At 50.6% G+C, this 121896-nt stretch overlaps 2 protein-coding genes and 1 long non-coding RNA gene across 9 annotated transcripts; 2 read left to right on the top strand and 1 right to left on the bottom strand.

The window, feature by feature from the left end:
• Window positions 1-11906: 11906 nt before the first annotated feature.
• On the top strand, window positions 11907-14788 carry Dusp1 (dual specificity phosphatase 1). Its single transcript, NM_013642.3, has 4 exons — window positions 11907-12422; window positions 12660-12805; window positions 13175-13394; window positions 13729-14788. Exons 1-4 carry the CDS (start codon window positions 12056-12058, stop codon window positions 14097-14099), a joined length of 1104 nt encoding a protein of 367 aa, NP_038670.1. The 5' UTR covers window positions 11907-12055; the 3' UTR covers window positions 14100-14788.
• A 1243-nt stretch (window positions 14789-16031) lies between these two features.
• Gm34455 lies at window positions 16032-52725 on the top strand. Of its 7 annotated transcripts, none has more exons than XR_003952267.1 (4): window positions 16032-18745; window positions 49030-49212; window positions 51131-51262; window positions 51698-52725. It is a non-coding gene; the product is annotated as a predicted gene, 34455 (long non-coding RNA). The 7 variants fall into 7 exon arrangements; XR_876692.2 differs by lacking the exon at window positions 16032-18745 and adding exons at window positions 28103-28182; window positions 29809-29898 and having other exon boundaries at window positions 51131-52725; XR_385486.3 differs by lacking the exon at window positions 16032-18745 and adding exons at window positions 29410-29495; window positions 29809-29898 and having other exon boundaries at window positions 51131-52725.
• A 21332-nt stretch (window positions 52726-74057) lies between these two features.
• Window positions 74058-105520, bottom strand: Neurl1b (neuralized E3 ubiquitin protein ligase 1B). The gene is made up of 5 exons (NM_001081656.3): window positions 105384-105520; window positions 88047-88592; window positions 81020-81712; window positions 79176-79301; window positions 74058-78828 (listed from the first exon to the last, which is right to left on the bottom strand). Exons 1-5 carry the CDS (start codon window positions 105412-105414, stop codon window positions 78584-78586), a joined length of 1641 nt encoding a protein of 546 aa, NP_001075125.1. The 5' UTR covers window positions 105415-105520; the 3' UTR covers window positions 74058-78583.
• Window positions 105521-121896: the final 16376 nt, after the last annotated feature.

The raw sequence follows: 121896 nt of genomic DNA, 5'->3' as shown, positions 1-121896 counted from the left end.
TTTGAAGACCCCCCTCCCTTGTGTATCCTTCCAAAAATGTTTGTGTGTGTGTTCACGTACATAGATGTGCTTGCACATGAGCTATTTCCCCAGCCCCCATTTTTCTAGAACCTGGATGCATTATTGTCTTAACCCTTACATTTAAGTTAATGATACCTTTGAGTTGATTTTTGTAATGGTGTGAGGTGTGTGTGTATTGGGGGAGGGGTCTCAATTCTTCCATTTTCTTCTTAAATTGCATTTTAAAGAAGCTGGTGTATATGCCTGTGTGTGCATGCATGTCCCCGTGCATGTGTGGGGTCAGAAGACAACTATGAGGCATCAGGTCTCTCCCACATTGTGAGTACTGGGATCCATGTTGGCTGGTTTTCCTGTCAACTTGACACAAGCTTCCGTCATCTGAGGAGGGACCCTCAGGTGAGGAACAGCCTCTGTAAAATTGGACTGCAGGCATGCCTATAGGGCATTGTCTTAATTAGTGATTAATATGTGAGGGGCCAGACCATTGTGGGGGTGCCAACCTTGGGCAGATAAGTCCTGGGCTCGACAAGAAAGCAGGCTGAGCAAGCCAGTAAGCAGCACTCCTCCGTGGCCTCTGCTTCAGTTCTTGTCTCTTGGTTCCTGCCTCGAGTTCCTGCCTTGACTTTCCTCAATAATGGACTGTGATGTGGCCATGTATGCACAAGAAATCCTCTCCTCCTCAAGTTGCCTGTGGTTATAGTATTTTCTCAAGCAATGTAACTAGGGTCATCGGGCTTCATGGTGTTAGAAACAAATATTCCTGGTGTTCCACAAAGACAAACACGATAAAGTGTGAGTAATTCAGCAAGGCAAATCCTTTTTATTTTTTCCTCTAAAAGGACAAACCATGAACCAAATGGGACTTAGCAATTACACTAGGGGCAGGACACTCACTCACCTTTTACACAAGGGGCAGGACGCTCACTCACCCTTTGTTCTAATGTGAGCAGTGACTGTGTCTTTCCCTCACTGGCTGGGTCCCGCTTCAGGTTGGTTGTTTGTTTGTTCATTTTTGATTGGCTAGTTTCAAAAGAATTGTCATAAAGGAAAGGGAAGAAATGGGGAAGGGTGTCAGCCACACCAGGCCAGGGCTGTTGGGCATGCAGGGCCTTTGCAGAAAGAAAAGTTTCATAGATGAGGAGAGTAAAACATTTGTAGGACAGTTTTACTAGGTGGAGAAGGCTCGTGGAATGTTAGCCCTTGGTAAGTGCCTTTCCCAGAATGTCTGGCCTTAGCAAATTGTCTGGACATCCTTGTCAAAGTCAACTGGCCACCAGTGAGTGCTTATTTCTCAGCTGCCAGATTTGTCCCAGCCGCTTGTCTGGCAGTGCCTGACAGCACCATGCTACCCTGGCCACTGATGCTACCCTGGTCATCGATGCTACCCTGGTCATCGATGCTGCCCTGGTCACCGATGCTGCCCTGACCACTGGTGCTGCTGGGCTACTGTGGCCATATGGTAACACTTGAAGTCAGGAAGTGACAGTCCCATAATTTTGGTGTTTTCTAAACTCTTTTGGTCATTCTAGATGTTTTTGAATTTCCTTATAATCTCAGAGTCAAGCTTAGCAGATTCCAAAGAGAAGTTTGTAGGACTTCAAGAGGAGTTTTGTGGATTTGTCACCAATTTGAGGAGAATGGACATTGTCACAAACCATTACATCTTCTAATCTAACAACATGGGAGACCACTCCACTTATTTAGCCTTTATTTTCTTGGCAAAGATCTGTGGTATTATTCAGTAGCAATCTGTGCATTTCTGTTGTGAATTGAGTCATGGTTTTAGTTTTGCTCTCTGATTGTTCCCCTGTATCTATAAATAACGTGACTTCTGTAGCCGTTCTTATAAGCTGTGGCCTCCATATGCTTATACATTCTGGGTTTCTTTTTTCTTAAGTGGGTGATGAGGTTGGAACACAGGGCCTCATGCAAATGAGGCGGGCACTCCTTCAGCATACCACATTTCTTTTCTTTCTTCTTTAAACTGGTTTTTTTTTTAGACTTATTTTATTCATATGAATGTTTTGCCTGCATTTGTGTCTAGTGCCCACCGAGACCAGAAACGGAAATTCCAAGAGGATCCCCTGGAACTAGAGTCACAGACAGTTGATGCAACTCACTTTGTGAATGCTGGGAATCGAACCAGGGCCCCCTGGAAGAATAGCAAGCACTCTTAAGTACTGAATCAATTCTCTAGCCCCCTTGCTCTGTTTTGAGTAGTCTATCCTTAGACTCTCTATGCCCTTCTACAGTGGGATCATGTCACCTGTGATTAAAGATGGTTTTAAGCTGATCCTTTCTAAGCTGGTTGCTTCTTTGTCTCTGGGAGGCTAGTTTCTGTTTTGAGGTGTCTGCAAATATCTTCCTCTAGATACTCATAGCTCACTTTGGCTTCTCTTTAGATGGCTCCTCAAATGTCAGCTTCTCACAGAGGCTTTCCTGAAACATTGTCCTCAAACACCCTGCCTCCAGTCCTTTTTAGCCCTCTCTCCCACTTTATGTATCTCCCTTGGGAACACATACGCATGTGCACACAAACACACAGGATCAGCCCTCCATATCCAGGGCTTCTGCTGCATGGACTTAACCAAGAATTGAAAATATTTAGAAAGAATAAAATGCATTGGTACTGCACATACGCCGTGCTGTTTCTTACTATTGTTCCCTGAGCACCGGCCGGTATAAAACCAGCATGCAGCATCTGTATTGTACTGGCTAGAGTAGTAACCTAGGGTTGATTCAGACTTCAAGAGAATGTGTGTGTATGCTTTCTACATAGACCTTACCGTTTAACAGCTGGCACTTAAGCATCTGGAGATTCTGGTGTCTGTGGGAGGTCCTAGAACTGAACCCCTATAGATATGAGATGATGCATAATATGTATTCTCTCTCTCTCTCTCTCTCTCTCTCTTCATACATACACTTTGGTATGCGTATTTATACAGTTTCATCTAGTTATCTAATTATCTAGTTATCTCTTACTATTCATTGGTAGTCAATGAACAAAGTTGGCTCTCAACTGAACTGAGAAACAGAGTCCCTCTACACTTCCTCTCTACCCTGTATCTTGCCCTAGAACTAGGAAAGGATAAGAGTGGGACCAGGTGAGCCCATAGTCTAGGGTGGGTTGGGTGCAGGGAGGTAGTACCCTTCAGAGGTATCCTTTCCTTCCCCTCCTCTCTGCTGTCTTCCTCACCTGAATTGGACACCTATTGCTCAGTTCCCTGAAGTTGGAGACCATTTCTGGTGTGCTCTTCTCTGCCCAGGATAACGGCATCCCTGGGATGGAGTTGGCTCATTTCATTTTCCCCTGGATTCCCACCCAGGTGGGAGGCTCTGACAGAGCAAGTGAGAGGTGCAGGAGAGCAAGTGATGTGGAGCTGTGGCCTTGGCGAGCCCCAGAGGCACAGCCCTCTGTGACTTGCATGAAGTCACTCTCCACATCGTTCAGTGAGTCCCGGGAGGGGGAGCTGCCACTGTGGTATCCAGGTTAGAAATTAGATACAGGCTCCTCACAGCACCATCCTTTCGGGGTGCTAGCCGAGCCCAGGGTTTGAGGTTTGAGCCCAGGGAAGGGGCAGGGCCCCACTCTTTCCTTTCTAACTGGGAACTGTCTGCATTTTAATTTTTAAAACCCTCTTACAGGTTGCTTCAGTTGTGAGCTCTTTTTTATTCATACCTTTCAACTTACAGAGTGTCAACTGTGACCCTGGGCCTATAAAGTTTAAGTTTTATCTATGAGCCCTGTTGCTGCTGCCTCCAAGGAAGGTCATGTTCTTCATAGGAACACGCTTCCCTTACTTTCTGCTTTAGAGAGGGCCATGAAAATTCTCTTGCAGGCATGGTGGTGTGCATCTCTGAGCCCAGCACTTGAGAGGCAGAGGCAAAGGAATACCTATGAGTATCCAGCCTGATCTACAGAGTGAGTTACAGGATAGCCAAGGTTACACAGAGAAACCCTGTCTTGAAAAACAAAACAATAGACAGACGAGAGGAAAAAAGGACAGCCAGGACTACGGAGAGACCCTGTCTCAAAACAAAGCAGAGGCAGGAGTTGGGGGAGAACTTGTTATCGGTGAGATCAGCATTTGTCTTCAAGTTAGAAATATTCCCCCCTTTTGCCCTTTGGCCTACAGAGCTTCACATCATGAAGATCTTACAAAAAACAAAAAACAAAAACCAAATCAAACAAAACAAAACCACAAACAAACAAAAAACAAGAAAAATGGCTTTAACTTTTATAAAACTTTTTCTTTGATTGTTTCTAAATTTTGAACTCTAAAATTGACTCAAAGTATCCTACCTATGGGATTATGGAGGGATCTTCCCACATTTTGTTGTAAAACTCGTACGGTTTCAAGTTTGGAACCAGATGCTCAGTGTGAGGCAGGGTTCCTGTTTGTTCCACTGCTGCTCCAGTCTGAGTGCTTGAAGTCCTTGAGTGCTTGAAGTGCTAAGTTAGAGCCCCACTCAGCTACATCCTCAAGTCACAGAGCATCCCGACCATGCTCCAATGTCTGTCATGGTCCCCGTGAGCTGATATGTTGCAGTTGTCTTTCTGGGCTCTGTTGCCTCCATGGTTCTAAGCTCAGCCTCTTACAACAGCTTGGTGGAATGTATTAGTGTCATGTAGGGCATAATTTCTCATCTGTTTTTCCTGGCTATGTTTGATTACATCATATTAATGTACTTAATTCCAGGGAGTTAAATGACACAAAGTCAAACACAGCAACTCACCCTTGGTCTTTTCACATGGTTCATGTTAAATAAATATCCCATGGGTCAAGTGACATGTTCAGGGTATTGAGTTATCATGTCCAAGAGTGAAGGGAGTGGCCCTTATATCCAAAAAGCATATCTTTACAACATTTAGGACAGAGTCTCTTTGAAAACACAAAAGACAATGTGACACACTGATGTCCCCCTCTCCCCAGTATTGCACACCATGACCTTTGGAAACACAGTAAGCAAGTCAAAGTGAGGTGGGCAGAGTGGTCCTGATCCAACATGGATGGTGCCCTTGTGGAGAGGAGAAATTCGGCACAGAGAAAACCTCATGTAAATATGAATGCAGAGATGGGGGGGTGTCATCTGCAGGAACACAGTGGGGGGGGGTTAGCAAACATCAGCAACAGTTTGCTGAGAGTTGAAGATTGTATTCTCCTGTGAGGACACTGTGGTCACCTTATTACCACACTTCTGGCCTTCAGAGCTGATTGTTGACCAAGTTCTGTTCTTGAAAGCACTTGGTTTGTAGTTTCTCCTGTGGCCATAGCCCACTAAATAAGCCCTTGGAGGGAAGGAAGCCTTAGGCCTATGTGGGCAGCCCAGTCAGGATCAACAGAGGCATGTGTGGGCTTTCCTGTCTCTCACCCCAGGCAGGCCCACCCAAGCCTGTTCCTTGTCTGCCCTGGAGTTGGCTGAGAAGAGTATATCAGGGCACTGGAGGTGTGACTTCACTCTCCATGGGTGGCAAAACCCATTGATGTCAAGGCTAGCAAATGAGTCATCTGTCCAGTGTGGTCAGTGAGTCAGTGAGGGCCTCCAAGGGCCGAGATGCCAGTAGATTCGCTTTCCCCTTTCTTTTGGAACTCAGAAGCATCTAGAAGTGGCCCCTGCAAGTTATCATCCTTGACAAATGAATGCCGAAACACCCCACCCATGTGCCACACCTACTGTGTGTCCCAGAAGATAAGGACAAAGGTCCTAGAAGGCAGATGGGGGGAAGTGGAGTGAATCTTTAGGAAAAGTCACTGATCTCTCTAGGCTGTCACATAGTGGCAGTGAGGGTCCCTTCCTTATGGGTTTGTATCACCATCACACTAGGGTGTCAGTGTGAAGCTCCTGGCAGAGGGCAGCCTGCAAGCAACCCTCCAGGAGACAGAGAATTAGTGCCTCCAAATACGTTTCCCACAAAGGGAAAACAGGAACCCTGGGCTGCACTATCTCCAAGTCTTCACCTCGATCCTGTGCATTCCTTGGATGACAATTTTCCATGCCCTCTGGGGAGATTTTGGAATAGACAAAGCATGACCTCATTTGCTCCTGCTGATGTTAATTACTGTTTCCTAATTGTGAAGAGGAAATTATATCTCAACTTGAATTCAGTTAAAAGAAAGGAAACTAGGAGAGAGTCATCACCTCTCCTGCAGGCGCCAGTTCCCTCAGCCAGCACACGGCAGGGAGTGACTCTGCCAGCCATGGCTGATGGGCTATGTCCTCAGGTCATGAAGGGGCCTGTGGAAATGGCAAAGTCACACTACCTCTGCCCCTCTGCTGGTTCCTGGACTGGTCTAGTGTTTGCCCAACAAACTGTGCTTTGAGCATTGTACTGGGGACCAAGAGGAGTAATGACCTATGGCCAAACTCACATGCAGGAAGGAGGGGCAGATGGTCCTCATGGGGAAATGTTCCTACAGCAAAACTTTAGGAGGTATTATTCCAGAGACCAACGCATCTCTGTGCAGTGGTCTGGTGGGTTATGACTGCTGCCAGGTTATTGGGTACAGAGGAGCTCCCAGGGAGAAAGTGGCAGGCAGTGGAGCCATCTGCCAAGTGTGCTTCTAACCCACACTTGTTTAGAGTTCTCCAAGTACCTGGCATGGAAGAAATTCACAGGCATTCTTAAAGACACTTTGTTATCTCACAGACTGTGGGCCTACTATGTGCTGGGCATTATTACCACAGAGGAGAAAACCATAGGCCCTGCCTCGCACCCACTCCTCTGCCGACTTTCCAGGGTGAGGCCCCACGACAAGCCACCTCAGCTGCCATGAGCTCCTGAGGCTCCCCTGCTTGTTTGAGGCCATTTCCAGCTCTGATCATTGTGGCTGCCTGATAGTATATTTTAATTCTTTTCTATGATAAACTTTGTTACTTTATTGGACCTAAATGTCTTGGACTCTAATGCCCACTTCGCTAAGTCATGCACAGATCATAAAGGAAGTTCCTGACAGTTGTTAACTAGGGCAGGCCTCTGCTTAATTCCCACTTTAAGAACTGTTACGACACGGCAAATGTGCCTTCTGCACACTGAAACAGAGGAGCAAAGCAAGTAGCATTCTATGATGCATGCCCGGGGAAGAGTTTATAAATAGCCACCAAGTAGCAACAGCACAAGTCAACTGAACATGTCCCTGGGCCTTCCGGCTACCAGCCTGTGTCAGGGGCTGGGCAGACTTTCCCCTTTAGTGGAGTAAATATTTTGGGCTTTGTGCCACCGAGACTCTGTAGAGAGAGGTGGAGCTCGCTCTGATTCCTGGGTTGGACTGTGTTATTCTGTCTCTCTGCTGTTATATCACCCTACAGAACAGATGCTGTTCTTATTAGATGTGCAAACTGTGAAGGAAGTAATGCAATTTGTCCAACCAACACAAAGCCCGTGAGCTGGGCTCCTGGCCCAGGCTCAACAACTTGAACTTGGTGGTAATGATGATGCCACTGCCTTCCAAGGCTTTTGTCTTTTTTCCCCCTTGCTTTCAAATGTTACACACTGGAGTAAAAACCACCATTCTGTCTGTATTTCTAAGGAAGAGGATGCAAGGAGCACTGACCCCTAAAGATAAGCACTGTTAGCTTGAACATGCAGCTGGTACCACACTGACTCCTTAGGATGTTCTGAACACAGTGTGACTTTGGACAAGTTGCTTAACCTCTCTGAGCCTCACTTCTCTCAAAGGAGGGGCCTGGATGACAGGACACAGCTGCTCAGCCCTCCCAGGCCTGATCAGAGAACTGTGTGCAACAGTTACACAATCGAGGCTGGCTCTGTTCTCATGCCTGAATGGGGCGGGTGACATTATCCTTGCCAATCCATCAGGGTGAGCCTTAAAGGTATCAGGGACAGGAGGGCCTGGGTCAGAAGACCTAAGTGGGTTCAAACTCTATCCAGGGCTGCTGCAGGCATCTCTGCTCTCTGAGGAAAGGTCCAGGCCATCTGGGAGCCAGCTTGCAGAAACTGAGGTCTCAGGAGATGAGTTGATATGGCCCTGTGCCAGGTCTGCATTGACAACTCCCAGCTGTCTGACCCTGGGCATGTCCCTTCTCTGAGCTTAGTGACCACCCCCTTCCAGGACTGTTGAGGTCAGGAGGTGGCACCTGTAAAGCACCTGGCACTGAAGAAACTCACCAGCATTCTTATAGACACTTTGCTATCTCACAGACTGTGGGCCTACTATGTGCTGGGCATTATTACCGCAGAGGAGAAAAACACAGGCCCTGCCCAGCATCCAGCAAATCTGCAGACTAGTGGCATAAGTCAGGGTTAAGTGGCTTCCTCACCATCAGTCTTCCAGAGCCTGGGAAGGAAAGGGAAAGCCAGCAAGACTCTTCATTTGCTTAGCTCCTTTGCTGGATCTGCAGGGGAGAAGAGTCTCCGGAAACTCAGAAGGCAGGGCCAGGCAGGGCAGTGTGAGCAAAGACGTGGGGGTGGGAGAGACCTAGAACATTCACGGAACACAGGCTCACGGGGTTTTCTTGGAATCCAAGAGCAAAATCAAAGCAAGTGGAAATCAGCCAGAAGGCTAAGAAGACTGGGGACCCACACTGGTGTGCTGCTGGATTTGGGGGTGGGGGTGGATGGGAGTCACAGAAGGTTGCTGAACAAGAAGCATCTTGTAGCTTGGATTTAGAATGTACCCCCAAAGGCTTATGTATGGAAGCCCTGGTCCCCTATAGCAGTGCACAGAGAGGAACTTTGGGAAAGTGACATTTATCTCATTAATGGATATGAGAGCGGCTCAAGAGTTTGAAGGACTACAAGGCAGAGGTAGAAACTGTAGGAGGGGGCCCACTGAAGGGAACAGGTCCTTGTGACTCCTTTGTCTTCCTCTTTGCTCTCCTTTGAACTCCCTACCACAATCTTCCTCACCACAGGCCCATTGTGATGCTCAGTAACCTTGGGCTGGCACCTCCACCCCCACCCCTTTTTATTTGTTTATTTGAGACAGGGTTTCTCTGTGTAGCCCCGGCTGTCCTGAACTCGCTCTGTAGACCAGGCTGGACTTGAACTCAGAGGTCTGCCTGCCTCTGCCTCTCAAGTGTTGGCATTAAAAGCATGAGCCAACACCAGCCGGCCTCCATTTCCCCTCCTAAGCTGTTTATCTCAATGGCATTAAGCTGACTGACCCTGGAGAGACAGGGAAAGGTCTCTGAACGAGGGAAGATGGTAGAGGGATATCACTCCTCCTCTGGCAGCAGCTCTTCTGCAGGGATCCCACCAGGACTTTCTCCTGCCATTCTATTTCATTCTAGATGGGCATTATACTCCGTTTATAGATATAGAAGCCGAGGCTCAGAAATAAGTCCTTTACCCAAGGTTACGGAGTAGACAGTGAGAAGGATGCACTTTCAGCCATTATTGGGAAGCCCCTCCCCTAGCCCCACCCCAACACCAAGACAAATCCAAATGAGAGGAACTGACAGGTTCATAGGCTGGTGCCAAGCCTGCACACCGACTGTCCCCACAGGTCCCGTATAGAAGCTGCTGCTTCTCGCCCAGTCACAGGGAGCTGTGGCATGGTAAAGTGAATGAGGAGAGGCCACACAGTTAAAGGGGAGAGGCAGGCTAAGTCTTTTGGCTGATTCTTATCACCCCCTGTGGCCTCTAACGTTGCTTGTTGCTTCTAAACACACCTGGAATGGGGAGGCTCTCAGGTCAGGGAGGCCTCTCCTAGAGTTGAAATCTACTGCCTCACACTGTCCCCGGCCCTCAGCAGCTAAGCCTCCAATGCAGCAGCAGCCTCTCTGGTTCTGCCCCAGAAACCAAGGCATCCTCACTACCTGGATTGTGACCTGCGGCGGCTATACCTTTGCTAACACTCTCTGAACGAGTGGATCTTAGTGTAAGTCTCTCTGGCACCTGGAGAGAGCTTTCTCTCAACTGGGGCTCCAAGCAATCAATGCCTATAGGTGTCTCTCAAGTCGCACCTGGCGTGATTCCCTAAGGTTCTGAAACACACAGCACATGGCCCATGTGATCCAAGCATCATTGTGTTGGGAAGGGAAAAACTGAGAGTGGGTGACTCACGGGAGGGGAAAGGTCTGGGTGTTCTGCCCCTTCTGCTTCACAAGGGAATGCCACCGAGTCACGCATGGTACCAGCTGTACTGAAACTACCTTGCAGGCTCATCCGGGAAGAGGATGGCTGGCTCCCCAACAGTCAACTGGCAGCAGTTCCAGCTCTTTAGGCTCCTTCTAGGAAGGGAAGAGGGCAGAACTCCACAGCGACCAGCAGACCTCTGACTTCAGTGCCCAACCATGCCACTGTACTCATATAAAAAGGTCTTTTTGAAAAGTTTGGGTAGAGAAGGGTATAATGAATGGCCTTGCAAAAACAAAAATAAAAGGAAAATTTGAAGTTGGTATGCAGTTTGAAAAGGCAGCAGCTGTAACATTTTATGATTCAATGCAAAAAATATGTTGAGGTCCTCAGCTGAATAAGTAGAATAAACAAATAATTTTTTTCTTTCTGTCGCTCTTCTGAGATGTAGGGAGGGTGGTGTTATCTGAAGATTTCTTTGCTGTTCTTTTAGGATCAATGCTCAAAGGAATGTAAAAACGCCCTTTAAAAATAACGTATTCTGAATTTACAGAAGAATCTAGGCAGAGCGCAAGAGCTAAGAGAGGCCAAAGCGGACGTTGCTGGGCAAAGACACATGGTAGTAAGACACCTCCCCTTGCAAAGAGGAAGAAACCGCAGAATGTTCCTGACTCGGCACCCCTTCAGAGTGGTGCAATGTTTATGTTTGTGTATCCAACTCCGTGGTGTTGCGGCGGACTCACTGCCTACCCTGTAGTCATGGAGTTTTGTGGAAGGACACACACACACACACCATTTCGGTCTTCCCAGGTGTGATGAGTACAGTTTGTCCCACAGAGTGGCGGATTCAAGGCTCTTGGCCCTGAGTCCTTGGTGTGCTCAGCTTCTGTTCAGTGGAGATGAAAGGCACGAGGGCAGATGCCTTTAATCCTTAGTAAGTCAGGGACAGGAGGATCTCTATGAGTTCAAGACTAGCCAGAGCTACACAGCAAGATCCTCTCTGAAACAAACAAAACAAAACAAAAGAAAGTTGTGTTGGGGGACAGAGGAGCAGCGGCTAGCAGCATCCTCTTGATGCCACGCGACGACAATGTTCTGGGCCGTCCCTAGGCGGCGCTGTGGAGCTCTACCCAAGTCTCCCCCACCCCACCCCCCCAACCCCAATGTTAAACCTGGGCTCCAAAGATCTTGCAACCCTCCTCCCTTTGCTCCAAGTAAGTCCTCTAGGGACCACCGCGGTAAAGATAACACTCCGGGGTGGGGGGTGGGAACTAACTGGAAGCATTCCCTTGTTCAGCGTAAAACTTTTAAAGTGACATTCAAGAAGGACGTCTCAACTCTCGCCATTTGTCCTCGGTATAGCCAGAGGGCTATAGACCGAATTAGTCATCTCTCACTACCCACTCCCCTTTCCCGCTCAGCTCGCCACGCCCACCACTCCAGCAGCCAGAGCCGGGCCAGCTGAGAACGTGATACCAGGAGTGGCCCCGCTCGTTCGGCGGAGACCCGCGGAGGGGAGCAGGGCAGGTGTCCTCAGGCCGCGCGTCCTGGCCACCCGGGCTGGCAGCGCGCCGTCCTGCCTGCGAGCCCAGAGGACAGGAGGGTGGGGGCCGGGCTGCGAGCCAGCGCTCAGAGCCGAGAGGCTCCTAGGCCGATGACGTCTTTGCTTTTGGCTTTGGCGGCGCCAAGCTCGGTAGGGCGGGTGACGTCACCGCCCGGTCACGTGTCTGCCATTCAAACAAACAAACCGTTCTCCCCCACCCCCACCCCACCCCCCGCTTCTGTGCCGCGCCCGGGACCGCCCCCGAGAGGCTACATAAAACCGCGCTCCGTCGGACGAGCGCGCAGTGAAGGACTGGCGGGAGGAAAGCGCGGTGAAGCCAGATTAGGAGCAGCGAGCACTTGGGGACTTAGGGCCACAGGACACCGCACAAGATCGACCGACTTTTTCTGGAGAACCGCAGAACGGGCACGCTGGGGTCGCTGGGGCTGGCCATGGTGATGGAGGTGGGCATCCTGGACGCCGGGGGGCTGCGCGCGCTGCTGCGAGAGGGCGCCGCGCAGTGCCTGTTGTTGGATTGTCGCTCCTTCTTCGCTTTCAACGCCGGCCACATCGCGGGCTCAGTGAACGTGCGCTTCAGCACCATCGTGCGGCGCCGCGCCAAGGGCGCCATGGGCCTGGAGCATATCGTGCCCAACGCTGAACTGCGTGGCCGCCTGCTGGCCGGAGCCTACCACGCCGTGGTGCTGCTGGACGAGCGCAGCGCCTCCCTGGACGGCGCCAAGCGCGACGGCACCCTGGCCCTGGCCGCGGGCGCGCTCTGCCGAGAGGCGCGCTCCACTCAAGTCTTCTTTCTCCAAGGTACGCTCTAGCTCTGGCAGGACTTATGCCATCAGCTAGGGAAGGGGCGTCCCACCTGGAGTATGGGGGCGCCGGCGTCCAGTCTCCAGGGGCTTGTCAGTGGCTTTGTTTCACTCCCATAACAAAGACTTCCTTAAGCCTTCCTTGTAAACTCGCAGCCCCTGGTGGGTGAGTGGCTTGTCTCCAGGTACTGTGTCGGTGGTGCTAATGAGAAAATATGTACCTTTGTATTCTCAGGAGGATATGAAGCGTTTTCGGCTTCCTGCCCTGAGCTGTGCAGCAAACAGTCCACCCCCACGGGGCTCAGCCTCCCCCTGAGTACTAGTGTGCCTGACAGTGCAGAATCCGGATGCAGCTCCTGTAGTACCCCTCTCTACGATCAGGTTAGTAGGAGTCCGGGTCCATGCAGGGCAGGGAGGTGGCAGAGCTGGCAGAGGTCTAGGAGGATTGTGCCAGGAGGATATAGAAAGCGGCTGCAGCTTTATTTATACTAGCGGGGACACGAGGATCTTTAGTCCATCATGAAGCAATTGGATGGAGCTGAGTCTCCCAGTTGCTGGCACGGAAGAGCTTGTTGGCTCTGTCCAGGCCAATGGGCTTGATTCTTTACGAATATTTTAATATGTCAACAGCAGTGCTGAGGTCACCAGTTTCAGAAACTCCCGTTTTCAGCGGGGAGTTTTTGTGGGCATGGGTACTGGTGCTCACGCTGGACGAGCTTGACGAATGCTGGACTGTTTTTTTGACTTCAGGGGGGCCCAGTGGAGATCCTGTCCTTCCTGTACCTGGGCAGTGCCTATCACGCTTCTCGGAAGGATATGCTTGACGCCTTGGGCATCACCGCCTTGATCAACGTCTCAGCCAATTGTCCTAACCACTTTGAGGGTCACTACCAGTACAAGAGCATCCCTGTGGAGGACAACCACAAGGCAGACATCAGCTCCTGGTTCAACGAGGCTATTGACTTCATAGGTAAATGGAATAACTATCTGGAACCTCTGCTTCTGTCCCTACTGTAGCCACTGAGCCCAGTCTTTTGGGTGGCAGCTTAAATGATCCTCACCCAAGCCTTCCTCCTCACTGAGACTCAGTTGAACTGACTGTCTTGTCCAGGATTATAAGTGTAGATACCCAGTCCGGGTTTAAATCCCCTGCTATCCTTTGCATAGTATACACATAGGGTCTGCATGACTGCAAGAGGCAGACCCTGGCCATTTCTGGACAGGACACAAGACATTTCTTAGCCATCCTTGATCTGGGCTCAGCTGTTCTGAGTTTTTGAGTAACCCATAACTTTATTTTCCAGACTCCATCAAGGATGCTGGAGGGAGAGTGTTTGTTCATTGCCAGGCCGGCATCTCCCGGTCAGCCACCATCTGCCTTGCTTACCTCATGAGGACTAACCGGGTAAAGCTGGACGAGGCCTTTGAGTTTGTGAAGCAGAGGCGGAGTATCATCTCCCCGAACTTCAGCTTCATGGGCCAGCTGCTGCAGTTTGAGTCCCAAGTGCTAGCCCCTCACTGCTCTGCTGAAGCTGGGAGCCCTGCCATGGCTGTCCTTGACCGGGGCACCTCTACTACCACAGTCTTCAACTTCCCTGTTTCCATCCCCGTCCACCCCACGAACAGTGCCCTGAACTACCTTAAAAGCCCCATCACCACCTCTCCAAGCTGCTGAAGGGCAAGGGGAGGTGTGGAGTTTCACTTGCCACCGGGTCGCCACTCCTCCTGTGGGAGGAGCAATGCAATAACTCTGGGAGAGGCTCATGGGAGCTGGTCCTTATTTATTTAACACCCCCCTCACCCCCCAACTCCTCCTGAGTTCCACTGAGTTCCTAAGCAGTCACAACAATGACTTGACCGCAAGACATTTGCTGAACTCGGCACATTCGGGACCAATATATTGTGGGTACATCAAGTCCCTCTGACAAAACAGGGCAGAAGAGAAAGGACTCTGTTTGAGGCAGTTTCTTCGCTTGCCTGTTTTTTTTTTTCTAGAAACTTCATGCTTGACACACCCACCAGTATTAACCATTCCCGATGACATGCGCGTATGAGAGTTTTTACCTTTATTTATTTTTGTGTAGGTCGGTGGTCTGCCTTCACAAATGTCATTGTCTACTCATAGAAGAACCAAATACCTCAATTTTGTGTTTGCGTACTGTACTATCTTGTAAATAGACCCAGAGCAGGTTTGCTTTCGGCACTGACAGACAAAGCCAGTGTAGGTTTGTAGCTTTCAGTTATCGACAGTTGTATGTTTGTTTATTTATGATCTGAAGTAATATATTTCTTCTTCTGAGAAGACATTTTGTTACTGGGATGACTTTTTTTATACAACAGAATAAATTATGACGTTTCTATTGAGCTCTCCGTGCTTTCTTTGGTGACCCCACTCTTGAGCAAGTGGCACAGGGAAGCAGTGGACCACTGTTGCCAACGTGGGTGGGGCTGGAGTCTGCTCCTTTTGGTTGACCCATGGGTTCCGAGGGAGGAATGCAGAAGAACTGTGTGAAGCACTAGGAGAACTGTGTGAAGCACTAGGAGAACTGTGTGAAGCACTAGGAGAACTGTGTGAAGCACTAGGAGCTATGTGAAGCACTAGATCTTAGCAGAGGGTCCTTTAACATGCACAGGCAATGCCATGCCACCCAGGGAACCTGAGTGTCTGCAGAAGCATTTACCTGAATTACCTTCTTTTATTAATCTCTTCCTTAGGAGTCATGGGCAAGATCTCCCCTTCCTGAACTATGTGCAGAATCCCTGGATTAATGCGTTCTCAGGATATACAAAGCTTGGGAGGAGCCGACCCTCAGAGAGGCTCAGGTGTTAAGCAGAGGAAGATGGGAGGCTCTGAGAGCTGAGCAACTGAGCAGGGAATTGGGAACTGTGCTTTGCTTTCTAATCCTATGGCCTTTAAACTTTGTCGCTTGTCTATATCATATGTGTGTGTGTGTGTATCCTTGAACAAGGCTTTTACATCTTTAAAAATAATGCATCAAATAATAATAATAAAAGAACCCAAGCTCTATATGCATGTACAGGGAAGAAATAACTTGCACTCCCTCTTACTTTTTGGAGGGTTTGTACAACGACCTCTACATAGAAATATCATTTTTGGCAGCTGTCTCCTTCAGGTCACTTGCTGTTCTTCATAACTGTGTTTTAGACATAGGCAATTAAGTCACACTTGCTGCAGGGCAGGACTCCGAATTTTCCCTCTTGCCAAGCAGACCAAGGCTGAGAAGGTATAATTGACTACCGAGCGATAATCTGATCTGTAATGTCGAATGAAGTAACAGCAAAGCCCTCGGGTTCGGGCCCCTGGGTGCCTGCTCTTCTGCAGCTCATTTGTGGACTAAGTGCTGTGTGAAGTGGAAGAGGAAACATCCCATTCATCTTGACTGGTGCCATGGTCCTCACCCAGCCCCATTGTTCAAGTCTTGACCCAGAATCTGTCCTTGACATCTCCCCCCTGCCACGTGACATCCGGGTCTGAAGAGCCTTGTGTTCTAAGACAGAAGAACTTGTCCTGTGCTGGCAAGCTCAAATCCTTGGCAGGGTTTGGGGTGAGTGGCTGCATGCTTTTTAAAACAAACTGTTTTTTTTTTTTTTTTTATCAAGCTCTTCAAGCTCTAGATATTTGCTGTTGTGAGTTGATCCCTTCGTGGAAATGTACCAGCAATGGCAATCCCGTGGCAGATGCAGGGACTGCCTTTCCCGTGGGCCTGGGCCTCTGCTTTCAACTTGGCAGCCACTGGCTGAACCCAAATTAATCTCCAGTGTGTGAGCCAGTCAATGGAAAAATACAGAGGCTGCCTCAGGGAGCTGCCAGGGAAAACAGTTCACTCATGTCTCCTCACAGCCCAGACCGGGAGCGATCCCTCTCACGGGTCACCTTTGCTGAGATGCTGCAGAAAATGGCAATGCTTGAGGCAAAATCAGTATGAAAATCAGGATGAAAAGATTCCATTTGAATGTTTGTTTCCCAGAGAGAACTGATGCAGACACAACGTAATGTTTAAGGCTCATGTGACAGTGACAGCTGTCAGTTTAAGAGCTGCCACTGAGTTCTGGGGTCCCCTAAGTGTTTTGCCTGTGTTCACAATCTTTCCCAGAGAAAGAGACAAGGCCGCTGAGTCAGTGTCCTAATTATTAGGTGGTCTCACAGAGACTGGAGTCTCAGTGAAGACCAGCCAAAAGAGCTCGAGCGGGGTTGCTAAATGTAAAGTTTTCTAACTAGCTGTGTTCCCCACTAGTCCAGAATTTGGCCTCAGTTTTCTGCTCTGTGTAACAAAGACAACAAAAGCTGCTTCCTGTGCTCACTGAGGACGATGGAGCAACAAATGGATCCCCTTGTCAACAGTGACATCTAGTTTTCCCACCCAGTGAAATGACCGGTTTGCCCTGATCTGAAGGGTCGGTTTCATCCTGGCTCTTTAATTTCAGGCTGCGGAAAGGCATAGATGCCCGTCCTGTGCTTTCCTGTGGTTTCCCCCGGCATCCATCCGATGAGGCTTCAGCCCCCACCACCTCCTCAGCATCCTCTCCTTCCTTTCCGGCGAACTCTGCAACTTGAAGCTCTCCTGCTTTGTACTTACATCCTCTGGCATGCGTCCCCCACCCCACCCTCCCTCCCGTCCACCCCACCCCCACCCCGTCCGTGGTCTCAACTTAACCAGAATGACATCATGGTGCCTACACCTTTAAGATTATATAAATCTGTGATCCCGCCTTGGCCTCCGTTCCCATGGTAACACTGAGGAGTTTCCCTTTTGTGAGGAAAGCTGTCATGTCACTTCCTGCTGCTGACAAGTCAGTTTGGGAGATTAAAATGAAGGGGGGCGGGGTGCCTCTGAGAAGTGCTGGCTGCTTGGTTTCTGTTGCTGTATACAGAGGCAAACAATGCCAGCCTGCTGACCCTGCCTTGCTGGAGCGGGCTTTCCCACACCCCCTAGTGGGGTGTATCCCGGTCACCTGGGGCTGTTTGTCTCCAAAGGTTGCATTCTGGGTAGCAGGTAGGAGGGCTGCCCACCTCTGGGGACTTTTTTTTCTGATGCTGTGCTGGGCAAGTTTGTTCAAGAACAACCCAGTTGAATCCAGCCTCGTTCTGCTCTAGTGTCTGATTAGCTCTGGGTTTTGTTCTCCGAAGAACAAAGGGTCCTCACAGTATTGGCCTTGAAGTGTTGTCTTACAGAGAACTTCTGTTGAGGAAAGTACCTAAAAACAAAACAAAACAAAAAACAAACAAACAAACAAAAAACCCATCTCCTAATGAGCTTTTAAATCTAAGAGCCGTCCCACTCATCCATTACCTCCATTGCGTATCTATGACTCCATTGCCCTCTAATTGGTGAAAGACCAAGCACTTGCTGGTAAGTGACCTCAAACTGGGATGTGTGTGTAAGGAGACCATGGGATATGGATGGAGCCATGAAGGCAGGTTGGTAAAAAAGGACATTCCAGTGTGGCTGGTCAGACACAGGTTGCTCAGGGGTCACCAGCCACATTGAGGCCCGAATGGCGCACTGGGAAAGAAGCTTAGCCCAAAGGACAGCAAAACCGGAGCCTTGAATGGACCATTTGTGGACAGGGAATAGAACATTTGAGTGGGTCGAACCTGTGAGTCCCGGATTTTGATAGTACTCTTGAAGCCTCAGTTTCCCCATCTTTAATGTGGGACAATCACCCCTTGCTCTAAAGGCGATTTTGATTCATGATTTAACTTAATGAAAAGCACATTATTGAGACTTGTGAGTCAGCTGGTCCCCATTCTGTCACAGCATGGATGCCCCTCCCTGAGCAGAGTGCCCTGGCAGAGGGAAACGGGTAAGCTGTCCTGCCTATGTCATGACGCCAGCCTGCATTCACATAATGCCTGTCACTAAGCCTCGCCAGAAGAAGTGGCCTTGCTCTGAGATCACTCCGCCCTGCCCCACTGGCCTGGGCCCTCTGAGAGACAGTTTCCTCATCTGTAAGAGGCACCTGAAGTGTCATCCAGCTTCCTCTCCTGGGCCTAAGGCCCCTCCATCCTCAAGGCCAGGGAGCCTGCAGTCCTAGGCTTCGTTCAGGTTGGCTGCAGAAGCCACAGGCTAGAAGTCAGATGTTTCTTAAGATGGCACATGGGGGGGGGGAACCTTAGAAAAGTGCTAGTGTAATGGACTTGACCCTCCCAAGAATGGGCTTCCCCAAAGCGTCTATGGAAGGAAGGTACCACCTACTCCCAAGTCCCAGGCCTGTCTTTGCCTTGCCCTGGACCACACCATAAAGATGGAATTATGAATCACCACCACAACTGGCATCAGTCACTCATCCATCCCTTCAGTAAGTATGTACTATAAGTACTGATGGTTTGTTAAGCTTTCATAGAATTAAAAAACGAGAAGGAATTCTGGGCTTCATCTACCAGCTGGTATCTGATTGTCCATGGAACGTGTCTCACCTCAAGATCTCAGTCCCGACATTTCTGTAAGAGAGTCATCAAGGGTTTGCTTCAGGCAGGTGCTAAAATCAAGAGAAGCAGACAGACACTGACACTCCGAGTGTTACCCATTAGCTCCTTTGGCCATTCCTGTTTTTAACGGCTCATAAGGAAAAGATAGAGGGCTGGAGAGATGGCTCAGCCATTAAAGGCTAGGTTCACAACCAAAAATATAAGAAAAGGGTAGAAAAGAGTACAGGAACATACACCGACAGTCTCCAACTTTATTCTCCACTCTAGGTGTTTGTCTAGATGGAAATGAAAGTACCCAATAGCACCCTAGAAATAGTCATGGGTCTTATGGGCACCCAAACCCAGCACTTCCAAATGCGTGCCTGGGATTTGCCCCTAAGCCAGGCTCTGTCTGTGGGACATTCCGCCTGTGACAATAGCGGCTCACAATATATTTAAGTCAACAGCAAATTGAGACAGGGCTATCTTCAAAACATATAAATTTTCCAAATAAACCAGTCCTATCATTTTTAAAACAGCCTGTGTAGTACGGCCACCCTCGTACCTTGCCTGTGTTGCTGAAGTAACCCCAGGTGTCTCCTGGGCTCTTCAGCCAGATTGTGAACACTCAGCTGGAAGCTGGTCTCTGCTTTTAGTGCTGATCTGAGGATCTCCCAGTTACTGTGCCTGCAAATGTTTTTCTTTACCTTTGTTACTTTTTTTTTTTAACCTTTGGTTACTTTTGCCCCATGTTGGGCACCAAAATGTTGTGATAAATATTATTTGGATCATTTAGTTCTCAAGTAAAGGACACAAAACCTCTGTAATTATAATAAGCCTAAAGCACTAGATCTGGGCAGACGTGAACCTCTATGATATTTTGTCTACTTCCCTGTCAGTCACTGCAGGGTATCACTCGCCATGTTCCACCTGGGCTGCTCCTGTTCCCACAGACTGGCCCTCATGGCCATGCAGTCATGATCCACCTACCCCATGGTGACTTCTTCCTTCTTCCTCCTCTCTTCTCTGCTTCCTCGTGGTCCCTGCCTCAAACCAAAGCTCTGACTACCTCTCTTCTGCCCAGCTCTAGGCTATAGCCATCTTTATTAGCCAATCATGGATAACTTGGAGAGCAAGGTTTACACAACAAAAGCTGGTAGATATGAGGACCTTCTTGTCTTGGAACAACCAGGTCTTGGGATACAGTATTTAGCATTGGAATACATAGCAGCACCAGCCCACTACACAAGGATGTTTCATTGAACAAAGAATTATAATTTTTGCTTGCTTGCTTTCTTCCTTCCTTCCTTTCTTTCTTCCTTCCTTCCTCCCTCCCTCCCTCCCTCCCTCCCTCCCTCTCTCTCTCTCTTTCTTTCTTTCTTTCTTTCTTTCTTTCTTTCTTTCTTTCTTTCTCCCTTCCTCTTTCTTTCTTTTTTCTCTTTCTTTCTCTCTCTCTTTCTTTCTTTCTTTCTTTCTTTCTTTCTTTCTTTCTTTCTTTCTTTCTTTCTTTCTTTCTCCCTCTTTCTTTTCTTTTCTTTCTCCCTTTCTCCCTTTCTCCCTTTCTCTCTTTCCTTCCTTCCTTCCTTTCTTTAATTACATTGAAGATATAGCCCACTGTCTTCAGGCTTTCTTTGTCACAGTTGGGAAGTACGCTTCTTACTTTTTACTCTTTGATTTAAGATTTTATCTTTGTAAGAAATTTTGATAGAATGTGTCTCTGCAGGTTTCTTTCTATGCATATCACTTATGTGTTGTGCTCTGAGATCTGTAACTTAATGCTGTTTAATACTCTGGGAAATTCTTGTTATTTTTTTTTAATATTCTTTAGATGCTAACATCATTTTTTATTTTACTGGGTGACCAAATACTCTCTGAGTCTTGCTGTTTCTCTCTCTGGAGATTAGCCCAGGGCTTTGTGCATACTAGGCAGGTGCTCTATCACTGAGCTAGACCCCCAGTCTTCTTTTTTACATTTTAAAATGTATTGTTTTGAGAGAGTCTTACTAAATTGCCCAGACTGACCTTGGGCTTGTTTTCTTCTGTCTCAGCCCAGCTTTAGTTAATTAATTAATTAATTAATTAACTAATTGACTAATTAATTGATTTACTTTAAACAGGGTCTGTCTATGTACCTATCCTAGAAGTCCCAGAGATCCACCTGCTTCTGCTGACCAAGTGCTGGGATTTAAAGTGTGCACCAGTATAGTCACATGATTTGTAAAAAGTATTTATTATTGCTATGAATGGGGGCGTGTGTAGGGAGGAAAGGTGGGCACACAGGCCATACATTTGTGGAGGTCAAAAGAGAGCTTTGTAAAGCTGATCTCTTCTTTCACTTTTGCATGGCTTCCAGCAATTGAACTCAGGTCTCTAGGCTTGGGCTGCAAGCCCCTTTCCCTGCCCCACACCCCACTGCCTTTCCCTGTTCCTTGGCCCACTGAGCCATCTCTCCATCCCTATTCTTGATTTTGACCATGCTTCTTGTTCATTTACTTATTTTTGGGTCAGTGTAAGACATGGTATATGAAAAATACTGGCCATCAACTGAGGCTTAATGTGAGCCTCAAAAGACAGTTGACTTTATCTTTAGGGGTTTGGGCAATTGGATAACCTTAATCAAGTCAGAGCATGAGATGACCTTGGCAACTTTGAGATGGCTTTTAGAGCCCGTGATGATTGGTTTAGTTGGAATCCAGGGAGCTAAAATCCTCTGGAGAGCAGCCAAGAGCTCAGAAGGGGTGAGCAGGAACCTTCTTGAGGAACACTAGACTTTTATTCTTGTCTTGTTTGACACATGAGTCTTTACAAAGTTAAGCTTGACTTCTTAGTCTTTATTTCATTTTTCACCTTTTAAAGTTAGGAGATAATATCCTAAGAGGCCCCCAGTACCAGAGTTCATCTAGTTTGCATTTTCATTAATGAGGTTGTAGCAGGCCATAGTGGAGAGGAAGCGAGTCTCAGACCCCAGAAGGGATGGGATAGGGTAGGTGAATTACAGGCAGCTCAGAGCAAGAGGATGTGAGCTGCTGCAGCGCAGCCAGGGCCCTCCACACTGCACATCTCAGGATACTATAAGAGATCTTATGGGTTTTCTATAAGAAATGGCCACTGACTTAGGCAGCAGGTTATTCAGTCTGATTTAAACATTACACAATGCATATGTGTACAATACCACATGGTACCCATTAATACACATAATTTCAATATTTTATTTATCAATGAAAAGAAATCAGGAGTGTACAAGTCTAGAGAGAAACTTCCAGCATATCAGGAGGCCATTGCCTTCTCAGAACACACCTGGACTTCTATCCAACCCATATTCAAAGACTTGACCTCCTCGAGCCTGGACTTCCTGCCCATTCCCTGTTCTTTCAGCTCTCCCTTTAACAGCCATGGAAAGGCTGGCTGCTCTTTGACTGTCACCATTTAAACCAGGCTGATTCTCAACCATGGCAAGCCCTGTCCTTTCCTCTTCTCTCCTTTTTCCCACGGTACGTATCCATCACCTGACATTTGTTAGTGGGTCAGGGTCTGTGAGGACAGTAGCCTCATCTGTCTTTCTTACTGCCTGACACCCAGTCTTACACTACAGCCCAGCACACCAAGGGTGCTCCTCACTTGCAGTGAAGGGAGGAACTTAAACATGCCCCCCCCCCCCATGAGTCCTGGGCACCAGTATAGGGGAAGTGACTGTTTTCTGCTCAGCCATCTCTTTCCCTTCCACATGAGGCAATTTCCCTTGGAGACCTTCCCACAATACTCAGTGGCATGCAAACAAAGTCGAGCATCTGAAAGCACTGGTGAGCAGGAAGCAGGCGGCTCCCTGGCCAGCCAGGCCCTGGCCATGCTGGGGTTCTCCTACAGGGATCAGCACTGGGTTAGGGGAGGGTTGCAATAAGAGATCAGCCTTAGGAACACCACTCAGAGACCCTGCGCTCCACCACTTCTCCTTATTTCCTCCCTCTTGTTCAGGAGAGAATTCCCCTGCCTGTGGGCCTTTGCTGAGGTGGAGGGTAGTAACTCATGCATGGGGAAGTCAGTGGGGACGCTCCTGGCTCTGACTCATAGCTTCTTGTCTGGTAGGAAGACTTAACAGCCCACGTCTCCTCTTGGAAATGTCCTTTGTTTAGTGGCCATTGGGGATTCTCCTCTGGCCTCCTATACAGCTCTTGGCCAACCTTCCTGTCATTCATTGCTCTTTGTCAGTTCCTCAATAAAGAAGAGAGTTGATCTGTGTGGGATGCTGAGGGAAGGGGGCGAGAACAGCCATTTTCTAGCTCCCACCCAAATGATGGCATGACACTTGGGTTGGAGGGCTGAAGGAACATTTGAGGCACCTGTCTAGAGTGGGTAAGCACTGTGCTTGTGGGGTGGGAGCAGATGATGGTGGTCTGCTATGAGTAGTGCTAGAGACATCACGGCAGGTACTTGACCAAGACAAGAATTCCATTCACATTACCAACCCTTCCTGAGTGAGAAGTGCCATGCCTTTTGCTGGACATTAACCATAGAAAGACGGAGATACATAGGGGTGACTCTAACTTCTGGTTCTCTCTGCTGTTGGTAAGTAGTCACGACCACATTGCTTCAGGAATGTGTAGGAGGGATAGTGGTCCAGGAACAGAGAGCTGCCGGAGGAGACCAGGTAGGAAGACTACATGGAGGAAGAGGCGACCATTCATTTTAGACGCCTGGAGACATGGCATAGGAAGGGCTTCTTAGTCCCAGAATGTGTAGAGAGTCTGGAGCCTTGGCTTTATGTAAGGAATAAGAGTTCCTGGAGTTGTTCCTGGGCCCCTTCTTCTCCAGAACCGCATCCCAAGAGGCTCATGCACCGTTCAGCTCTCACAAAGGGTGGGGCAGAGCAGTGTGCTTCCTACCCTGGATACATCACAGAATGGGCAGCTAGTGTCCTGAGAAGACAGAAGAAAGCTGATCTGGTTAGGACTGTGGCCTCTGCATTCTCTTAGTACTGCTGTTAGATGTAGTTTCTACCATTTTGTCAGTAACTCAGATGGGAGTGTTGCCGAAAGCTTTGCTGGCCAGCCTCCTATAGCTTATCACTGCTCGACTCTTACTGGGAAAACCTAAATACGTGTCTGTTCACTTTGGACAGGGCACCAATAACACACCAAAGAAACAATTTCACACACAGCTAGCTAGGTGAAACTGCTAGCTTGATTGCGGTTATTTACAGGACATGAGTGACTCCGTGGCAGCTGCATCATTGAAAAGCATCCGTGGAATTGACATGCAACTAGAAAGAAAAGTCTCTCTCTCCCCAGTGATAGCTATTGCTTACATAACATTGAGAAGGAGCCTTAAGACTCTTATGAGTTTCAGGAAGTTCCTAAGCCTTGTAAGATTACTTCCTGAACCTTAGTAGAAGCTTGTCTCTTCCATTCAGGAAGGAATAGTTGAGTTCTACGGAATTGGGTTCAAGCTCTTAGCACACACATGAAGATTTTAAAATGTAATGTGAATTCTGAGGAAATTTCTACATAACATACATCCTCATACTCAGCCAATTACCACTTTCTGAGGAGCTAGGACAGGAGGCTTATGCTCTAGCCTTGACTGTACCATTTTCTTGTTGTGTGACACTCAGCAAATCACATAACTTTTCTGGGCTTCAAATTCTTAATCCTTAAATATTGAGAAGATGGGTTCACTGTGGACCTTCACCATGGGCCTTCAGAGATTGAAAAATATCCAATGTAGTTAAAATGGCCTTGTACTCAGCCTAGAGAGAACCATTAGGGCCCTCACTCATATGCCTTGGACTGTGACCTGGCAGTATCTGGCTGCTCCAGTGACTGGCTCTGTTCATCTTTTCTACATGGCCTTCCTGCAGATAGTCTTAGCAAGACAGGACCTGATAGCCCACTAGGGACATTGCTTGTCAAGCATAGTACTCAAGAGTCCTGTTTCCAGTGTCTCTGGCTAGAGTCTGTGTCTAACAGGGTGGAAGATATTTTCACTGCTATTGGCCTGGCATATTTTCAGTAGATCAAGCTAAAGATGTGTTGCACTTGCCAGGAGTCTCCAGTAAGAGGGCAGTGCTTTGTTTGCTTCCATCCAACAGATAATGCCAGGAGCTGAGGCAGCAATTGTGACCCATAACATAACACTAGGAATGACAACAGGACCATAAGACAGAAGGACGCTGGGTGGGACACTGTGGACTACGGAATGAATGAGTTTCTTATGCATTGTGACGCATCCTGGAGCTGTCTTTTCAAGGATGTTTGCAGGTGAACAGCCTGGGTCAGATTTGTTTCCTGACCAGGGTGATAAAGATAATGCCTTTTCCTATAGTCCCAGGACTTGGGAGGCCAAGGCAGGAGGGTTAGGAGTTGAAAGATAGCTTGGGCTACATAGCAAGATTCTATTTTAAGGAAAACCAAAACAATGGCTCTGGGTTTCTGCAATACAAATTAGGATAGGTTTGATTCCTAAATTAGCTTCTATGGAGCTGGATGGAGTTGTTTACTTGTAGTGGGTTTGGCCTAATGCTGCTTGTATTGTAATGTTAATTTGAGTCCCTCAAAACTATTAGCTAGGAGAGTTTTCAAGTAAGACCTTGAGAGAGCCTGCCCCCAGTCAATTCTGATTGGTAAATAAAGATGCCAGCAGCCAATGGTTGGGGAGAAGAGATATAGGTGGGGTTTGGCTTTCCTGGAGCTTGGGAAGGAGCAGGGCTGAGAGAGCAGCCAAACCTTTGAAGAGTGTGCAGGAGAGAGACTAGGGTCACCATGTTCTTAGAAGAGTGCAGGAGAGGCGAAAGGTGCTGCCATGGGTTAGCTGAATCACAATGTGGCCATATAGGCTGGCCAACTGGAGCTAGTAGCAGTCCAGATGAAACAGTAACAATGGGGTTCTGGATAGGAAGTAGATTCTAACAGCATGAAGGGTAGCCACTTGCCCAGCTATTGTGCTGCTTAAGTCTTTTATTCGGGAACATAAATGGTCAAAGGTGGGAAGGACCTCCCCCCAAGGGATTGATGAAAATATTTGTACTACGTTCACCCTTATATGCAGGGCTATGCTCCAGTAGAGTGGTCTCATCTTTATACAGATATTGTTTTTTATGCTCCCCACCACCACCTTATATGAAGCTGTGGAGTGCCTGAGCATTATATGAATGAAATTGAAGAAATTATTCTATTTGTGTGTATGTGTGTCTATGTGAGAGCACTTGGGTGCTGCAGAGGCCAGAGGAAAGTGGTTGCGTCCCTTGTGAGCCTGTTGGTGTGAAAGAGTAGTAAACTCAGTGCTCCAAGGTATGCTAATCATAAAACAGATAGCGACATTCCTCCACCCACCCGCTTCCTGTGTTCAAAGAGTGTTAATTCAAAGAAAGTCACCCTGACCATTACCGGAACCTGCAATGCAAATGTGCTATTGTTAGGGGCTCTTAGAAACTGTCTTGAGAGTTAACAATTACCAGGTATTCCTTGTGACACCTGTGACTTTGTACTTCCTTGTGACTCTTAACTGGTATTTTTGGTATTTTCCAACAACGCCCTTCCCACCTCCTTGAGTTGTGTTTTTTTTCCTTTAAATACCCCCTTACTCAGCTACTCGGGGCACCACGGTCCTCTACCCCTGCGTGGTGTATGACTATGGGCCCAAGAGCGCTCTTGAATAAAAATCCTCTTGCAATTTGCAGCAAGACCGTTTCTTGTGGGTGATTTTGGGGTGTCGCCTCTCCTGAGTCAGAACGTGGGGGAGTCCTCACGTTGTGGGTCTTTCAGGTGCAGGTTATGGGACCCAGACTCCAAGCCTCATGAGTGGCCAGCAAGTGCCCCTAACCACAGAACCGTCTCTCTAGCTCTGAACTGTGTCTATCTTGTGCTCCTGTAAGTGCCCACCCTTCTACTTACAAGAAGCCCACGACAGTGCCTCTGGTATGTGTGAATTGACAGCATCATTGAGCTCAGTTTGGGATGTTCTTAACTCCCGGCCCCTGAACATATTTAGCAGATGAGCAGCTTGGTCTCCATGTGGGTTCTGTTGCCTGCCTGTGGATCTGGCTCTGAAAGAACCTAGTGGGGAAACCCCCACTCATGTCCCGAGTCGGCACGCACCCAAGGAATCACGAGAGACCATCTTGATGCAAACACACAAGGTAGTTTAATGATGGAGCTCCGGCAGACACATATCTCACACAGAAGACAGAGGTTGTCGACCACAAGGCTCAAAAGCTAGGGGTTTTTATAGGAAAAGGGGCTGGGGCTGGGGGGAATTGGCGTGGTTTCACACGATTGGCTCATTCAAACATCAGCAAACTGTATGTGCAGAGCAAGGTAACAGCAGAGCATCTGGTTAACATTTAACCCAGGTCAGAAGGGCAGGAGATAGGGAGGCACAGGGCCAGTCCGGACATTCTTCTATGTCTTCTCTATCTTTATGGCTAGCCAGTTCCTGGGAAGATGTTACAGCCTTTGTTCTTTGCTCTAGGCCCAAAAAGCCCTCCTAACTAGCAAGCCACATGAGTCATGGACCTTGAATTTTAATTTTCTTTCAGCTCCCCTAACTGTGCTGCCTTGTCTGCCTCAGTGGGAGAGGATGTGCCTAGTCCTGCTGTGACTTGATGTGCCAAGGTGATACCCAGGGATGACCTCCTAATTCTCAGAGGGAAAGAGGAGAGGAAAGTGGGGGGAGGGGCCATGGGAGGGGAGACTAGGAGGAGAGGATGTGATTGGAATATAACATGAATAAATTAATAATAGTAATAATAAGGAACTTACCAAGAATTAGCACACGGCAGGGAAGTGCCACCCAGACAAAGGATTGGGCTGCTGGGCAGGTAGGCAAGCTTGTAAGGTCTCACCAGGTGGACACCCTGTGGGGTGCTGATTGGGTGGCTAGCAGTACCCTGTTACTTTGTTGCGGACTAAGTTTTGAAATGTGAGTTGTTTTCTCCTTGGAACAAGTTGTATGGGAGGGTGTGATGGTCCAGTCCACTTGCTGAAGTGTGGAATGCTGCCTCAAGACCAGGGCTCCAAGGGTCACAGCTGGGGCTTGTCATGGTTAACATTTGGATGGGATGATTGTCTGCTCAGAGGCAACACCAGCCTCCATCTGCACACAGCCTGTCCTGAGACAACAGCTGCCTTGTTCTGAGGCTAGCTGGAGTTCACGTCAATGTTCACTTCTGTGTGAGTTGGGACGAATGTACAATAGACACACACCCTCCCTCCTGGCTCCTTGGGACTTCTTTCTAGAGTTTACCACTCTGCCTTTTCCTTCTCAGAGACCAGGCAGCCCTAGGGAGTGTAAGGACTCTGGCTCCAGCTCCAGAAGTTACCCAGCGGAACCTGAGGTACATTCTTAGCTATAGTCCCTCACCTGGCAGAGCCCTTGCTGACAAGAGCCAGCACAAGGCACTGGGGGGACCTAGAGTTCCAGAGTCACCACTCTGGGTATCCTGTATAAATTAGTGAGACTCTGTTTCAACCCAAAATGTAAAAAAGGGGTCTGGGGTTATAGATTAGGGGCACAGTGCTTGCTTAGCATATTTAAGGTTCTAAGTTCAATCCTTGATGCCAGGGGGAAAAAGCCATTAAGAGCATTTACTGTTCTTGCTGAGGACCTAGGATGGAGGCCCAGTGAGCATATTAGGTAGCTCACAACTGCCTGTACTCTAGCTCCAGAGGGTATAACGCCTCCTTCTGGTGTCTGAGGGTACCTACATGCATGTGGTCTACATAAACTCACACAGGCACTCACATGTACACGTGAAAAGAATAAAATTATTTAAAATAAGACTATCTGCCGGGCGGTGGTGGTGCACGCCTTTAATCCCAGCACTTTGGAGGCAGAGGCAGGCAGATTTCTGAGTTCGAGGCTAGCCTGGTCTACAAAGTGAGTTCCAGGACAGCCAGGGCTATACAGAGAAACTCTGTCTCAAAAACAAACAAACAAACAAACAAAAAATAAGACTATCTTCTTGAAGGCTAGGTGGAAACTGGGAGGGACAAAAGTGGGGACCCAGCCTTGGGGATGTTGGGGATGTAGGCTGGAGGGCAAGAGCTCAGCTCTGAGATGGATGGCGTGGGTGAGCATCTGTGGCTGGTAGGTGTGTGTGTGTGTGTGTGTGTGTGTAAGTGTGTGAAGGTCCGTGGCAGTGTGGCTAGGCAAGGAGAGTCAGGCTGTCCTGTGACCAGTCAGATGTTAACTCGTGTGGCTGCCCTGCTCTCCGAGTGGAGAAAGTGGCATGTCTGAGCTGAGGAAGCTGAGTGGGGCTCACCTCTTATGTGTACCCAGCCAGCTAGCCCAGAAGAGCTTTGTTCATTTAAGGTGCTAGCTAGGGACAGCCACCTCATTAGGTGCAGGGCATCTGGGGCCCATATGAAGCAGGCCTTCCAGGGGGCAGTGGAACTATTTTTAGTGGCTTGGGCTAGCTCCCAAATCCTGACGACTATTTCTGGCATCAAGAGATTGCCCTGAAGGATATGGAAAATTTTTGTGTTAAGAACGTCTGGTCTCCCTGTGGCTAAGCAAGGACACTGTGCAGAGACCAGGACCAAGGGCCCAAGGGCTTCTGGGAGAAACAATAGCTCTGAGCATAAAAACTGGGGCCTCTTTCTGCCTGGGCTTTACCAGATCAGCCTGGTTATGTGAACTATCTCACTGGTATGCCAAGGCTGTCCAGGGTTTAGCATCAAAGATCCACATTCAGGAAACCCTGTAGGGATGGCTGGCCACTGTGGCTCTCTTTTAGTCCCTCTGGGTCTTAGAAGTTACTTTGGAGCAAAAATCAACTGATAAGTATTTTTGCCAATGCTCACAGCTGGTGTAGTAGGTGTTGCTGAGGCCGCCATCTTATAAGGAAACTGAGGTCGAGAGAGGAGTTCCACTGTGGGGAGGCTTGGAGCTGGCTATTTCCTGCTTTTGGGGCACCTGGGCCTCATTTTGCTCAATGGAGAAATAATGCTCTCTGTCCTAGGCAAGTCTAGATTCAGTCACTTAGTACCAAGGCCAAGTACCCATCTGACGGCTTGTGGATAAAAGGTATCCTGCGGCACCTTTGGGAATGGTAAGCACCTCGCTATGAGATCCGATCCCCAAACCCCGGAGCTGTCCTGAGGTTTCCCTGGCAGGTGGCTTTCAGTGTCTTGAAGAGGGCAAGTGGGATGCGCAGTCCCCAGCCCAGCGTCCCCCTACTGCCTTAGGCAGTGGCCGACCACTTGCCCTAACATTGGACCCAGAGTTGGAACACAGCTCCTCCAGAGGGCCCTGCCTGGGGCAGGAAGGGCTGGGGCACCTCCAGTTCTCACTAGCCTCAGGTCAGAGCAGGTCGGAACTATAGAGTCACCGGCTGGCTTTGCCGGAGGGACTAGGCAGGGGGCAGGGCGGGGTCCAGGATGCATGGAGATCTACCTTTGTGCCCTGATTCTGTCCAGAGACAGGAGTGACCCACCAAAAAAAAAAAAAAGTGGGGGGGAATCCTAGGTCATTGTGCCTCATTGTAAGTAAACTGTATATAACTAGATGGTGAGCAGGGAGGTGTGTTAGACTCAGTCCTGCTTATAAATGTAAAAGGGTATAAAAATGATAAGCAAAAGGCTCACTGTTCTAATAACCTAGGACCTGAGGAAGCCTTGGGCAGCCATGTCAGTTTTCACAATAGAAAAATACAGCAGCATGTTCCCTGAGCCTTGTCTGGGAAAACAAGATACTTCCCTTCAGCGAGCTCACCATGTCATACATGGATCCATCAGCCCCTTCCATTTCCCAACACTAGACAGGAGCCACCACCTGACAAAGGACCTCAGGAAATGACACCACAAAGATGTGCCGCTGTCAGCAGGCATCAGATGTGGGCCACAGGATTACTGCAAGGGACGCAGTGAACAACTTCAATAGAAAGGACCCTAACAGATGAAAGTCTTCAGGAGAGCCCCCAGAATCCTCTGTCTGGGGCTGCCCATCTGCTTTGAAATGGGGTTTCCAGGTGGGATTCTTGGAGTCCAGCAGTTTGGAGACCCCTGGCTTAGGGTAGGTGGGAACTGGCCGTGGCCATTGCCTCCCCAGTGATCCTGACAGGTGTGTCCTTGACATGTCAGGCAGTGTAGACGGTAGAACAGAGGTAGGGTGTCTTTTTTTACACCGAGGGTCATCTTTTTTTAGTGTGTGCATCTTTTGGGTAGCCCTTCAGGATCTGACCTTTATTTCGGCCCGCCCAGAACCCGCTGTTTAAAATTAGAACTCTTGGCCAGGGCTGCGGGATTCTGCTGCCTGGGATACAGCATAAACAACACACACCTGCTGCTGGGACACTGAGTGTGTCCCTGATCCAGGGCAGCTGTGGACGGCTGGCTCCTGTCCTTGCAGAATGGCCTTAATGTTTCTGATGGACTTGGCTCCACCTGCCACGCTTCAGAGCAGACTCTCACACATGTATGTGGGCACCTATGAGGGAGTTTCTACAGGCACAGGGTCCTAGTATATTGGTTGGAGCTGGTTCTGGGAGCAAGGACAACCAGGGTTCACAGCCAGTCAGGAAAGATCTTGGCCTGGGCTGTTCACACAAGTGCGGATGTGAACACAACTGGATGGTAGGGGAGAACATCCAGAGTTCCTGATGTCCAGGGAAGTGAATGAAGAGTTATTTAAGCCTGTGCTATGCTAGGCATTTCCTATTGCCTCAGTGTTATGGGTGGAGACTTGTTCTCATCTTAGTACAGGGGATCAGAGAGGTTAGGCCTCTTCCCTCAGGGTGCATAGCTCACAGTTGCAAAACTAAGCTTCGAGCTGAGTGAGTCTGAGCACAAAGCCTGTGTCCTTTAAGCTCCACCACCCAGTAGGTGCACCAACGGTCTGGATGGTTCTATGCCCTCCTCTAAGGGGAGCCATTCACACTGCAGCGTGCAAGGTTACTGTGACATGAGAATCAAGGAAGACTTCTTAGAGGAAGAGGCAGCGGGGCAGGGCTCCACAGACTCAGTAAGAGTCTACTAGACAGGGGTCTGGTGGGAGGAAGAGTATTAAGGAAGGGGCTTCCCAGAGGAGAGAGGAGCCTGTTAAAGGCAAAGGGATGACATAGGCAAGGTCTCCAGAGACCAGGGGTTCCCAACGATGGGTATAGATAAGGGTTGGGGGGGGGGTAGGAGGGCTGGTTGGCAGCTACCAAGGTGGAGACACTGGAGACTCTTAAACTCACAGTACACACTCTGGTGTGCATTAGGGAGGATGGGGACTCAGACCTGCCTATGGAGACATCCTGGCTGGCCAAGTGATCTTGGGGACAGAGGGGTTGTGATAAGATGTGACAGAAGTGTTCTTACCAAGGATGACTATGGCTCCCTGAGCACTCTGCCTCCTCCTCTGTGAGAAGTCAGGCTCAGCCAGTCTGCCTGGAAGAGCTCCTGGGTGTGCGTGGCGTGTGAAGGGGTTGGGAGAGAACACACTGGCCTGGTTGGTTTGCCCCTGTGACAGCTGGGTGGCTCCTTTCCACTGGCTAGTTGGATGGGGCAGAGCCATGGAGATGGATGCTCAGTCCCTCTTGCTAGCCTATACCTGGCCATTGTTTCCCTTCATCCTTTTACCTCTGAGCGGGTGTGTGTTATAGATAGGAGAACCATAGGCCCAGTTCGCAGGTAAGAAAGCTTCAGGCTCACTCTTTCAACTAACTGCAGAAGTTGGTTTCCTTTCTGTTAAGCTTCTATAGCCTGCTCCAGAGAATGAGGAGATCCGGGGCTAGCCTCATTGCCCTACTGACCCTCTATTGCACCTTCTATGCTTAAAGGAAGACAGTGCTTAGAGAGAGCTCCTTCTGGTCAACCTTCCACAAAAACTGCTTTAGTAAGCCCTTGTGATTGGTGTTGGCAACAGAACCTTCCAGAGGTATACAGATTAGTTTGCTGTGCACTGGATACAAGCCAGGATCATCTGGGAAGAAGTAACCATGATAGAAAAAAATGGCTCTGTCAGATTGCCTTGTAGGCGAGTCTGTGGAGGCATTTTCTTGATTAACGATGGGTGAGGGAGGACCCAGTGTGAACTCACTGTGGGCGGTGCCTGGCCCTGGTTGTGTAAGAAAGCAGGCTGAGCAAGCCCAAGGAGCAAGCCAGTAAGCAGCTCCCCTCTGCGGCGCCTGCTTCAGCTCCTGCCTCCAGGTCCCTGCTGTGATAGCCTGTGAGCTGTAAGATGCAACATGCTGCCAGTTCCTCTCAAAGTTGTGATTGGCCATCAAGTTTGTCATAGCAACACAGACCAAACTAGGACAAGAAGTGAAAGCTCACAGCTTGGCCAGTGACCCAGAAAGATGCTTTCCAGACCCACATGGCAGGGTTTGAACTGGTTTGGGGGTTAAATTTCAAAAATTGAGTGATTACTAAAAAAACAAAAGGCAAACAAACCAACCAACCACAACAAACCCATGTGTTCCTGGTAAATTTTTAATAATTTATATTTCACTGTTCTTCTGTCATCTTAGGTCCATATTCATTTACTCATTTCAAAACTTTCATCATCATCATTGTCGTCATTATTGGTATTTAGAAACAAGGTCTTACTATGCAAGCCTGGCTGTGCTGGAACTCACTATGTAGACCAGGCTGGCCTTAAGCTCAGAGAACTGTCTGCCTCTGTCTCCAGACTAAAGGTGTGCTCCACCAACATTTTACGTTAGTTATGTTTTAAACTAATGTGAACAGCAGCAGCAGCAGGAGCAAGTGAGAGAGCAGGCTAGAGAGAGAGAGAGAGATCTACTTATTTGATTTTGTGTGTTTGAGTGTTTTGTCTGTATCATGTATGTGTACCACATGTATGCCTGATGCCAAAACAAGTCAGAAGAGTGCCCTGTCTCCCAGATGGTTGTGAGGCGCCATGTAGGTGCTGGTACTCTGCAAGATCAACAAGTCACTTGCAGAGCCATCTCTCCAGCCCCTGGCTTTGTTTCCTTAAGCTTTGAATTAGAATTAATTACAATGGTAAAATCGACTGAAATGATTAGTGCTTGATGTAAATTTAAATTTCTTTCCTTTTTTCTTTCTTTCTTTTTTTGTTTTTTGTTTTTGTTTTTCGAGACAGGGTTTCTCTGTGTAGCCCTGGCTGTCCTGGAACTCACTCTGTAGACCAGGCTGGCCTCGAACTCAAAAATCCACCTGCCTCTGCCTCTGCCTCCCGAGTGCTAGGATTAAATGCGTGTACCACCACCGTCCAGCTTAAATTTAAATTTCAAGTACCAAAGGTCAGTGTTCAATGTCCTTTTGCTATAAGAGGGACTTGCCAACCAGTGGCCTCTCGCAGACAGAGGACAGAAGATTCTCCTGATCCCCTCAGCTTGTCTCTTCCCCATTCATCAGTCAGAGGCTTTGAGAAAGAGAAGCTAGATCGGATCCTGCTGCCCACTTGTGACTCCCTAAGACTTCTGTATGCAGATGTTCGTGAAGATCCAGCCTTCCCTAAAGATACTTTCCCAAGGCTGACTCCCAGCCTGCTCTGCTCTGGTGGTCTGCCTTGCCTCTAGCTGGTCACCCTCACTGACACATGGGTAGTTATTTTCCAAGCCCGTCCCAGAGGCTACCCTCTCACTAGCCCCTAGCTAAACTGGGAGTTCTGAGTTCAGATGTCCTGGGGATGGGGACAGGAGAATCATTCCAGGACTGTACAGAGATCAAGTCCACCCATACAACACAGTGTCTGCATAGAGCTTGGGCAACTCCCCTCCCCATATTCTTTAAACCAGCTCTGGAAGACATACCACTCCTAACAAACTGCACATGGCATGACAGCTACCATACTGTGTTGTTTATAGAATGATGGTAAGAAAAACACATGTGTTCAGTATAGACATAATTATTTTTGGAGGCAGCCTCTCTCTTGTAGCCCAGGCTAGCCTCAAACGTCATCTTCCTGACTATACCTCCCCAGTGCTGGTATTGCAGGTGTGTGCTACCTGCTTGACTCAGACACAATTTAAAATTTTTCTATTTTTGATCTACAGTTGGCTGGGCCTGTGCATGTAGAACTCATTGGTACAGCTAGTGGGCTGTGACAGTCACTTTGATGTTTATTTCTCTGGAGCTTCTACACTTTTTGAGTTGTTTTGTTTTGTTTTGTTTTGTTTTCTACCTTTCCAAGAGTTCTTCTGGGCACTTCTATGTCATCGGATGTCTGGCTTTCTGGTGTGTGTAAGGATAGCCCAAGTATAGCATGCATAGCTGAACAGAAACAAACCCGTTCCCCCAAGCAGCTGAACAGCCCTCGGCTCCCCCTGCTCCTGGATCGGCACTGAAACCTGAACACAACTGGCTGGCTTAGTCACCCTCTGTGCCTGGCAACACTGGCAACGAAGGCCTCTGTGCCCAAACACACCACAACAGGCCTATGTCACCAGGTTCCTGAGGCAGCCCAGGCATTTGGAGCTAACTTTCCTGAGCAGAGAGGGACTGAGGGAGAGGCAGTGGTGGGCATAGACAAGGGGGCGAGAACAAGAGACAGGCTGGAGACAGGCAGCAACCAGCAACCTGGGGCTTCTGGGGTACAGCGTGAGTCTTGAGAAAAGCTACTTTGCAGGATAGGCTCAAGACTGTTGAAAAATAGAAATACCGTTGGCAAGCCAGAGCCACCACTGGATTGTGAAACTGGCTTCTCGGCGGGCTCCTCCTCGGAGAGGGGGAATTCTCTAATTTCTTTATTTTGGGTTTTATAACAGCTTCAATGAAACAGTCACATGCCACATAATTTGCCCATGTAAAATGCAAGATGTGGTGGCTTTCCATGTGTTCACAGCTGTACTTACCCACCTGTTAGTGATTACTCTGCTTTTCCCACGCCAACCCTGTCCACATCACGCTCCTGGCCTTAGACAGGGGAATCTACCCTCCCTCTCTGCGGCTTGCCTATTTTGGACCTTTCATAGAAATAGACTTAATAATATGTGGTCTTTGGGGGTGGGTTTCCTCTTGTGTCCAAGCTTCATGGTATAGTATGCGTCAGCACTTTCTTGATAAATCATTATTTGTTATTAGTAATAGAATGGTAATACTCTATTACGTGGCTACGCACACACTGTTCCTCTCTGACTGATGCCACCCCTGGGCTCTTTCCACTTGGGCTCTGATGAATCACTCTGCCATGACTGTTCATGTTCAAGTCTTCATGTAGTTTTGTGTTCTCGTTTCCCTTGGTTGTACACCTGTACACCTAGGAGTCAACTTTTAAGTTTCTTTTTAAAAGGAACCCCTCCCCCAGTCAAAATCTGTGCCGTGCTGAGTGGATTGAAACGCCAGCATGGTCATGCTAGAACACGTGACTTTGGTGAAAGCAACGGCTGGGCCTGGAACATGCTAGAAGCTCAGTCAACAGAGGTCCAGATGTTCATTCTGGTGTTCTCAGTGAAAGGTCCAGGGTAGAAATGTCCTGACAGCAAATTTCTCTCCTTCACTCCTTCATTCACCCACAGGTGCGGTAGGCTGCCTCAGGTACTTAGGTGTTGTTTGGGTGTCCTAGACACAGATGGAGAATCCCTAGTCACCCCGCACATCAGGAGCTCAGTTTAGAGGAGAAGTCAGACATGAGACCCTTGTTATAATCCTGAAGGAAGCAATGACATCCTTTCCCCTTACTCTGGGCATTTCCTTCTTGAGATTCCTCATATGTGATGTCTCTCATTCCCAGGACAAGGGTGACAGTAGGGAAAATACTGTCTCTTCAGGGGGACCTTGAACCTTCAAAGCCCATTCTTGGAGTTTCCTCCTCCTCTCTTTTATATATTGAGGACTTCACTCATTTCAGGAATAAAAAGCCCTGTGCCCACTGTCCTTTCTCATTGATCTATTTCCCATAGTCCCATGGTGGTCCTGAGTTCTGTCCAAGTAGAGCTTGGAGCCTAGATTGCAGACATGAACAAAGTTGTTCTATCAACCTTGACCTGGCAGGCAGACCACAGTGCTGTTGGCAACTCAGGGCAGGTATCATGGGCACCAGAGACACCCTAAGGGTCCTGTATGGGAATGCAGCTCTGTGTTAACACACACATGGGGCACACTGCTCATTTACTCCCAGCATGCTCTCTGCTCACAGTTGCAGAGGCATCTTTATCTTTAAAGGGAGTGTTTATATACTCGTCCTGAAATATGTGTTCTTTCTCAAATTGCAACTCTTTGTTTGTTTGTTTGTTTGTTTTTGTTTTTTCGAAACAGGGTTTCTCTGTGTAGCTCTGGCTGTCCTGGAACTCACTTTGTAGACCAGGCTGGCCTCGAACTCAGAAATTCACCTGCCTCTGCCTCCCGAGTGCTGGGATTAAAGGCGTGTGCCACCACACCCGGCAAATTCCAACTCTTTACACAAGGACACACAGAGCTTCCTGGTCTCTCAGGACAGTCCACTGAGAGAATCTGAGGTACCGTATCTTTGGATGAATAGGGACAACTGGGAGCCTTTTCTGTCATTCCGGCTTACTCATGATTTCTTATTTGAATACAGGTGCTTCACACACGTGGGTGATTCTTAGTCACAAGTCATGTTCTGTTCCACCTAGATTACGTGTGCAAATTTATATAAATACTTTTGCTTTTCAATATTAAAACTAAGGTATTTTAAGATCAGGTGTTGGGACACATACCTTTAGTTCTAGCACGAAGGAAGCCGAGGCAGGCAGGACTCTTGAATTCAAGACCACCCTAGTGTACATAGTGAGTTCCTGGACAGCCAGGGTTACATAGTGAGAACTTGTCTCAAGAAAACAACTAGATCCAAATAAATAAACCTGGGTCTTCCTTCCTTGTGATTTGATAGTAGTTCATCTCCAGTGGAGAAAATTTATGAAAATAAATCTAAACACAGCTAGCTTGAGGCAGGAGCTGCTGCACACTGCAGTCTCTCTATCGAATCATCCCTGATGTCTGTTATGTCATGCTTTTCTCTAGGAGATGCGGTTGTCTGTGGATGCATAATGCTGTGGGAAGGGGCTGGGGCTCAATAGGAGGAAGCGGCTCTGGAACACACCTTCTGCCTGGGAGAAGCCTCCCTTACTCTACTGGGCTGTGGTAAAGCCAGTGTCAGGGAGGCTTCTAGAGGATGGGCTGAGCCCAGAACCTGCTTGTTCGTACCCTTGGCCTGGGTACGAACGGAGGAGCAGATGTGTGAGCTCTGGCAGGAGGAAGGTGGGGCTGCCCACCCCTGCACAGGTTCTAAGTCAGGAACTGGATCTGCTATGTCAAGTGACAGTGGGAAATCTGTGTGGCCTGGTTACCTCTGCAGTGACTGTGGTTGGGTTGGGGTGCGAAGCCGCTAATACTTACCTCCTGCCGGCCCTCTTTCCCCAGCATCTCTGAGATGCAAAAGAACTTGCCAGAGTTCAATCATCACCAGGTACTTGAATCTGCCACCCCAGCCTGGGAAGGAGTTTTGCTCCATGAGTAGTGGTGGAATATGTCCCCTTCAACATGGAGAAGGCAGCAATTATGGATGAATCCTGTGAAGATTCTCATGGAGCCTCTATGACAGTTCCCACAGGTGATGCCATTGTCTCCACTATAGGGCGGTAAAAAGGAAGGCTGGGGACAGAGGGTGACCCTTTTCAGGCCTCACGGGATCAAGAGTAGTCAGGACATTCTGTGTGCTGGTATGAAGTATTCTGCCTGGCCCAGTTTCCCAGGCCCCTCCTCATTGTGCTGGCCCCTCCTAATCCAGAGGACATAGAATTCAGAACTGGAGGTAAAATGAGGTTGGGTCTGGATCCTAGGCTCCTTTATCATGTGTGAGTGCATCCATGCGTGCATGCATATGTGGGTGGGTGTGTGCAACATACATGTGTGTGAGCAACTGGCCATATTTGTCACTATGTACAGAAATGAACTTAGTACTTGGTACACAGCAAAAACTTTCAGAGTAAAAAACATTAAAGAAACTGAGTCATTAAAGAAACTGTAATAAGAAGCAACTTAATAAGAGAGAGGCTACTCCAACAGGAGGCTCCTTAGAGGGACATGCATCACTTGTCCCAGAATTCCCTGCTCCAGCCTCACCAGGAACTGCTCTGTTTTCCTAGGACCTGCCCAGGAGCAGGGCTGAGTCTTGCTTCTGGGATCTGGTGCTCTGTGTGTCTGGAGTCCACACTTACCACTTAGTCTTGGCCCCCAAAGCTTCTCCCTTCCATCTTCCTATCAGAGCCTCACTGAGGGCTTCCTTCAGCCCTCAGTCCCAACCCATGAGCCGCCCTCACTCCCTGCTCTCCCCTCCCCACCAGAAGATGCTTGCTACATCCCCACCACTGCCTCGCCCAGCTGGGACCCTGGGCTCTCCAGCCCTCTAACACTCCTTGGCCACTCTCTCAGGCTTCCCTGCCCACCTCTGGGCAGGGTACAGAGGCTCCTGATTCTTGCCCTTCCCAAGTTGCTCCCAGGGCCAGGTACTTCCTCTTCCAGGTCGTTACCCAGAGATCAGTGCGGCCTGCCCCACAGCTTCCTCTTCACCCTAAGTCTCCTCTTTAGCCCCATTTCTCCTTAGTTTCACCTTAGCATGCTTCCTGACACCTGACATAATTTTATAACTTGTTTGTAAAATATGTAAACCAATTATATATAAAGTGTGAGTTACTGCCCTTCCTTATACATTGTAAGCCATGAGAGAAGGAAGGAGGGAGGGAAAGGAAGGGAGTCATGGAAGGAGAAAATCAAGAATGGAAGAAGAGGGGAGGGAGAGAGGGAAATGGAGAGATTTGGCTAGGTGGGAACTGAAGATAGGCCATCCTGGGCTACTGAAGATAGGCCACCCTGGGCTACTGAAGTTAGGCCATCCTGGGCTACTGAAGATAGACCATCCTGAGCTCCAGGCCCTTTGGTTGCCAGAGATGATTTTCTAGGCATTAGGCCATTTGGAGACTTCTATCTGTCTGCCCTTGAGGAATAGAGTCTCTGGGACAGATGTGTGGAGCCTTTTGTGGTCAATGGAGGTCAAAGCCCCTTCCTTCACTGGACAGTTCCCCTGGATCTGCAGTGCTGTTCCCTTCTGAAGGATGCAGAGGGAAGGGTGCTTTCCAGAATGGGCCCTTCTAATGGGTTGTTGGGACAAGACTGCTGAGAACTTGGACCCAGAGGGAAAACAGACCCTCTTCCTGACACAGCCTTTGAGGCATGGGATTGCCAGGAACAGGACCCTGGCCTTGTTCTGACAACCCTTTCCTGTCATCAGGCACTCTAGTCTCCTGTGGGGACAGAGAATGAAGGCAGGCTGTTCCTAGCAGGGATGAGGAGCACCTGTCTGTCCCATGGATTCAGGGCCTGTTTGATTCACTCAATGCAGCTCACAGGGGACAGAACCCGAGGTCCTTGGTCCCCAGGCTCCTAGCTGAGGTAGCCCTTACTGCCATAGACAGCCTGGGTACCTAACCCTGCTCCCTGCTCCTGCTCCCCACCACTGCTCCTCACCACTGTGTGTTCCTTCCTTGGTGCCAGTTCTCACAGTATAGTCCACACCACCACCAAGGGCCGTACTCAAGCCCAACTGATTCAGGAGCTCTAAAGTGAGCCTGGTGTTCTGTGTTCAATCTTGGGTATTCTCAATACTTCCGGGATGAAGTTGGAGGGTCCTGACAGGCTTTGTGGGCCTTCCCCTTTGGCCCTGTGTGTTGTGAGCTATCAGCCAGTTTCCCCATCAGACACAGCTGTGATGCATGCCTTGGGTCTGTTGTCTAGCACTCCTCCAGGCAAGCAGCCAGGGCAGATGGTGCAGAATGCTCTGACGGTCAGAGGCTCAAAGGCTGGCCTCTGGCTGTGTGAACCCCAAACCCACCTGTGTTCTCCGGTCTCCAGGGAGGGTGGCCATGCGTCTGGGCAGCTGTGAGGATGGCACGAGATCACCTGTGCAAAGTGCTCACACTGGGTCTTGGCAAACTCCTGGGGACAGGGCTTCAGAAGTCTGAGTTTCTCCGATTTTAGAGGAAAACTCATTTCTTACCCATACACAGTGAGGTACTCCCATAAATTAGCGTGCTAATAATTTTATACTGCAATGTATGGACATACAAAAGTAGAAGAAACAGGCTACCCACACAAGCCTCTTAAACTTCACCCAGAGGGGATGGGGAGCTATGGAGGACCCTAAGGCAGGGGCATGGCATGGTTTGGTGGATGTTGTATAATGATGTCCAGATCCACGCATACTTCAGAATCCCTTGGGAGGCTGGTTAAACATATGCTGCCCCCTAACTCCATGATTGCTTGTACCCCACTCAACATGGTAAAGGAGGTGTGGTCACAACCTCACTTTACAGGGACAGACTAGCTGGTGCTCAAAGAGACAGGACCTCACTGCTAGTGAGCGGCCCGGCCAGTGGCCTGACTAAGGTCCTAGGGTGAAATCAGTGAGGAGCCTTTAGGTTGTTCGGGAAGTAGTGGGAGAAGATCTGTGGTTGAGACACCCAGCCGTTTGTTGGGCTTAGCAGGGACTGTGGCCGAGGCAAGAGCACTGGCCTCAGTTTCCCCAGCAGTGAATCCAGACTATCCATTGCAGTGAATGAGAGCAGAGGCTGTGTGCTAGAGGGTGCAGGGGGAGCTGGCTGGCTTGACTCTAGTCTGGGACTGTCATGTGGTGCCCCAGAATTTCCCTGCCCCACCCCCAGCCCACACCCTGGCATGTCTGGGCCTGGGCTCCGGGAAGAAGAGCAATCTTCCAGTTTGTGTTGCCCAAATATTGTGCAGGCCTGTTGATGTCTCTCCATGGCAACAGCGTTCCAAGCTGGATGGGGGCGAGGGAGCAGATCTGTGTTAGACATCCCGAGGTACTGTCACCATCCCTGAGATACTGAGGAAAGAGTCTGACCTAGTGAAGCCTACAGCACCAAGTCAAAGGAGGTGGCCAGGTCACAGTGTGGCAGTGGGGGAGGGAGAGGCACTCCTGGAGTGAGGGATCCTGAACACTGCTGCTGTCCTGTTCTCAGGGCCTACTGGAGCAGTTGAGACTCAGACTCGAAGGCTGTGTATTCTGCTCCAGTCCCTAGCATGTCTGGCTTTGAGCTGGGAGCCTGTCTGACTAGGGTCCTTATCAGTGGGACAGGGGTGTCAACTCTGGTCTTACAAGGTGACTAGTAGGAGCGCATGGGTCATGTGGAACCAGCCTGGGTCCTGTCACCTCCCCTGACTCTTGCGTGAGCTCGACCAGGGTTGTTCCAGGGCTAGTGGACTGGTGGGTAATGGGTACTGTATAAGTCCAGGGCTGCATGTTCCACAGTCACACCTTCCTCCTGGCCCAGAAACCAGCACCAGGTCAGGCAGAAGATTGGCTGCAGTTCTGGCCACACCATATAAATATTTCTTTTGAAGTTTAGTGAAGTGGTGTGTAGGAGGACAGGCTGGTACTTACGTGGCTGAGGCAGGAGGATGGATTTCTGAGTCCTAGGCTAGTCTGGGCTACATAGTAAAATCCCATCACAAAACAAAACAAAACAAAACAAAACAAAACAAAACAAAACAAAACAAACAAGACAAAACACACAGATTAGACTAGGGAGCAGCTGTAGGAACAAGGAGATTTCAAAGCCAGAGCTCTGGATTCAAATCAACAAGTGGCGTGTAACTGTGGGCAGGCTACTTCACTGTCTTGGCCTTGGTTTTTCTCTCTGAGAACAGCTGACTGTTCTAGTGTAGCTCAGATGGGGACCTCAGAGGCATTCTTGATGCCTCTGTCTCTCACACCCAAATGTGATCTGTCCCTGGGAATGGGAGAATTACCTGGTTTGGTGTCTTAGGGTTTCTATCGCTGTTTTCTAAAACACCATGACCCAAAAGCAAGTTGGGGAGAAAAGGGTTTGTTTGGCTTTCCACTTCCACAGCACTGTTCATCACTGAAGGAAGTCAGGACAGGAACTCAAACAGGGCAGGAACCTGGAAGCAGGAGCTGATACAGAAGCCATGGAGGGGTGCTGCTTACTGGCTTGCTCGCTATGACTTAGCTCATCCCACTTTCTTATAGAACCCAGGACCACTAGCTCAGGGGTGGCCCCACCCACAGTGGCCCGGGCCTTCCATCAATCACTAATTAAGAAAATGCCTTACACCCAGATCTTATGGACGTATTTTCTCAACTGAAGTTACCTCAGTCAGATCACTCTAGCTATGTCAAGCTGACATAAGACTGGCCAGTACACCTGGCTTTCTAATATATTATCCAAACCGACCATTTCTCCCCCAAGTCAGCCCTGCTCGAGCCACCATGCTGCAGGAGCCACTTCCTGGCCTGGCTCTTAGTGCAATGCTTCCTTCTCCTACTGCAGTGCTGTGTTTCAGTCACAGTTGGGGCAGGAGTGGGGCGGGGGGGGGGGGAGTCCTATGCAGCTTCTGGTAGAAACATTTGCCCTGCTTTGTCTCCTACCACGGAAACACATCCCTGCTTTATCCTCTCAGGCCACCCCACCCCCACCCCTGGCTTTCCTGGTAAGGTCCTGCTTTGACACTTCCCACTGGCAGGTCTCTGCCTGAATGATCATTTCCAGACATGGCTGGCTACTCTCTCAGCTTTGCTCATCTGTGCTGAAACACCATCTAATCCGACCGGGTACTTAAAGAGCACCCAGTTTCCCGGGTGAGCTCCCTCACTCTCCAGTTTACACTACGGTCCATGGCCTCTTGGCTCTGAACTACCTTGCCACCTCCCTACTCAGACCTAAGCCACCTTGCCCACACTGCCTGACCTTCTGTTTTCTTCTCCATTCTGGCTGACTCTTGATGTTGGCATGTCAGTTGGTGACATGTTCCATGTGGTGGTCCATTAATTGAGTCCAGGTGTAGATACAGGTGTTGCTAACTTGCCCAACACCAACATATGTGGCTGCAGTTAGCATGCCCAACAGCCCTCTAGATAGCCACAGGCATGTTAAACTCACTGGGGGAGGAGCCCCCTCCTGTCAGCCACCCTCATTACTCAGCACCACTTCCTGTAGGGTGGAGTGGATTCTTCAATTTGTATCTGGATCAATCTTAAATGTTTCAAGACTCGATCAATAGATGTATGCTTCTGCCCTTTGCCTAGACTGTGGCACTCAGCTGGGTCCCTTCAGGACATGGTCAGGGCATTTGAAGTGTTATAGTCAGAGGTGTGGCTGCATCCACTGAATAGAGGCAAGGCAAGCAATCAGTCCATCAGAGGACTGTCTGGGCCAAAGCGAGAACAGTGACACTTATGTCTGCCACCGTCGCCTTTGGCTTTGCTCATGTCTCTTCTATCTCTCTGTCTCTCTCTCTCTCTCTCCCTGTCTCCATATCTGTTTATCTCTCATCTCTCTGTGTATTCTGTGTCCATGTCTGTGTCTCCTTCTCTGTATCACTTTGTGCTTCTGTGTCTCTCTCATTGTCTCTTTATCTCTTTCTGTCTCTGTCCCATATGTGTCTTTCTAGCTCTCTTTGTCTCTGTCTCTCTGTTCCTCATACACACACACACACACGCATGCATCATATGTATGCCCAGATCCGTGTGTGTGTATGTGTGTGTATGTGGTATAGGTGTGTGTGTTCACACATAAGTGGTCACTTGCATATGTGTATGGGGTATGTATACATCTGTGTATACATGTGTGTGTGGAAGCCCATAGCTGACCCTGGGTGTCTTCCTCTGTCACTGTCTGCTATGGTTTTGGTTGCCCTTCTCAGAGCTTGCTGGGATTGTCATCTCTGGCCTGAGTGCTGAGATTCCAGACAGCTACCACAACTGCCTGATTTCTGTGCATATTCCGGCCCTCATCTCCCAGCCCTTGGGATCTAACGGCCAGATCTTGATTTCTAACTGCCTCCCAGTAAGAGAAGCCTCTGTACAGGTATTTCACAACCTTTGAGAAAAGTTATAGACATGATGACTGTTCACCCCTCCATATTCCTGTGCCCCAGCTCAGTCACAGTGATGCTCTCACTCTGACATAGTGGGACAGCCTTTTATACATTTTTCACTCTGGCACTGGGACCAGGCTAGGGTCAGATGGCTTTCACCTGTCATATGTCTTCTCTGTTTAACCTATAGTAGCTGCTTCCATTAATGAACTTGTCTCAGTGAACAGGCACACTGTGTGTAGCATGGCCTTCAGTCTGGCTTGGCCAGGTTCTATATTTGGGGTGGGGAGACACTGGAGACCTCCAGCCCAAGCTCTGGGTCAGGCTGGACCAGCCTGCTTTATCCATTGTGAAGTGAAGATGCCTTCATGTGTTCTCAGGGTTCATATAGATACGGATGGCTGTGCTCTAACCGTGACTCTGACCTGATGGCCGAAGGTGAATCGATTCCGTGCTGATAACGATCTCTGTTTTCATTTCCTGCACACCTCTGGCATTTCTCTGCAAGGAAAAGCTTTCTCCTCCCTCTGTTCTTCCTCCTTCTCCTTTTCCCATTTTGTCTTGCTCAGGATGACTTCATGAATTAACATATTAATGTGTGTGTTCATGTGCGTGAGTGCAGGTGAGTGCAGGTGAGTGCACGTGAAGTGTGTGTGTGAAGGCTGATCTTGACTTCCACCTTGTTTGAGACAGGGTCTTCTTTCTTGTTTGATGCTGCATTCCTCAGGCTACCTAGCTCACAAGCTTCCAGCAGTGCTCTTGTCTCCATCTTGTCTTGTAGGGACATGGGGATTACAGACTCAGCTTTTACATGGGCTTGGGGATTTGAACTCAGGTCTTCATGCTTACATGACAAGAGCTTTACCCACTGTGCCATCTCCCCAGCTCCACATGTTCAGTGCATTGCCTTGTTTCCATTTACACTTCTGGGTCAGAGCTCAGGCTGTCAGGGAGCCATGGCCACCTAGATGGTGCCTGTGCCACTCACATGTTTTAGCACTTCCAGACCCTTCCTGCTTCAGCTACAGAAACCCTTTGCCCCTAGATGGGCTTGTGTGTTGTGTTGGGGAAATGGCAGCTAGAGACCCGGGTCTGGCTGTTATAGACTTGGTGGCAATTGTTGCAGGTAGAGCCGGGAAGGAACCCTCACATATCTGAAGATGCTGAAGTCGTGACCTCCCAGACTTTATTTCTGGTTCTGTTGCTTTTTGATTGAGGGCTCTGTGTGTGTGTGTGTGTGTGTGTATGTGTGTGTGTGTATGTGAGTGTGCGAGTGTGCATGTGTGTGTGTGTGTATGTGCTTGTATGTGTGTTGTCAGATTGTGCTGACAGGACACATGACTGAAGCATGACTGAAGCAGTCACAGTACCATGGTGGTCATGGTAGTTAGTTGCATGCTTTGGTCAGTGACAGGCCAGGTGAGCTACCATTGCCAATTTGATCCCATCTCCTGACTATGGTCTGAACATGTGCCCACACAGTGGAGGTTTGGTCCTGAGCCTGGTACTGTGTTCTTGAAGAGGCCTGTGATTCCTTGTGCTCTTGCTCCCTCTCTCTGCACTTCCTCTAGCCATGAGGTGTGCAGTGTGCTCCATCACGCGCTCCATCACTGCTCGCTCCATCACGAGCTCCATCACACGCTCCATCACGCGTTCCATCACGCGCTCCATCACACGCTCCATCACGTGCTCCTTCACACGCTCTATCACAAGCCTCCACCATTATGGGAAAACCTAAACACAGGGTCACACCAACATGAGCTACCTAGATGTTTCCTGTTCTCAGCTCCCTTTGCTTGCATGCTTCTTCACCACAATGGAAGGCTTCTCTGCACGGTGATAGTAAGCTTCGCCTGCCTCAGTGGACTCTGACACTCCTCTTCCTGGCCCAGTACTGCATGGACAGACGGAGCATGGGACATGACCTGTCCTTGTTGATTTAAATCCCCCTCTGGGCCCCTCACCGCCATCAACAGCAGCACTTCTCAACCCCTGGGCTGGGAACCCTTTGACAAACCTGTCTCCAAAAATGCGTACATTATGATTTGGAACAGTAGCAAAATTACAGATATAAAGTAGCAACAAAAATAATTCTATGGTCAGGGGACATCATAACATGAGGACCTGTATTAAAAGGTTGGAACATTAGGAAGGGTGAGAATTACTGCTCAACAGAGACAACATCTTGTGCTAGAAGTGGGGGACGAAAGGAAGTGCTGCTGCTATGTCTAGGGGCTGCTTCTGTTTCAGGTTCCCACTGAGGGCTCTGCAAGAGCAGGGCCATTCTGACCTGAGACTCTTCATTAAAGAATGGTAAATTCCTCAGTGAGCAATCCTTTCTTTCTTGGGACAAACACAAGCTGTTGAGGCTGTGGCTTTAATGCTCCTTTACCCTTACTCCCCCTGTTTAGATAGTTAGCCCAGGCTGGCCTTAGTCTCCTTACGTAGCTGAGGCTAACCTGGAACTCCAGATCTTCCTGCATCCACTTCCTGAGTACTGAGATTTCACCTTGTGTCACAATTCCCAGTTCATGTGGCACTAGGGATCAAACCCAGGGCCTGTGCATACTAGGCAGGCGGCACCCTACCAACTGAGCCCACATTCCCCAGGCCCTGGTAATACTCTTTAATGAAGAGATGAAACCGCTGGCCCAGTTGTCAGCAGTCAACAATATTCACACAGAAGACTAGGTATTGCCACAGTTAAGATGCACCTGTAAGTTATTTTAGGTTACTGTGCCTCAGTTTCCCTACCTGTAAAACAGCTTAACAGGAATTTCCTTTTGCTTGTTTGGTTTTTTATTTTTGTTTTTGTGTTGTTTGGTTGGTTTTTTGGGGACAGTGTTTCTCTGTGTAGCCCTTGCTGTCCTGGAATTCATTCTGACCTGGAACTCACGGAGATCTGCCTGCCTCTGCTTCCCTGGTGCTGGAATTACAGGCGTGCGGCACCACTGGGGTTCTTTATGGAGCACATTAGCTCATGTCTGTCGAGGCCTGAGTACCAGGTATACTCATTAATCTAAGATTTATTTTATGTATAACACAGGTGTCTCACCTGCATGTATATATGTGATTATGTGCAAGCCTTGTGCCTGGGGATATGCCTGGGGAGCTGAGAAGAGGCTGTCAGATCCCTTGAAACAGGAGTTAGGATGGTTGCGAACAATCATGTGGGCAATTGGGAACTGAACCCAGGTCCTCTGCAAAAGCAGCAAGTGCTCTTAACCACTGGGCCATCGCTCCAGCTCCTAACCACTGAGCCATCTCTCCATCCCCTAACCACTGAGCCATCTCTCCATCCCCTAACCACTGAGCCATCTCTCCAGCTCCTAACCACTGAGCCACCTCTCCAGCCCCTAACCACTGAGCCATCTCTCCAGTTCCTAACCACTGAGCCAACCTTCCAGCTCCTAACTACTCAGCCATCTCTCCAGCCCCTAACCACTGAGCCAACCCTCCAGCTCCTAACCACTGAGCCAACCCTCCAGCTCCTAACCACTGAGCCATCTCTCCATCCCCTAACCACTGAGCCATCTCTCCAGCTCCTAACCACTGAGCCATCTCCCCAGCTCCTAACCACTGAGCCAACCCTTTAGCCCAACTTTTTTTTTTTTTTTTAAATTTTCATGGATGGGATGTGATTCTAGTTTCCCACCAGGTGGGGCCATGACACATCCTTTTGAGGCTCATTCGCTTCATAGCCCCAATTAACAACAAAGGTTAAGTCTGAATGAAGTGTCCCACGGATGTAGTGGCAAAGATTAGCAAAACCCTATGATGTAAACCGGTCTTCGGCTTTGACCCTCTGCCTGGCACCGCACCCCGCAGACGCCATTCCCTCCGCCACCCACCTCCCTTACACACATTTGATGTACTTAGATTTTTGCAACAAACCCATGAAACAGGAAACTTATTATTTCTGTTTTGAAGGAAAGGGTCAAGATACAGAGAGGTCAATTACTGGCCCCAAATTGCATTCCAGTCTGGATGCACTTTGAATTCTTGGCTCCAGAACCCGGAAAGGCCATTTTGCAGAGTAGAATACTGAGGCTCAGACACAAAAGGAGCTGGGAAGGTATTCTAGGGGGATCTGCACTGATCAGGGACTGAGTATGGGGCCTAATTGTCGCTGAATAAGGAAAGGTGGGGTGAAACACCCTTCTTGCCTCAGAGTGGCTTTGCTGGTTTAGCTGGGATGGCCTGCTCTCCTGCCTCTCCCACAGGGGGGAAATGTCCCTTATATCTCAACGTTTCCTACACAGGTGGTCCACAGGTGAGAGGATTGTGGGCTAGCCTTGGAACCATGGAACCCAGAGGGTGGGACTAGATGCTACCCTGAGGGCTTATGTGGGGGTCTTCATGGCCACTCTGGTAGAAACAGGGTGTTCTTGTTTTTACAGGCAGTGACACTGAGACCCAGAGATGTCCAGTGTCCTGGGCCAAGTAACATAATGGAGGCAGAAACAGCATTAAAACACCACAGGGGCTGCAGGCACTGGAACCTTCCAGCCTCTAACCCTCCTCCACAGCTCGGAAGACCTAGAAAGAACACCACAGCTCTGCTGGCTAGAACCAGTTAACAGGTAACAGGCATTGGTAAGGGGTGACCATGTGACCCAAACTATTCAAATCAATCTTATAGACATTAGTTTGGAGGATGGTCATAGGATAAAAGACTGTCCAGTGAGAGAAACTATCCAGGGGCCTCTCATGTGGATGCTGGGGTCTGTCTCCTGTCCTGCAAGACAGGAGACACATGCTCTATAGGCACTATGGGGCTGTGTGGGAGCCTCTGGGTGAGGCTGCCCACTCTCAGTGTTCATATGCAGCAGACAGTGAACCCTGTTAGTGTATGAGTTGAGGTGGTATGAGGGGGCCTTCACCTTTCTCCTCCTTATGGGTGCTTGCAGTCTGCTATCCCAGACCTTTGGGCCTTTCCCCCTGGAATACTCAGCTCTGTATGCTTACATCCAAGTTTCCTGGGTTTTGCACAGCAGATGTCTCGCCTGCTGTTGGGCTTCATGTGTTGGCCTTTTCCCTAAAATGTCCCCACTGTCCAGCCATTCAGTCGAATAACGCCACGGCAGGTGTGGCAGATTGCAAAGTGTTCCTTCCATCCCTCCACGAAGAAAGGCAGAGATGCCAGTGTTGGGAATTGCTTCTAATGCTTTGTCTTAATTTGGCTCCCCAAATCAGGAATCAGCATGTCCAAACTGAAGGTCCCTGTCCCCAGGTAGTTTTTGATCAATCAATAAAGAACCCATGGACAATGTCTGGGCAGGGTGAAAAGGGCAGGGCTTTTAGAATTCCCTGGGCAAGGAATGAAGGGAAGGAGAGAGGAGGAGAATCACTCTGACAGGGAAGCAGGAGAAACAGACATAAGAGCTGCAGGAAAGAAAGCACCCAGCCATGTTAGAATTCTGCAAAGTGGCTCTAGGGGCCACTCCTCCGAGTAGGTCTGGGGTAGCAGAGATGAAAGATTTATAGATTTAGCAAGTTGACTCAGGAATGTCGGATGGGAGAATGTGCTAGTCGTGGGGAGGTTTAGAAGAACTCAGCCATAGAGCTAGTCAGGATATATCAAAATTAGTTGTCGTGCTTGCACGAGCATGTGTGTGTGTGTGTGTGTGTGTGTGTGTGTGTGTGTGTGTGTGTGTGTTTTACCCACAGATCCAGATCTCTTGGGTGGGTGAGACATGTGTGCACAGCCCACTAGGAGCCAAAGTGGTTAACTAATTCATCGATACTTGCCAGCTCAGTGCTGCTAGCACTGTAGACACCTATGTGAGGGAGGTGCTAAGCCAGGCACTGACATACTGCCTAGTTGAGGCTGGCTAATGAGCAGCCAGTGAGGAAGCTGCTTTGATAGCCTGGTCAAGAGAGAAAAGGACCACTCACAGAGAGTGAGATTCAGTAGAACCTATGGACAGGACAGAGTGGGGTGCCCTTTGTCTCCTAGTGGATGGATCATCAGAGGCCACAAAGAGGTAGCTCTTGTAGTAGCAGAGGAGCCTTCTGGGGGTCATCCTGGCAGAGCAACATAGGGCACAGCCTGGGTAAAGGTATGTAGACCTTAGCAGGGAGGTGTGCTGTTGGTTCAGTAAACCCTCATCTTGGGGATGGGACCAGACAAGGCTGGAGAGGTCTGCAAAGGATGGGGGATGTGGGATGTGGGGTGTGGGGTGTGGGATGGGAAATGGGGGACAGGTGATGGAGGACAGAGGATGGAGGACTGAGGAGGAGGATAGAGGATGAAGGAGGAAGACAGAAGAATGAGGAGGGAAAAGGGAGAAGAGAGGAAGGAGGAGGGAGGAATGAGGAGAGAACTCCAGGGCCAAGTCAGTTTAGGATGGAATCTGCTGAAAGGTCACGGTGAACAGCCTGGAATGTCAGCTTATGTCTGGGAAGATTCTTGGCCTCTGTGGGCTATGTGTAGAACCAGTCCTGGGGTGTATAGGGTTGGTTCCATAGACCCTGCACCCCAAGCCTCTGTCCTCTCAGAGTCTCTGGCATCACTGGCTCACTCCTGAACCAGCTATGAGCACCTGCTACTAAGTGAAGACCAGGTCACTGGGTCATCTTGATCCAGTCCCCGTAAAAGAGCTCCCCTGTTTTCTGCTTAGGGACTCTTAGGTGAGTACCTTTCCTTCTGGAAGTGTTAGCTTCCTCACCCACACCGAGTTCCACCTGCTTTAAGGACCACAGTGAGGCTCAAGAATGGCCCAGCAAGTGACAGTCCTTTGGGTTGTGCCCAAACCTTGCTTGTGCAAGAGTGGTGTCTGTCCCCATTTTCCTATGTTCCCCAATAGTTCCTGGCTGAGTCAGACCCTCACACACTTTGCCACCTTGCTCAGAGCTCCGGGGACTCCACCCTCCCTATACCCTAGAAGATGTTCCAGGTCACGTTCTAGGGCTCACTCATCTCTATTTTGTGCACAAGAGATATCTCTAAGCCTGCTGATGCCATGTCCCCAGCACTAATGCTACCCATGACCCAGATGGCCCCACTCTGGAGGACTTGGCCTAGGTCACAGCTGCCATTTTTTTTCTCTGACCTTCTTCCTGCAGGTCAAGGTCCTGGCACAGGCTCAAGCAAAGGTCTCCAGTCCACAGAGCTCTTTCTCTACACATGCAGCTCTGGGTACGAATGAATACATGTTATCAGTGTGGTAGGCAGGGGCCATATAAAGGTTGATTCATGAGGCTGAGACCTTCGTGGGGTTCAGGTGCAGTCTGGTGGGGGAGACAGACACAATGTGGTGACCTTAGGTGTTAGTCACACAGAGAGCCATCCAGGGAGAGGCAACAGGGTTGGTGTGATGTGGTGTGGTGTGGTGGCAGCGGTGGGAGAGGGTAGAGCATTGCTACGGAAACGTGGAGTGCCAGGGGAGGGTTGTGAGAATAAGACTTGCTGGCTGACCTCAAGGGACCCTAAGGAGCTTCAGCGGGATGGCTGCAGGGCCCGAGGAAGGAAAGGCCCTCCGGGTGGCTCTGAGGTATCTAGGGCACAGGGTGCTAGCTACCTCCATGGGGAAGCCTCAGGTACAAGGCTCAGGTCTGCTATTCTTCATGACCCTAGGCGTGTTCCTTCCTTCTGAGACTCCCATTTCATCCCTTCATCTACATAAAGTAGCCGCTACGGCACAACAGAGTACCTGCACTCTGCACAGGCTAAACTCTGTCTTTTCTTTCTTTCTTTTCCTGGTTGCTTATGGTCCCTGATTTGGCTGAGGGTCCTAGTTTCTTCGTCTGAGAACCCAGGAACTGCTTCTCTGTGTTTGTGGCTATATGGGCTGTGGCAAGCTGATGCACCCTTTAGTCGGCATCTTGGAAAAGCATGGCACCAGCCTCCTTGGATTCCCAAGACATCCCTGGCTGCCCAAGGGCCTTTGAGGATTGCACCTCTGTGTGGATTCCCTTGTCCTTGGCCACTTCCCTGCCTCCTCCATGCCTCCCGCTGGTCACCCTGTCATATCACCAGACGGATGCTTGCCAGGGCCTGTGAAGAAGTTCCTGAAGAAGTTCCTTTCTGGGCTGTCAGATGGCTCAGTGGGTAAGAGCACCTGACTGCTCTTCTGAAGGTCCAGAGTTCAAATCCCAGCAACCACAGGTGGCTCACAACCATCTGTAACAAAATCTGACTCCCTCTTCTGGAGTGTCTGACAGTGTACTTACATATAATAAATAAATAAATTTAAAAAAAGAATTAAAAAAAAGAAGTTCCTTTCTTCCTTTATTATTGACTGTTTTCCCACCATCACTTGAACACTCCAAAAGACTCCTCTTGTGTGCTGCATACTGGCCCTGGAAAAGAACCTGTGTGGGCTGGAGAGATGGCTCAATAGTTAACAGCATTGACTGCTCTTCCAGAGGTCCTAAGTTCAATTCCCAGCAACCACATGGTGGCTCACAACCATCTGTAACCAGATCTGATGCCCTCTTCTGGAGTGTCTGAAGACAGCTACCATGTACTCATATATAAAATATAAAAATAAAGTAAAATTGTTTAAAAAAGAAAAGAACCTGTGAACTGTTCCTGTAATTCACACAAAGAGGAAGAAAAGCAGGAAGAGGGTGGAGAAAGTGAGAGAGCCCTGGATGCAGAGGGCTGTGGAGAGCCAGGCAGGGCGGCGGGAGGAGGGGTCTCCAGGGTAAGGCTCCCTCTGCTTCTTCCCACAGGGCTGGCCCGCAGCCTTGCTAGGAGCAAGGGCCTATGGGATTAGTGGGCAGGAAATTCTCCAGGAGCATCAACTTCTAAATCTAGTTCCTCACCACCAATGGCATGAAACTCTGTAAGGGCTTGGGGGTGTAGCTCAGGGTGGAACGGGGTGGGGTGGGGGGATTGCTAACAAAATCTATAAAGCATTTGAGAGCAAAAGTCTGTGTGCCAACAAGGGACTGATGCTGCCACCTGCTGGACACCCAAGGAAGGGGCTCTCAGGATCATTCATGGACCCTTCCCTGGGTCTGGATGCCAGTTTATTGATGCTTTGTGAGATGTACTAGGGTCTTTAAAGATGTGATGTCTTCATCAGTAACTGGGGGAGGGGGGGCTCCCGAATTTTGTAGCATACCGGGGAACTCAGGCTCAGGGGAAAGATGGGTATGGACCAGGTTGCAAGTTTTTGGGGGCAGCCAACCTCGAGTCTAATCCAGGCTCCAAAATGGGGCTAAGTGATGTCCTAGAGGAAAATGAGAGAAAATGGAGGAGGGCAGACAGCCCAGTGAGGGCCCAGCTGGCCCCATGGCGGCCCCACTCCTGGTCCTTCCCTCCCAGGTGCTTGCTGTAGGGGGCTCTGCCTTCCTAGGGGGGGGGTTCATGGACCCTGTGTCAGTCCTCCATGCCAGCTCTCCTTCAGTACCAAGCTTGGAAATTCAGTCTCATAGGGTGAAGAACCTTGACAGTGCCTTTCCAGGCATGTGGGACAGAGGACACCAGGACTCCAGCTTTGGATTCCAAGCAGTCTATTATAGAAAGGAGGCCAGACTTGAGCCAAGTTCCTACAGCCTATGTGGACACATTTGAAACCAGAGGGTCAGGCTGGAGAGTGGACCAGGAGACCTTCTATGGGGTAGAGGTGGGGAGGGGTCCCTGAAACATCTGCTGGGGTCAAGGGCATGACCTAATACTATTAGGGCATGCTTCCAATGGAAGGCACATTCCTGATGCTAGTGAGGCCTGTGCTCTCCGTTGGACTCTGCTGGTCCCCGGCTCCATGAGCTTAGGCTGTCCCTTGGCCTGCTTATCACGCCATACAATGTGGTCAATAGTATTTCTAATTTCTCTAGGCTCAGCCAAGAATCAAGATCAAATGTGCATAGAGCCTCAGGCACGTAGTAGGCCCTCCAAGCATGGGGCATGAAGGGCCCTACCAGTACTCAATAGTTGCCTCAATGCCTCTTCAAAGCTGAAAAGCAGGCCTTGTGTTGTGATGCTGCTGTATAACAAGGGAAACTGAGTCACTAGACCAGGAAGTGCCTGAGTCCAGGCTTCAGCCTGAGTCACAGCATAAATGCTGGACAAACTCCTCCTCACCACCCCTGGAAATACTTCATGCTCTGTGACTGGCTTCCTCTCCTTCCCTGCCTTGCCAGCCAGGTAGATGGTGGCAGGAGCTGAAGGAAGCGAGGGCATGCTTCACCCCAGGAGGGGCTTGGATCTTTCTTGAAGGCAAGGTTCTCCTGTGGCTCTTTCAGTGAGGAGAAGGCTCACGGTTGAGGGAGGGCTTCTCTCAGACCTGATGGGTACCCTTGCTCCATTAGCATTGCCGTTCCCTTATACACACGGGACTGAGACTTGCAACGTGTTTGCCCAGGTCCTACAGCTGTGTTGTGGCAGGACACGAGTTCACCCCTGCAGCACCCCACAGAGAAAGCTGAGTGGGCTGTCACAGGTCACCTCAGCTCCCTCAGAGCAGGCTAGCTCAGAAGCTCAGCAGGAAGCCCTTCCCATCCCATCTCTTCAGAACTGGGACAAGTTTTGACGTCAGCACATCCACATTCTTGCCCTCTAGCCCTGGGTGGGGTTGTTGATTTCCTCCCTCCAATGTTGGTATCACAAACAGGAAGCTGGGTCATGTGGGCAGGCCTGGGCTGAGGGCTCACGGGGGACAGGGTCACGCTTCCCGCCAGCTCTACATTTCTAGCAGGCGGTCTATGCTTCTGAGAGGTTGGGAGTCTCTGTTCTAATGTGACAGAGGGCCATACTGTCTCCAGAGCTACTCGGAGGGTTTCAATGACCACGCTACCTGCCTTGGTCCCCAGAGTGCTTACACTGGCCATGGTACGTAGCTTCCTGCTTCTGCTCACGGAAGAACAATAAGACCTTTGCCGATGGAGCACTGACGCAGGCTGCGGGCTTCATATGGGTCCTTGAATTCTTATCATCAGACTTTCATATCCTTTTACAGATTAGACCCCCAACACACTAACAGGTTAAGCCAATAGTTCGAGTTCCCACCACTGTGGGATTGGGTGGGGCAGGGATTTGAACCTACACAGTGTAGCCTAGAGCTAACCAGCACAGCCCCTCCCTCTTCCTCCTCAGCTCAGCCCCACTCAGGCTGTAATTCTGGAAAATGCAAACTTGATGGCACCGGTTTGGGGCTCATTTCCTCCATGGCTCCGTACTGCCCCAGGGCTTGAAAACCGTGGTCTGCGGAGTCTACGGCTTAACCTTCGCTGCCCGGCATCTACCTTGATTTCCCCCTTTAGATGCACCAAGCTAATCTGCTTTCCGAATCCAACTCCTTCACCTGCCAGGACTACCTTCTGTAGAGAGGAATCTCAGGGTATAGTGGGGTAAGCTTTGTACCTGGTCACAAAACCAGCCCCCATGAGTCTGTCTAGTCTGAAGCCTTCTATGGATACAGAGGTCCCCAGTGTTAGCTTGCACTGGGTGGTAACAGGTTCTGTCCAAACGGCAGCTTCCCAGGCCCCACCCTGGAGGGGAGGGGTTTGGTCTGAGTACCTGTATGTTGACCTTTTGGCGTGAACCTGAGCATCCTCCAGTCCTTCCCAGCCCTTCCGGCTGCCTGATAAACTCAAGTTGCCATGGAAACAGAAATGCTTATATGGGGTTTTTAACCATAGGGCTCTGTTCATCCAAGGCCACCAGCCCCGACCTTCTGCAGCAGCTTGACTTGTTAAGAACCTTGGAATCTTTCCACTCACAAGTGTATTTCCCAAATCCCAGAGAGGGCTGATACAGAACAGAGGCTCACATGGCTGTCTGCACATTGGAGCATGAACTGTGTGGCCCATCTAGGCCCTAGACTCTGTCAAGTATAGACGCTGCTGCTGCTGCTGCTGTTGCTGCTGTGGCAGTGGAGGCTGCTGCTGCCTGGCGACCACTCTTGGAGAATCACTGGTATGAAGGAAGCCAGGTTGCAGAGTTGGTGGTCAGACAGAGGAAGTATGGGTAGAGGCCTGGAGCTCTACTGGATTCTGCTGTGGCTCAGCTTTCTTATCCTCAAATGTGAAGAACAGCAGGCTACCTACTGCTGGGGGTCATAAGGACTTCAGGGCACGGGAGGGATCAGAACTGTCCTGCCACCTGGCTCTTTCCACAGATGTTTGCTGAGCCAGCACCATGCTCCTTCCCCGATGTGTCCGGGGCCCAGTTCTCATGGGCTTCATGGATCCTTCCACCCCCTTGAGGGACAGGCTGTCCTCTGGGCATGGATGGGAGGTAGCACGGGAGGGGTCAAGCCATGGCTTGGTCTCTCTTTACCAAGTATGCTTATCCTTGAAGGAGGAGACCGCAGGAGCCTAGCTTCTCCTCCTGACTGTGGAACCCCTTCAACTCCATTAGACTCCAGCCCTCACTTATAGTTACTATATTCAGAAAGCGGAACTCGAGAGCAGCATATTGGAATCTCACACTAGCCCACTCTGTACCACTTGGGATAAGACTCATCCCTTGGCCGAGTTCAATGCTGTGGGCTATGCTCACAGTTACTGAGGAATGGTCTTGGTGTTCAGATCAACTGTGCATCCTGCCAGTGCTCCCATTAGATGACCCTTCTCAGACTTAATAATGGGACGAGATGAGGCTGCGACTTGGAAGCCTCACAGAGGGCTGTGGAGAGCTCCCTTCAGGTGAAAAGGTTCACTCATATACGGTAAGGAAAAGGCAGTCTGAGGTTGTTGCTAACGTTCCGCAAGAAGAAATCTGCTCCTGACGCTTCAAAGGAGGAAAAGGAATTTCGGGCTAATCATGTCACATGTCAAACTGCAAACGTTCTGCCCAGGGTTTGTGGAGGGATGGGAAAGGCATACACACTGGGAAGCTGCACTGGGCAGCTTGCACTAACAGACTCATTGGTCCAGTCAGGGTTCTCCAGCCGCCTGTGGATTTTGGACTGTCACCTGCCAGAGAGGGTGCAACGGGAAAGGAAATCAGGTAGGTGCTTTCCCGTGTTATAGCGCCCTCTGGTGGGCTGAAGGTGTATGGTCACTGTGACTCAAGGCTGTTGCAGCTAGACAAAACAGGAGAGGATGGAGCAAAGATAGGCAGGAAAGAGGAAGATATGCATGACAGAGAGGCAATTTACACTCCCTGAGAGCAGGAACCTGGAGGAGCATCCTTCCAGGCAACGGCCACAGTTTAACGTACTCTGGATGGGGTCTCTCCGGCCCAGGAGAGGATTGGAAGTGGAGGTGGCTGTTTTGACAGAGGCGAGGGTCCTACTGTGAGAGAAATTGCTGAGGAGATGAGCCAGGGCTGGTTCTGGGACCCAGGTGTTTGGCTATGTAGGCGGGAGTTAGGTCTGAGTGTGGCTCCTAACTTCATATGCTGGAACTTGAGGCCTAGCATATCCCTGATGGAGCTGAGGCCTTTGTGTTCTTTTAGGTCAGAGAGGCCCTGCCCCTGTGAGTGGATTAGCACCAATATCAATGCCACCGGGGCTGAGTGTGTATGAGCATGCACACCCACCAATTATCATGTTCTTACTGACCAAGAGCACCTTGCCAAAAACCCAGCAAAGGCCCAGGAGAAAGGATCAACTCTTAGACCCTTTGTGTGTGTGTGTGTGTGTGTGTGTGTGTCTGTGTGTGTGTCTGTGTGTGTGTGTGTAATTGAGGGGAGAGTGCATGTGTGATGGATTGAGCATGTAAGTCAATATGGTGTGTATACATGTGTAACTGGGGAATGGAGCATGTATAATGTATGATGTATGATGGACTTTTGTAGGTGAGAGAGTGAGTAATGAGGGAAGGAGAGAGAAAAGAGGGCAGGAAGAGATGGGCAGGCCTGCTGAGCTGCTGTGCCCGCAGCATGGTGTGAGGCTGGAGGACCCGAGAAAGCTGGCAAGGTGAGATGGGATTCCCCCAGTGTCTCCAGAAGAGAGGGCTTCAGTGAGCTCCATCGCCTCCTCTGGAACTGCGGCGTCCAGGTTCTGCAGCACGTCTGAGTCGCTGCTCTATCATTCCATTGTTCATTCTTATGGCACACAGTAGCCCAGCATCAGATACCCCGAACCTCAATCACCATTCCTGATAATAAGCGCTATTGGTGTATATACATCTCAGCCATCTAGACTGCTGCTGCCGCCGCCGCCATGTGGGTTCCTGAAGCTGCTTCCTTCCATAGAGCTCAAGTGTTTACATGGGTTAAAATCTGAAAAGAGCTGTAAGTTCAAAAGACACACAAAGATGCCCAGGCCCGTAATCCCAGCATAGGAAGCCTTGGGCAGGATTATCATGAATGCTAGGCTAGCCTGGGCTATAGGATGAGACCATATCCATATTCCATATACCTCTCTCTCTCTCTCTCTCTCTATCTCTCTCACACACACCTCACTTAAACAACACCAGTTACTCACACATACACATTCTATCGTATGAATACCCACATATACACAGTCCATGCTTATGACTGTGTCCTTTGCCACCTACACACTCTTTACACACACTCAAATGCCTAACTTACCTGCTTTCCTTCACACTCACACAGACTAACCCTCAGTTTACACACCCACAGCTCAACAATCTTGATCCACCTCCATCCCTGTTCATGCTCTCACATCCTTTGAGTGCTCACCCTTGATCCCTGCGTGCGTGACCCCAGGATCTCCCTTGTGCCTTCTGCTCTCAGAGCCAACCGCCAGCAACCAGTGGGTGACCTGAGAGGCCCTTGTGAGCCCCAGCCTTCTGACAGCTGCGTTGGAGACACAGGGTCCCTGTCTCTCATAGACACATCCAGAGGTGTGTGTCCTAGGTGATTTGAAGTCCAGTCCAGTCTGGAATAAGAGTAGACAGTGTCCACGACGTGTTCTCTCTCTCCTATCGAGAGGAAGAAATAGAAGCAGAAGCCAGGATGTTTGGGAAGAAGAAGGGAACCAGCAGTGTGTGTGTGTGTGGGGGGGGGGTGCTGTAGGAGTGAGCACAAAGTGTGTTGTATGTATACATCCGGAATCCAGCGTTCGAGCCAGGTCCCAGATATCAACAAAACCAGCAGTAGCTCCACTCTCTAAGCTTATTAGCTTCTATACTGGAACACTGGTTGTTCAGAATGTGTTGGGAGTGCCCAGACTTTGGGGATGGGGTGAGTCCCACCTGTCTTTGATTTTAGGGCTCTATCTGCACTTGTTGGGAGGAGCCATGTATCTTAAATATTCAACACTACCTAGAAGGTCACTGTGTTGACTCTCCTTATCCACAACACCTGTTTCTTCTGCCATTACTAATGGTCAACCATCTAGTCCTACAGAAAACTCCTTCTAACAACCGCCTGTTTCTCCAGCCTCCTTTCAGCAACCTGGGAGAGAATGTATGTCTTCATCTTTGTCCCCTTCACCCCCAGTCTCTCTGCAGGACACTTAGGCTTCAAGTCCAGCTGCTGTGTAGCTCCCTAGCATCCTTGCCATTGCTGGTGCCCCAATCCTGCCTCCCTCAACAACAGTGGCATCTTTGATATAGTCTTCTCCTTTCTCTCTTGTCTCCTGGATATCATGTAGTCTGCTTGATCTCTCAGTCCTGAGGCTCCTTGATTGTCACGAGCTCCCATCTCTCTGTCCATCCTTACCTTTGATTTGACACAATCCATGATATTTTGAAAAAGATTTATTTATGTTATGTATGTGAGCAGACTGCCACTCTCCTCAGTCATACCAGAAGAGGGCATCAGATCCCATTACAGATGGTTGTGAGTCACCACGTGGTTTCTGGGAATTGAACTCAGGACCTCTGGAAGAGCAGTCAGTGCTCTTAACTGCTGAGCCATCTCTCCAGCCCATAATCCATGATTTTTAAATATTTACCATAAGTTGTTGCACTTACCTGTGTATCTTGGCTTTAAAACTTTCCTGGCTCCAGACCCATAGCAATAATGAGTGTCTGTCTCATGGACATCTCATGGCTCTCTGATATTCCCAGGCTACTGGCATGACCACCTACCCAAGGTCTCAGGTTGGACATTTAGGGCTCATATTTGATTCCTTCCCCATCCAATTCTCCCAGCCCATTCCATTATTTCTGCCTCAAAACAAATTCCTAGCTATTATCCGAGTGTCTGAACCCTCCACACAGCTCCACATTCTGAAATTCAAAGCCCCAAGGAAAGAGGATATTATGCAGTGAGGCTTTTGTAGGTGGCGTCTGCTGTGAAGATGGATCATTCAAGAACGGGAATCAATGGTGTATTCATGAGAGAGTTTATTAAAGGGAGAGTAATAAATGCTTTATTAAAGAGAGCGTTCCCCCTGCCCTATAGCATCTGAGGGCACATCAAAGGGTCTGCAGGCACCTCCATCTTGGAGCTGTAAGAGCATGTTCACACACTCCCCAGTCCTGCTTGGGGGAGTGGGGACTAGTTGCAGGACTCTGGAGGATACCAAAAATCCTAGATGCTCACATCAGTTTTACAAACAGCGAGAGATTTGTGCATGACCTGCATCCCTCCTGAATATCAGCTCATCTGATTTGCAGAATCATCCTCCATACAATGCAGATGCTTTGCAAACAGTTGTCAGACTATATACTTTAGGGAACAACCTGATAAGAAAAAAGGTGAGGGAAGTGGTCTTTAAATGTTCGGTATAGGAGTGAACCACACGGTGAGGAGAGTCAATTTACTCTGTCAGAGCAGCCAGAAGTGACCTTCCTTTCTTCTGCCTACTGTGTCTGTTAACTCTGCCCCATGAGTGCAGCCATTGGTCCTCTGTCATGGACCCCATGAGAGTCTTCTCTGAAGACGGAGCACTTATTCGACCAGATGCTGGGCACACAATGCAGATGAGACCTATCTGTCCCTGCCTTCCCTCTTCTAATGGGACAGGCTTGAAAGACCCAGTGGCAGAAGCAAAGGTTGAGAAGGGACACAAGGCTGCTGGTGTGGTCATGAGGTGACTCTGAAATAGCTGTACTTGGACGGAGGCTTTGCAGGCTCAGAGCTTCCGGTTTACTTTGAGAATCTGGCAAGGATAAGTCTAGGAACTATATAATTTGCTTCATATTTGAAGAAATTCGCTTCTACTGCTAGGTGGACAGTGATTTAGAAAGGACTCAGAGGACTCAAGATGCACAGTTAGGTCAGGCCATGTGCTCAGCTCTTGACCCAGGGGAACTGGACCTGCCTGCGTGACTCACTGGGCAGGACTGGGAGGCAGTGCCCCTGAGGACGTTTACTGCTACTTTGAATTTGTGTTTACTGTGGCTAAGTTTAGTGTAGGAAGTAAAACTGTAGACAAGGACAAACTACCATGTAAGCATTCCAGGATGGCTTAAGGTATACAGGCAGGTGTGCCACCACTATCCTGACATGTTGGCATCCCCAGGTGTCCTGGAGTGGCTCTCCCTCCAAGATTCTAGGGGTGTTTGTCTTATGCAGACCAGTAACATAAAAGTGCTATTCACACTTGGAATATTTATTGAATAGGAGCTAACGCAGGGGGATTAATGAGCACTCCCTTCCCCTTCTGGATTCAGGAGTCCGTACAGTAAGAGGCAGGAGCTGTCTGTCAGGGCTTCTCAAAGCGAGAGAGCTCATAGAGCTGTGCTCTAGGTGGCCCAGGCTGACGCAACTGTCCCCTCCACCCCTCAGTGGAGTCAGAAGCCCAGACTGAGAAAATTAAGCAGTGTTGACATCGCGTACTTCTCAGTCACCATGAAGGGGGCCTGACATCCGACCTTTCCCATCCTTAGAGACTTCTAGACTCAGCCAAATCTCTTCCTTAGGCCCAGGAAGCATGCCTCCCATATTCCCCCCCGCACCCAGAACCCTCACAGAGTAGAGGGAGGGGCAGGACAGAGGCAGATGGTAGAGGCTGTACTCTGGCATCGCAGGGCCTGACTCCCGATTCCGTGACCATGAGACCCAAGTCCTTCCTGGAACTCACCCTAGTCTCTGCTTTCTTCACCTGCTGTGTTTGTGAGATGTTGGTGTGGTGCCTACTGAGGGCCAGCACATTAGGGGTCTTGGTGGCAAATTAAATGTGGTCCTTGCTCCTGAGAAGCAGGAAATGAATGGTTACAGATTAACCCAGTCTGATGGAGTGGGTTGGCTAGAGCCTACCAGGGGAAGCTTCCAGAAGTCATGTGGAAATAGGGCTAAGGGGTGTGAATGAGTGGGAGTGATCCAAGTGGGCTGGCTCTCTCTCTCTCTCTCTCTGTATGGGTGTGGGTGTGTCTGTTTCTCTCTGTGTGTCAGTCTGTTTCTCTCTGTGTGTGTCTGTGTCTCTCTGTATGTGTGTGTCTGTCTCTGTGTGTATCTCTTTGTGTCTGTCTGTCTCTGTGTATCTGTGTGTGTCTCTGTCTGTCTCTCTCTGTCCCTCTGTCTCTCTGTGTCTGTGTGTGTGCGCGCGCGCGTGTATGTGTCTACAATGGGTGATGACATTCCAGAATGAGAGGAGCATGTGGGCAACAGGTACGACTCTTGATCCACCAAATCCATGCATGACATGAACTTCTCTCTGTGACGGACTTCCTGTTCTGAGACCCCCCCTCCCACCCCCTCTTCACAAGGTCACAGCTAAGGGCTCAGTATCAAAGTGTTGATGAGAAGTCAGCAGAGAACCCAGGAGCCCATTTCCCATGCCATCTGTTGCCATGGCAATTCAAACTAGTGCCCCCCCTTCCTATTTGTGCTCTGCCCTGGGGCATCTTTCTATGGAACTGAGAGGGAGCAATTCCAGGTAAGGAGGAAATGACAGCCTTTAGCACTGCAGTAGTGGCTCACTCCAGATGGGCACAGAGAGATGCAGCCTGATGCTAGGAGGGATCGGGGTACAGGGAGATGGGGAGTCAGTACATCAGGCTGCAGAACTTGAATGCCTGTGCACAGGAGCCTGGACTTGTCCTTGACTCCAACACTTTAAAAATGGTAAGAGCCATAGGGAGCACTGAGTCCTGAGTTCTCACGGCCCCTGACCCCCTTCCTACCCATGAAATGGGGGTCAGCCTCTTTCCCACTGTTGGAGACCTTCAATTTCACTGTGGCCAGACCATGCATCAAGAGGCAGTCTAGGTGTCTTGCTGCTCTGCTGCTGAAGAAGCCAAGGACAGGAAGTGCCACGGCTGCTGGCACCGTGTAGATTCCAGAGCCAGGATCTCACCCACACCCCAGGGCATGCTCCTGCTTCTCCATGGACAGGTGGGGATGGGTGAATGGGGTTCTCTCTCCTTTAAGTTGACTTACTGTCTTAGCATTAGCAGGCCCCAGCTCAAGGGGGAGGCCTCAAAGATGGGTCAGAGCCTTTTCTTGTTTAGGTTAAAAGGGGGGGTGTGTGTGGATTATTTAAGAAGAAGCATTCAAAAGCTATTCCCAGGGGCTTCAACCTCTTCTCCAAATCAATTTTTTCTTAGTCTTTTCTTTTTTTTGGGTAAGGCCTGGTGAGTCCAGGTAGGGGAAAGCTGCCTCTGGGCCTGTGCATCCTCGGTACCATCTGTCTGTCATGCCCTTCCTCTTTGTCTCAGTCTGTAGTCTGTGGATCAACTGCAAGAAGTATTTCAAGGCCCCGCCAGAAGCCTCCTGTGATTCACTCAGGTCAGGTCAGGTATCCCTCCATGCCCCAGGCTTATCCCAGCCACAGCACTGTCTTGTAATAGTCACTTCGTGTCTGTCCTTGCCCTGAATAGTGGAGTCCGAGAGCAGGAGGGAGTTGTGTTAATTAGCTAAGTCATTGTACGGATGCTGGAGATGGAAGCTTGGCCTCACACAAATTAGGCAAATGTACTTCTGAGCCACATTTCTTTACAAGAGGTCCCTTGTTAGTCGTCCCTTCATCCCCCTGTCTAGAACCTTCTTGAATTAAACAATAATAATTTTCATATTGTGACAACGATATTTGGCCCATACAGAATTATTTGTTACTATTATCACACAGAGAAACAAACTAAGAAAGTAAATGTGCCTATGCTCGCGTCCACCACTCCCCTCTCAAGATCACCTTTGTTAGCATCCTTGCTTATGTTTGTGAGTGTGTGTACATGCATGTGTGTGCTGCATGCACACACAGCATGAAGCCCATGGAGGGTTGGTGGAGGACAGCTTGCAGAAGTCTGCTCTCCCCACCCACCATGTAGCTTCAGGAATCAAACTGAGGTCTTCAGCCTTGGGAGCGAATGCCTTTGCCTTCGGCTCCAGCTTTCTGGCCTGCCTTTGGCCTTCTGGACTGACTATCCATGTGCTTTTAAGGATGCGTTTCGTTATTTTACTGTGGTGTTGGGGATTAAATTTGGGGCTTCTGGTGTGCTGAGCACATTGCTCTCCAGAGCTGCATCACCAGCCTCTGTGGGGCTGTGGGTGTTGGGGAAGGGGGGGGAGGGAGAGAGCCATGTCCAGCCAGAGTTCTTCCTGTGCTCTGGACAACGGGACGTGGGAGGACTGCCGGATGCTTTCCACTTGCCCCCAGGTGAGCATCTAAGCCACTGACCCCACTTGACGGGGGGTGGACAAGGGGCAGCCCCCAATAACAGGGTCCCGGGGTGACACCCTCGGCCCCAGGGATACGGGAGAGAGGGCAGGGGGAGAGAGGTTCCCACACAAGTAAGAGTCCTAAGTCCGGTCATCTTCTATCAGGAGATTAGAAATGGCTTGTTAGGAGAAAGCCTATCCCATCATCCATGCACAGCAGGACTTGATGAACAGAGGCAGTCTATGGTTTTAGAGCTTTATTGTAGAAAGGCAGGGAGAAAGAGAAAAGGTAAAAGGAAGAGAGAGACCAGCCATGGCCAAGAGGAGAGAAGGGGGAAAAGGAGAGAGAGAAGAAAGGCTAGAGTAAGAGAGAGAGAGTAAGAGAGAGAGTAAGAGAGTGAGAATAAGGAAAGTAAAAAGCTTAAGAGAGCGAGGAGAGAGAGTAAGAGGTGAGAGAGAGAGAAAGGATGAGGAGAGAGAGGAGAGTAAGGGGAGTAAGAGAGTGAGATGGGGCCAAGCAGTCCCTCTTATGGTGGGCTGTTATCTTTACTGTTGCTAGGTAACTGGGAGGAGTCTAGCCTGAAGGTCAGAAGCTTGGGACATTGTCTATGTGACTACTAGCCACAGCTTCTCCTGTGGGGGCTGTGGGGCAGTAACTTCGACAGGAGCCAGGGGTCCAGGAGACATGAGGGAACACCTCATGTAGGTGAATTATCACCACCAGGTTCTACCGGGGTTCACAACCTCGGCTTGACTGGAGACTAGCCTGTCTGTGCATAGCCCATTGCCCCACATCTGTTTATCTATTTTATTTTGGTTTTAAATTGGTATAATATTTATTCTAATGACATCATATCACACAGATGCTTTCGTGACTTTTTTCTTGCTTGGTGTGTCTGGGACATTCATGTCATTCCCAAGCAAGCCCTGTGAGTGAGTCTCAGACCCGTCACTGTGGTGTTGGAGAGAGAGGCTTTTGGCCTAATGTTTGGAGGATATGGTGTAAGCTTTCATTTTTCAAAATGTAATTTAATGATGGTTCTTAAATGCTTTAACCTCCCTTCTAGCCCACCATCCACCAGAGGTAGTAGAAAAGAAAGGTTACTAGGATACGGGGGAAGTGGACCTGCTTAGAAAATGTTCTTTGGAGCAAATCTCATCTGCATTGTCAGGAAATCAGCAGTTCAGTTCATAGGTCAGTAGAGGCAGCTCGATCCACTTGCAAACACTTCACGGATCCACCAGCAGTCCAGTTCAGTAGTGTCAGGATAGCAGCAGCGGTGGCTCAACCTAGCAGAGACAGCCAGGCCTCAGCAGACTAGGCACGAGTCAGCAGGAGAAACAGGACCACCAGGGATGTCAGGAGTTCTTGGCTGTGCCTCTCTCAGTGAACCGACGATATGCCATTGAAGACGAGAGACCAAGAAGCATTGCACAGCTAGCTCTACAGGCAAGCCCCGTCACTGTCCATTGGGTCCTATTTATACTCCCTCCAAATGTCATGTGTCCTCTATGGGTCTTGCCTGGATATGTGTCTTGCCTCAGCACATGAGTCTCTCTTAGCAAAACTCCATGTGAGTTTGTTATCAATTGACATCACTCTGACAACCTGCCTGAGTCCACGGAAGCAGCAAGAAGCCACCAGTGCACCACCAGAAGTTTTTTGGTGTGTTTCTCTCTATCGGGTCCTGACAAATGATGAGCAATGGTAAGGCACACCATTCCCACTCAACACCATCCACTGTCGGTTGGATCCTTCTAAACAGCATGTGTCCCAGTGAAATGTTCCTTCACAAGTCTGCCTAAGTGAGACATCCTTTCACCTGTGTCCTCTTCAGGGAAACACTCCTTCAGGCATCTGCCCCAGCAAAACACTATCTGACACAACTGACTTTCCAAAGAAACCAGAAGTCTCCACTTCAGTATGGCCTATCTGCCCGAGGGCCACTGTGTCCCTGAGAGGGCAGGCTGGCACTATTGCTGCTTGTTGTTAGCTAGTGTGCAGAGGTAGCCACGCATGTTATCAGTTATCATCCTGAAAAGTAACTGGCTTTGTGACCCAGCAGAAACTTGCCACACACTAGACCATGCCTCTGAATCACTGGGTCACAAATTCCTCAAGTTCTGGGATATTCATATTCCAGTCGCTAAAGCTATACATTTAGCACTCCTAATATGCTGTCTTATGTCTGTGTTCCCATTGCCTCTCTTTAAGGTTCCTGGCATAGGTAGGCTGGGTGAATTAAAGTGAGCCTGAGACCAGTGACCTGAGGCAAGGACCAGGTGCATGACCCACCTCCTGGTCCTTCAGGGTGTGGTAATCCTGGGATCCTATCGGGGTCTGAGCTTCTCCAGTAGGCTCCCACCACCGTGCCAGGCCATCCAAAAACAGCCTCCAAGTCACCCTGATATCCCCACATCCTGAAAACACCAACCTGCAAAGCCAACTACTGGGTTTTCACTTTCCTGATTGCTGGGTGTCACCTGGAGGGTGACACCTGGAGGGTGCTGGGTGGGGTGGAAGTGTTGATCTGGATTTGATCAGAGAGCCAGCTGCCTATGTGAGTTGGAGGGGCGCCACATTTCATCATGTCCACTAGAGGGAGATGATGTTTCATCTTCCAAAAAGCCACAGTTGCCTCTCTTCAAAAAGCTGAAACCCCTTCCAACTTCAGCTTTATGGCTTTCCAGAGGCCTAAGTGTGGGCTGTCCCTGAGCAGGGGCCCTTGTGTCAATTCAGGGAGGAAACCTGCTTAAGAGCCGTCAGGGAATGGCTTCTGAGGACATCTTGGGGAAGAGCCTGATGAGGCAGGAGAATGCCAAATTGGACTGTTGCCCCAGACCCAGTGGTGCACCCACCTGCTGACCTGTCTGCTCCTTGGCCGGGCAGCCCCTTTCTGCTGGTGGGACTCAGGACAGTATCCCTGCTGGCCAAAAGCTGCCTGCCTCTAGTGCCTGGCTTTTCTGAAACCTTAGAAGAGGCTCACCTAAGCCTCGGCCTCTGTATCACCGCCACAGTAGCTAAAGCAATGCCCCTGTGAAAAGGTGTCTCTATTTTTCAGGGCACAGCCAAAGGGGGCCTGTGTGGAGGTGAGATTGGCACAGAGAAGGAGGAGTCTGAGAGGGAGCAGGGGGAGTGTCTGAAGGATTCCCTTTTAGCAACTTCTGACGTCTATCCTGTGCTGGCTCATGAGACCTTCCCCTCGGCTCATTTCCATCCCCCTGAAGTGGGCTGGCTGTCCCTGGGAGCAGTGCAGAGGCTGGAAGCAATGACTGGGTTTCAGGCAGCTCCACTGCCTTTGCTGGGGAAGGCCTGGCCTTTCCCACGCCTCCCCTGGAATTCGAGACTGCTCCTGGGAGTTGAGCAAAAGTGTGACTTTCCCTCCAGAGTCAGAAGGTTAGCCTCCCAGGCCTGGACCAGCATTCTTGACCAGGAACCAAAACAAACAAGGGGACGGGGCCAGAGCAGGCTCAGAAGCAGGCCTGGTAAGCCCCTGTCTCAGCACCCTGGTTTCATTCTTTGTGGGAAGGAGGTGCGCTAAATTTAGAGACCGGTTTGGTGGAGGTGGGACAGAACTCAATAGCTCCACCACGTGGTGGTAGACTGCAGGGAGCAGAGCTGTGTATAGCCCAGCAGGTTGTCACTGGGGGAACAAACAACTGCCTAGTCCTCTTTATCCAAAAAGAGACACCTAACACCCCAAGGGGGCAAATGCAAGCATTGTGTTGCAAGCACCTTCCTTCTGGCCTGCAGCATCCATGTGCCCTCCATGTTCCTGTCTGCAGCTCACTGCTTCCACCTGGGGCCATTGTGAAGTATTTGAGGGTTACTCAGCTAGAGCCCTGCCCTACCACGACAGCAGATCTGACAAGCCAATTAACTTCACTGTGGCTACTGGCTGAGTAGCATATACATTGTGGACACTTGGAAGGATGTATGTACAGTGTAAGCCTGTGGGTCATTTATTACCAGAGTGTTCTGTGTAGTATTCAGACCAAGGTTGACTGTGGGTAAACCATAGAACGGATGGAAATCAGGATAAAATAGAGTCCTGTACTTAGCATTGACTATGTGGCATCACTGTGACCTAACCCACAAGGTGGGGGATGCCTCTCTTTCCTCAGAGATCCAACTAGGCTGAGAGGGAAGGGGTTTCACCCAGAAGCAGGTCTGGACCTGAATGTGTGTTCATGCTCTCTCATCCACCATGCTAGATCCCAGAGGCCCTGTGCTAGCTGACACCAAAAGCCCCAGGCAGTATGCCAACCTACTGGCGAGAAGATGGAGTTTAGGGAGGGGCCTCCCTTTCATAGATGGCTCCAGGGTGCTGTCACATGCAGAGTGATTTTTTTGAGATAGTGGAGAGGGTCTCACACAGGAGGTGGGTGGAGTAGTGTGTAGGCTCCAGGACTGCCAAGCAACTCCAGAGCTGATCTTGTGCTGCTCGGGCAGCTGAGGCTGCAGTAATAGGCCTTATGTACAGCCTCGGAAAAGATGCCTAGGCCTAGGCGGGCCACATCTGGGACAGCAGGCAGAAAAGGGGACCAGGGCTGGTACCTCCTCTCTGGATGTATTTAATAGTCAGGGTCAAGTTTTGTTTCCAGAACTGGATGCCCGGAATACTTGAGTTCTTCCCATCTTCATGTAGAAGTCAAAACAACTTCCAGAACCAGGCTGAACCTATAGGAAGCCTAGGTGAGACCCTGGTTCTGGGAGGGCACAATGGTACATCATCGTCCAGATATGGCCACTGCTTCTCTTTGCCCATCTGTGTTTCAAATTAATGAGTGGTCTTTTTCTTCTTTTTCTTCTCTTTCTTTTCTCCCTTCTCTTTCCCCACTCTCTTCACTTCCTTCCTTTCTACTGGAGATTTAGCCACAGGTCAGCTGGACTGCAGCAAAAGAGCCAGTCCATTCAAAGCCTGCCTCACCTGCAGGCCCTGCCCTCATCGAGCCTCCTCCTCCTCTGCTTCCCTACAGGGCCAGAACACCTGGGGAGGTGGGTGAAGGCTGTGATGAAATTCCTTGGAAGATTCATTTGCCTTGGTAAAATCACCAGGACTAGATGCTGGAGCAGAATGAAGAAGTCAGAGAAGAAAGCTTTCGGCTACACAGTAAGGTAGAGAACTCCTGTTTCTGGTCCTGCTTCTCTTTAGTGGCAGCAGGGCCTACTCCAGAGTTTTTGTGAGGACCGGTGGATGAAATGGAAGTCATTCACGTGTAGGAAGTGCTCACTAAATGACCCCTTATTGTTAGCTCTGTGTGCTACTCAGCGTGCAGAACCTCAAGAGCGAGGGAAAGAGAAATTTGTGTGCATGTAAGATGGCCAAACCCAGGGTTGGCTCAGAGTCTGTTTGCAGGAGTGGTGGGGGCTTTGCACACTCAAAGAGAAACTGGAGAAGGCAGGGACAAGTGTGCAAGACCAGGAGGGACACTGACGACTTCCTTGCATTGCTGTGATAAAGCCACTATGACCAAAAGCAATCTGGGGGAGGGAAAGATGACTTCATTTTATAACACAGTCCTTAATGAAGGGAAAGTGAGGCAGGAACTCAAGACAGAAACCTGGAGGGTGGAGCTGAGCTGGAGATGACAGAGACACACTGTTTATCGGTTTCCTCCCCTCGGCTTGCTCAGCCTTCTTTCTTCTATACTCCAGGGCCACCCATCTAGGGAGAGCACTGCTCACAGTGGGCTGGGCCCGTCCACATCACTCATTGAGCAAGGAAATGTCCTGAAGGCTTGCTCACAGGCCACTCTGATGGAGACATCTTCCCAACCCTGTGTTCTCCTTCCAGATGGCCCTGGCTTGTAGCAAGTTGACAACAACAACCAGAAAATCACTAAGTGGTTCATAGCCTTTGCATCTGAATTGATCTGTCCCTCAGCCTCAGTAATGCACTGGCCCACACTGGTCTGCTTGCCCCTCTGGGGAGGTGGACTTTAGAGAGCAAAAGACCCTGGCTTTGTGTCAAGTGTAGACATGTGACAGAGACTGGTTCAGGGACTGGGCTATTGATCCACTAGGTCAATGAAAAATTTGAAGCTTTTCTAGAAACTTCTATACAGTAGCTGTCATGGTCAATATTAACTGTCAACTTGATGGGATCTAAGGTTACACTGGAGATAAGCCACCAGTGAGAGATTTTCTAGATTAGTTCCTGAAGGAGGAAGATCCTAAGTGGCACACTGGATACAAAGAGGAAAGAGCCGAGTGCCAGCATCCATCTCTTTCTGCTTTCTGACTGTGATTAATGTGAGTAGCCATCATTGTCTCTGCCATCCTACTGTCCCTGCCATGCTGGACTGGAGCTGTAAGCCAATACTGGCTGTTCATTGGTACCAAGAAGTAGAATTGTTGCAGTGAGGAACCTGACTGGGTGGCTCTTAGGCCTTTGGAAGGGTTTTATAGGAAGAGCATGGCAGTGTTTGGAACGTTGGGCTGGATAAGTGCTGGAGGGCCTGGCAGGCTGTTCCTGTGAGAGTACGGAAGACTGGGGCTGTGGAGGGAAATACTGACAGCGGAGGCCCTGCTCACGAGGCTTCAAAGGACTGTGTGCTTTACAGACAACTGGGCCAGAGGTCGTTTGTGTGAGATAGCCTGACAGAGTCTGGCTGCATTTTCCCTAAATGCTGAGATCTTGAACAGAGGATAAGGTTGAGCCTCAGAGTTCCTTCCCTGTTGTCCTGATGCAGCTGGAAGTCTCCTAATGGTCGCAGCCACCTCTGCAGTACACACTTGGCCTGCAACGTTAAACTTACCCAAGATCTTGCCTTCAACCAACTGGACTTTCACATATATTCTCCCCCGCCCCCTTTTGCTCTCCCTCAACCCCGCTGTAGACCTAGATAAGAGGACCAAGCAATACCTGAGTGCTGTCCTACTTAGGAGTTGCCTTCACCCAACAAATGACTCATCACTCCTGGACCTACCCACCAAATGCTCTAAATCGTGAAACGCGATTTCATTTGAGAGGCGAGCCTGAACTGAAGGGGTAGCCTCTACTTCTCTGGGGAGTCCTTGGTCTCTTCCCCTGTAGATGAGAACCTGAAGAGGCCTTGTGGTGGTCCTGTGTTGTGGTTCCTGTGGACGGTGCATATCTCTTGCCCCTTGTTCCTAATGCAGTGGCCCGACTGGGATGTCCTGACAGGGTGGGAAGAGCAGGCCTGTACACTTCCCTTACCTTCCCTATTTTATCCCTGGTGCTGCTGCAAGTCCACCCCAGTCATCTGGGCCCTAAACCCTGGACTACGGGAAGCCAAAGCCAGCCAGTCAGCCTGGCTTTATCTCACCATGAATGAATGCAAATCTGGGCATCCCTTTAAATTCCAGCTGGGGCCAGCTGCTCTTTGTGGGTTTTGCAGAACTGGGAGGCACTTTTCACTCTAACCCGAAGTTTAAATGGACAGCCATACCTGCTTGCTACAGAAAAGGTGGGAACCGCCGGCAGTCAGCATGCAGCCACTGCTCAGTGCAGCCCACTCTGGCTGGTTTTCTGTGGTGGCTGTAATGTACAGCCAGCAGTGCTGGGCTGTTACACCCGTTGGGTCAGACCATGTGTGTGGGTTTGTGGGGTTTTTATTTGTTTGTTTGGTTTTTTTTTTTTTTTTGAGACAGGGTTTCTCTGTGTAGCCCTGGCTGTCCTGGAACTCACTCTGTAGACCAGGCTGGCCTCGAACTCAGAGACCTGCCTGCCTCTGCCCCCTAGTGCTGATGTTAAAGGCATCCAACGCTGTCCACCAGCTCACTGTGTGGTTTTCCGTTTTCCCCCGGATGACCCAGAACTTGGACTGCTTCTGTCCCCATGTCTTGTTAACATTAATACTGCGTTCCTGTTGTGAACACCTATCATTTGTTGCTCGTTGTGAGTGGGGACACTAGTGCCCAGAGCATCTGCAGGCATCCATCAGTGTGTCTGTAGAGGCTTTCCTTCACTCCTCCAATATCCCTGAGGAAAGGGAATACTCATTCAACAGTCTTCAGGACCCAGGAAAAGGCCAATGCATGTCCTTGGGCTGGCCAATGAGGATCCATATTACCTCGGTCTTGGGGATTGGTTCAGGAAGGGACACCATACAGGTTGGTCCACTTAGGGATGATGGAAGGCAGGATGCAGGCTGGGCAGACAGGAAGTTTTGAGGACCTGCTGGGAAAGGGAGAGAGGACAAGGGGGGTGGGGTGGCGCAAGGCAGGATGCAGAGCAGTCTTCTCAGTGGAGGCACCTGTGCCATTCCTCTCTTACGCCTTGTTCTGCCTTGGAAACTTTGTTACAAAGTTAAGGCAGCACCCATGTTGCTTTAAGTGCTGCACACTTCCGGGTCTTGGTTTCCTGCCACACTAACTGATGCTGTTGCCGACATCACCACTATCTGAGTTCACCCGTAATGAGAGGACTTCTTTGCAGTATTTTTGCAGATAGAAGGTGATGTGGTGAAAGGACAAGTGGCCACCACACTGTGTCCACGGGGCAGTGGCCGCCACACTGCGCCCATGGGACAGTTGCCGCCACATTGTGTCATGGGACAGTGGCCATCACACAGTATTCATGGGACAGTGGCCATCACACAGTATTCATGGGAAAGTGGCCATCACACAATATGACACACAATATGACCATTAGGTACTGGCTCTAATACAGTGGCCATCACCCAGTGGCTATCACTCAGTTGTCATCATACTGTGGCCATCACACAGTTACCATTACATGGCTATCACACAGAGGTCATCACACAGTGGCTATCCCAGAGACCATCACACACTGGCCATAACAGTGGCCATCACATGATGGGATCACACAGTGACTACCATACAGTGGCCATCACATAGTCAGCATCACATATTGGCCATCACATGGTTTCCATAGCACAGTGGCCATCACAGTGACAATCAGACAGTGATCATCACGCAGTGGTACATTATGGCCATTACACAAGGCTCTGCAGACACAGTGTCACCTGTTTAAAACGTTGGTGGGATTTAAAGCCCCCCACCTCCTGCCTATATGATATTCAGTATGGTTTACAAAACTGAATTCTGATGAGACTTTTTTTTTGTACCAAGCCAAAGTTGTATTTGTTTTCAAACAGGAAATTTATGTTAATATAAAACAGATAAAAACAGACAAATATCAGAACACACAACACACAAAGACTAGCGCAAACCCTTCCCACTCACCCCCCTCCCCAAGTTCTCAGGCCTTTAGTACAGTTCCCCAAAGACTAGACGGTATAGGAGAGTCACAGTATTGAATCATAAAGGACAGACATGTTTCAAAGGGTCTGTACACAGGTAGCGGGGATGGGTGGGGGTGAACACTATCATTCCACCTGCAAACTGCAAGAGGGTCTCAGGGACTCCTTGCTGGCATCTGGAGCCCAACCGCATCTGCTAGCTTCTTGTCCACGTTGAAGGGTTGCATTTTAAAGGATAAAAAGTGCACACACACACACACACACACACACACACACACACACTTCCATAAGGCACAGACAGATTGTCATATGGATAGTTCTGTTAGGGACTTGGGTGAAACAGTGAGACACTAAAATATTAAGGAACGCTGGGAGGCCCAGTGTCCCCGAGCCATGTCCCCAGCAGGGCAGGATGGACAGAGCAGTGAGCAGTTACCGCTTCCCATGTTCCAAGGCTGCACAATGCCATTCGAAGCTGGAATTCAGGGCTCTTGTGCATCCCCGTTCCAGTGCCTGGAAGTGGCAGGGAGTTTTCTGCCCAGAGACTCCCTGTGGGTGGTCATTAACTGGTGGGATCTTGGCTGTTTGGCAAGGGCTCACTCACCATAAAGAACACCCCTAAGGTAGGTGCAGAAAGTATTGTGGGCATCTATTTAGATGGATCCAAGGCAATAGAATGGTCAAGAAAGCCCACATGCTCCACCCTGTCTTGCCCTGCTGAAGGTACCACTCAGGCATCAGGGCTGGGTGCTTGCTCTCTGTTGCCCCTTATAGCAGCTGGCATCCTGAGGGCACTCAGCAAATGTTTGTTGAGTGACTTTGTGTCCATATATATATAATGGATGCTATTTCACCAACCCCCTGACCACTCCTAACCTGGCTCCTGATCTGATCTGCAGTCTTTTACTGAGCACCTACTATGTGCTAGCACAAGCCCCAACTCCAGAGTGATCAAATCAGTTTATGATCTCTTGCCTGAGAGCTGCCCACAGGCCTTGCCTTTTGTCCCAGTCTTCAACCTCATGTTCTGACCATGAGCCATGCTGGTAAGTGGATGCTGAACAAGTGAAAATGTGTGTCGCAGCCTGCACAGGACAGCTGCCCAAGAGGGCCAACCAGTAAGAGGAGGAGCCTGCTTAGCCTGGGAAACAACTATTTTCCAGAAATTCCCAGGGGGCAGGGATATGGCTGCTATGTATAGGGGGAGGCCCTGGCCTCCCCATCCTAATCTTGGCTTTTGAAGTTCACAGGGCACAAATGGGCAGTAAGCTTGGAAAATGGCTGGGGTGCTCCTCGAGAAGGGTGGCCGCAAGGTCCCAGAAAGGGGCAGCCTAAAGTCCCTCTCCAGAGCAGCTCTGCATGACGCCCCCCTGCATGACGTCCCCCTGCATGACATTGTCCCAGTGCAATTGGGCAGTGAGGGACCAGAACTTCCTACACAGGTGTGGGCGCCAGGCTTTCCAGGTGAGTCTAGGGAAAGAAGACTCAGGCTGTATTGAGCTTCCTAAGAAGCAAGGCAGGCAGGCCAGGGTGAGATGCAGGGATTGAAATCCCAACCCTGCCACTTCCTGTTTTGTGATACTTAAAGAGTCTCACAGGATCTCAGAGCTCATTTGCCAAATGAGGACAATGTTATATTTCCTAGACCCCGAGTACCTGTGTCCCGCAGCTGATGGCCTTTAACTGAAGCTGCATCCCAGCATCCTGCGGCTAAGGTGGGTGTGGCTTATGAAGTTGCCCATAAGATGGTGAGCCTTCTGACCACCCAGGATGCTAAGGTGGGTGTGGCTTTTGAAGTTGCCCATAAGATGGAGAGCCTTACAACGAGCCAAGTCTCAGATGGGACTCAATATGGCACTAAAACTTATACACAGGGTCCTGAAAAAAGGTGCCTCTTTAACTCAGTGCCCAGGCATGTGGACGGTATGAAAGACACTGGCTTCTTTTCCCTCCTGCCCGTTGTTGAGATGAAACACACACATACACACTTTCTCTAGGGCCTGACTCCGTCTTTCAGAGCACAGGCAAATACCCGACTTTCAGAACAGAAACACCCCCTTTGCTCTGTGGGAAACAAGGCAGCTATTTATAGCAGCTGCAGAGCAGGTTAAACAGGCCTGTGGTTCCTTTTTGTCCTGGTAACAGGTCACCAGGATCATGCCTGGTCCACCCCTAAGTCTAGGACCTCAGCTGTTGATGTCCTGGTGGTGGCTGTGGGTGACCCCTGATACACCTCAAGGGTCTATCTGGGAGGGCAAGAAGCAAAGGAGAACTTGTTCCCCTTTCTCTGAAACTGTGGCAGTTAGAGACAATATTCAGACAGGACCACGGCTGCCTGGAAACCCGGCCATCATCACTGGCGATGAGGAGGCTCTGTCCATGCCCAGCACACATAGAAGCTAAAGGCTTGGCTGTGTAAATTGAGCTGTGTAGCCAAAGCGCCTGATTCTCAGACTCTCACCGAGGCGAACAAGGGTTACTCTAGCTCCTTAAAGGAGTCAGCTGCACCAGGGCAGTGGTGGTGCCACACCCTTAGTCCCAGCACTCAGGAGGCAGATTTCTGAGTTTGGGGCTAGCCTGGTCTACAGAGTGAGTTCCAGGAAAACCAAAACAACAACAAACCAAAACACACACAAAAAAAAAAAAGAAAAGAAAAGGAAAAAGAAAAAGAAAAAAGAAAGAAAGAAAGAAAAGAAAAAGAAAAAGAAAAAGAAAAAGAAAAAGAAAAAGAAAAAGAAAAAGGAAGAGAATCATCCTAAAGTGAAAAGGTGGGCGTGACATCCCTAAGGGAAAGCGAGCTCTCAGAGGTTCTTGCTGGGAGAGGAAGGCGGAGCTGTGAACAGGTCAGATCCTGACTCTTTCAGAGCAGCAGTGGAGGCCCAAGGCCTCCAGCCACCAGGGGCACTGAGAGGGGCTTGGGCTGCTCTCAAGTGTTCCATGGCTCCTTGTCAAAATCTGTTCCATGAACCTCACTTCCTAAATGTTTCTCTTGCCCTCTTTTTCCCTCCCTCACAGCAAGAGAGGGCCAGGTTAGGCACTGTGAGGAAACAGTTGCTCCTGGCAAGGTGTCTCAAGCTTTCTCTCAAAACAACAACAACAACAACAACAACAACAACAACAACAACAGAGCGGGTCTCACCAATGCCCTGGCACCAGGCTTCCAAGTAGGAGCAAAGAAGAGGGAGGGTCAAGGAACTTCACTAAAGGTACAGCTCAGGGTAGGTGGATGCACATCCGGTACAACCCGTGGCTCTTTAGAAGGGAGGGGTGGCACACACGGCCAGAGCATCCGCAATGGCAAAGTCTGGAAGCCTACAGACATAAGTGACCCAGTGAGAGGGTGACAGGGCCAGGGGCCTGGGAAATGGCAGCAAACAGGCCCAGGAGTGGGGAGCATTTTCAGTCAGTTCCTCACGAGTAGCTAACTGATGTACTTAACACCATAATAATCAACAGGAAAATGAGAGTCAGGACAAGGACGAGGTAGGGGTCTGGGTCTTCTAGCTTCTGCCAGCTGCTCACTGGGACATGCCCTAAGCTCTTAATTCTACCTTGGGAGACACGGAGTTGTCCTAGAGAACAGCAAGGACGTCATAAAACGCCACAGCAAGTAGGGACAAGGCTGAGGTGTTTACTGTTCTAGTGGCTGGGGATAAAGGACTCTAGTTGCTACAGCTGGGGCACCTGTCCTCAGCTGCCTTGGGAAGGCTACTCCTAGGCTGAGTGAGACGCGAAAGCCACCTGTTCTCCGATGTTCTCCGCCTACCTTCTCCCCTCAGCAGGAGCTGCTGTCTGGAGCTGTAAACAGTGAGTTATTTTTGCTCTCCCTTAGAAAATCTGAGCGCCATTGAGGGAGCTCTGTGTAGGTTCAGGCCTCCTGTGTTCAAAGCTAGCTCACTGCAGAAAAACCTAAATCCCCAGAAAGTGGACAACCACACTAACAGTTGGGCCCAGATTGCACATTCCGTAGTGTTAAATACCCTCCAGGAGATGGATCCCTACATAAAACATTCACACATTCTCTCTCACCCATTCTCCGTGCTGTCTCCCCACCCCCCCACCCAGACACACACACTCAACCCAACCCCAAAGAAGCATTGCACAGACAGAGGGTACCCTTTCCCAGCTGAAGGTCACCAAGAGGCAGGTGATCTGCCAGGCAGTTCCTGAGCTGAATCCTGGGACAGGCTTTTGGGGGTGATGTGTGTTTGAGCCAGAAGCAACAAGTGCTTGCCTGGGCTCTGGCCCCCAGGGCCTCATCTCCATACCTGTCCTGCCTTGCTCATCACTGCGGAGTGGCAGACGAGAGATGGCTCCTGACCCCAGGCTCCCTGATAGCCATGGTGTCGCCCACCTAGCAGGGGCTTCAGAAAGGTGACCTTGCCTTGGCCGAGCCAGTTGCACAGCTACGGCCTGTAGATCTTGATAACATCCTTGATGGGCCGCCGGCAGATGGGACAGCAGGCCCGTGCCTGCCTTCGGAGCCGCAGGCCGCAGCCATGACACAGGCACATGTGTCCACACGTGTAGATGACCGTGTCCACCTCGCTGTCGAAGCACACTGTGCACTCTCCATTCCTGCTGCCGGTCGGCTCGGGTGCGGAGAAGGCTGGGGACACCGGGGGACTCAGAGGGGAGCTGGGGGCTGTCACTGCCAGAAGGGAGATAGGATTTCATTAATGGCGTGGCTCTCAGAAGGACTCTGAATGTAGTATTCCCTTGGTGGCAATGGGCACAGTCCCATCTTTGTCTACATTTTGAATTTTACCCGTTTTTGATAGTGCTGTCTCACAAAGCACAAAGGTAAACTGCCTTCATCAGCAGCCTTTGGGCTTCTGATTCTCTGTATTTATTCACCCACTGAGCACAGCAGAGAGGAGCAGATGCAATGGCAAACACCGCTGGCCTCCTCGGCCAGCAAAGGCCAAGGCCACGGGCACAGCCAGAGCACCCATGTCATGAGGAAGTCCTGCCCCTCCGAGTTCTGTGTTTCCTTACCCAGAGACGATTCTGATGCTGAGGACGACTGGTTGACGCCGAAGGTCATGTCTGAATCGCTGTCATCCTGGGAGCCACTGAAGGACCCTGATGGCGTCATGGTCTCAGAACTGGACTGTAGGGTACCTGGGAGTCAAACAGGTGTGACTCTATTAGGGTGTGAGAGAGAGGCACAGGCTCTAGTGATGGATGAGGTGACTGTCCGGGGTTCTGTGGATGTCTGTGCTTTGCCTCCTACTTAGGTGCCTTCACAGTGGTATGGCGATAGCTCTATTGTAATATATAACATAATATATTGTGTATGATTCATATACTATATTATATATGCGTACTTTAGCTGTTATAGCTCCTATTTCAAAAACAGCCTTGGGATGCTGGGCCAAACCCAAAGAGCTTTCCATTCTTTAATCCCACTGTGATTCGAGGAAGGGCATATAACCCAAGCTACCATGCTGCTGCCATTAGAACTATTGATAAGGAAAGGCTCATGCCACCGAGGGTAGGCTGCCAAGGGAGAAGCCTCTCTGAGGCAAGGCCTGAGTGTGGAGCCAGCAGAGGCTCATCCTGAGGGTGCACACTCATCATACAGACCTCACTTTCCTGAGTCCGTCAAGAGACTCCCAGATTTCTGAGCTACTCTACACGTTTTACTTGGGGCACTAGAGTGGGGTTTTGTCACAGCTACAGGATTCCAGACTCTGAGCATCTCTCCCTGCCCAAGCTCAGTGCTAACTCGGAAAATATGTCCTTTCTTAGGAAGACGAGAGCTGCTTCTTTTACTCCGTTTGAAGGAAGGACAGCTATCATAGTAGCAACTTGGAAGACTTGTCTCAGGCCGAAATCTTAAATTAGGTGGTTCAACAGCAACACTAACTGTAAAAACCTCAAAATATCCTAGCCGAACCCCACAGACACCTGCTTCTCCTTCAGACACCCAGGCTGTGGTGTCACGGCACGCTGTGTCAGACACCTGTTGAAGCCATTCCATCCCATGGCAACCTCACTCTCTTTCACCCAGGGCACTGACCCCCAGGAGAGTGAGATCTGCCCAGCTCTTCAGGGCTGTGTGACTCTTGGATGGTAATCTGCCTTTCTGTTGTCATGTGGATTCACAGGCCATTAGGAGCATCAAGGCCAACACGGTGGCATGGTGACTCTTTCTGCTATAAGCTGGACTGTGAGCATGGCGCTATGCTCTCTGGGAAGACTTCCCTGACCACTGCACTCAGTCCCCCACACTTGCCTCTGCTGTAGTGGCAAATGTCACACCGTGTCGCTGTCCCTATCAGCTTGTCACATGAAGCAAGTGGGTATCCTGTCCTCTGCTGGCCTGGCCCACAGCTTCTGTCCTTTGTCTATGTTTGCTAAGAGCAAAGACAAAGCCGGGCGGTGGTGGCGCAGGCCTTTAATCCTAGCACTTGGGAGGCACAGGCAGGCGGATTTCTGAGTTCGAGGCCAGCCTGGTCTACAAAGTGAGTTCCAGGACAACCAGTGGGGCTATACAGAGAAACCCTGTCTCAAAAAACCAGAAAAACAAAAAGAAAAACAAAACAAAAACAAAGACAAGAATTGTCTCCAAAGGATCAAGCCTTCCTTCCACTCTCTGCACTAGCAATGCTTCTCTTGCATATGCCAGTGAATTTCCCTCGTCTTTTACAGTAATTTTGTTATTTTTTAATGTTATTTATTTTATGTATTTTTAAAAAAAAATCCTAGTGAGATAAAGGAAATAAAAATAAGTAAGTAAATAAATAATAAAGGAAATAAAACCATCTTCCAGCCAAGCCCTGACAGCAGCTGTCTTCTACAGGGAGCTCTTATTGGGGACCCCGGTGCACACTCACCCAGGAGACGCAGCTGGCCCGCCACACCGCCGCGTACCGCGAAGAAGGCCCAGAGCGCCTGTGAGGTGTCCACGCACAGCAGGCGTCCCCGCGGGCGCCCGTTCACCGCCAGCAGGACGTCGCCGCCGGGTCGCAGCGTGAAGCTGAGCGCGTCGCCTCCGCTGGGCACGGGCCCGGCGCGAGCCACCACCCAGTATTCCTTGCGGTCCAGCAGCGCAGCGGGATCGGCGGGCAGCTCGGATGGCCGCAGCGCGCCAGGATCGCAGGACGTGATGCCGAAGGCCACAGCCGCGGGTGCCGCCAGCCCCGGGCGCCCCACTTCCACGCACAGGCTCTCCCCTGGCCGCAGCGGCCGCTCGGAGAACACGAGCGTGCGGCCGCCGTCGGGGCGGGGCGCGCAGGCTAGCCTGCGGTCGGCGGACAAGCTCACGTCGGGTCCGCGCGTGGCGTGGAAGCGCAGCTCGGCGTCCAGCAGCGCGGGCGATGAGGCGGGCCTCGGGCGTTCGCGGGCCACGCACGGGACCGCGGCGTCGGGACGGCCGAGAGCCAGGTGACCCAGCTTGGCCACCACCTGGTTGTTCTCCAGCTCGTTGTTGTCGAAGTTGGCAGCGTCGTGGCTGCCAGGAGGGGGGCAGGCGCTGAGGCGAGCCTGACCCAGGCGCAGGGGGGTCAGCGTGTCAGCGAAGGTGCTTTCTATGGGACAGAAGAGAGGTATCAAGAGGCAATTGGCACCCAGGACCTCAAGCCTCAGACCTTGTCCCTTAAGCCTTAAGGGCCCTGGACTCCAGTTGCCCCTGACCTGCAACCTCAGATCCTGCACATTACCCAGATCCACCGACCTCCAACCTCAGGTCTAAAATCCTACACTCCTGATTCCCTCTACCTCTAACTTCACAGTCCGTAACTCCCAAACCTCAAAACCTGGAGCTTACATTGCCAACCCCTGCAACCTCAGACATGAGACTCTAGACTCCGGCTCCTCTAGATCTCGTATCTCAAACTTCAGGCCCTACTCAGATCACAGACGGGTCAGGCAGAACCCCATTGCCCTAAATGTAAGGCCCTGGCCCCCAGATCTGCCTGACTTCTGATCCCTAGCTCCCCTGGATCTCACCCACGCTCTTCCTGACCTCAGACTTCCATCCAGGTTACCCTGGCTTTATAGCTGCAGGTGGCTGGACTGGCTTGTGTTCCCTGAGCCTCCAGTCCTTGCTGTACCCAACCTCCCACTGCTTTGGAAGGTTCTTCTTTCCCTTCCATCTCCACCCTGCTTCCTCTTTCCTCCCACCCCGCCCGGCCCGTTCTTGAACTTGTGATGTCTGTCTTAGTGTTCCAAGTTCTGGAGTTCATGTACCATGCCCGACTTCTTGCTTCTTCCTTTGTCCTTTTCTCTCTCTCCCTCCAGAGGTTTTCATACATTTGCACAGCTGGGCATTGAAAGTTCCTTTATTGTTTCCCTACTTAAAGCAAAACATCAACCTAAAGAGCAAATCTGACACTGGGGCCCTAGCCTGTGGCAGGCTAACCTGAGCTCTCGGATCTCATTGACTACAGCAACCGACAGGCATGAACGATCACTACGGCCATTTAGCATGGGAACGGAGGCACAGAACCACGCTGTCTTGTCTAGATTCAGGGTTCTTTACCACAATGCCACCAGGAACAGAAAGGACAGGGCACATGACAGAATGGAGACAGTAGAGAAAAGAGGAAGCGAGGATGCCAGTGTATTGAGTGGGAGGTGCTATTTGCTGGGAGAGCAGGAGTCGGGGAGAGTCAAGAGTTCCATCTAGCAGGCTCAGTACAAGGCTGGGGTATCAGAGAGAGGCAGGTAAGCAGCAGGAGGGTGGAGTGTGCATTTGGGAATTCTAGACTTTGCAAAGTCCTCTGGGGTTCCTGTGTTGGGGGCTAGATTGAGAGGTACTGCAGGTTCTGAGGGGCAGGGATCTGGGTGCCCATTGGCAGTGCTGGTCCCCAAGGGTAAATGCTGGCCTGAAGAGTTACTCAGTCCTGTGAGAATAGGTTTTTAGGAAGAGAGCAGGCCTGACCACCGACTCTCCGGCTTCTAGTTTCACTATGCTATGTCTCCTGCTTGTTCCTCCTGTCGCCCCAATAGCAGCTCCCAGAGGCCCTGCAGCCGGCGCATCATGCTTTTCTGATGAAGCCTCGGGTATTTGGTTGCAGTAGACAGAAGCGAGGCTAACATGGAAGTTCAGAGATGGCATCCATGTCCTGCTCATGTCCTCAGATCAGGGGACATTGTCTTGCTTTATGACAGCTTGTTCAAGTCTACAGCTGTTTATACATATGCACACATAACTATCTTCAGATTATGTTACACATACACACACATACATCCAACCACACCCTGTGTGGCTCTAAGAGCTGAATATATATTTAAAATGTGTTTATATGTACTTTTAAAACATTTTTGTTGTTTTTATGTTCATGTGTGGTTTGTGTGTGTGTGTGTGTGTGCGCGTGTGTACTATATACCTGGTACCCACAGAAGCCAGAAGAGGGTGTTGGATACCCTAAGATTGGAATTACAGATATTTGTGAGCCACCTTGTGGGTGCCAGGAATAGAACCTGGGTTCTCTGGAAGAGCCGCAAGTGCTCTTAACTGCTTGAGCAATTTCTTCAGCCCCATGTGCACTGTCTTTTACATGTGTTTTATGTGTGCTGTCGTACACAATTCAAGAGAATGAGTGCACCCAGCACAAAATCCAGGGCCTTCTATCTCAGCAGTAGAGGGCCTGTGGTCTTTACAGTCAGGTACATGATGACTTGCAAGGCCTATGGAGGACTGCTACTCTGGTTTCTGTACCCACACCCAAATTTCCTTGGTGAGAATAGCCCATCCTCACTGTTATCACCTGAGGAGTTGGGGTCTCTCTACCTGGTCAGTCACTACTACCCAAACCCCTGCCTATAGCCACAAGTCGAGAGATAGGGATGTGAACCATAATGCATGGGATGAGGCCAGTAAGTCTTGAGACCCAGAAAAGCAGCTGGTAGGCCAGAGGACTGCTACAGCAGGTGACCCTTTGGCCCACAGGATGGCTAAGCTGAGGAGGAAGCAGGAGGGAGAAGGGAAGATGCCTCCCCAGGCTCCACCCTTTGCCGCTCGCCACTCACCGCTGTGACCCTTTCTTCCTTAAATAATATTGAAGCAACTGAGTATTTCAGACTGTCTAGCCTGCGATGACGTGGCTTTGGTGTGATATTTGTTTAATCTGACCCAGACATTGGAGTACATGCAGAGGAAGGATGGGAGCCACTCAGACTCACACCTTTGTGCCAGGAAGAGGGATGGTTCTCCTCCAGCCAGCATCCCTGGGCCCCTCTGTGTTAGTCCTGATGTATGTGGCATAAGCCAATGATCACAAATATAAATATAATGAGCGCTAAAGGAATCAAAGTGACTAGCGGGGAGGGGCGGGCACCCAATGCAAAGGGCTTCCTCAGAATGACAGCAGGGCCAAGCTGCAGGCTGTGCCACCTGAGAGCCTTGGGTACGCTGGGTGCTGGAAGCCAGCTCTGCTGTCATTGGCTTAGGTGAAGCCTAAACAGAGACTTCCCATATCTCCTAGGGGACTCCGTGTACAGCCAGGGCTGAGAGCTGTGGAGCCAAATACAGACCAATCCGGTCTTGCAGACCAGGAGCTTCAGGACTGGTCACTTTCCTTCTTAGAACCTGGCTTCTCCACTCAGTGGGGAACTGCACCCTGGACCTAGCTCGTCCAGTGTAGTAGCTGGACCCATTGCAGAAGATGCAGGGCATACATTTCCACCAGGCCAAAAGCTGTGCGCATCCTGTAGGCCCCTTTGACTTGAGTTCTGGAGCAGTGGAGACAGTCCCAGGCCTGTGGTGCTAGATGAAATAAAGCCTGCACACACTGGAATTTTAGATAAACAAATCGGTGGGAATGAGCATGTCCCAGATACTGCCGCCGAATGTGCTGGTGCTACGTTTTCTGTTTCGTTTCTCTTACGTTCAAATCTAAGTAGGTGGCCTGGATTTTTATTGCTCCATTTGACAGCCCTACCCCGACATCATCCTTGGGTCTTGCTTCTCAGGCTTGACTCAGGTATGAGAAAAGAGGGGGGTGATAAGGGGGTACTGGGTGATGTTTTGGGGGGAAGAATTTCATGGCTGAGAATCTTAAAGCAATAAATTACCTCCCCAGGAGTCTAGAGTACACAGAGCAAGCCATACACTGAGCTACTTACTGGTGGGACCTGGGGTACCTCTCTCCCCAAGCCAAGTTTTCCCAGGGGTCTCTCGGGGTTGTACGTTACACTATCCCACACCTGTTGCCTGTTTTAAACATTAAGTCATGGTAGCTCACTATCCATTTATTTACTGGTATTTTAAAAAAGTTTTATTCAGGGTTGGGGATCAAAACTGGAGCCTTGAGGACTGGTTAGTGCTCTGTCATGGAGTAACAGCCACAATTGAGACAGAGTCTCACTATGTGGCCCTGGCAGGCCTGGGACTTTTCTATGTGAATCAGGCTGGCCTTGAACTCACAGACATGCACCTGCCTCTGCCTCCTGGATGCTGGGGCTAAAGGCATATAGTGACACACCAGGGTCTTCTTATTTTTACTATCCCCCTCCCCCCGCAAACCTAATTAACTTTGGAAGAGAAAAGAAAGAAAACATTACACAGATTGTTACTAACCCCTGGCCACTCTGGGGCATTACCTGGGCAGTCTGTGAACCAAGATTTTCTAGGGTGGTGTGTCCATCCCCAGAAATGGTTGGTCTCTAAAACCCCCTCATTCCCCAATTATCTATTTACCCAGATGTAACCATTATCAACTTGTTTTCCCCATGGGAAAGAAAAGACACCCCTAGAGCCAGAAGCTTCCCACACATAACCCTGGAAATGTTCTTGTTGCTCTGTTTAGTTGTACACAGGCCTGGGGTGGAGAGATAGCTCAGTGGTTAATAGCACTTACTGCTCTTGCAAAGGACCAGGTTTAGTTCCCAGCATCCACATGGTGCCTCATAACTCCAGTTCCTAGTGCCCTGACTCCCTCTTCTGGTCTCTACCACATGCACACATGTGATGTAGGTACATACATTCAGGCATGCCCCCATACGCATGAAAAAAAAAGCAACACAATTTCATGTGTTGTAGGAAGGGAAATGTGCCCATGATCCCACATCCCAGAGACAGAGCTCCTCAGCACTCGATGCCCCCATTACATGTGTGTGTGATCACTGTTCCATGCTGAGGGCATCTCATCAGCTAGCACAGCTCAGAGACAACTCAAAAATAAGGAAACTGAGGCTCAGGTTTGCTTTGTTACATGGTGGGCTCTGCTCGATTCTCCCTAAGGGTCACAGAATACTGTGGTGGTGGTGGTGGTGGTGGTGGTGGTGGTGGTGGTGGTGGTGGTGGTGGTGGTGGTGGTGTGGAAGCAGGTTTGCTGGCTGGTAAAAAGGGGGGAGGGGTCCTGCGTCTCCTAGGTGTATCCAGACTCATTTAGTCATCGAGGCCCGGCTTCCGATCTGTATTTTTAAAACATCCTAACCTACTCGCACTGTTCATGTGTGGTTGTGGTTCCTTGTCTGCTCACAGAGACATGGGTTGGAAAGTCAGACATGATTGCTTCCCAGTTCTACAGGGATAAAGGGTGGTGGGAGCTCTGGGAGGCGTAGGAAAGCTGCGGTTTCTGAAGCCTTCATGGAAAACCTTTAAGGGAAAAGGGTGGGCAGGGGTGTGGTTAATGCCCAAGGGAGGCCCCGGCATGGAGCAGAGCTCTTCACAGTTCCTTCTGCCTGAACTGCCTGAACCCGGGACACAGGCCCCGCCCACACACAAGAGAGCAGATTCTTGCTTTCCAGCTGCTGTTCAAGTGCGGGCAATGCCTCAGGCCACACGCCCCTTCAGGCACCATTTCCTATAACCTAACCCTGCAATGATCCCCTGAACTGATCGCTATCACAAACCTGCTTTACAGTCGAAAAGAACTAGAGTCAGGGAGGGCCCAGCTCTGCACCAAGGCCCCACAGACGGGTGGAGAGCTGGGTCTAGGCGATCATCCCAGCAACTCTCCTGTCCCTGCCTGTTCTAACCACTTAAAACTTCTGTGGCCGCTTTATTTCTGGGGGGAGAGGAGAGTCAGATCCTGGACCCCAAGTCTGCCTCCCATGCCTAGTGGTGGGGTGGGAGAGGGGGGCTCCCAAAACCAGAATCCAGTCCAAACATTTAGCTATTTATGCCATCTTCCCATAACAAACCAACCAACCAAGCAATTCACAGCAACCTCTAGCGTAAAGCACAGTCCATTCAAGGCACTAATGAGAAAGATGAAAGAGCAGCTACTTCTAGGGAAGAGGTGTCTCAGCGTGGGAAGCTTCAAGCTACAGACAGGTGGGTAAATCAGTCTGTCTTTCTGTCCATCCTCTCACTTTGCCCCTGTGTACTTCCTTACAGGCAGGTTACATGCAGAGATGTGTCCCCCTTCTCTGAGAAACCTACTCTCCTCACACCTCCCAGGTCTAGGCCGGGTTGTTTCAAGCGCAGGCTACAGGCTCAAAAGAGAACAACTGACTGCCATCCACTGGGGTAGGAGAGATCAGACAATGGCCTCCCAAACCCATCCTGAGCCCCTTCACAGTTATCTGGCTCTAGCTGCCGCTGTGTCTGACTGCCCACTGGCACAGGTTCATCTGCAGGGTGAATGAATAAGAGCCAGCAGAGGAAATGCATGCTGGGATTGAGGGAGGCGCAACATGAACAAAGGAATGGAAAGAGGGAGTGAATGGAAGCTTAGTGGTCTAAGAGTGATAAACTGGCTAGCCAAGGTATGGACTCTGGGACCAGCTCATGTGGGTTCCCTCCCAGTCCCGTAACAAAAGTACTCTCAGCGCCTCAGTTTCCTCCTCTGGAAACTGGACACCATTGCTTTTGTGAAAATCAAGATACATGAGGCAGCTGGGTGACTCAGGTGAGCCAAGCCCATGGAGCTGTAAACTCTGGGGATGTGCAGGCTGTGCCAACAGACCTACCCAGAAGCTGTACTTCGTCCGTGATGCCATAGACGTCGATGAGTGCCCAGAGTGGGCCGCCCACAGCCACGCCGCAGTGGAACAGCACTGGCTCACCATCGTTGACACTGTAGAAGACGCGACCGTGGCGATCGGCCCAGTAGGCCAGCACTGTGTCCCGCAGCGCCAGGTTCTCGGGCAGCGCCTTGGCCCAGTAACCAGGCCGCGTAACCAGGTCGGGGCAGGCGTACTTGGGGATATCCTGTGCGCTCATGAGAGACGGGTCGTGCGCAGTGAAGCCGAAGCGCAGAGCACCGCTCCAGCCGGGACGCACGGCCACCAGGCGCAGCCGCACCTGCTCGTACAGGCGAATGGGGCGCTGCGTGAAGGTGACTCCGTTGCAGAAGCTGTTCCGCCGCGTGGCCCTGCGCGAGTGGCCGTCCAGACGCACGTTCTTGCCCTTAGCCTGCGCATGGAAGCGCGGCGCCTCGCCCAGGACCGCTCGCCTCTCTGGGCCCGGGCCGTAGCAAGGCCGGGTGGCCAGGAGGCGTGCAGGAGGGCTGGAGTCTGTGGGCAGAGAGGAGGCATGTCAGCGTTAATAAGTCCTGTGGCCAGGAATTTTATTAACCATTTCCATAAACTCCACCTTAGACTGGGCATGGATACATTTTCAATTCTAAAATTTAGAAGGTTCTGGGCTAGACCTAAGGAGCGCCTCCTCCCTGTCCCTAACCATGTCAAATCACTGTACACATTTCACAGATGAGCAAGCCAAGCTTGATGCTGGGTGTGCACTAAAGGGCTTCCCCAGTTTCACATCCAGTTTATGGCTTGGGGTCAGATGACCTCTTCATTCCCAGCAAACTCCCAAATCTAGAAGCTTCGTCCTAGGACCACATCTGAGCTGCAGAGTGCCCTGATTCTTAAGCATCAGTGGGGATGCCTAGCTGTTTTCCTTAAAATGCATGTTCAGATCGAGATAGGGATCTAGGGAGCACACATTCTGTTGGGATCCCTATGGCAGCCGGCGCTCCCAGCCTCTGGTGTCTAGAGCTGGACCTCAGCGGCAGCCCTATCACTCTCCCCGCCCGATGTCCTTGTCTACAAACGGGTGCAGAAAACTCCCATCGCTACTGAAAGGCAGTGTGGATCAAATCCCCACATATGTGGGGACACCTGGTGTCTGTCATGGTCCACTGGTAACCAAGCCATCTCTCTGTGGCTCTATCCTAGCCAGGACTCTGGCTTTCTCCATTCCCTGATGGTCATAAAATTAGCTTGTCTAAAATGTACCTTCTGGGGGATTATTTCTGGGGAGATTTTCTCTAAGGGGCTTTTCAGAGAACCTCGCCATTGGTGGGAATCATCTTCCCTCCTTTCTCATTTTATTTCGAGGGAGGTGGTAGGTGGGTGGTCATTGCAGGGAGGCGTTCTGATTTACTACAGCAGCAGAGGACATTTTTGAAGTGTCAGGCCACCTCAGGGACAGCTCCTCCCACGCTCACCCCAGCATGGATGCACTGTACTATGGTCCTCTCAGGGATGGACATGGGGACGGGGGTTTAGTTGACTCTAAGGCTGATGGCTGGGAGACCAAGGGAGAATAACAATCATGGTCCCTCTAAATGCTGAGAAGGAAAGTAGCCTCTTCAGATAGAAGACACCCACATGCCGAAGACAATGCCAGACCAAGGAGCAAGACAAAGTCACGAGGGGGGGGGTGCTCAGGGACTGTAGTCAACAAGGTACTTAACAAACATCAATCAAGGGTCTACTACTCATCGGACAGCATGCTAGGCAGTGAGGATACAGCTGTCCTAAGAGAGATAAAGATTCTCCTCTGAAGAGCTGACAGCCCAAGGACCAAAGTCTGACATGAAATGAGGCATCTGTGTTGGTGGGGTGTACTGCAGAGAACAGTGTGCTGAGCTGGAGCCGAGACCCTGCGCTGGAGTTTTCTTGGAGAGCCTCTCTGATGGCTGACTAGAGGCAGAACCTAAAGGAAGGGAAAGGAATGAGCGGGTGTAGGGAGGACGCCAGGCGGGGCAGCAGTGCAAAGACCCAGAGGAAAGCAAGTCTCAATGCAGCAGCCCAGGGCTGGGGAGCAGTGGGGGCGGAGCTTATAGCTCCTTGCCTTCACTTTAACAGTTTTACTCATGAGTGGAAGCTCAGAGTTGAGAGGAAGGCTAGGCTGGACCTTGGGGCAGGATGGGCTGTTGGGAGAGCCATCGCTTGGACGGGCCTGCTGGATCCCAAGGCTCAGCTGTGAGAAAGGCCAGTAGGTGACAAAGAGGAGTCAGATTCTGGGTGTGTCTTGATGGCCGAGGAGATACAAAGATTCTAATAAAATTTCCACAGGAATAAAAAAAACAAAACAGACCCACAAGATATATTTGCATTGAACATTTAAACAATACTCAACCAATAGAACCCGTTTTAAAAAGGGGGTTGGTTCTTTAGTGTATATTTGAAGAGGAAGCAGAGAGAAGAGGTAGGGGTAGGCTTGTGGCAGGTGTGGCCCAGGGGTGGGGCTTCCATTACACCCCCATGCCCAATAAAGACCTGACCACACCAGGTCCTTGATAAAGGCTAGCTGCTGCCTGCTAGCCTAGCAGTTAGCTACACTGGCTTCTCCGACAGGGAAATGAGGCAATGGAGGGACTGCAAGCCCTCAGCTTAGGTCAGTCCCCTCTGTGGACTCCACTAGGCTACAGAAGTGCAGCCATGCAAGTGTCAGGGCCACTATTGCTCCAGGTGGACCAGGCACAGCTTCCAAGTCTGGGCATCAGTAAGAGTCCATCCTTCTCCACACAGACCCTGCAGTCAGTCCCTGCCTCCTATGGTCCCTCCTTCCCCATTACCATGCCCAGCTGCTGGGGAGACTGCATTCAAATCCAGCAGCTGGGGTACAGTCCTGGTGGTTAACCAGTACAGACCTTTCTATCTGGGACAGGCTTTTACTTACAAACTGTGCAGTCACCATGCATCCAGCAAACATCCCAAGGTCGCTTACTCTGCGGTGCTTGTCCCTCGGTCTCCTTTCCAATCTCTCAATAGAGCAACAAGGGCCTGGGCGAGAAGGCCGCGGGAAGTACTCACAGGAGGCCCCGAACTGACACCAGAGAGTGGCAGGCTGTGTTCCTTCCACAGCTCATTCAAGTCTTTCATTTATTCACCTTTCTCCTTTCTGCAGACCCCACACAGTGATTGGCATTGCTCCAAAGGAGCATAAAGAAGGTAGCCTCATGCCCCAGCACCCAGGACCTGTAGGTGGCAGCGATGTCCACAGAGACAGGTCTTGAAAGATCAGAGGGGGGTGCTGTGAGCCAAGCAGGGACTGGTTGCTGTGGGGAATGCGAAAGACTGCAGCGGGGAGGGGGGGAGGGGGTTTAGGGTGCCAAGGCTGGGTAGCCACTGCTGTGAAGGGTTGCTGTATGTGCCTTCACTGACCTGGCACTCAGCTGGATGGCCCTAAATGCCAAGCCAAGAGGCTCAGCCCAGGTGGCAGGACCCAAGGTGAGAAGGGGCTATGTGCAGGCTTCCAGCAGACCAGCCTGCGGCCAGTCAGTACTGCCTGTGATGAGAACTACCAAGACCTAAAGAAGTTCACAAGATAAACTCCCAGCAAGCAGGATGCCCAGTGTCAGCCATGAGCAGGGTCAGCACACACAAGCAGCCTTGGGACTACAGCTTTCGCCGGTGCCCAAAGACCAAGGTCCTGCCTCTGCTGAATTCTCCAGGAAGCTCCAATGGGACTCCACGGCAAAGCCTTCAGAGCACCCAAGTGCAGCGTGAGTGTGGTTGACTGTACTTCTCTTCCGGCCCCACGCTCTCTGTGCACCGGTCCTATCTGACCATCACAGCCCCTCACCAAGCAGCCCGGGAGGCTCAGCATCTGTTAATGGAGCCCAGTCTGATGACTCAGGCAGGGAGGCAGGCACAGAGATGGGGAGATGCATCCTCTGTGACTTTCAGGCACGGTCCCTGCAGACCCCACTGTGCTTGTGGACAGCAGGCATCCAAATGCCTTAGGCTGACATATTTGTTTAATTTTGATTACACAGTTCAACTTCCTTCAGGGAATGAGAGATAAACACTCTGCTCCCCCCCCCCCCCCACCAAACACACACACGCTGAAACCAGAGACCCGGTGAGAGGCAAAGAAAACCAGAGTGATGGACAGGATGGAGAGTTATTGTGCTCTTGACACAAACTGAAGACACTTAAAGGCCAACAGGTGTCCTGAGGTGCATCCAACACCTGCTTTGTTGGGCCCAAGGACACGGGAGACTCGAGTTCTCAGGAGGGCCAAGGCTCTACGTACAGCAGTGGGAAACTGCATTCATTCACTTTCAACGGGGGCAACAAGAGCTGTGTCCCAGAAAGCTGGGGGCAAGAGATGAATCCTCTCAGCCTAAGCCCATGGCACTGTTCATCTCTGCGCTGGTCCTACCATAAGACAATGACCTCTACTCTGCATACTCCCCACAATGGGTGTTTCTCATCATGACTGCTGTTGGCTTTTAAGAGGAATCTTCACCTGCAAGATTACTGTACCCACTTCTGGTAGACAAGCAAGTTCTAGGCAGCCACGACCCACAGTGCATAGCACAGGAGCTAAGGCATAAGTCCCAGCTTGCCGACCCCCTTTCTGCAGCAGCCTGCGCTCAGTCGCTTCCCAGCTTTGCTAAGCCTCTGTTACTGTATACCTAGTCCTGCCCCAGCTCCAGCCTTCCTGGCATGTCATGGTGGGACATCCTGTCACAGCTGATGAGCTGCAAGCCATGAGCACAGAAGTTCTCAGCTGCTGTCACCAAGACCAGATTCAGACACCATCATCACAAGAACGTTCAGCAAGGACGAGGCTTCCAAATCACACTAGGACAAACCCATGTCCCTTTGTTCACACAGCCAAGGCCCCAGGCTAGTGAGGCCCATCTAGTTAATGTGAGACCCAGTCAGCAGAGGGATTTCTAGAGGTGGGACAGAGCGGACCTCAGCAGCTACCTTGTCGTTGGCAACAGGGACAGTCTCTGCCTGAACATCACAGCCAGTAGCGCTGGCCCCACCCAGAGGTATTCTAGAGTTCACCCACAGGAATGAAGTCTGACACTCACCCATGGCAGATTCAGGGCTGGAGAGGGCAGATTGGGTGTCTCCAATGTCCAGTCCTGAACAAGCCTAGGAATGATTCTCCTTGGGTGGCTCCTGCTGTGCGGCTCTGGGCTCAGTCTGTGCTTTGCTACTAATCTGCCTGAGAAACCCTGAGCAACCCTTTACCTCTCAAGGATGTAGCTTTGCCATCTGTAAATGGTGGATGACCTAAGACCTCCACCTTGGGGTGGCTGGCAAGGATGATGGGAACATCCACAGATGCCTCCCAAAGTTCTGGCCCTTAGCAGAGAGTTAGCAAATATTCATGCCCTCCATAGATCTCTATTGGCGCCAGAGAGCACTGCCCTGTAGCCATACAGCTTCAATTCAAACCAAGCAGTGTTACGTTTGCTGTGCGACCTTAAACTCCACGCTTAACATCCCTGAGTTTCAGGAAGACCTCGAAGATTAATGGAAGTCATTCTGGGAGCCCTTCTGGTCTCATCTGGAGGATGGCACAGGCTTATGTGGTAAGTACTGTGGTACACATAGTGAGTGTCTGTGAGACATTTAGCTCTTTCTTTCTTTCTTTTTTTTTTTTTTTGGTTTTTTGAGACAGGGTTTTTCTGTGTAGCCCTGGCTGTCCTGGAACTCACTTTGTAGATCAGCCTGGCCTCGAACTCAGAAATCCGCCTGCCTCTGCCTCCCAAGTGCTGGGATTAAAGGCGTGCACCACCACGCCCAGCTTTAGCTCTTTCTTTAATCAGTGTACTAGGAACACAGTTTCTTCCAGAAGGCCAGGAAATGCCACCTCAAACCCTTATGGCTACCTCCACAGACAGAGGCCTTTTCTTAAGTCATCGTGTGCCGGGCACAGGTGTACTATGCCAATCCTCCCCAATCCTCAGGCCACTGACCCTCTGATCTATGTCAGGCTGGCACTCACTGCCAGGCATGCTGGAAGCTTCCACAACGCTGGAGCAATGATGGCATTCTGGCTTCACCCAGAAGCAGAGCTTGTCCACCTTTAACAAAAGCAGAGGCTTCGTTGGGAAACCCTGCCGAGCTCCAAAGATGTGCTGGACACAGGTCTCCAAGTTCGGTCCTGAAGCTGGAAACACCCCTGCGGAGTCACTACCTTTCATTTTCAACAGGGAAGAGAAACTGAGGCTACGAGGCCAGACTCGGGGCCTTCCTCCAACCCACCCATCTTCAGGGCAGCTGGTTATATGCTTGGGGAAAGGGCAGTGTAGAATCACAGGCCTTACTGAGAGCAATGAAGAGTGTACAGCCTTCTCTCCCCAGAAACAACCCACACTCCGTGCACACAATCGGACTTTCACTTCAGAGGTATCCTGAACCCTTGGATCACCCATCCTTAGATTGTAGACCTTGAACGAGAAATATGTGGTTCAAGAAATTGTTGCTCTGGTACAACATGCAAACCAGCTCTGCAGGCAGCACAAAATAATATGGGATGTGCCTGTGTGTGTGGCAAGCTTCAGAGATAAGAAAACACACACACACACACACACACACACACACACACACACACACACAAAACCCTGAGGCTTCCCGCCATACCAAAAGGGCAAGGACTTGGATGTCCTTGGCAGCAGAGGAGACCTTCCCATTGGTGGATTTGAAGTGGCTAGAAAACGACAAACTCACCCTGGCTCCCCTGCCAAACACAGCAACAGGCGCACAGGGGACTTTGTTCTTGGCCTCACAGGCCTTGCTGGCCAGCACCCTGGGTGGACGAGAGCCAGCCCGCGCTGGAAACTGCCACTGGCTGCCTCTTCTTTGCTCTGCAAACAGCTATCAACACTCAAGAGCCATGGAGGGCTGCTGGGGAGAAAGTCTTGTCTGTTCTCTGGGGCCCATGAAGTGTAACTGCCCCCTCAGCTGCTCTGGCTTTGAAGGGAGCCCAGGCAGAGTGTCATCTGGCTGTCCTTCCAACTGTATGTCCCCATCTTGGCCAGGTTCATTCTTGAGGAAAGGACCCAGGAAACGCCAGCCTATGGGAGCTAGCTTCAGGGTTAAGACCTCAGAGCTGTGAAGGCCAGAGAGAATGTCCCTCATTCCTTCCTCGGCACATCACTTCCTCCTCCGCATGACAGCTCCGTAGCATCCACTCTGCGCCAGGGCCTGTGTGGGATGTGGGGTGCGCATCCCAGTGAGTCCCAGAGAGGGCTCCCCTGCTGTCTCCTTCCCCCTAGGAGGTAGATTTAGAGCGGAAAGCAGCTCTAAGGACACACAGACTAACTGCACAGGGAGGTCAGAGGAGCTGTCCGTCAGACAGAAGAAGGACTGGCAGATGCGGTTCAGGCAGGGGAACGGGCAGCGGGGAAACCTGGGAGAGGAGAATAAGCAGACAGCATTGGGAGCTTTAGTGGAGCAGGAGGATGCAGGGGGAGCCAAGGGCTGTGTGATAAAGGGTCTTAAAGCCCAGGCAAAGATCGTCAAGAAAGCTTGGGGCTGCTTAAGAGTTTGAAGCTGGACAATGCCCCCAATGGATCTACCTCTCTGAAGAATGAAGTGCAAACTGTAAACCTCCCTTTATTCCCTGCCTGTCCAAATGGCCCAATAGAAGAGGCATGAGAAAGGCGGCATGAGAAAGGCAGCCAGGATTTTGAACATCGAGTCCAACTGCCGCACCCCCCACCCCAGTGGCTCTTCTCCAGGCAGCCCTGGCAGCTGCTCACTGATAAGGGCGGGAGCTGCCCAGGCCTGTGTTTCCCTCTCTTTGCTTTGCAGACAGCCACTCCCCCAACCTGGTGCTCTGAGCGGAGGCTTTGTGCCAGGTGAGCACCTACAGGTTCTCCTAAGAGTTGGGTGTTTGTGCCAACAGACCTACTCAGCACTTTGAAGGGTGGACATGGAACAGGAGTGAAACAGGCTCTCTAGCACACTCCTCTTCGCAGACTCACACTGCATAGCATGTCCACCCCAGGTCTCTCTAACACCCCAACCTGCAAGGAGAGCATTGCAGATGTAAGTGAGGCCATTGTGGACTTGGCACGGAAAGGGACTCTGGCTGGGGCAGGCAGAGTAGCAGTGGAAACCATCCATCAGCTGGTTACAGCCTCAAAAGAAGGTCAGCATTTGGCGGAACTCAGGACGGACAAAGGCAAAAAATCTGAAAAGGGAACGAGGTGGCTGGGAGGAGGGGGAGGGGGGGCTCCCATGGAGGAGGAGCTCCGAGGGAGGGCCTGCAGCCCTGAATGGAGCTACAGGGACACCTGCTGGAAGGCTGATCCTTCGATCCCAAGCCCACCACCCCAGAGACAGAGGTGGCTGCTACAAGCCCTGCCCCTGAAGAAGAGGACCTTGGAGAGGCAGAGGAACTGCCTAAGCCCCGGCTGACTGAGGTGGGCTGACAGTGGGATTCTAAGCAGCCATCTAAAATGGGATCAAGATGCTGTGACCACGGCCTGTGAGGAGGCTTAGCACATAGTAGGCCAGGGTGTGCTTAGTTTTGCACCGCAGGCTGGCTATTTTAGTGTCTCATAGTGCCTACTGCCCTAAGAGGTGAAGGCCTGTGCTGAGCCTGTGAGAGCCTCCTTCGTACTGGGTTCAGGCTTCCTGCAGCCAATCTATAGGTCAAAACCCATTTCATAGATGGGAAGATGAGGTCTAGAGATGGAGAGGGTCTAGCCATGGCCAGGGCACAGGTCAACCACACTTGAGCGAAAGCCCACACTTGTTTCCATGGGACAGGAAGGAGATGTTGGGTGTGAGAGGGCAACTTAGTCTTAATCCCTCATCTCAACAAATCTGGGGATGCGGATTCTTTGCCTCTAAGCATAGAGGCCACACATGGAGTCCTACTGTGTGCAGGGGTCTAACTTACTTCTGTCTCTCATTTCCAGAGCTGGAGGAGAGCAGTACCATTGTCACTCTGATCCTAAAGATGGCGAGGGGTGGGGGGGGAGTTCAGAGTGGGGAGCTAGCTTGCCCGAGGACACACAGCTTACAGGCAGCAGGACAGAGATTTGCACTAAGCACTGCCTCCAAGCCCAGGGCTCTTTCTTATACCTCTCTTGGAATTCTAGCCAAGTCCAATTGTAATTGTTGTAAGACCTTGGGTCCGGCTCCAGACATCAGTGCCCAAATCTGTCAAGAGGGAGATAGAGCCAGGCAGTGGTGGTGCACGCCTTTAATCCCAGCACTTGGGAGGCAGAGGCAGGCAGATTTCTGAGTTCGAGGCCAGCCTGGTCTACAAAGTGAGTTCCAGGACAGCCAGTGCTATACATAGAAACCCTGTCTTGAAACAAGCAAACAAACAAAACAAAAAACAAAAAAAGAGGGAGATAGAGTGAGAAGGCACAGAGCCCCCTGGTTCTGAGAACAAAGCCCCCATCTTCCGGAACAGAGTCCTATGCCACAACCGGGACACATGGAAATTCCACTCCTCCATCTTGTGCCCTTGAACACCAAGGACCTTGAAGGACAGGAAGCTCCCTTGAGGCCCAAGGAGAGGCTGTCTCCAGTGGAAAGTTACTGAGTCCAGCTTTGGAGGCACAAGGTGGAGCGTGTGCCTACCCATCCCATAAATCTATCATCCTGGGGGGCCAAGGGGAAGCGAGCACATGCCTAAGGGCCATAACTGTGGTATAAACTGGGTGGTGTTGAGGGTGCAAACAAAATGCCCTGGGCCCTCTGCCAGCCCACAGCCAGATGCCCCCACCTATCCACTTCCCCAAATGGCTTACTCATTAAAGAGCTTTTCCTACCAGTGGGAGGCAAGGTCTGAGGTAGGGTGCTACTAGGCCAGCGGAGTCCCCGTGAGAAGGAATGAGGAAGGATTAGGGTGCTTGGCGGCTGTTCACAAACACCTGCCATTGAGCTGAGCCGCATAGAGGTTGGCTGGATTAGCTGGAGAGGGTGGCTTCCCATCACCTCACTGTCCTGATCTGTAAAACGGGTCTAACTCCTACAGACCATTAAGGGGACATAAATGCAAGGGTCAGAGAGCCATAGAAAGCATTCCTGGCTCACCGGGGCACCCTATCCCAAGATCCCAGAACAGACTGTCCTCCGAGGATATATGTGACATATGGCTATGGCAAGCCACTCCAGACACAGGCATTCATTCCCTCACCCTTGCACCAGGGGCCTTGACTTGTGGAAGTCCTTCAGCACTAAAATCTGTTTCTCTCGACACAGCAGACCTCTGCCCACACTGCCCTGCATATCATGTCTGAAAGTAGTTCACAGGTCCTGGAGGCCCCAGCTGCTAATGGGGGACATTTCCAATGGGATGGCCTGTGTCTCTTCCCAGCTGCACTGCCCAGAAAGCCCCAGGACAGTGCCTATCCTCTGACTGGCTTTGGCAAAGGCTGGGATATATACTCCAGATATGGTGGCTTCTCAGGCAGAAACCCATGGTGAGCCCACCAGGAGCGTGCTCAACTTTCCATGCCTGCAGGTGGGATTCAGGACAACCAAGCAAAGAATGCAGAACTGTTAACTGAGTTAACCTGCAGGGGGCACCCTCTTCAACCCAGCAGTCCTCAGGACCATTCCTGCCCTCCAACGTGCAGAAACTGTGTGCCCCAGGGTAAGAGACTGTTTCTCTTTGTAGCAGTCTCCCACCAGTTACATGTGGCTAACAGCAGTGGCTATTAGGGCCTGTGCTGAGGCTTAAACAAGCTGCTGCCTTAGGATAGTGTTTGGCTCACACAGGCTGCTGTACGTTAGCAGTTATTATTACCCTGTGTCTGACTCCTCTGAGAACACCTGATCCGGGCTCACGGTGGAGCAGTCGGCTGGCTGGGTGAATTCATGACTCTAAGGCACAACATGAACACTTTTTTGGTCCAGAGCTAGGCACACCTGGATGGTATCATCGCCTCAGTGTGCCAGGAGAGGGTGTGGCTTGGAAGATCATGCTACCCAACTGGCTGAAGGGGATGCAGAGCACAGATGTAGGTAGATAATCTAGGACCCTGGCCGACACCGTCCATGACAGCCAGAGTGGGGACAGGATGTTCCTGCCTGACATCCAGCCTGTCAGCTTTGCCCACTGAGCTCGGGTTAGCAAAAGTGGGCCTGTGGTGCCGGCTGTGGTGTGGGTATGCAGGTTCCATTGGGCAGGCACATGCACTCTGAAAGAGGCCAGTGCGGAGCCACACCCACCTTTGTGGATGCAGAGCCCAGGGTGCTGGGAGGGGATGTTTTGCTATAGGCAAGCGGGATACAGATGAGTCACCTTCAGATGACAGAGAAGGAAAGTCCCAGGATGCTTAGGGTGGGGACAAGGGGCATCCACTTGATGATGGACAAAGGTTCCTGAGGGCAGGCCTGAGGTTGGGTGGCTCACCTGACTCTTCTCAGCCACCTAACCCAGGGCAGGTTTTATTACTGCTCTGAGTCTGTTTCCTGGTCTTGTGCCTGAGCCTCTGCTCCCACTGTCTGCCTCTAGGCTTCTGTTTTACACCCCCAGAGCACAGCACTAAATACAGACAGGAAGTACAGGCTCTTCCCTTTCCACCCAGGGAGGATGAAACAGTCTGACCTGGCCCTGGTGGGGAAGCTAGGGAGTAGATTGCACTCGGTCTGTAAAATCCTTCAACTATCACATCCCTCCCCACAAGTCACCCAGTTAGTACCGGCCCCAGACCTCCGCAGTTCTGCTCCTGTCTTCTCCCCCAACCTGGGGTCTTTGACCTTGAGCCCTCTGCCTTCAAAGTCACTTTTCCCCAGGATGGAGTACATCTCCTCCAGGAAGCACTCCCTGACTCATCTTCAGGTCTCTCTTGCCACTCACCATCACTACTGTGTCTTGCCTGGTGTCACCCACTAGAACCTGACTCCCCAAGACCAGGCTATGGTCCCTGTCCCAGATGAGTGTGCCAACTGCCCTATCAATAGCAGGTGCTCTGGAAAGGGCCTGAGAGCCTGAGACCAATGTCCATGTGCCTGAAGGGAACCTTCCAATCTAGCCCTGGATCTGAGGTTGAGACTGACCCAGCCACCTGCCAGCCAGTCCTTATGGCCCCCAGAGGCAAGGCTGGGAACTTCTTTCCCGAGTGACAGCCATGATGGTCTTCTGTCTTGCTTACCAGACCCTACTCAATTGACCCTGCCTTCCTGGGAGCTGCCCCTCATGTTCCTGCTTCCCGCTGAGGATCTGGGGTGCAGTGTGGCCTTAGCCTAAGGTCTGGGCTCCAGGCTCTGCCCTCACCTCCCCTGCAGCCAAGTGGCCTCTGTCCCCAAGGGCTGTATTCATCAGAGATACATTTGACCTGTGACATGGACATGAACGGACACTGTGGCACTTAGGAAGCCTGGGTTCAAGGCCAGTCTAGACCATACAGAGCAAGAGCCTGTCTCCAAAGAATCCTCTTGGACTGTAGAGATGGTTCCCTGGTTAAGAGAGAGCCATTACCACTCTTGCAGAAGACCAGCCTTTGGGTCCTAGCACCCATAATGGGAAGCTTATGACACCATGTTACTTCACTCTAAGGGATCTCAATGTTCCTCTGGCCTCTGTAGGCACGACACATATGTGGTACACAGACACACACACACACTCACACACACACAGCTGGAGAGACTGCTCAGCAGTTGACAGCATTTGCTGTTCCTCTAGGGGACCTGAGTTTGGTTCCCAGCACCCACACCAGACAGTTTAAAACCATGAGCTTTCCAGTTCCAGGGAACCTGACATCTGACTTCCAAGGACACCTGCACTAACGAGCACAATCTCACACACATGCATATACATAATTAAAATAATAATAAGACATCTTTACAAAATAATCCTTTTATAATGAGTGCATACTAGTATATTTTCTACGTTGTATCACTAAAGAGCATTTAGTAGCTGGAGCTGACCCATAGTAGACAGGCATGTTGGTGGCCCACCTTGGTTTGGGCCGATAGGGTAGCACTAAGCTGGTCCACTCTACAGGAAGCATGCCACCCTCTGGTCATGGCATTCAAGCCTGCACCCCATGCTGGGCACATGATAGATGTTGGTGGCCACAGAATAACTAAAGCATGAAGCCACATGGAGACCCTAAGAGCAAGCAGACACTCAGCTGGACTTCCTATCGGAAGGTAACCTCTTCCAGGAAGCATTCCTAATCACCCACAGTGAGGGGGGGGGGCAGATGAACCAGATGGGATGAAACAGAAGAAGCCCAACTTGTCTGTCCAGAACACAGACCACTTCTCCACCTTGCATCCATCCACACAGGACAGACCCCCAGCTCCTCTCCTATATCCACTGTCTGCATAGCGCAGCCCACGGCATCCTTACAGGGCCTCACCAAAGGGAACTTGCCCAGCCTACACGGCAACATGTAGGTCTCTAGGCAGTTGAAGGAACTTCTGTGGCCTTGAGAGGCTCAGCTCAGATAGAAAAGAAAATGTCAATGACCTGGGGGAAAAGAGGGGTATACATGGCCAAGAGGACAAAGGAAGCTCAACTCAGCTCCACACTGCATCTGAGAGAAGAGGGTGCAGAGAAAAGCAACTGTCACTTGTTGACCTTTTGCTGGCTATGGCAGAATAACCAAGACCGCTATCTTCCCAGGGGCTGAGAAAGACATGGCTCAGAAACACCAGCAGCTACTTGCTCTGAGAGCACCATCTCAGCAGTCAGACAGGATGCTGTGCCGCAAAGTGGCCAAGCAGCTGTAGGGCTCTGCCCAGGTTTGCTTTGTCTAGGAGGGCCTTGTTTGAGGCTGATGGGGAGAGGGGCTCTGTGGGAAGGATCATTCAAAGAAGGGGTGAGTACACCCCATCTAGACTTAGCAAGCTATGTAGTAGGTTAGGAATCCTCTCTCTGTCTCTGTCTCTCTGTGTCTGTCGTCTTTATATCTGTCTCTGACTGTCTCTCTTCCCCCTATGTATAATGCTTCTGCCCTTGACATTTCTGAGCCTTCATCTTTTATCTGTGAAATCAAAGAGAGCCCCTTTGAACACCCCAGCCTGCCATGGCAGCCCAGTGCAGTCTGGGCATAGCTTCTCAACCAAAACTCCCAGACAAGTAACAGGCTATGGAGCAGGCTTGGCCAAGCACTTGACAACTTAATGATTAAACCAAGTCTACAGTTTGAACTTAGCATCTCCTCCAAACAGTGCTACAGGTGAACCCCAGAGGTGCACAGGGAAGGGGCTAGAATGTGCTGGTTGGTACCCACCCCAACCTGGGATGGTACTCCCCCCCCAATTTCTACCCATTTATTTTCTCCTTATAAAGTTCAGGGGAAGCCCAGGGCGAGAACGCGGGGCATTAGGAACCTGATGGATCTCTGTCAGCTAAGTCCCAGCTTGGATGGAGCCTGTGTGGGCTGGCCTTACCTGGTCTCCCTGTGTGGCCCGCCTCTAAACTGGAGGGCACTATACCTTACGTTGCAGGGTTGAACTGCACCTGGGAAGGGAGGCTGACACATACAGTAGGAGCTCAACAGATGCAATATCTCCCGCTGACCCTTGCTCTCTCCTGGGTCAAGGGTATACATCAGAATATGTTGGTGCAGTTTGAGAGAGCTGCCAAGGTTATGAACACCAACCAAAGGGCACTTCCCTTTCTTTGGCATTTCCTTATTGTGCCATGTAGCACACACACCATGTGCATGGTGGAATGCCCAATAAACATTATCTAAACCATGGTGGCACTTAATAAGTGTTATCTGAGCCTCGATTGAGAGGATATCGCCTGTCAGGAGGAAAAAAAAACCAACAACAGAGAACTTTGGAGCTAAATAGACCCAGATCTCAATTCTGGCACTGCCAACTAGAGGAGCTCTGTAGGCAAGAACAAGCCATTTGACCTCCGAGAGCCTTGGTTTTTTGGTTCTTGTTTTTGTTTTCCATCCATCAAATGGGAGTAATGACTCTGCTGGAAGGGGTTGCTGGGAGGACTAAACTCATTCATTCATTCATTCCCCAAGCATCCAAACATCGACTGTGTCCTAGCCCCTACTCAACACACAACAGTGATCATACATGTGTCACACAGTGACTATGCTCAGGAGAACCATAAAGCAAAGAAAGGGGCCTGGGAGGGAATCACAATGTCAAGACTCAGTCTATAGCAGGGGCCTGAGGGAAGGGAAGGAAGAGAAGGGGCAGCTGCTCGGAGGTCAGCGTGAAACTTGCAGGCAGCCTGCTCAGAGTGTGATCAGAGTGTAGCAGCCTTCAGAGGCGTGCTTAGCTCATGCCTGCAGTCACAGATGCTGGGAGCCTGGTGAAGAACCCAGGTGCTCAGCAAACGCCAGCCCTCGATTTCCAGTCCTGTGGAATGAACTCCACCCCACACACATGTTCCTTCCCTGAGAAGGAGAGCACAGGCTTCCTCAGGGCCAGCCTGTGCCAAGTACTCCTTCAGCCAAATATGCAGGCTCCATGTGCGCTCCACCACACGGTTCTGAGGCTGCACTAGGCACTAGGTTCTGGGCCGGGCAAACCAGGGAATGAGACAATCAAGGCATGGAGTCTGTCCTCACAGAACCCCTAGAGAGTCACAAGAAGACACAGTGATGGTGCAGCACAGTCATACAAACACGAAGCCTTATGAAGGTGTCCCCATTAGGGCAGAGAGTGTAAGGTCCCTGGAAAAGGTGACCAGAGAACCTGGTGGTGAGACAAGAAAGAACAGTCCAGGTGTGAGAGGATGTAAAGATGCCAGAAGCCAATGGCAGGTGGATCTAAAAACAATATATAAGTCTTTACATTTTGGGCACCTGTTATCTGATGTGCCTCCTCACTGAGGGTAGGAGGTTCCCACACAGCATGAGGTGACCTGCCTTGACTCTGAGCCCCCAGCCTAGAGTGCTCCACCCACAGCATCAGACTCCAGGGGAATGGGCACCCCAGCAATGTGTGAGCACCTGGTGAGACAGCCTGTCCCTTGCCTTGCTCCAAGTGTGACCCACAGGTGGCAGAATGGCTTTTTAAAAAACCAACCAGAATAGCACAGGAATTCTAGTTGAGTATGTACTGTGTCTCCGTCATGGGCTTCTGTGACTGCCATCTCTGATGTGACCTCAGGTCCCTCCAGATCGGTGGCTGGGTCTCTTCAGCCTAGCAAGAAGCGGTTATCACTCTGTCTAGTACAGACCCAGGTTCCAAAGCCACCTCTGAAGCTGACCAGCCTGTGACTCCACCTGGCTGACCTTAGGAATGATCCAGTAAAAGCCACCCAGGGGCTTGTTAGTAGAAGGGGCTGTCTGTCTCCCCAGTGGTCCTTAGGTCTCAGGTTGGTCCAATCCCTTCCAGGGGAAGAGACAACTCTATTAGGATAACTGCCGGAGGAAGGGCTGTGGGGGTGTCAGAACAGAGATGGGGTGTCAGCTGGGCTGTGCTAAATCTGACCTACAGCCAACTTGCTTCTTCTCTGAACTACCCTCCCCCAACACACACACACACACACACACACACACACACAGAGAGAGAGAGAGAGAGAGAGAGAGAGAGAGAGAGAGAGAGAGAGAGAGAGAGCCTCTGCTTAAGGATGCTGCGAATGCCGAATGCCCAGTTTTATGCCCAAACACTTCTGAAGACTTGGGACACAGTGGGGGTGAGGGGCGGGGCAGACAGGCTGACAGGGCCCATGCAGTCTCCCACCACTGCCTGTCACCGGGTCATTTCTCCTGTACTGAGGTTAAACTTCTTGTGTAAAATCGGGGTGTCTTTTCTTAGGAGGACGATTCTTTGCAGACAGGCAGTGACAGCCTCGGCGCGCTGACATGTTCCACCATCACTAGGTATTTTCAGCGAGGCGTGGCGTCCCCCGGCCTCCGCACGCCCGCCCCACGCCCCTCGCCCACCGCCTTTCTCGGGTCTAGGAAATTCTAGGGCGCTTTTAACTAGGGGGCGATGCGCCCCACAGCAATGGCTCAGATGGGGCTGGGAGGGCCCCCAACAGAACGGACACCCGAACGGGGCGCAGCCGGGCGCGCGTGGGAACGCCGCCAAGAACTAGCACGTGTGCCGGGGGCGCCTGTGGACTGTACGCGGAGACCCGGGACACCCGCGCCCTGCAACCCCCCTGAAGGGTTCCGGCCGGGGGAAGCCCCGATACCTCCCTCCGGCTCGCTCATTAGCGACCTCCGGCTGGAACAAAGGCGTGGGGCGCACGGCCAAGGCCAGGAAAACCAGGAGGGGTCCGCACATCCCTGCAGGGGTGCGGCTCCGGGGCTCGGGCTCCGGCAACCAGGCTCTGGCTTGCACCCGGGCTCCGCGGCTGCGACGACCCGGGGAGGACCAGGCGCTCCGCGCCACTTCGGGGCGCGGCTCCGGGCGTACCTGGCAGGGTCCGGTGCACCGTGTTGCCCATCGCTACTCCGAGACTCGCGGCGCGGGGCTAGCTGGGCGGGCCGGGGGCCGCGGCCGGGCTGCGGGGCATTGCCGCTGCACCGGCGACCGGCGGGCGGCAGATGGGCGGCGCGGGCGGCGGCGGGAGGAGGCGGAGCCACCGGCCCGGGCGCGCCCGCCCCGCCCCCGCGCCCGCCACCAACCGTGCTTGGGCGGGGCTGGGGCCGCCGCCGCGTCTTTTGAAAGTTTGCACCGGTAGCGCGCTGGAGAGGCGGGGCTGGCCTCCTGCCCTCGTCGTTCCCGCGCGCACCGACCTTGCTCTTTTTGCCAATCGGGATGGGTCGCCGGGTGCCGAGTCCTTGTCCAGGCATTCGGCCACTTTGGGTGGTGCCTCGACTCAGGGACGACGCGCACACATGCAGGTCACGCCAGACAGTGTCAAGGGCTCCATGACAGTCCATCCAGGGTGAGATGGGGGTGGGGGGTAGGGATGGGGAACTTCTCCATCCCCTAGGCCGCATACCTAGGAGGAGAGACTTCAGTATGTAGTGGTTGTTTAGGGGGGGGGGCGGGACCCAGACTTGAGCTCACTGTGCCTTCTTCATTAAAGTACTGCCCACACCCTATGTACCAGGCCCTCTGCTGAGCCCCAGACGCAGTCCCTGCTCTCAAGGAAGAGAAAATTAGCAATCAAGATCACATAGTGGTCAAAACCAACAATAACATTGAAGTGTCAGATAGGGCCGGCTGAGGGTTTTTGAGAGAACGAGGTGGCATGTGAGGTGGGTAGTGTTGCCAGGAGGTACGAGGCGGCGGCGTTGGGGGGGGGGAGGGGGCTGAGAGGGGGAGGTGCATCCACTCCCACCGCATAAATCTTTTCTCAGAACCTTCCAGCCTTGGCTACTCTTCTATAAAAGGCCAGCTAGCCCATGCCACCCCTAGTCCAATTCACAGACTAACACACCAAGGTGGGGGAGGTGTAATGACTCTGTGAGGAGACCCAGTCCCTAACCATTACTTTCAGACTCCCATACTCAGTACTCTCGTCAGTTTAGGAAGCAGGGTTATTACCTCCACAGCACAGACAGGGTAAACCGAGGGTCAGTGGGTAGACGAGATGTCCAAACCTATCTCCCAGTGGCTGAGGGCAAGCTCCCTCTGAAACGGAGTAAAAAGAGGTGCTCAGAGGACCGCCTCCTGCCTTGGTTTCTCGTTGTCCTCAGACTCTCCTCTGTTGTTCCCCAGGAAGCCATGGCCAGACCTATTCTGTACTGAGTTTCTAATTCTCAATTACAAGTGCTCTCAGTTATTTAAAATTTCACCCCAAACTCTGGTGGGCAAAGGTACTTTAGCTGGGTAGGCCTTCACTCTGTATGACCCTGGGGTCCTTAGAGAGGTCGCCATTGCTATAAAAGGAGTTGAGGAATTTCACTTAGATAAAATGGCTCAGGGCAACAGGACTTTGTGGCGGCAGGGTGGGGAAGCTGCTGTTAAAAAGCCACTTTCAGAGCACTCCAGCAAGTGGCTGTGTTTCAGTCACCTCCCCAGATGTTCGCTGCAGCCACTGAACCCACCGCACCCCAACTGTTCTGGTGTGTGTCTCGGGGTGGGGAGGACATGTAGATTTGAAAGGCTGAGGTTGAGCCTCTCGGTCCCCATGTGGATGTGCTGTGGGGAAATGCTATGTCTTCCACGTCAGTGGCAACAACAGCAGACCACACAGGAAAAAAAAAAAAATCAGGACCAGGGAACTTCTTGAAGGTCCAGAGCTCTAAATTAGTGTGTTAAATAACATGAGCTTAAAGCAATGTTATCTTCAACATTGCTTTAAATGGAGCTGATATCACCCTGTGTGACAGTGATAATTCATTGTGGTGGAGGTGATAAGCCTGCGCCTGTAAGATAATAAATTAACCTTATAAATGAGCATCTGCCTGCCTCTCTCTCTTCCCCTCTTGTCTTTTTTTGGACTCTAGCTTGACACGCATGGGCTCTTGGGAAGGACGGAGGTTGTCCTTCTATCTACAGTCCAGGTAGATTCTAGACTGTCTCTTATTTGAGTATGTATGGTAATTGCTCCATCACTGAGGTCCCCCGGCATCTTGTCCTGTCCTTCAGCTACACCCTTGCTGCAGCTGCTGCCTTCCTGTCCTTTCCACTCTAAGGGGGCTCACTCAGCCCTGCCTCCCCACATAGTGCTGGCCCACTCAGTGCATACTGAATAAAACATCTGCAGAGAAGCCTGGCTCTGATGGGCAGAAGACAGAAAAGAAGGAGGGAGGCAAAAGGGAAAGAAAGAGGAGGAAGGGAAGAATTGGAAAGGAATGAGCTGTTGTGACGGTAGTCCCGCCTACTCGTCTTGAGTGACAGGTGTGGGCAAAATAAGCAAACAGAATAAACAGTGCATTAAAACAAATGGAGGCTGTGGCCAGTCCAGTCCAGGCTGAATTGCTCATACTAAAAGCTGCATTGGCTCTAAAGCCCACCCCCTCACAAGAAAGCTAAGCTGATGAATAAAGGTGATGCCAGTGGCTTAGCCACTTAGGGAGACCCCTGTGGCAGGAATAGGAAACAGCTAGGAACATTGCTGTGAGGGCTTCTGGGTTCCATGGATTTCTAGAATTCACTAAGAGGCAGGAATATACTGTGGTGGGTCATTCTAGGGTCCCAGGCTAGAAAAACCACAGAGGGCTTCCCCTGATTAAGGCTGATCTCCCATGGCCCTGCTTCTGTACTACCAAGAAAGCAAGAAACGTCAATCAGCGTGGGTTAGGAGATCTGGGACCAAACCCGGTGCAGAAGCATGCAACAACAGGAGGAGTGTGCTGTGCCTGGGACTGACCACAGATACACCCCTTGACTCTCTCCTGCCTCTGCCACACCAAAGGAGACAGCTTGCAAACTCAGCTGTAGGCACAGAGTCTCAGAAAGTGGAGTCCCTTGCTGAGGGCATCCAGCAGCTAAGAGAGGGGAGATGGTTACCCAGGTGAGACCATCTCCAGTGTTCCTCAAAGGTGAGAAAAGAGAGGTTCTACCAGGGGCCAGGGCACTGCAGCATAGAGGAGAGGGTGGCAGGCAGAAGTGTCCCCACAGGGACCAGGGGACAAGACAGGTAGAATACCTCAGACTTTGGCCAGAGCCTTCAGACTAGCTATTCCAGCACACAAGCACCTGCCTCATCCGGTGGTAGACTACCACTTTCCTTTGGTACCAGCCCCACATGGGCTGTAGGTCCTGGGTGAGCATCACTGGAGTTATACAATGCCAGGAGCCTGTAGAGCAGGAAGCAGTGAGAAGCCTGGTCCTGGCCCTGCTTCTGTGGAGCCAGCTCTGACAGATGCAGCCCTGGCAACAACATGAATGTACACCTGCAAAGACTCACCTGAGCTGGGGGTGCCCATCACAGACACATCCATAAGCTCGGGAAGCCAGAATCCAGGCTGCAGTTGGATTACAAAGCAGTTTTCAAGTTACCACAAGAAGGCTGCAGAAGGCACGTGAGTCCTGGTGAGCCTGGGCTTCCGAGCAAAGCTCTTGTCTCATAACACCAAGGGATATACTCCTGAGACTGGGTGCTTGCCTGAAATGCACCAGGCCCTGGATTTGGTCCTCATCATTGAAGAACAAGCCTCAATTTGCAAATCTCAGGGTCGTAAGCTCTCATTTTATCATTTTATCTCATTTGCTGTGTACAAAGTGCCAGCAACTGGGTAACAGGTACCTGGCACCGCTGTCTGAGTCCTCGTCACCTGCCAAGGTGACCATGAACCTCCCAGGAAAGGGAACAGCTTCAGCGATGAGGAGGAATAGCTGTCAGGCTCTCCCAGTCCAGAGAAGGTAGAACGCAGAAGTTCTCATTTCTCCACAGAGGAAGAAGCAGGCTCCAAAAGATGGAGTCACCTGACACAGCCCTGAACAGAGGAGCCAGGCAGTCTGAATTTCTCTAGCTCCAGGATTCACTCCCGCAGTACTGCCCTCAATGAGCAAATCAGCTCCTACCACAGAACTCAGCAGCCACATACCTGGCAGCCAAGGGGAAAAGGAAAACAAGCCTGGTGCCATGGTTTTCCTCATTTACTTATGGATACATGTCTGGTCCTGAAGATAGCTGTAGCCACACGAAGGCCATTTTTATCCAGTGACGTATGAACCATGACGTATATTCCGATGAATATAGACATCAAGGTGGGAATGCACCTAAAACTCAGTGGAGGTCACTGTGCCAGAGCCTGAGGCATGGGTGTCCAGACTCAATGTTTCCATGATCCAAGGTCAGAGTGGAGGTGAGCTGATTCACTCTGTGGGCACAGGGCAGAAGCTGGAGTCAACCCATGATCCTAGCTTTCATTGGCTGTGGAAGTACTGGGGTAGTTACAGCACAAAGGTGACCCACACTGCATGAGCAGCGAGCCCTCCAAAGACCTTTGCACATGCTAACATCACAACAGGGGAAGGGTGTAGTTTTACCAAGGTCTCTAAGCCCAGCACGTGTGGGTAGCTCGCTTGTGGTTATACAAGAAAAGACATGGAACATCTGGGCTCTGGTCTGTTAATCCCCAGGGTAACTCTTGTAGTGAGGTAAGATAGATAGATAGATAGATAGATAGATAGATAGATAGATAGATAGATAGATAGATAGGTAGGTAGGTAGGTAGGTAGGTAGGTAGGTAGGTAGATAGATAGATAGATAGATAGATAGATAGATAGATAGATAGATAGATAGATAGATAGATAGATAGATGATAGATAGATAGATGATATAAAATAAAAGGAGCCAAGGGTCTCAGACTTGTTTCTGAAAGCCCCATCTTTGTCACCTCCTTTAATCCTTGTCTCCATCAGCAAGGAAGGTGTTATTATCATCTCTACTCTATGTTGGGAGGCTCAGAGCGAGAGAAACTTACCTAATGCCAGTCAACGGTGGCACAAGTGGGCCGGCCTGGAACCCAACCCAGTCTGACACCAGAGTCAGTGCTTATGTTATCTTGGCCCCCAAGTGGCTGAGAGTTTACAGAGAGACCAGCCTGTCATACTGGAACAGCCAGAGTCCTGATGACTTCCTGGAGTTGTAGAAAACTGGTCTTGGGCATATGGACTTTTAATAAAAACTAGAAGGAAGGGTTCTGTGGTGCTTAGGAACCCAGCTTCAACCAGAGCTTTCCCCTGACTGACTGGAGGACCCTGGGCGGGTCACATGCCCCTGTCTGCCTTGTTTCTGAGTACGTGCAGTGAAGATGACCAGAGCACACATGCATCTTGGTACTTGGAGAAGTGGCTCATGAGCCAACCATGGGAGCCACAGCATGGGAAGCCTCCGTTGTACCCAGGATGCTAGCCACCCCTGGGCCCATCACTATGTGCCTGCTTGCTGTAGCATCCTCTATTGAGAAGTCCAGATTGGTCAAGCAGAGTGGTTTGGGTCCACTTTCTGCTCTCTTCTGGTTGGTGTTGTTTCCAGGCTCTGGAACTACATCCCTGTAACAGGGAGGCATTGGCTTTCAGTATTATCCTCTGTGGCAGCAAGATCTCCCATTTTGTCAGACAGCAGCTCACTCTGTCTGTGAGTGAGTGTTTGACAAAATGAAACAGCAGCTCACAAACAGAGTGAACTAGTCTGACTATCGACAGTGTTAAGGGGAATCTAAATGGGCTAAAATAAATGAAGGGCCACGTGCTATTCACTGCCTGCTTGGCTCAATGTTTTAAGGAAATTAGCTTCAAGGTGATTGACAGATCCAATGCAACCCTAACACTGACAGGTGAGTGTGTGTGTGTGTGTGTGTGTGTGTGTGTGTGTGTGTGTGGTGTGAAAGTAGATTCAGAAGAACTAGAAACAGAAGGATGGAAGACAGTTATTTACAATGATGGAGAAGAGATGGAGAAAGAAGAATGAAATCGGAGTTTCTTTAGTGGGTGCCTTTTGGTTTGTGCATTTCTTAAAATTAGCATAGAAGGTAGCAGGTTTCATAATGACAGATACCTACTTTGCTTTGGTCGAGTCTCCTCATCTCCACCTTCTCTCCCTTCACCACCTCCCCCATGCCCAAAGCCCTCTCTAACTTTCCTGTATATTAATGCCAATCATAAGACTAACTAAAACACTGTGGCTTCGTGTTTGGATAAATGACCAGACCTGTTGGGTAGAAGACAGAAGACAGACACAAACAGACGTGCGGTTTGTGCTAAGCATAGGATAAGGACAGTCTTTAATGACTAGTGTTGGTCCAGCTGGCTGTCCATAGAGGAGCAGAACCCTGCCCACACCATCACAGCGGCGGCAGAAGGATCTAGGCTAAAGGAAAGAGCGACATGGAAGAATATCTTCGGAGATAGAGTGCAGGTCAGTCCATAAAGTGCTCGTCTGGCATGCACAACACTTCAAGTTCAAACCCCAGCACCTCATGAACTGGGCATGACTATACACACCCATAATCCCAGCGCCAGCACTTGGGGTGGGGAGGCAAGAAGATCAGAAATTCAAGGTCACCTTCGGCTCGACACAGAGTTTGAGGCCAGCCTGAGCTACATGAGATCCTATCCCTCTCACTCACAAAAACAAAAACCATGCAGGTGGGCACACAAAAAATATCTTCACGTCAGGCATGGCACACACCTGAAATCCCATGTTCAGGTGATAGAAGCAGGAGTCTGCTACACAGGGCATTCCAAAACAGCAGTAAAACCAAACAAAGAATTCATCCTTAAAAGAAACATGTAGGTGGGTGTGGTGACTCAGGTCTCTAATCCCAGAACTAGGGAGGCTGAAGTAGAAGTATTGTCACAAGTTCAAGACCATCCTAAGCTACATGAGCCTTTGTCCCGAAATACCCACTCCCGATAGTCTTGTTATTTATTTGATATTAAAAAACAGAAAACAACATGACCAAGAGGTGTGGAGATGGCTTGGTGTGTAAACTGACTACCACTCAAGCATGAGGGCCTGAGTTTGAGTCCCCAGAACCCATGTAAAAGGGGGAGCATGGCAGCAAGTGCTATGACCTCTGCACTGGGATAGGGTGCGGGGGAGGGGGTACAGCTTCAGGCTCACCCTGTCTCAAAAACTAAAGTGGAGAGATAGAGGAAAGACACCCAACGTTGACCTGCAGGCTCCAAATATGCCCAAACTAATAACTACATAACAAGCATTTGGGTGTGAATGAAATATAAAAGGGGGCAAAATCCAGATATTTCACCATAATATTTTAGTGGCCAGTGAGCCTGAAGGTACTGAATCTCATCAATGATCAGAGAAACAAAAACTAAAGTTACAAAGAGAGAGCCACAGCACCCCAACTGACTGGCTGAAACTCAACATCTTGATAATACTCAGTGTTGACTAGACTGTGGGAAACCAGGAAATCTTACATGGCTGATGGGGTATAAAGTAATTACATATTTTGGAAAAACCATTTAGCAATATCTATTACACATTGAACTATTTATATCCAGTGTTTATTTATGCCTGTTCAGCATGCATTTCTATTTACCTGTATCCTTTAGGTATCTATTAGACAGTATCATCAGTACTATAACTAAGCCAGTCTCCATGATACGGCCGTCACACTGACCACTGGGTCAAGCCAAACTGACAGAAGAGACATTCTGGAGCGAGGAGGGGTGACATGAGGTGGTGGTCATCTGGGCATGGTATGGTGGGCAAGACCCGACGGAGGGGGCTTATGGAGGCCTGAAAGTTTATTGTCTTTTAGAGAAATCTCATTGCAGTCTCTCCTGAGCTGTGAGTGTCTCAGCTCTGAAATCCACAGTGGGACTATTCCGAGTAAAGCCAGACTATTCTCAGCAGCCAGAGAACTGCCAGGGAGATGCAAGGTGGTCTCACAGAGTCAGATCTGGGACTGAGGGGAGCTGCCCCAAGCTTCATGGTCTTCTCGGCTTGCACCTTCCAGGCCAGGGTGAAAGGTAGGGTCCTGGAGTACTGCAGAAGAGCTTGACCGACAACTGGAGGGGTGAGGGTGTCAGCTCTGCTGTGGAAGTTTGAACACATCCCTTGCCTCCCTGAACTTCATTTCTGCATCTGCTAAATAAAGGCTAGGAATAATTGCCAATACCAGCTGATGTAACACCAGAGTGGTGAGTTGGGTAAGGGAACCAGGGTGTCATCTGGCCAAGGGGCTACTGGGGCTGCTCTCCTTGGCAGCAGGCACTGCCTTCAAGTCACATGGGAATTCCTTTTGCTTGTTTGTTTATTGAGATAGGGACTCTATATGTGGCTCCTGGCTGTTCAGGAACTCCTTGTGTAGGCCAGCCTCACCTCAAATCACAGATATTCACCTGCCTCAAACTGCCTCCTGGATGCTGGGATTAAAGGTGTTCACCATCATGACTGGCTCGCTCACACAGTGTTCTTATGGAAAGAACGATTCAAAAAAGGCACAGAAATCAGCTCAAGAGCACACAGGGGCCCAGGGGACAGGCTACGAGGTCTCAGCTGGTCCTTCTGACCTTCAAGACCTGGACCTTGAGGTGTCCCAGCCAAAGAAGGCTAAATGGTATGCTGTCCCAATCGTAGCTTAATGCCCACTCCCATCCCTAAAGTCCTCAAGGGGCAGGAGCAGCTCCACAGGACATCCTTCGTCATTCCTGTGCAAAGACAAGACCTGCCCTGAGCTGGATCTCAGAGAGACTCTTTGGACCACCAGATCACCCTGGGTCACTCTCTGGTCCATCTAAGGGGCAAAGCGCCCCCCCCCCCATCTAGTCTCCCCTACAGTGAGGGCCTACTATAGATCCTAGATCAGGCCTGAGAATAGTTGCTGGATATTAATGAGACAGGAGTGCATATGAGGAGTAGCTGAGTGGCTGAAGAGCACCTAGGCAGACAGGTGGAGGCTGCCTGGCCAAAGGCAGGACAAGGAAAAGACCAGAAGAGCCAGGCTCCGCAGATCTTTCTTTCTTACAAGAAAAAAAAAAAGATGCGTATTGATTTATGAAGTAAAAGGGTATCTTGGTAATCTCTGTGATAAGTTTTGATCACAGTCCCTGGTACCCTTTATTGGGCCCTGGTCTCCTTCACAGAGGCACCCAGGATGGGCACACACCCAGGATGGGCACACAGCCAGGATGGGCACACACCAACCTTGTGATTCAGGAACTGAATCCTCAGGGTCTCAGGTTGTCACAAAAGGAGCTGGCTTAGCCACCAGCCAGAGCTGCTGCTGGCAAGGAAGGGAAGAGGTGGTATTTTTGGGACCCATCACATGAGACAGACTGAGGTCCCCCCTATTTTTAGCAACCAAGCTGCAGGTACCTATTTCTCCCCTACTGGGAGAAAAACCTTCAACAAACATCCGCTCACACTAACCCAATAAATTCCTTAAATAAAGCAGCCACATTTTGGCATCCCCTGCACTGGAAACACGCTCCCTGGGTTTTTAATATCACACACGTGGCTTGCATAATTTTAACCTGAGTACTTGGTTGCTGTCTTGTTCCGTGAGTCACTGTTTGGGGTGTCAGGATCTGGGGGTGAGATGGGCGGGCTCTGTGGATGTGCGGGCCATGTGCAGTGCAGGGAGTCTGCCTCAGGGAATGGGCTCTCTTGATGCTTAGAGAGGGAAGGCGGTGACAGGGAGGCCCCGAGGCCACTGTGCTACATTTCCTGACTCTTCAGACCATGTGGCAGACTCCCTCTCCATTGCCCCTGCTGTGGTGTCATCATGGGTAAAGCCTGCCTTCCCACCTACCCACCAGATCCCTCCCTGGCCTGGCTCTGGAGGACTTCCATGACATCAACCCCCCCCCCCCCATGGCTGTGTTCCTATAGCTTCAAAGTACTTGTACCTGTTGTCCCCTACCCTGGAGTGTCCCCTTACCTAATCTCTTAGCTCATGTCATCTCCTCTGAAAACCCCACAGTCCTGACCATCTAGACTAGGCTGATGCAATCTGTTCCATCCTCTCCCAAGCTTGGGGTTGAGAGGGAAGAGGAGATGGGGGGAGGGTCTCTCTCTACTTCATTTCACACACTGGCAGGGTTGCTTCCTAGCTGCCATCCTTTCCCCTTTAGCCTAACATGGTCAGGGGGCCTTTCACCTTCACGATCCTCCAGCATCAGCTCTGATATGCCTTTAGTAGATGCTCAAAAAAAAAAAAAAATCCACTGAACGAATGGAGCAATTCCTCCCAACTCCCAGCGAAGCTCTTTCCTACTTGAAAGATGAAGAAGTGGCGGCTCAGAAGGTAAGTGACTTGCCCAGGGTCACATAACCTGCATGGAGGAATCCAGAGTGAGCCCAGGGCTGTGAATGCGCCCAGCACTAGGCCCTGTATCTCCTTTTCTCTGTGGATGTGGTGAACACGGCAGGCAGGGAGAGGTTGAGTAACACCATTAATTAGCCAAGTTGGACACTGTACAGTGAGGACATAGGTTTGATCGTAGTCCACAGGGAGCGGGAAAGAAATGCCATCCATAAAGAGTGTCACTGTGGCCATTAGCTGTGCCTATCTGTCCACTAGTTTATTGTAAAATCAGCTTACATGGAGCACTGTTGTCACCTTAAAGAGCTCAGAAACAGAGGGGCCATTTAGAGCACAGTAAGCTGGCTCCAAAGGTCTACCATCAGCTTCATGGAAGGCAGCTCTTTCCATTCAGAAGTTCTTCCATTTGTCCTTCCTTCTGCTGCCCCAACTCCATGGCCATGACACTACCACCACAAAGCCCACCCTGGTCTCAGGCACGTAAGAGTGAGGACCAGTGAGCCTCAGAAAGATGAGCCACAGAGTGCCTTCACTTATAGATGGGGCGCGGAGGTGCAGAGGCCCAGTGAGGGCTATGATAGTGACCTCATTGCGCCCGCGCTGCCCATGGTCTCCATGGCACTGCTGTCTCCACCTGGGCTGCCACCTGCTAATCAGCTGCCCAAATACTTGTCCATCCGCCCCAGGAGCTAATGCAACCCTGCTACAGCCTTCCCCACTTGACTCTGTAGATAGGTCTGTATGATGTGTGTGACTGGAAACCAGAATTGTAGAGACACAGATGGAATCAGCCTTCTAGTCTGGAACCTCAGTGGATGTTAGCATTTGAGGGGCCAGAGAGGTGGGCCTTTGGAACTTCTCATTCTGCCGGCCTAAGGGAGGTCTGGTTCCTCACCTTACCCTGTCCAGTGATTCTGCTGTGGGACATTGAAAGGGTTGCTTTGAGCTAATCTTGACCCCATGGTTGCTCCCATGCAATGACAGTTAAACCTGGTGTAGTAGTGAATCATGGGAAAGGGACAAGATAATGTCCCTTGTCCACACACTATTGAACACAATCCCTTCCCTCCCAGGCTGACAGGCCTGGATCCCCAATAACCCTCCTGAGGTCCATGCTCAGCTGTGTGGTCCAGGCGTTTAGAGAAGAAATCCTTCCTTGCTGAGGAATGACTTGACCCCAGACAGTTCATACCCAGGTGCTGCTGGAGTGGTGAGGACACAAACACAGCAAGTCTCGTCTTTCATCAGGTGGTCTCCCCATGGTCAATAGAAAGAGGGACAGCTGACCTTGCCCTGGCTTGTCCACTACAGAGTTTTAAATATCACTTACCACAACCTAGGGCAGGGAGAGGGCAGTACACACTGGAGGGAGCCCTGCATGTGGGCTCTGGCTTTTCCTCTAAGGATCCTCTGAGGACAACAGAGAGATGTGGAGGACTCTGTACACTTAGTGAGTGTGTGACAGTGAGTAGACCTGTGCTGAACCCTACTGTTCTGAAGGGAAGAAGGCCCTACTGTTGGAGCCACAGCCTGCTGGAGCCGGGGAATGGCTGCTTTGTCCGGTATGCGTAAGCACCCTTCCTTCTTGCTCATCCCAGAAGCCAGGTTTACGTTACAGTTGGCAGAAGGCCAAAGGAGCGCGTATTTTGGGACACCCCTCTTTTCTTCCTCTCCCTTTTTTCAAAGTTGAATTTTACTCTACTTCTCCCAGTGCTGGGCTTTCTTCCGGCCAGCTCTCCACATGGGCTTTGGTGACACTTGTGGGTCAACACCAGCTGGTCTAAATCTGAAGGATATACATTTAGGCTTCATGAGATAGATTCCTGCCCACCTTGCTGTGAATGGCACGGCTCTCTAGTAACACTGCTTCACACGGAGACTGGGAGGCACACAAACATGCAAGACGCTCGTGTCAGGAACATCCCTGGTGACACAGAGTCAGCTGTGTTCCTGGTGGAACTTCTTTTGATGGCCTTTCCCTTGGGCATGCATCTGGTGTGCTTTGTGTGGTGAACAGGCTGCACATAGCCGTGGCCCTCTTTCTGTCATCATGGATCCAGGGGCCAAAACTCATTCCACCTTTTAGAGCCCGGTAACTTGACTTCCATTCTCTGCCCTCATCTTTGGGAGGCAGCAACGGGGCGGCCCCAGCTTCTCTGGCTGGCAGAGGTCACAGGGAAGACACAGTGCACCACACCTGCAAGGCTGGCAAGGACTCTGAGCACTGGGAGAAAGGATGGGGGTCGGGGTGCAGATGGGGCCAACTGTGATCAGTGCAGGTGTGGGAATTCGGGGCTCCTTTTCCTCTCTTCCCTCCCATGACACATGTGCTGAGCCGTCTGAGATTTGTATCCTTGTGCGTTACAGTTGAGGGTCTGGGGCTGTAGCTCAGTGGTAGGGGCTTACACAGCTCCCTGTCTTCAATCTCCAGCACAGCAAACAAAGGGAAGTTATCCCTGGGTTTCATTTTGGATGATTTCCACTTCCCTGCCTTCAAAGTCACTAACAACCTGAGGCCTACTGGGGATCCAGCCCAGGGCCTGGGCCTGCTCAGCCTGGCAGGTGCTCTCCCACTGCCCTGAGCCAGATCTCCAGAGGCCTTTCTTCCAGGTCAGTCCTGCACCTTCCCTCTCGTGTCCTTCGTGCTGGAGCTTTCTTCCCTAGATCTAGTGGGGCAGGGCATTCTTCAAGATTCATTTTTGAAAAATGTAACTGATAAACACTGCATCTGTGTGCGGCGTGCCTCGGGTGTTCTGAGGGGCGTGTGTGCTTTGGTAGCACAGTCAAGGCAAGTCTCACACACTTAGTCTTTTATTTTGGTGATGAACGCTTATGATGTCCCCCTTGCCTCTTCAAACACACACGACACTGCTATTAACTGTATAGCAGTCTATGAAACTGACTCCCCTGGCCTTTTCAGGTTCCACACGAGACCAGACACAACCGTCTCTCATTTGTCTAAACCATGTCTGGTTTGTTTCACTTGACGCAGTGTCCTCCAGGCTCATCCGTGCTGTTGCCGGTGGTGGGTGTTCCTTTGTTTTCAGGGCAGAGTTGGACCCCTCAGGCATGCAGGCTGACTCCATGGAGTGACCATTCAGTGCTCAGTCAGGACAGAGGGCTGCCATCTCTTCAGGATGCCAACCTCTGGCCTTCTGGAAGGATCCTTCTGTTTTCAATGTACCCATGCTACTGCTAACTCAAGGCAACCCTTTGCCCTCATGCCCAGCCTTGTCTTTTTGCCTCTTGCCATAGTGAGATAGCTTGTATGGTCCTCAGAGCATCTCCTGGCAAGGGGGCGGCTTAGCATCTTTTATAGTTGGACTCACCCCTTAGAATAGTCCTTTGCCTCACTCAATAAAAAGGACCTAGCACATGAATGGTGGTGGTGGGGACATTTTGCCAAATATAAGTTGCTACTTACACATAGAGAACAACGAAACAAAACTAACGATAGTCAACAGATCACCCCATGTGGAGATTTGGGTAAGAACAGCCCCCAGAGGCTCACATGTTGAATGCTTGGTCATCAGGGAGTGACACTATTTGTGAGGGATGAGGAGGTGTGGCCTTGTTGGAGGAAATGTTTCACTTGGGGTGGGCTTTGGGGCTTCAAAAGCTCAAGCAATCTGGCTCTCTGTCTTCCTACTGCCTGAGGATCTGGATGGAGAACTCTCAGCTCCACTTGCATCACACCTGCCTGGATGCTGCCATGCTCCCCGCCATGATGATAACGGACTAAACTTCTGAATCTGTAAGGCAGCCCCAATGAAATGTTTTCCTTTATAAAAGTTGCCGTAGTCATTTATCTCTTCACAGCACACTGACCAAGACAGTCAGTAGAGAAGCATTTCTGAGGTCCCAATGATGCCAAGGTCAGGCAGCAGCTAAGTGTGTCTCCCTTTCCTATGCTGGAGTTGTGCAGGGGAGGGACATGGCAATGAGAAGCTAATGCTCGAATGGTCACAGGAGGCACAGCAGAGGAGAGTCAGTCTCCAGAGAGGCAAGGATGGCCAGTAGAAGAGGTGGGCCTTTATCCTCATATTCCAAAGGTCCTTCCAAGAAGTCACCATGCTGCTGCTTCCTGGGGGGGGGGGTGTCCAGATGCTCCACACTACCCTGTGGGCAGATTTGCTGTCACTGTGTATTTGCAAAACCTGTCTTACTGTGGCCTCCCCCAGGACTATTGCTCCAAGCTAGCTAACCAGCCCCAAGCTCGCCTTCTGGCCACCACCATTCTGCTGGATTTGAACGTTCCTTACAGCACCAGCACCAGTATCTGATTACTGGACCCATTGGTCCTAGTCAGTCATCCATGGTCAAGACCATACAGTGAGGTTAGATATGAATGACCACAGGATTTCTGAGACCCTTAGTGTCACACCCACACCAGCATCGATGGATTGATCCATCTATCAAAAGCCCATGTTCGCAGTGGAGCTTAGTCTTGGCTCATCCGTTGAGCTGCTCTCAGCACGCAAAGCCCCACCCATGATGCAATCTGGTACTTTGTGTTGTCTTCCTTCCCTTAGAATGAATTCCCCACAGCAAGCTGGCACATCACCTCGTAACACAGCCGGAGGCACAATGAACATCACCAGCTTCAGAGGGTAGTACTATCACCTATCAGACCATCAGCCTGCAGGGAGTGGCAGCTGCTTGTCTGGCCCCACCCGCCAATGAGCCAGCTCTCCATTGTGTCCTCCATCAACAGTAGCTCCTTGCTGTGTTCATTTGCTGGGCTCTGAACATTCAGCATCAAGTTTTCAGTTGCGGCAAAGACAGACATCTGGAACCTTCAGTCTGCGGGTGCCCTGAGGTCACATTGTTCAGGAGAGATTTGGGAGTCCTGGCTTGTAGCCTGCTTCACCCATCGATGAGAACAAATTGGAGAGCTGCTCTTTCCTCATCTAGACACCTGGGTGTGTTGCTCAATCCCATATTGTCATGGCCACCACACCCTCTGTGCCACCACCAACCTCCTCCTACCTTTGTCTCAGGCAAAGCCACCTGGCACTGGTGCTGCATCCACTTGGCATACTGTGGGAAATGCTTCCTGAGAGTTGGGTAGGAGAGCCATCATCAGGCAGCAGCTGCAAGAATGGCCAGGGGCTGGAAAAGCGATTGCCACACAGATATGAGGCCCCCAGTTTGAATTCCCAGTATCCGTACAATTCCCAGTAACCAGGCACAGTGATGCACATTTGTAACTCCAGTGCTAGGGGAAGCAAAGACAGGAGAATTCCTGTTGTTCAGTGACTGCCACCTTAGTGGAACCAATGATGTTCAGTAAGAGACTGTGTCTCCAAAAAAAACAGAACAAAAACCCTAAGAGTCATAGCAGAAGACACCTGACCCATGGCTTCCACATGCAGGCATGCACTCAAACATGGACAGTTCCACCTGAACATGTACACACATGTGAATGTGCATGGACACACACTGTGAATGTGAACGGACACACGTTGTAAATGTGCACATGCGCCATATGGCCTGGGGGGACCCATCTGCTCTCAGCAGCTGTGTGACCTTGGACAAGATAGATCACCTGCCTGAGCCTCATTGCCTTTATCTACAAAATGGGACCGCTAGAGCCTCTAACTGTACAGTCCATGGGAGACCAAGTAAACACTGGGTGATTAGCCCAAGGCCTGGTCCTCAGTGGGTATTCAGTAACTGACACCTGTCACTGTCCCTCTGAAGGAGCCACTGAGCCACATGCCCCTGGCACCTGATCTCCCAGGTCTCCTCAGCCCTCTGATTCAGATCAGTGTGGTCACCATAAACCTCACACAGCTAGCTCCAAAAGGTTTTGAGAATGGCTGACCACCATAGGACCTCTCACTTCAGAGCATTCGTTTGACCAGACACGAGCATTCATGTTCAGAACATAGTTACAGGTTTTCTCCAACATCCTGGTTCCTTCTGCCTTGTGTGGGTGGGATGGCATTGTGATGGGGGTCCTGCCTCCTCCCCTTCTTCCAGTCAGAAACCTTGGCCTAAGGTGCTTCCTGAGGCTTTCAACAGATAGCCTTCCATTCCTTCGTCCATCATCACACATCATCACCGACCCATCACCCATCCACCCAGCATCCACTCGTGACCCATCTACCACCCATCCATCCATCACCTGTCACCCACCCATCTACCACCCATTCCCTACTCATCCACCCATCCATCCATCCATCCATGCATCCACTCGGTCATCCATCTTGTCCCTCCCATTCATGCATCCATCCTCCTAACGAGCTGATGAGTCAGCTCTGCTCTCTTCAACACAGTCATTG

The sequence above is a fragment of the Mus musculus genome, chromosome 17, assembly GCF_000001635.26.
Source record: "Mus musculus strain C57BL/6J chromosome 17, GRCm38.p6 C57BL/6J".
Classification (NCBI taxonomy): Eukaryota; Metazoa; Chordata; class Mammalia; order Rodentia; family Muridae; genus Mus; species Mus musculus.
Note: the sequence above shows the minus strand (reverse complement) of the source record. Positions and strands in the feature narration are given on the sequence as shown.

Bases quoted from the DNA above. Each gene is read 5' to 3' on its own strand.
- Neurl1b (NM_001081656.3), bottom strand. From the start codon at position 105,414: ATGGGCAACACGGTGCACCGGACCCTGCCAG. The intron at 88,593-105,383 runs GTACGCCCGGAG...CTCTGCCCACAG, and splicing joins GGTGCACCGGACCCTGCCAG to ACTCCAGCCCTCCTGCACGC. The intron at 78,829-79,175 runs GTAAGGAAACAC...CCCTTCTGGCAG, and splicing joins AGCATCAGAATCGTCTCTGG to TGACAGCCCCCAGCTCCCCT.
- Dusp1 (NM_013642.3), top strand. From the start codon at position 12,056: ATGGTGATGGAGGTGGGCATCCTGGACGCCGGGGGGCTGCGCGCGCTG. The intron at 12,423-12,659 runs GTACGCTCTAGC...TTGTATTCTCAG, and splicing joins TCAAGTCTTCTTTCTCCAAG to GAGGATATGAAGCGTTTTCG. The intron at 13,395-13,728 runs GTAAATGGAATA...TTTATTTTCCAG, and splicing joins CGAGGCTATTGACTTCATAG to ACTCCATCAAGGATGCTGGA.